The following is a 144,179-nucleotide window of genomic DNA, read 5'->3' as shown; positions in this document are numbered from 1 at the left end:
GAAGCTCATTTTGTCATAGTTAAAAATAAAGGAAGGTCTTAAGTGTAGGACTATTATGTAGTACCAAATGACTGATGAAACAGGCATGAGGGAATTTAAAAAAAAAAACTATGATCGATGGAAAAAGTTAAATAAAAATGTAAACAGGCACTGGGATAGATTTAAAGCAATCAATGAGGAATGTGAAAACAGGTTTGTACCTTAAAAGTGGTAAGGAATGGTAAAGACTCACTATATTATAACAGAGAAGTAAAGATACTAAGAAGGAGGTGCTGGTTGGAAAGAAATAGAGTTAGAAATGGCTGTGGAAGTAGGGAGAAATTGAAGAAACTTACTAGGAAATTGAACCTAGCAAGGAAGTCAGCTAAGGATAACATGATGGAAAGTATAATTGGCAGTCATACATGTTTTAGTGAAAAATACAAAGGTATGAGTAGGCACTTTAAGGCAGAGATAGGTTCTAAGAAGGACATTCCAGGAATCATTAATGAACAAGAGGTGTGTGTGTATTCGAGGATCTCCAAAGGCAGAATTATTATGTCAGTAGTATGTAAAGATTGTTAGTTACAAGGATACTGCCCAGATAGAGGAGGTGACTACTACTAACAAAGCAACGAAATTTACCTCTGATAACAACAACATTTACAATAAGGTACAAAAGTTGAAAACTAGAAAAGCAGCTGGAATTGCTAATATTTCTGGGGATGTACCCTAAAGACAATGGGTTTGGATATAGTACAATATCTGAAAAACTTATTTGATTACCATTTGCATGAAGGAGCTATATAGCAAATTCATCGAGAGTTGCTATAAAAGACCCTGTGTATAAAGGAAAGGGTGATAGACATACCCTCACTAGGATTACTTGATTCAAGAACTTGAAAAACTCCAAGGAAAAGCAGCTCGATTTGTTCTGGGTGATTTCCGAAATAAGAGTAGAGTTACAAAAATGTTGCAAAGTTTGGGCTAGGAAGTCTGCTGCTCGACTAAGTGGTATGTTCCAAGCTGTCATGACAGAGATGTCATAGAATGACATTAGTAGACAAATAAGTTTGAGTGGTGTCTTTAAAAATAGGAAACATCAGAAATGAAGATAAAAATGGAATTCAAGAGGACAAATTGGGGAAAATATTTGTTTATAGGAAGGGAAATTAGCGGTTGGAATAACTTACCAAGAGAGATGTTCAATAAACTTTCAATTTATTTGCTTCAATTAAGAAAAGGCTAGGCAACAACAAATAGGAAATCTGTGACCTGTGTGACAGGTCAAACTGCAGATCATTAGTGATTGACTGATTGATTGATTGATTTATTGATTGATTAATATTAACCCTAATGTCTGCCAAACAGAAATCACTCTTCCAGAATATGATATATAACACTGAAGGTACTGATTACACAGAAAATTTCCTAACTATGCAAGGAGAATTTACCATATTGCACCTGAACACATGGCATATACTATCACTTGAAGGAGCTGGCTCATTAATGATTAGAAGTTCATATTGAATATTATACAACCTGCAGAAACTATTGTTGATTTGGAATCTCATAACTGATATTGAAGTTGATGAGTATCATGAAGAATGTCAAACTTTAGTGAAAATATGGGGTTCAAAGTTAAGTCAATATTTTGAGATTTACTTTCAGTGTTAGGCACAAATGCAACAAGAAATCCAAAGAACATTATAAATTTACTACAGCAGCTTTAATGTATGTAGTCCATATTTTGAATTTGGGAAATACTTTCAAATGGATAGAGTTGAAGTTTTCTTTACATGACCAAAAGAAACTGAAAAACTGAAATATGATGAGATTAACTGCAGAACTATCTTAGTTAGGAAATTACTTGAGGGAGATTTTACATTCAAAACTTGAAGAAAAAACTGAATGTAACCTATGCCTGCTGCAACAATTATTGATTGAAAATCTGTACTTTGTCATTGAAGATGACAACATATGGCCACTGTACATAAATCAATTTAATGTTGTTTAGTGATATAAGTTTCAATATGGCCACTTCCAATGATTAAATATTCATATCATGCTTTCCATAACAGGATCCAGTTTAATTCGAAACATACACTGACTGACAGAGCAAATGCAACACCAAGAAGGAGTGGTTCAAAAGGGATGAAAGTTGGGGAAAAAACAGAGACGGCACGGACGAATAATTGATGTTTATTTCAAACCGATATGCAGGTTACACAATGCGCACGGCATCGACTCATTAGGATGTAGGACCACCGCGAGCGGCGATGCACGCAGAAACACGTCGAGGTACAGAGTCAATAAGAGTGGATGGTGTCCTGAGGGATGGTTCTCCATTCTCTGTCAACTATTTGCCACAGTTGGTCGTCCGTACGAGGCTGGGGCAGAGTTTGCAAACGGCGTCCAATGAGATCCCACACGTGTTCGATTGGTGAGAGATCCGGAGAGTACGCTGGCCACGGAAGCATCTGTACACCTCGTAGAGCCTGTTGGCAGATGCGAGCAGTGTGTGGGCGGGCATTATCCTGCTGAAACAGAGCATTGGGCAGCCCCTGAAGGTACGGGAGTGCCACCGGCCGCAGCACATGCTGCATGTAGCGGTGGGCATTTAACGTGCCTTGAATACGCACTAGAGGTGACGTGGAATCATACGCAATAGCGCCCCAAACCATGATGCCGCGTTGTCTAGCGGTAGGGTGCTCCACAGTTACTAGTTACTGCCGGATTTGACCTTTCTCCACGCCGACGCCACACTCGTCTGCGGTGACTATCACTGACAGAACAGAAGCGTGACTCATCGGAGAACACGACGTTCCGCCATTCCCTGATCCAAGTCGCTCTAGCCCGGCACCATGCCAGGCGTGCACGTCTATGCTGTGGAGTCAATGGTAGTCTTCTGAGCGGACGCCGGGAGTGCAGGCCTCCTTCAACCAATCGACGGGAAATTGTTCTGGTCGATATTGGAACAGCCAGGGTGTCTTGCACATGCTGAAGAATGGCGGTTGACGTGGCGTGCGGGGCTGCCACCGCTTGGCGGCGGATGCGCCGATCCTCGCGTGCTGACGTCCCTCGGGCTGCGCCTGGACCCCTCGCACGTGCCACATGTCCCTGCGCCAACCATCTTCGCCAGAGGCGCTGCACCGTGGACACATCCCTATGGGTATCGGCTGCGATTTGACGAAGCGACCAACCTGCCCTTCTCAGCCCGATCACCATACCCCTCGTAAAGTCGTCTGTCTGCTGGAAATGCCTGGCATTCTTAGCTATACACGTGTCCTGTGGCACACGACAACACCTTCTACAATGACTGTCGGCTGAGAAATCACGGTACGAAGTGGGCCATTCTCCAACGCCGTGTCCCATTTATCGTTCGCTACGTGCGCAGCACAGCGGCGCATTTCACATCATGAGCATACCTCAGTGACGTCAGTCTACCCTGCAATTGGCATAAAGTTCTGACCACTCCTTCTTGGTGTTGCATTTGCTCTGTCAGTCAGTGTATCTTCGCTCCCAAATATTGTATCAAAATATCTTGAAGTTGCCAAGTTATCCTAAGAAATATAAGAATACCCAATTAACTCTTAATATCTACAAAAGAAAATTACCTTTCACAGCCTCATTTATAACATAGAAGGCATTGATTATAGAGAAAATGTCCTAATCATGTTCTGAACAGGGAAGTTGCTGGAATATCTCCATTTGATCCAGTATTTAGGATACGCTTTAAACATATTTCAAGCAGTAACATAATAAAAATACAATTTAACATAGTAATGTTTATTGTACTTTTATTTAATGAAGGTTGTTTCAAATCACTTTCATGTCACATTTTGTTCTCTTTACAGGATTTAAAGGAACCATGGAGCGATACACAGATCGCTATGTAGCTAGGAGGGATTACATAAAAAGCCTCAGTTTTGCAAAGTTAGAGGGTGGTGATAAACACTATGGCGTGCGCGAGAAAATGTTGATTTGTAAGGTTATTTATGAAATTGAAGGCGATGAAAATATGGAGTATATGTTAAGAGTTCTCCAACAGGTGAGACTGAGAATTATTTTAATTTGATGTTGCTTTCAGTGACTAGTTCAAATGTGTTTCATGTGCAAATACTATCAGAACTTGAAGAGCACAACAAAGATAAATCAGTTCCATGAATTTCAGTCCTATTATTTTCAATGTGACTATAATTTTGTGAAATAAGACCTTATTTTTGCTTTTCCCAACAGCCGCTGCTCGAACATTTAGCAGATGAACATGGATTCATTTAGTAACATGGTAAGTAACAAAATTACATAAGGGTGTTGTTCTTTTGAAAAATATGAAGATGAACCTTACTGTTAATGTCTGCTAAAGGAAATTACCATTTCAGAATCTCATCTATGAAATTGAAGATGTTAAAGAGAAAATTTCCTAACCATACACTAAAATTGGTATTTCAATAATATCTTCTTTTGATTCTTTAATTAGGAAATATTTTCAATCTAATTCATATGGTAACATGATGAGCAACATGAGTTATAACAAAATTACAAATTAGAATATTGGCTTGGGAACTAGTTTAAATATATTTAATGTACAAATACTATGAGAAATAAGCAGGATTTCTAAGATATATATCAGCTTAAAGATATTTAATGTGATTATTTTCAATATGGGAATGTTCTGCTGAAATGAGACTCAAATTGTGATTTCCTAACTATGACAAAATGATTCTAAATATGAAAGGCTTTAATCCAGAATATTTTGATTTACAAATATCACTTGGAGAGCAGTTGCAATTAACACTGGAATAAAATATTAATGTGAGAAATCTTCTTGGACTGGAGTCAATCATAATCAATCACAACTGAGTGCATTTAGGGCTATCACCCAGGTGGCAGATTCCATATCAGTTTTTAACTGATTTTAAAGCAGCTGGAAATGTATCGAACATCATCCCAGTCCTTAATTCCTCCTTCTATAAATTATCATTTACTGCAATTAGTCCTCTTTAATCCCAACTTTATCTTCATATATGACACTTTCTACAAATGAAAGGTCCATATAAGCTGACTCATCTGCTAATGTCATTCCACAACATGTCTCTGTTGACAGCTCTGAATACACAGTTTAGTCAAGCAGGTTATCTCCTTACTTCAAAGTCTTCACAGCCCAAAGATTGTAACAATTTTGTAACACTACATTTGCTCAGAAATTATCCAGACTGAATTGTGCTGTTTCCTATGGAACTTTTCCAGATCTTGAATCAAGTGCCAGTAATCCTGGTAAGGGTACTATACACAGGAATTGTGCTCTAATTGGGGTCTAACCGATGACTTGTAAACCCTCTTCTACACATCCTTTCTATAACCCTAAATACCCCCATAACCATATGAAGAGGTTTATTTGCAATCATGTCAGTACAATTACCCCAATGAAGATCTTTCCTCATATTAACACCTGGGTATTTACAATCATCCCCAAGATGCTCTTCCATGAAATCAACTTACAACCTGACTTTACACCCCATGTACCATCATACAATAGTCCACTGACCATATTAAAACATGGTCTAGGTCCCTTTGCAGTTGTTCACAATTCTCTATCTTACTATATCCTATAGAGTATAACATCATCTGCAATAAGCCTCATCTGTGATTCCAGTTCCTTACTCATATCTCGGATACAAAAAATGTAAAGGTCCACAAATACTACATTGCAGAAACTCCCTCTCTATCATTACAGGATCACACAAATTTTCACCTACTAAAACTTTGTGAGACTGTTTTCTAGAAATTCATCCACAGTAGTCAGTAGTCTGCCATCATCAACCCTATCAAAAGTCCATATTACCTCTTGAAATTAAAATATCTGCTGTATATTTCTGGAATACAACACTTTGAGCCTCACTGGAATAGCCTTTCCTAAACCTGAACTCTTTCCATCAAACATGTCAGTAATTTTGCAAACATGCATAACATAAACAGTAGGGTTGCTTTCCCAGAACTCATATGCAATACATGTCAAGCTGACTGGCGGTAATTATATGCTTTATGTTTAGCACCCCTTTCTTGTCACACATGGGCTTCTATAGAAACTGCATTCACTTGGCGTAACTCCTTCATGCAAACTGTTACTAAATAAGTGCATTTTTGGGCCAATGACCTTAGATGTTATGCCCCCTTAAATAAGCATCATCAATAAGTGCTGCAAAATGGTACTATATTCTGACCCACTGCCTTAAGTATATCCCCAGAAATCTAATAATTCTTGTTACCTTTCTAGTTGTCAACATTTCTATCTTTTTTGTAAATAAATATCCTTGTTATTATAAGTAAATTTCAGTACTTTGCTGGCATCAGTCTCTTGCTTTACCTGAACATTATCCTTATATGCAACTACGTTTACATACTGTTGACAAAATAAGTACTTCGGCCTTCTATAAATCCTGATGTACACACTCCCACTGTTCAGTAATGATTCCTACAATGTCCCTCCTGGATCCCATGTCTGCCTCAAAGTAATTATACTTACCCTTCCATTTTTTGCTAAAATTATGATGATTACCTATTGTACTACTGGTAGCCAGTATATTATCCTCAGTTAACTTCTTTATTAAGGTCTTTTTCCTATAATGTTCCTTTATCCTCTCCCTATTTACACATCCATTCCCATCTCAAATTCTTTCTAACCACCACATCCTTCTTAATCTCCTTATTTCTGTTACTATAAAGTGGGACTTAAACATACCTTGCCATGTTCAAATGTATGTACCTTTTTTCACACTCTTACAATTGCTTTAAATCCATCCCATAGGCTCTTTACACTTTTATTTACCATATTCTACTGATCACAATTACTTTTCTTAATTCCTCTTCAACATCTATTTAATTGTCCTACTTATACAACTTTCCTTTTTATCACATTTCCTTCTAACTATGTAGTTGATCCCATTGCTTTCTTATTCAGCTGTCATTTCCAGATTAACCGGTTTACCATTTGTTGATCATGCTGTCTGTCATTTTCATTACCTTCCCTGTTAACACTTCTGTAGTCATATGATAAAAGCTGACATGTCCACTTCTGGCAGAAATGGTGTTTAACATGATATGGCTTGACAGTCATGTGTTATTTCAGCTGGCAATATATAGCATCTTTCCCTTTCATAGGTTATTAGACAAAGCTGTCAGTTGATGACATGTCCAAATGATACTTTTTCTTGTATGCCAAAAACTGACATTTTCTTAACGTGATTGCATGTAGCATATTGGCATGCTCTTGCAAAATTATTTCGTATGTCTAAAACGGATATGTTCTTTCCGTTAAAAATGTGCGATTGGCATTCTGTAGAGCTGACAATAATGGCTAGTATGCTCATCAGTGGTAGTTGGTTGTTGAGGAGGCGGAATGTCCAGTTTGTAGTGGTGCTACAAGACATATGCAATCGTAGATCAGTTTATTTCCCTGTTCTTAACGAACGAAGTTACAGCTTCGTACATTGGGTCAAATTAAAAGTACAGTGCAAAATATAATCGAAATGGCTTTAGGTAATCGGGCACTTGAAACAAGTAAAGGTAGTTTCGTGAGCTTTTTGCATTTTCTTATGGGTTTCACAACTTTGTTTCAGATAGTGAAAATGATGAATGTGCACCTGAATCTGAGAGTTTGGGATTAGATTGCAATTCAGATGATTATAATCCTAGACATTCTGATTCAGAGTCGAGCGATGATGTAGGCCTATCAGAGAAATATATTAAATGAAATCACCGACCTAGATATAGCATTCCAACTTCTGCCCCAAGTCCTGCACCTCGGAATTTAATCACAGATAGTTCTAAAAAAAATTCTGAACACAACAGTTTCAAGAAATGTGACTTCAGAAGAAAGTACCGATGAGACCGAAAATGATAGGTTAACTTCAGAAGAACATGCTGAGCGTTATACCTAGAAAGTTACAAAGAGGAAAATAATGAAAACAAGGAAAAGGTTAGGTTTACAATACCAGTACACTACACCACAGGGAAGAGTGGTTCCTGCTAAGAACTTGAAACCCGTTGTTGGAACAAGTTTTTGTATGAAGTGCAGTGAGAAAATTATGGAGGACGATCAGCAAAACATGTTCATTGAACTCTATGCTTTAATTGAATCCTAACTTCAAGATCATTTCGTAATGGATAATCTTGAAATAAAGGACAAAATAGGTTGTATGAAAGGTTGAGGAAAAGACAAAAAAGTTATTGAAACAGACTGATAGCAGCAAAATACTATATTTCTTTATCTGCGGATGGGAGTGCAATGATCAGATTGGTATGGGCTAAGTAGCTCAGTTGCACGGACATTCATTATGAAATCATTTCGGTATATGGTGAGCATCCAATTTCCCTCCCAGGTATTGTAAGGTGGTGAAAGCAATTTGACGCCGGACGCATGGATATGACGGATGAATATTGCTAAGGTAGGTCTGCAACGTCCAGTACCGTTGAAAATGTTGACCGTGTGGATGGGATCATTGGAGAGAATCGGCGCATAACACTGCATGAAATTGCCAGCATGCTGAACATTTCGTATGACAATGTGTTCTCCATTGTCCGTCAGCACCTTGGATTTCGCACACTGTGTCGAAGATGGGTCCCACGTCTGCTCACCGTTGTTCAAAAGAAACAACGTTTCCAAACGTCACTATCATTTCTGCAATGTATTCTCTGGAGGACAACGCGTTTTCGTGGTGATCACTGGAGATGAAACTTCACTCTCAAAAAAAAAAAGTAATCTATGGAATAGATGCACACCACCACCACGAAAGAATGCCAAGGTCAGACCTTCAGCAGGAAAGGTAATAGCGACAGTGTTCTTTGACATGGAGGGTGTGGTGCACGTAGAATTTATGCCGAAAGGCACGACAATCAACTCGGCTTCCTATTGTTGTCGTACGAATGACCCTGTAACTGGTGTAAAACCTTCAAGTATTATGTTTATTGTATTTTAATTATAAGGCTAAATTATCTTTTATTAAATGTGAAATATGATTAATATATGATTTCCCTGTAAATATGTAGTATACAATTGTATAATCTCAAATAGGTATTGTGTATAACCTCAAAATCTATAGAGTCGAAGGCGGTAGAAAATTGCATAATGTTCGTATGTTAGACTTATTGTACTATAATTTGGTATATATGAAGGGTTCTGGAAACTTACTGTAAGGTTTTATTATCCAGATACATGTAGAGACATTACGGACGTTGTAGATGTTTTCATGAGTGTTGGTAAATAAAAACGAATGTTCGAGTACCCATTCGACTAGCTGGTCGATCGAAGTTTCGAGTGTGTTCCATTAGAGTGTTGTAAGAACTCTTCCAGAAGTCGATCATTCTAGATGGTTGATCGAGTAGTATAAATATCGAGCTGTCAGTGAAGTCAGTTCCTAGTTCTTAGTTCTTGGTTCTTGGTTCTTGGGACTCAGGCAAGTGATGGACTGAGAGTATCGGACTCAAGTGAGTGAGGCGGTGAATTCAAGAGGGAGTATGTTATAGTATGTCAGTGTTGTTGATATCTGTACTTGTCAGAATCGACTTCAGGGTACTCCGCTATTGAGTGTTGTATATAGTGTCATTTGCGACTGTGTATAATTGTGTGTTGTGACGTACAGTGCAAATAAACTCTTTTATATAAGGAAGTGAACGTGTTCTCGTGTGATATTTATTTACGTAAAATAAGATCGCAACGTAGAACGATATTGTCAAACGTTGAAGCGGTTGCGTAAGGCAATTAAAGAAGAGTGGCTGGGAAAAATTAGCGCTTGTGTGATTTTGTTGCATGATAACGCTACACCCCACACGGCACACCAAACTTCCAAACTGCTGCAGCCATTCAAGTGGGAGGTATGAGAACATCGCGCATACTGTAGAGACTTAGCGCCATGCGATTATCATGTGTTCGGTAAGCTGAAAAAGTATCTCGGTGGACGACGATTCCGCGATAATGAGGAAGTAAAAGCAGCTGTTTCCAGTGGGTTGCATAGCGCTTGTGGTTATTTCTACGCAATCGGATTCGAAAAGTTGGTTGACCGTTCCGAGAAATGTTTCCGTCTCTTGGGGACTGTGCAGAAAAGTGAACTCATATTGTACGTTGTCATAGACATGTTGCCTAGGTGTAGGTGGTTTCGTAAATGGCCATAACTTGGAAGTGTAACTTACGCTTAGATTCGCCCTCGTATGTGAACATATCATCACAACATGCTGTCTTATTTATGTTAATTATTTTGGTTGATATTAGCTAGAGTTATTTTTTACAATTAGTAATTTTTAACCTTTTCCGAACCTTTCGCTGGAAATAAAAGTAAAAATCACTTAAATATTGTTAAGGGGATATGGAATTGCCTATCTTCACAATGTTAATTTATAGGAACATTTTCTTGGGAACCATGCTAGGTACATAACCCAAATTTTTACTCTGTATGGAAACAGCTATTCTATGCATACTGAAACGATAATATGTTTTAAACAGGAATATTTGGAGAAATATAATTTTTTCTTGCCTAAGAATTTTTTCATCACCGTTTTCCAATATATTATGACCAATAACTTCTTGAAGAAACTACAGATCTACATAAAATTGTTTCCATGTATGTAAAACGTTTAAGTAAACGTATCCTGAAAGTTTCTTTATTTTAGGTTGAGTAGAAACTGAGAAAATGTTCCCTGAAGGCAAACAAGTAAATTTTCAGGAAATTGAGTTTAAAGTTAAAACTTTCCTGCTTCATAGTTTGCATTATCTTCACCACATATGAAGGCATACTGCAGTCTTCTTTTGGTACCCCTAATGGTCTGTCTTGCTTTTTAGCTACGTAGTTGTCAACATTATCACAAGTGGATTTGGTGTTTGTTTTATGACCGGATGCCCTTCCTGACGCCAACCCTATATGGAGTGAAGTAATCACTATTGCGGGTTTCTGTGGTGGTTGACAGTGTAGTATGTATGTTTTAAAACATTTCGCTTTCCAATGTGACATGTATGCAGTGTGAGAGATATTGGTAGTAGTGAGAGATATAGGCCTCTTGTAAGTTTCCCTGTTGGCCAGCATGCATTCAATGTTCGCTTGTCTGCACTTACTATACTTTGTACTTACTGTTTGTGTACATGCATCACATGTAAGTTGTGTTTTGAAAAATAATTTTTCAGCTTGTAGTTAAAATGCCAAGGACTAGTGGAAGATTATTCAAAAAATCATACGCATTGTCAACATACATAAAATTTTGAAAGATAGCCAACTATGAGAGATGGCGAACAAAATGATGCCACGCCACTTCTGAGAAATATATAAATTTAACATAGTTAGAATTGTAATAGAGCAATGTCCAATATACCGTTTTGAAGGGGAGGCTTCAGGGAATAAATAATGTTAAAAATGTTTTTGAAAATATGAACAAAAATCCGATTCTATATCCCCTTAATTAAAATCAAAAATACAAAAATATAAACACAAAAGGAACGAAGAACGAATTCTTCGACACTCGGATGACTACAGAAGTTCAGTTTTTAAGATTCACAGTTTCCATATCAGTTATTATTGAATATGTTTCCTGCAATCTCTCTTCTTACCCACTGCCTCGTTCTCCTATTCTGGAATTATGAAATCATCCACACCTTCTACTTGAACAATCTGAATATCTTCATCCTTCAGATATTTTGCCACATTATGCAGAACAAAAACATGCTGCTGGAGGTTATTTCTTCCTTGTCGGAAGCCTTACATTATTTCTCAGAATGGAAAATCGATGTTTTGACCTGGCCAAAGCTTCTTTCAGTCACAACGCCTCCTCTAGTGAAACAGTAGTTGTAGGACTTTTCTTTGTACGAGTTTCTGTTATCATCCTGTTGATATCGAATTAGTCCCTATGCATGAGTCATGCATAGAACGTGGCCAAGTTGCATCAATATTAGTAATTTTTTTTTTTACTATTGGATGTAGCCTGAACATTGAAGGTGTGTTGTCCTTTCTGTTTGATATATTTGTTCCCATGTGGATAAGGTCGTTGAATTTCAATGTGGGCGCAACTTCAATTGAGAAAGGAAACCCATATCACTAACGCCAATCGTTCATAGCCACCTGCTCTTCAGCTGAAGTACATGCAGATGCTATCCATAAGTTTGCCTTTCTAACCACTTTATCTTGGACTTTAGAAAATTTCCACACCAATGTCCTCTGCCACTCTACGTCGAAAGCCTGGATCTTCTCATTCTCTGTAAGTTTGTTAGCTCGCCACCTCTAGCTTCAATGCTCTCAAACAATAAATGATCAGTTAACCAATGAATATTTAGCTCTTTAAATCTGTAGAGAGTTCTGTAATTGTTTGCAAATGAATCTCTCTGCTCCTTATATATTTTCTGGCACCTTGAATATTCATAAACACAGCCGTTTCGAAAAATCAGCCTAACCATAACGTCTGAGTCACCTACTAACCATCTTCCAGTTCTTTTGAACGAGAGCAAGCTCTATGTTTTAGTCATATGATTTTTAAAGCAGCGCGCACATGCCTACTCCTAGCTTGGTAATGTAGTGAGGTCTTAGAGGTACCTCAAGTTTATCCATGGAAATCAGAGGTACCTCTTCATAATATGGAGGAAACTCATCTTGTTCCACTTTATTCATAACACCCAATGATAATAGTGATCATGAGTAAAATTTATGAAATGGAGGTGAAAACTGATTAATATAGCATTTCAGAGGTTGATGATATACCATAATTAAGTGTTGCTAATCACAAATATTTTACATAACTTCGAATTCAGATTATGTTATTTATTTTAAATTTTCCCCAGATATGTCAATTGTTGTTTGAATGCACCCTGTTGCTCAAAATAATTCTATTATGTTATAAACAAGTAATTTTTATTTCTTTCAGTATAAAAATTGGTGGATGGATATGTCAGAAAATGGCATCTGAGAAAGGTGAGAAGTATAGTAGGCCCATGTCAAATTATGGCATGTACTTCATAAGGTCATGCAGGGCAAAATAATCAATAATTTGTGTGAACAAGTGCCAGATTATATAGTCGGTTTATGTTAGTCTTATGTATATTCAATAAAATATATAATTAAACCATATTTTTATTTACAGATCTCTTGAAAACTTTAAATTAGCTCCCCTGAAAAATTGTATAAAGGGACATGTCGGTTTTTTCCATATCACTACAGACTTGGTAAACTGAGCTCACATGCTGCAGTCATGTTCCCTTCTCTATCGTTCGACAAATAGCTGATTACCTTATCTTTAGAGATGAGTCTTAGAATTAGAATTTTGTGTTTTCATCCACAACATTTTTGTAGCTTACAAATTCTTCTTTCACCAGTATGAATAATACCCTCCGAACGACACTGTCCTGCATCTATGTTAAACACTCCAGCTCCAAGAGAAAATTTCTGCATCTATAATATGACATTTTAGGCATGATTCAACTCCTCCTATTATTAATTTCAACATCATCCTTACATTGTAAAATATACAATCGAGGAAATTCCTCCATTCCCACATATGTATGTTCAAATAAACAATACTGTATATCTTCAGATGTACTGTAGAGAACATTTTTAATTGACATATTTACTCTCCAAACGTACTTTTAAAATAATGATTTTAATTTATGCTGTACATAGTGAATAACTAGACCCAGTCATCCACACCATCACTCATACCCCTTTATACATACACTTACGAGCCCATTCTCATTCATAACCACTTCCACACGTGCATACATACACATTCGCCTATATTCAACTGTATTTGCAAACATCATTCTTGAAATGCTAATTCACACACGTTATATTCATTACATACGAGATTCTGTTTATATATATAGTATATATTCTGAACTGTACAAAGGAAGTGAGGAGGAGAAAGTTTTACTTCTGATTGTAGAAAGCACCACAGCCCAGCACTACATGCACAAAATCCACTTAGCACCTTCGCTCCCGTAGAGGAGTATGGTCGTTTAAGCACACCGTCTTGTGTGGCCCGTAGAGGAGTAAAGTCGTTCAGAATTCGTTCATTATAGCGCACTCTTATATCTTTGTGTTTTTGGAGACCAGAGGAGTTCCACCTAGAAGTTTCTGTTTTTTCCGGTACATGATTCGAGTGTCCTCTTTTCTCGACAATGTGCAAGCCTCCCGTTGTGTTCTTTTACTACTTATTGTTTACAAGCCAATTGTGACGCTTCTAAAACTGATTCAAATTGCAAGTGACGGAGGTTGTATAGTATATAAAGCTTCAAACGAGTAAATTTTGTAGTAATGAAAGTGATTCCCGAATAATAATTATGTGATATTTTGCACAGTAATGATAGGTGATGATATGATAGCTTCAGATAGTGAAAGTGAGTGTGATTATGTGCGCATTTGAAGCGCTGCAAGGGTAAATAGATATGTGAGCAGGAATAATGACCAAGTTTCCTTCCTGTCGTCCATCGGCTCTAATATTTGAAGTACGTTCAGGTGTAAATAAAAACATAGAGGAAAACAGCACTACGAATTTTGTACTTTATCAATAATGATTTCTTTAATTTGTACTAATGTACAAGACAGCAGCCAAGTAGGCGGCTTTTTAAAAATGGCTTGGCCGCTGCAGTGGCAAGCTTTTCAGGCAGTTGGTAGCGAAGGTGTTAAATATGAGGTTATTTTGGTGTAACTCTTTGTACACTCCTAACAGAGTGGTAATTAAGCTGCAGGTGGTGAAGAGGAGAGAGATGTGTCTTGTCTGTCAGGGATTTCCCAAGAAAGGCTACGTCTATTTGTTTATACAATGAGTTACCTGGTGGCAATGACCTAGCTGTGTTTAAAACAACGTGTTCTTTTTATTATATGTTGTGCTCTGCACTGGATACCTTCTAGTTTTCACATATATTCCATTGTCCGTGGGTGCCAGGATAGACTAGTATGGGCCACACCAGGAAAAATGTATATCACTAATAAGGCTTTTTATCTTCCTCCGGAGAGACATCTACGGACAAAACCTAGTGCTCTGTGTGCCTTACACCTCTCTTGCTCCATACGCTTATTCCATTTTAGATCGATTATAATGTGAATACCAAGCAGTTTGATTGAGCTGGAAGGCAGTATTTGGTTTCCACATATAGTAGGCTGATTCTATAATGGTGCTTAGTTGTATATACTGACACTTCCTTTTATTTAAACACATTTCATTTACATCACTTCACAAAACTGTATTATGCACATCCAATTGGAATCGTACCATATCATCATGATTTCCATAATACTGTAAATGACTGTGTTGTCGGCATACTGTGCTATGGACAAATTTATACAATCTTGCAAGTCGAGAGCATAAATCCTGAGCATATGAGGCCCTATCACATCTGAATTACCTACTCCAGAAGTAATTGTGGTTTTGAACTGATTTGGCTCCTCCATACGAAACATATTACATTCAAAAAAGCAAAAAAATGACTTTAACCATGCCAACAGTTTACCCTGAATTTCTAAGCTGTTAAATTTTAACAGAAGTCTCTGATGTGACAAGTGGTCAAAAGTCTAGCTCCAATCCAAGGTCACTCATTGTATTTATGAGACATCCATCTCCTCCCAAGAGAACTACCAGTCATCAATGATTTTTGTTGAAAGTGTTGCGGAGGAATTTCCACGAAGAAATCTGTGCTGGTTTTAGTTCAGTGGGTTTCCCCCTTTCTGAAAATCCAACATATATTTAATGACTAGACGTTCCATACATTTACAGACGCTTGATGTAATCAAAACAGTTCATTATTCATCTACATATTCCTATCCGCCACGTTTGAAAACAGGGACTACGTTGGCTTCTTTCCATTCTGTAGACAAAGTCCCAGTATTCATGGACTAGTTGAAGGGCATGAAAAGAGAAGGCACCAGGGCGGCTCCACAGTTCTTCAGATTCCTGCCGGCACTTGATCTGGCCCTGTAGCGTCATACAATCTTGTTTTCAGAAGGCTCTCCTTCATTTTACCTGCTGCCAAGTATAGGTTTGGTTACAGAGAAGAGAAGGGAAGTTATCCTTGAATAGAACATTCTCCTCTTCAGTTTTAAATTTCCTGTAGAAGTTCTGTGGAATTTCTTGTGTTGTGGAAATTGCCGTTCATATACTAATGGAGCTCTTTAAGTTACGCCTGAGAAAGGCCCACAGGTGCTAGGAGTTGGTGTTAAGGCTGTGAATTCAAGAATTATATTTTAACCCTATCCGTCGCCAGCCTGTACTTCTCCTACTCGCTGTAAGTTGGATTTCTTGTCCATTTTTGGAATAGGCAGTCCCTCCTTCAAAGCCCTCATACTATTTCTTTATTGATCAATGGAGATTTTTGTTTTTTTGTTATATTTACTATTGGCATGGATATGTCTACGCATTGGAAGAAAATTTTCTTCCAGTCTTGTCATATCTGGTTTATGTCTATACTGCCGGTGAATTATAAGGTAAGAACAGAGAGAAAGTTTGATAGCAGATTGGATAGATCATTCCAATTTGTTCAGCAAAATTATAAGCTGTTCTGGAATGGAATTTAGGTGATGGTTTTATAAGGGTCACTGTTGCAAGACAAAATTACAAAATCTACACTAATGCTCATAAATTAAGGATAATGCTGATACATGGTGAAACTACGGTATGGTGGGCGGTTTGGGGTTTCAAATCACCTCGGGGTATGACCATGTGGTGCATTTGACCTGCGGTTGTCGCACGGTGGCGCTGGCAGCTGTCCAAATACGCAGAAGAGTGTTGGTGCATGTCAGAGTACGGTGCAGCGAGTAAGTGTGCAGATGTTTTCAGACGTGCTAATGGTGACTGTGTAATGAAAATGGCCCAACGAACACATATTGATGAAGTTATGAGGGGTAGAATAATTAGGGCGACTGGAGGCTGGTCAAACACAGGAGGTCGTAGCACGGGCCCTCCGTGTTCCACAAAGTGTGATCTCAAGATTATGGCAACGATTCCAGCAGACAGGAAACGTGTCCAGGCGCTGCAGTACGGGACGTCCGCAGTGTACAACACCACAAGAAGACCGATATCTCACCATCAGTGCCCGCAGACGGCCACGGAGTACTGCAGGTATCCTTGCTCGGGACCTTGCCACAGCCACTGGAATACTTGTCTCCAGACACACAGTCTACAGACGACTGAACAGACATGGTTTATTCGCCCAGAGACCTGTAAGGTGCATTCCACTGACCCCTGTCCACAGGAGAGCCCCTAAAGCCTGGTGTCAAGAACACAGTACATGGTCATTCGAACAGTGGTCCCAGGTTATATTCACGGACGATTCCAGGTATAGTCTGAACAGTGATTCTCGCCGGGTTCTCATCTGGCGTGAACCAGGAACCAGATACCAACCCCGTAATGTCCTTGAAAGGTACCTGTATGGAGGTAGTGGTTTGAAGGTGTGGGGTGGGATTATGATTGGTGCACGTACACCCCTGCATGTCTTTGCCAGAGGAACTGTAACAGGTCAGATGTATCAGGACGTCATTTTGCACCAGTATCTCCGCCTTTTCAGGGGTGCAGTGGGTCCCACCTTCCTCCTGATGGATGATGACGCACTGTCCCACCGAGCTGCCATCGTGGAGGAGTACCTTGAAACAGAAGATATCCGGCGAATGGAGTGGCCTGCCTGTTCTCCAGACCTAAACCCCATCGAGCACGTCTGGGATGCTCTCGGTCGACGTATCACTGCACGTCTTCAAACCCCTAGGACACTTCAGGAGCTCCGACAGGCACTCGTGCAAGAATGGGAAGCTATACCCCAGCAGCTGCTCGACCACCTGATCCAGAGTATGCCAACCCGTTGTGCGGCCTGTGTACGTGTGCATGGTGATCGTATCCCATATTGATGTCGGGGTACATGCGCAGGAAACAGTGGCGTTTTTAGCACATGTGTTTTGCTACGGTTCTCTCAACTTATCACCAATACCGTGGACTTACAAATATGTTTCGTTTGTGTTCACTATGTGCCTATGCTATTAGCGCCAGTTTTGTGTAGTGCAACGTTGTGTGGCACCACAATATGCAATCATCCTTAATTTATGAGCATGAGTGTAGTAATAATATGAAGAGTTTGGATAAATTGTGGTATGTTACTGAGAAAATATATCAAAGGCCGAGCATGTTGCTTGCATTTTACACATGGTTTCAAATACAAATTGATTAAGAAATAAATCATAAAAAAGGAATCTATTGCCAAGAGGGTTATTTGGAACAGGGGCAGAAATTCTGCACCATGTATGTAATTTCTAGGTAGAAATCACTGACGATATAAATTGCATCATAATTTTGTTGTAAGTGTTGCACACACTTGAGAGAGAGGACTATTTCATCTTTCATCTCAGGGGACGATTTAGGGCCATGGTAAGTTGATCCAATACGCAATTTGTTTTGTTGCATGTCACTTCTTCACACAGTGCTTCTGCTTACTCTGCTTCATCAATCTCTGGAATGTGTGATATTAAATATTATTTCATACTTACAAACGTGGCAGAAACTTTTATTTTTCAATTAACAGAAAAAGAATTACTAGCCATTTTCCGTAGTATTGTTTCCATATCGTTTCTATATTTCTTTCTTCCTTCTTTTAATTGCTTGGGTCCCGCTTGGGTCAGTTTTTGCTTCCGGAAGTCTTGATTCTTGATCAAGTCTATAAAGTACCGGTATACGAAAAGTTAACTTTAATATACATCGACTCTTACTTTTATGAAAATGAAGAGAACCTTTAACAGTTATTTTAACAACTAGCTGATGTACCCGTGCTTCGCTACGGGATTCTCAGAAAGACTGTCTTTGTGGTTTTCCTACCTGAAGTCGTCAGAAGGAATGTAGTGATTAAAAGCAATGTTATACAAAATACTCAATCAAATTAAATTTCTCACTTCTAACGAACAGTACTACGGTGCCGATCTAACAGTCCAAAGTCCCAGTGCTGCAATGACCAGACCGCAGACAGCCGTGAACACTTCTCTGCCATTATTCCGTCAAATATGCACACTGCTCATTCCAATCAGTGCCTCACAGTAGGAATTGAATAGCTCGAATGCTATGATGAACCACTTTGTTACGTATCAGTAGTATCAGAAATTTATCTAACTCCCCAGCTACTTCCCGCCAATTTTCAGGCAGGCTGTTATACTCGGTGCGGCCGGGTGAGTTGGCTGTGCGGTTAGGGGCGCATAGCTGTGAGCTTGGATCCGGAAGGTAGTGGGTTTGAACTCCACTGTCGACAGCCCTGAAAATGGTTTTCCGCGGTCTCCAATTTTCACACCAGGAAAGTGCTGGGGCTGTAACGTAATTAACATAGGGGCTGCTTCCTTCTCATTCCTAGCCCTTTCGTATCCCATCGTCGCTATGAGTTCTATGTGTGTCGGCGCGACGTGGAGCAAATTTTTTTAAAACTCGGTATACAGCCGTAATCCCATCTATCGGAGATGAGTGGCAACAGAGACACAAAGCAAATCACAACAAACAATGGTCAATGTAATATTATTTTTGATCAATGTTATGAGTTTTCTGTATTGTAGGCCTTCACAATCAATTTTCTTCCGACTCTGTAATATAAGGCCGTCTTATACAATTAATTATAACGTAGACTGTAGTTCCTCATTCCCCGACTTTACATACCGATTTTCATTAAATTTCTGTTTGCCCATTTTCTCATGACGGCGCTGATATGATCTTAGCAACAAAAATCCATATTTATGAATATCTCCGTTATCATAGCCGGTACGGTCAAAATGTATAAGACATAAATGATCGGAAATTTAATACTATGTAACTTTATTTATATAGTAATTGTCATAAAGACCACTAATAACACAAATATTCGAGAAATAAATTTTGGGCCTTCCCCTAAACTACTATTTCGCTCAGCGTGAATAAAGCAATTTATGGCCTAGATTGTAGCGACTTATTCCCCGACTTTGCATACCGATTTTATTTACGATGGGACAACTAATAACAAATATTTGGGAATTAAATTTTAGGCCTTCCCCTAAACTACCATTTTTCTCAGCGTGAATAAGATTATTTATGGCGTAGATTGTAGCGACTTATTCGCCGACTTTGCATACCTATTTTAATTAAGATTTGGCCACTATTAACAAAAGGCCTAGGAGTTGGAAGGAAGCGGCTTGGCCTTAATTAAGGTACAGCCCCAGCATTTGCCTGGTGTGAAAATGGGAGACCACGGAAAACCATATTCAGGGCTGCCGATAGTGGGATTCGAACCTACTATCTCCCGGATGCAAGCTCACAGCCACGCGCCTCTACGCGCACGGCCAACTCGCCAGGTGTCGGTAGATTTATTAGCAAGTTAAAAAACATTCCAGCACATCGGCGTCTGCAAAAAACCGTAAAAGTAGTTTGTAGGACGTAAAGTCAATAACACTGTTATTATTATTATTATTATTATTATTATTATTATTATTATTATTATTATTATTATTAAAGAGTTTTATGAGGTAGAAAAAGAACATTTGTTCTGGTATTAACATTCATGTGTCCAGCATTCTGTTATGGAAATGCTTACGTCCCTTTGACATTCACAGTTTCCTCAAAATCTCCTTTAGTTATTTCAGTAGGATTATGATCCATACTTTAGATCATATACCATTTGAAGTACACTCTTCTATCCTATAGCCCAACTGCCCCTATATTTGAATGATATGTAGAATACATCTGCGAAAAGGTGGAATGTCTAAGTCATCTGCAATTACGAGTGCACATAGCTTCAAGCGGAATGGTAGTATGTATCTCATGACGCCATTCAGAAGATCGTTATTTATCTTGTTACACTGCTTGTGAAAGGGGTCAATAAGCTGCTTAGGTCTCTTACTTTGAGGATAATCAAACAACCCGCACTCCTGTGTATCAAAATTCTAATATTTTTTGAAGTAATTTGTTATATCATAAACGTATCAGAACCATTCAATACCTTGTTTATGATGTGACATTATTGGGTTCATTTGGTTCAAAATATTATTTTAATGCCAAATTACATTACTGTTTTAGTTACATTATTTATCCTCTATCAAACAGTTCTGCTTGTATTTTCGATGAATGAGGATTCAATAGCTATTTACACATTAAGAAAGTGTTTCTTATATTTCAATTTCATTACAAGATTTCATGAAATTTGTAAGATATGAATTGCCATTTTATTTATCCTAGCATAAGATTTGAGTTGATATTTTTGTTTCACGATCTTTGTGCTTTTTTTTCAGATCCCTGCATGTACAACCCATTCGTGGAGGTCACAGTTATGACTCTACGTTAATTTAAATTTAAATTTATGAAATGGATGCTTCAAGATTGTTAGTGGTGTATTCATGAAACTAATTCAACGAAAAGCTGTAACTTTAATACATTTGTAAAATAAAATGTCACTTAGACAAACTGATGAAAATCATTTTGATTCCGCTCTTATGACGGTTTTCATTAGACTAAAACCTTCCCTGACAACTCTAAACTGTCCCACGTAAGACCGCATCTTACTTCGTTGTGAGCTCATGTCTACACTATCGTAATGAAGTGAGTTGTGCATGAAACTCGGAAGCAGATGACAACCATGCAAGACTGACTGAACTGTGCTCGCAGTCACTACCTGACTGCGTTTGCTAGTGCACTTGTTTAGATCATTGCTGTATATATTTATGCATGCTGAATGTGCTGATATGATCATTTTTGATAGCACTTGTTATGAAAATTGCTCTTGCGACTTGTAGAGAAATTATTGATGCTTTTCTATCCGAAGCGAAGAATGCTGGATTCAAGAGTGTTTACTCTTGTTTACGAAATCTGTGTGAGTGGTGCATTTAGCATTTCCTTTGACCTGTGCATGGAGAGGAAACCATTCTTCAGTCGGTATCATATAGTCCTGCAGCACGTGACATGTATTGGTGTTCATACGTACTCATGTACATATGGCGAGAATTAAGTTACATCTCAATGGCCAGTATCATTTTCATAATTAGCAATATGCACAACACTCTGGCGATGAAGGAAGAATGCAGGAAATTAGTCGATACCTCACTGATAATTGACGATTAATTCCATTAATGTTGTTGATCGATAAAGCAACTTTTACCGGTGATGGTATGAACACCAATCGCAAAGAGTCGCGTCGACACTCCACGTACATTTGTTTCTCTGTACCTTCGGATCGAGTATATTTAGCCTGCTTATACCTCTCAAAGTGACCTTGACCATTAAGTGTTGAGCTAATTGTTGTGACTGCCATTAGAACTCATTATTCACACGTGGGTTATAGTCAACCCCCCAAGTGACCACTATCGTAATATTTCCGAATCAGTGCTTATTTCCCGTTTGACTGATGAAAACCTCATTATCTGTGTAATTATGAAGTACAGGAGGCTAGAATATGAGATCTTTTAGAAGCAATACCCTTTTTCAATCAATCAATACTGATCTGCATTTAGGGCAGTCGCCCAGGTGGCAGAGTCCCTATCTGTCGCTTTCCTTAGCCTTTTGTTAAATGATTTCAAAGAAATTGGAAATTTATTGAACATCTCCCTTGCTAAGTTATTCCGATCCCTTACTCCCCTTCCTATAATGAATATTTGCCCAAATTTGTCCTCTTGAATTCCAATTTTATCTTCATATTGTGATCTTTCCTACTTATAAAGACGCCACTCAAACTTATTCGTCTACTAATGTCATTCCACGCCATCTCTCCGCTGACAGCTCGGAACATACCACTTAGTCGAGCAGCTCGTATTCTTTCTCCCAATTCTTCCCAGCCCAAACATTGCAACATTTTTGTAACGCTACTCTTTTGTCGGATATCACCCAGAACAAATCGAGCTGCTTTTCTTCGGATTATTTCCAGTTCTTGAATCAAGTAATCCTGGTGAGGGTCCCATACACTGGAACCATACTCTAGTTGGGGTCTTTCCAGAGACTTATATCCCCTCTCCTTTACATCCTTACTAAAACCCCTAAACACCCTCATAACCGTGTGCAAAGATCCGTACCCTTTATTTACAATCCCATTTATGTGATTACACCAATGAAGATCTTTCCTTATATTAACACCAAAAGGAACTTTCACCCCATCAACGCAGTAAGTAAAACTGAGAGGACTTTTCCTATTTGTGAAACTCACAACCTGACTTCTAACCCCGTTTATCAACATACCGTTGCCTGCTGTCCATCTCACAACATTCACAACATTATCGAGATCATGTTGCAGTCGGTAACAATCTTGTAACTTATATATTAATCTATACAGAATAACATCATCTGCAAAAAGACTTACCTCTGATACCACTTCTTTACTCATATTATTTATATATATAAGAAAATATAAAGGTCCAGTAATACTGCCCCTTTTGATTATTACAGGGTCAGATAAAGCTTCGCCTACTCTAATTCTCTGAGATCTATTTTCTAGAAATATAGCAACCCATTCAGTCACTCTTTTGTCTAGTCCAATTGCACTCATTTTTGCCGGTAGTCTCCCATGATCCACCCTGTCAAATGCTTTAAACAGGTCAATCACAATACAGTCCATTTGACCTCCTGAATCCAAGATATCTGCTATATCTTGCTGTAATACTACAAGTTGTGCTTCAGTGGAATAACCTTTCCTAAAACCGAACTGCCTTCTATCGAACCAGTTATTAATTTCACAAACAAGTCTAATATAGTCAGAAAGAATGCCTTTCCAAAGCTTACATGCAACGCATGTCAAACTTACTGGCCTGTAATTTTCAGCCTTATGTCTATCACCCTTTCCTTTATACACAGGGGCTACTATAGCAACTCGCCATTCATCTTGTATAGCTCATTTCGAGCAAACAATAATCAAATAAGTACTTCAGATATGGTACTATATCCCAACCCATTGTCTTTAGCATTTCCCCAGAAATCTTATCAATTCCAGCCGCTTTTCTAGTTTTCAACTTTTGTATCTTATTGTAAATGTCATTGTTATCATATGTAAATTTTAATACTTCTTTAGCATTAGTCTCCTCCTCTATCTGGACATTATCCTTGTAACCAATAATCTTTACATACTGCTGACTGAATACTTCTGCTTTTTGCAGATCCTCACATACACGCTACCCTTGTTCATTAATTATTTCTGGAATGTCCTGCTTGGAACCTGTTTCTGCCTTAAAATACCTATACATACACTTCCATTTTTCACTAAAATTTGTTTGACTGCCAATTATGCTTGCCATCATGTTATTCCTAGCTGCCTTCTTTGCTAGATTCAATTTCCTGGTAAGTTCCTTCAATTTCTCCTTACTTTCACAGCCATTTCTGACTATGTTTTTCCAATCTGCACTTTCTTCTTAGTCTCTTTATTTCTCTATTATAATAAGGTGGGTCTTTACCATTTCTTAGCACCTTGAAAGGTACAAACCTGTTTTCACATTCCTCAACAATTGCTTTGAACCCATCCTAGAGTCTGTTTACATTGTTATTTACCGTTTTCCACCGATCATAGTTACGTTTTAAAAACTGCCTCAAGCCTGCTTTATCAGCCATATGGTACTGCCTAATAGTCCTACTTTTAAAACCTTCCTTTCTAACACATTTATTTTTAACTACGACAAAAACAGTTTCATGATCTCTAATGCCATTTATTACTTCGGTTTCTCTACAGAGCTCATCTGGTTTTGTAAGCACGACATCCAGGATATTTTTCCCTCTAGTTGGTTCCATCACTTTCTGAATCAGCTGTCCTTCCCATATTAGCTTATTTGCTTTTTGTTGGTCACGCTTCCTGTCGTTCGCATTTCCTTCCCAACTTACATTTGGTAAATTCAGATCCCCCCTACAATCACTTTCCTTTCCATGTCGTTTCCCACATAGCTGATTGTCTTATCAAATAATTCTGAATCCGTGTCAGCACTACCATGGGCGCCCGCAGGATCCTTTCCAGTGGGGGGGGGGGGGGCACATTAACAAATTTCTTGAATATAAAACCAGTATAACGTCAGCAACATTAAATTGTTTACAGAAATTTCCAGTTATAACGGATGCTAGATGACTGTCAGTAAGTTCAGTTTATGAAATAATCTGGTATGATATTAAACAATTGAACATCAACATTTTTAGAATTCCAGGGGGGGGCAAGTGCCCCCTTGCCCCCCTTGCGGGCGCCCATGAGCACTACCCTTTCCCGGTCTGTACACTCCAGAGACTCTCTTTAGAAATGAGCCTTACACCTAGAATTTCATGTTTCTCATCTTTAACTTTCTCGTAGCTTACTAATTCTTCTTTCACCAGAATGAACACTCCCCCTCCCACCATTCCTATCCTATCTATACGATGCACTCTCCAGTTTCGTGAGAAAATTTCTGCATCCATTATGTCATTTTTCAGCCATGATTCAACTCCTATTACAATATCTGGTAAATATATATCAATTAAATTATTTAATCGATTCCTTTCTTTGCAATACTCCTACAGTTCAACACTAACATTTTTATGTCATCCCTGCTTGACTTACAGATCTCTGTACACTTATGGCCGCTCCCTAGACAACCCCGTTTCCCTGAATGTACCTCCCTATTACCCTTCCAAACAAATTTCCTAACTTATAATTACCACTGCGGTTTAAGTGAAGGCCATCTGAGCGGAGATCCCTATCTACTACCCACCCATTAGGATCTAGAAATTTCACTCACAGTTTCCCACATACCCACTCCATAGTTTCCTTTAAATCTCCAATCACCCTCCAGTCAGTATCCCTCCTACACTGAATTCCACTGATAACAATCTCCGCTTTTTAAAATTTCATCCGTGCTGCATTTACCAGATCCCACACAACCCCAACTATGTTGGTACTTATATCAGCTTGCCTTACGTTGTTGGTACCAACGTGTAACTCTACCACCTTCTCCTTCCCCTCCTCCCTCTCTTTTACTTTCCTCAACATCTGCCTCAACCTAATTCCTGGATAACATTCTACCCTGGTTCCCTTTCCTCCACACACTTTCCCCACGTGTCTAACGATGGTATCCCCCATGACCAGAGCCTCAACCCCACCCACCTCATTTGATCCCCTTGCCTCCTGGTCAGGCCTATCTTTCCTGATAGCTGCAGAAGCTACTTCCTCCTCCCTTTTCTCCTTCCCATGACCCTGTTCCACCTGTCTTTTCCTATCCTCTACTCTACATTTCCCTTTCTTACCTTTCCCCTTCCTCCTACTTCCACACATCTCAGCAACAGTTCCCTGTTCCTCATATTTCCTCTGTTGCTGTACCTGGAGTGACTCGTACCGATTTCGCAGACACACATGTCCTGAATTCAGATCCTGAATAGAGCCCTTCGCCTGCAATGTCCTTCCCCTTAGGACATTAGACCACCTGTCTTCTACAAACTGTAACCTGTACATTGTTTGAGGAAGGCCTATCTTCCTTTCTGTCTTCCGTGAGAATCCTAATTATCTCCCTCAAACTTTCCATCTCATCCCTCATACCCCTCAATGCCTCGCCACACCCACAGTCACTACACTTGCACTCTTTAGCCATCTTTACGGAAAAAATCAAAATAAAAGGAAAAATAAAATAACTTAAGTGCAAAGAAAGATTGAACGGAGTGATATATTTTCTTGGATAGTACTAGACTGCACTACAATACTACTTAGTCGAACTCTAATTTTATCCTACAACACCTGTTAATTACTGAATACCGAAGGGAGTACAGAAGAATTACACAAATCTAAACTGGAATTAAGCCTATCCTAATAATAATAACAACAACAATAACAACTACAGAGTTTTAGTAAAAAAAATTCTACAGCTATCTCTACTATACCGGTACTACACAAATATTCTACAATAATAAAATAAGCAAGTTAAATTCTAATAAGGTATTACTCGTATATTATTGTCTATCTCTTTCATGTCCTGGAGAAATAAGTTTACAATAAGTTTAAACTACGGTCAGACGTATCCTTATTACAATACTGGTACCCTATGTCACTACTAAGCACAAACAGAAATGAAAATTGCAAGTTTGAAATTTGCAAGATCTACTGTACTCAAAGATTACGAACAAAGCTAAATGCGTAGACAGGTTATTATTAGTACTACGCTCTATTAGATTCACACGAAAGATACACACGAATATAGCAGGCAAGATACGCTACTATCTAAATATACTGTATCTATATACACTACAATTCTCAGCTGAAATGTGGTTATATGAATTTTTACGGCTGGTGGATTACTATTATTTCCCTACTAGGCGGAACGAAGAATAAAAGTGTCCTTAGATGCTGAAAAGTATGAGGTTGTCTACAATAATTTCTATCAAAACTACGCCGGGGGTTGAACTGCAATATTATTGGGATATAGGAATTTGATTATTCACTTTTACTCGATTAATAAACGAAGGTGGAAAGTACAAAGTCTGCAGGGAACTAAGACTGCAAATTATCGGAATATAGTAGTCAGCTGATTTTGTATTTATTTACACAACTACCATGTGCATGTAGCAACAATCGTCAACAATTCTAATAGAATCTTCAACAATCCAAAAACTGTTAAATACCGTAATTATCCAGTGAAATTACCGTGTATTCTCTTTAACTTCTTTTTAAATCGAAGTTTACAATTGAATCGTGTTATTTAATTTAATAAATTATTACTTTCGTGATAGTTTGAACGGATATCTATACGAAATATCGGAAATGTTGTGGCGGCAGTTACAATGAGTTACAACTCCTTATGAAAATCTGCCTTTGTAAGTATTATAGCAACGAACCTACAGATATTTAAAAATATTGTTTTAAAATTAATATTACCTAAAGTATTTCCTAAACCTAAAATTCGAACAAGGTACAGATAGCTAGACTAACTTAACCTAGAAAACGTAAACTACTGCACACCAAATGAATTACTTGTTATAAAGTTCAAATAAATATCACTACTCCCAATTTCTACCAGACAGCACTAAACACCAATATGTAAATAGCACTTAATGGAACACACACACACACACACACACACACACACACACACACACACACACACACACACACACACACACACACACACACACACACACACACACACACACACAAAATTTAAACAATTTCAGTAGGTTTTAACTACTTTATCACTACAATAATGCATGAGCTCTCTCAACAGCCGACCGTTCACAATCGCATCCAACAACAGTTGTGAGGAAGACTTCGATGAATCGGATCCAGAAGAAAGTGACAATTGTAAGGAATTTACCCAGGATAATTATAGACCTCGTGCGCATGGATGTTGCTGCGCTCTGCTCGAACAGTTCATTTGACTTTCTCTCGTCAGTAAAGTGAAGCAACGTGATTATCAGGCTGCGTCTTCTGAGGTACGAAATCAAGTTCGAGATGGAAGAATGTTCTACAAAGTGTAGAACAATTTGTTCTGAGGTTGGATGTAACTACTTCTATAGAAATGGTCCACCTGGGACGAAGTTCTTCGTATTTCCAAACAATAAGCATCACATTCATAGAAGGAACGCCTGGATTGTTGCTTTAAAATGGGACACGTATGATGGTAAACCACGGCATCCCACAAATAATTCACGTGTTTGTAGTCGGCATTTTATAAGCGGAACACCGACAAGGGATTCTGACAGTCCCGGTTACATACCGAGGTTCTACATGAAGCCATACTTATCGGATCAGCATCAACAAGGTGAGGGCGCTAGAGTAACTGCGAGATACAAGAGGCTAAAAATGGTACATGTAAATGAGAGGGGTGAAGGAAGTGTGATGGAGCATGGATCATTCAATGACGCGAGCATACAGACAGATATTGTGACCGTGTGTAGTGACAAGACGGATGTGAATATATTGTTTTCTTCATTGAGAAATAATTGTGAAGCAGAAGTGTTAATGTAGACCTTGTGGAGAAGAGTACGGTAATTATTTTTGTGGATACCAGTCAGTGAAAGAAAACGAACATCATGTTGTTGAAATAGCGGGTGTAATGCTGGCAGTGTTTCCTATCTTGTTATCGTTGTTACCGTCTGTCCATCACAATTGTGCTCATGACAAGGGAAATATATTTCTCCTGTTAATGAAGTGCAAACTGGGTATTAGTTTTGCTGCTCTCCGCGTTATGTTTAACTGTCACAGGATTACGACTTCTGTTGCCTTTAAATTTACACTCTATCATATTTTTGAGGAAACAAAGGAATGGATTTTTTGGCCACAACGATCTACTATTAAATGTACTATACCAAATTCCTTTAAATATCATTTTGAAAATTGCGCGTGTATTGTAGATTGTATTGAAGTGTCCTGTGAAAGACCACAAAGTGTTCGTCAAATAACACTGGGTAACATCATTTTCGGGCTTTACATGAAAATGGGTGTATTTAGATCACTTCTTAGAGCTATTTACAAATATGGTATCAAATTTCCTGTAACACCCACAGTTTTATGTAATTATTTAATTTTCCTTAATTTAAAATTCGCGCGTAACAATGTGCAATGATCGATAAAATATGTATATTAGAGTAATAGAAAACGATCAATTGTGGTAAAATCGATAGTCTGATGTCTATGTTTACAGAGGAACACTGCAACTGGTTTAGTTTCGTTTGAAAACGTGCTCTAAATAGGTATTTAATACATATTACAAGTTCAAATCAGTCTACAAATGGCGAGTTCCTCAATACGACAGTGTGTGAACAATCCCATCTCCTTTTGTTTCATTCATGGCTCATTGACTTTGAAATCGAGAAGAGAGAACATAACCTCATTCGTAAAGAAAGCTTACCTGGCATATTTCGGTGTCAAGTTACGCGACCAAGATGAAAGGTTTGCGCCGCACAGTGTGTGTCATACGTGTGTTACGGGATTAAGAAAATGGACTCAGGGGAAGCAGAAGTCGTTACCTTTTGGAATTCCGATGGTGTGGAGAGAGAAAACAAATCACACCAATGATTGTTATTTTTGTATGGTAAAAGTTGAAGGCCATAGCAAGAAAAGTATTAAAAGCATTGCATATCCAAACCTGAAATCAGCAATCAGACCTGTACCACAGTGACCTGACATTCCTGTGCGTAACCCGCCAGCAACCCTGCAATCATCATCGTTATCATCATCGTCTTGATAACCTCAGAAGAGCTATAACCAGAGTTGTTTACTCAATGTGAACTAAACGACTTGGTAAGAGATCTGGGTCTCTCAAAGGAGTTGTCACAAATGCTGGGTTCTCGTTTAAAGGAGAAAAGACTGCTAGCTCCAGATACAACATTTTCCTGGTACCGAACAAGAGAAGAAGAATTTCATGAGTACTTCACTGAAGCGGATCCTCTTGTTTACTGTAAGAACTTTGAGGGAGTAGTGTCAAAATACGGAATTACATAAACACGAACGAATGGAGGTTATTTATCGATGGAACCGTAAACAGTATCAAAGCTGTACTCTTATACATCACCAATAAATATGGTTCGATACCTGTAGTGTATTCTTACGTCTTGAAGGAAAACTATGAAACCATTGAAATGTTATTAAGTGTAATTAAGTATTCAGAGCACGAATGGATTTTATGTGATGCTCTAAGTTATAGGAATGCTTCTTGGACAACAGTCAGGTTACACAAAGTATCCATGTTTCCTCTGCCTGTGGTACAGCCGTAGACGTGATGCACACTGGGTTGGAAAGGAATGGCCATCTAGAACAACAATGGAACCAGGAGACAAGAATATAGTAAGATCATGTTTGGTGAAACGAGAAAAAATCATTCAGCCACTTCTCCATATTAAACTAGGGATCATGAAACAGTTCGTAAAGGGATTGAATAAAGATGGTGACTGTTTTAAATACATCTGTCAGAAATTCTCCTTCCTGTCTGATGCGAAACTAAAAGAAGGAATCTTTGTGGGACCACAGATACGGAGCCTTACGACAGATGAACAATTTGAGGCGTTGATGAACTTTGAGGGAAGATTGGCTTGGATAGGTTTCAAGAATGTGATAAACGGTTTTTTGGGGGAACAGGAAGCACCCGTATTACAAGAAAATCGTAGAAGATATGCTGATGGCTATGAAAAATTTAGGTTGTAATTTGAGTATCAAGCTACATTTCCTTCATAGTCACCTCGACTTTTTCCCTGAAAACTTAGGAGATTTTAGTGAAGAACATGGGGACCGGTTCCACCAGGACATGAAAGAGATAGAAACACGTTATCAGGGCAGGTGGAATGCTGCGATGTTAGCTGACTATTGCTGGTCTATGAAGAGGGACAATCCGGAGTTGCAGCACGTCAGACGATCACGAAGGTCAGACTTCCGCAGCAAAAGGAAGAGAGTTTAAGTCATGAAAATTGTATCCTGGACTTGCCATTTGTAGAATTTAATTTTACATATCCACAAACAAGGTAAATAATAAATTGTTTTCTGGATTCTTCCTATTTTAAGTTAGTTATAGTTACTTTACTGGTGTTTAATTCCCAAACTTCGCTGTAAGTGATATCATAGATTAAGTAAATACTTAATTTGAAATTCTGTAAAATCTTTACATGATTCATAAAATTTGATTTCAGATTCATAAGCAGGAGGAACAACTACGTTATAATCACCCATCAAAACTAAAAGCCTTGAAAAAATTCATTTTGTAATTCAGTGTAATTTTTATATTTTCTCATTATGAAAATGCCTTCACTGTAACAAATTTTGCCACCAGACGTTCTTAACTTGCTGAAATTGAATGAAATGGGGCACCAGCGATTTATTTTGTAGTCTTTATAAATTTGATGCCATCAATCGATATGAGAAACGTACGAGGGCAACCTGCTTCAGGCCGGAAAAGGTTAAAGAAACGAGGCCAAGTTACCCGATTTGAGACGATCAACATTGGGATAATGACTGGTTTCAGCCGCGAGTTAGCCGAACCACTCAAGCTATGACGGGTAAAGATTCCTTGTACCCAGAAGACAATATGGAAAGGTGCCAAACCCTGTACCATTGGTGAAGGATGCAATCTCTTGTACTACGGCACAACATCCTGCCATAACGGCATGGCAAATGTCGTCATGGAGAGTGTGAGATAACATCACCAACGTAGACCATACATCCAATAGCTTGATTGGCATCTCAGTTGTCACCAGGTGAACAATAGTGCACATAGAATCTTGTTATGCACCTCACGGGATGCTCGGTAGAGAAACTAGATGGATTTTGGACAAAACTGGTGTAATGCTGCAACTCTATTGACGCCAACGAACATCTATTAATTGGTGAAGACATCAACAGCCATATTGGCTACTCAAGGACCGGTTCCGAACGATGTTGTTTGTTGTTTTAAGGGGATAACGTCTAGGTCATCGTCCTCGGTAACGAATGAGTGAATCACGCCTGCCGAGGTTGCAGCTGCCATCTGCACAATGAAAAAAAAGCAAAGCAACTGGACCTTATGGTATCCCTATGGAAGTTTGGAAGGAGATAGGCTAATGTGGGACTGAATTTCTAACAACATTTTTCAACAAAAGAATTGAAGGCAATAACATAGCCTACCATCCAACTGGAAGACGAGTATCGCCGTGCGAATCTGGAAAGGCAACGGTGATGTTACTATCAGCGCCAGGTACCACCCAATTCGTCTCCCCTGCCACACCTTGAAAATCTTTCAGCGGGTGATAAACACACGAACAGAAGTATCATTACTGCCTAATCAAACCCACGTGGCTTCGTTAAAGACTTCAGAACAACAGATGCTATCCATGCTATCCGGTTGCTGGCAGAAAGGCACTGAGAGAGGAGAACAACGTTCCATATGACCTTTCTAGATTTAGAAAAGGCATTTGACTGTATCATCCATGAACTCTTGTCTTATTCGCTCCGTACCCACGGTGTCACAGAACAATGTGTATGGGATGGAATGTTCATCGTCACATTAGCAGATCCTGGTGGTAACGTAGATGCTCATGCTTAGATGGACACTAGTAACGGGAGTAGACTACACTAAGAACTAGGAGGTCAGAAACACTGAGTTTCCCTCTATTTTCAGCAAAATGAGAGGGGCAAGATTGAGGAGATATGGCTGTGTGGGCAGAGCTGACGCAGCATGCATTGCGAAGTGAGCACTTACACTCAACCCAAATGGACAACAGCCTCGAGACCGACTCGAAAATCGGTGGCTGTACTGTCTGTTGGAGGACATGGTAGTTATAGGTGTTCATTACGCAGACGCTGAAGGCCGAGCAAAATGGAGGGTGAAATGCAAGAAGGCAGACCCGACATAAAATGGGCTGAAGAAGAAAAACAACTGCCAGTTCTGAAATCGCTTGTTACGCACATGCGAGGGGATTATAATTAAAGAATAAATGGAGCATCACTGGAATGAAAGGGAGATGGGGAAACCGGAGATCCAGGCGAAAGCCTGTCCGACTTCTGTTCTATCCAGTACAAATTTTACATGCAGTCACACGGTTCTAAAACCATTTTAAACACGAAGGGGCCACCGGAGTGTAATGAAAATAAATGGTGAAATCCGAAAATTCAAATCAGGTATAATTAAATTAACACATTCATTAGGCAATATATAGTAGGCCTATTTTGACCTTCTTCAGTACTATAAAGCGGATTTGTTACCATTATTGGGTCTTATTCGAGGGTTAATAAGTATTTCCTTCGAATATGAGAACCTACAAAAATGTTTCTGATTATATTAAAATGTTAAAACCATTTCTGACAGCACCCTTAAAACATTTCCATTTGCAGAAAACGTGTATATTGTAATTTTAATCAATATTCTATACTAAATCTTGAGTCGTATTAGCTATTTAGCGTCTCGAGCAAATGCATATACATATAATAATGGAGAAAAGTAATAAAAGCAAGCGAGTTTTCCGTTTTATCTGGTTCTTGTGATCGTAAGTCATAGGAACAATAGTTTTATGTGGAATCCAAACCAGACAGACGTGATTGTCCGTTTCCAAAATCTCACACGCTCCTGTTTTCAGGAGAAGGTGGGTTCGAGATTCACCGTCACATCATGTACCTTAATTACCTTAATGAATGCCGCGGTCACTGCCTTCCCAGTACTGGTGATCTCCTTTCACATCGTCGACGAAAACTGCAGTTGTTAGTGTAATATTGAACACGTAACAAAATCCGTGGATCACTTTGGTATGAAGTCAGCACGCCATGAATAAGCTGTCACTCCCTAGAAACAAGAAATATCGTAGGGCCGTCGCACGGGGAAGGACTCGCAAGTACATTCTAGGAGCCAATGGGAGTCGTGAGCGGCCACTCTTACGTAGCCTATTATGCTGTAAGAGGGACGGCGTTTAAGAAAGCTGTTTAGCGAATAAGACGACATCACAAGGGATATTTTCTAAAACTCAAGTCTATTCGTGATTATAAACTTAACTAATTGACTGCCTTCTGGTGTAGTCGTTAGCGTTAGTTTCTTGAGGCCAAATCAATTACGGTGCCCGAATACAAAAGGGCGACAGAAAGTATATTATTTAGAAGCAATATTAAATGTGTTCTAAGAAGGGAAGAGGACGAAGAAAAAGGGAATTGAGATTTATAAAGATGGTAAATGTTACTGTATGAAAACAATTGGAAGATTTCAAGGCTGCCGACAGTGGGGCTCGAACCCACTATTTCCCAGATGCTAGCTCACAGCTGCGCGACCCTGAAAGCAAGGCCAATTCGCCCGTTGAGAGAATGTATGAAGCACAAGAAGGCCAAGGCCAAGAAAACTATTATTAATCCAAGAAATCATTAGTGGAAGGAAGATTAGACCATAGGTTTCGTCGAGTGCCTAGCGACGAGGGCGATAGTCGTTTCGCTGACGAGAAGTAGGACAATATCTAGAAATATGTCCAAGACCCTTGCATCGAAAACATGACAGGGGTCTAGAAAATGATGGTATGGAAGCCCGTGGTTGAGTAGACAGATTCTCAGGCGATGAAGTAGAAGGCTGGAGTGGGTGTGGAACGGAAGTATAGTAAGATTGATCATTAAGGGAGGAAATAGGCTGAACCTGAGCTAACTGATATAAAGAAAGAAAAGAAGTAGAAGGAGCCAAAGGGTTCACCAATTGGTGAAGAGAAGAATTGGCATAGAATTGAAACATTGAAATTAATTCAGTATTCTTCTTCTTTCGGTGCCTATCCGTTTCGGATGTTGGCGATAATGATGGCTATTTTCGTCTTGTTTGTGGCAGAGCGGAACAGTTCAACTGATGACATATTGCACCAGCCTCTAAGATTGTCAAGCCAAGATATTATTCTTCTTCACTGTAGGTAGTAATAGAGTCTAAGTAATCATGAGCCGGTTCAGTGGGCATTTGATGACGCCGTACGAATTTTAAACTCAACTAGTATCGTACCGTACCTCGTAAGGTAAAAAATAATTGTGGAGGGCAGTTCGAAACTGGACACAATAAGTAAAAGTCAACATATTTTCAAGCCAGAAATGAGTAAGATAACCCGTTGGTTTTTAAGATAAGAGACCAATTAACTGTGGAAATGAAGCTAATTAATTTCTAAAAACTTACGAACAAAAAATAACCACGTGAAGAAAACGAGGATCTGTATTAGTCAACTGAGGTTCTTGAGGATGAGATTGCTTAATAACTTGTAAATTAAGGGAGGAATCCACTGAACTTATGTGGTGGGTATATGGACAAGTGAAGGGATCAGGGAAAGATGGCATAGGATGAAAAGACGGATGAGGTTTTTGTAAACCGGTAGAAGAAGCGTCAAAATGAGGTACACATCCATTAGAATTACAAATTTCCGTGGAAATAGGCAAAATGTCATCAAGAGATATTAAGTCATTTGGCAAGGAAATATTACGGTATGGAGGTAGAGAGGAATTACTTCCGGCTGACAACGGAAAATCTAAAAGTAGTAATCAAGAAATCAAGAAAAGAGAAAACACGACTTAGAAGAAAAATATTGTAGGGCTAAACAACTAGAAAAAAGGAGAAGGATAATAACAAGAATAAGAAGAGAAATAATATAGTACGAACGTATGAAGAAATAAAAAGAAGAAGATATTTAGAGATCAGAATTAATAAAGGTAGAAATTAAATAGAGAAAGAGGATGCTCTGCTACCATTTTTTATTACGTATGGTGGAATTAAGGAAGTAAAGTTAACTTACGAAGATCATCTGAGATTGTGTTTTCAAACATGCAAGTCGAAGACCGATGACCGTGCCATGCCCTGTCATTCAAAGAGTGGATCCAGTATTCAACAACAGAGTATCAGGAAAGCCCTGGAAACGCAGAGGGGTGCGTGGTAGGTACAGAAAAAGGCGAATATAAAGGAAATGAGGTAATACACACGAATCTCAACAACAAAATGGTAACATGTATTTAAAATAACAAGCAGTAACAAAATCAATAACAATGAAATTTAAAGAACAACATGTATCAAAGATAGAATTGGATACTTATAAACGAGGTTACACAATTAATCAAATCGACCGCAGAGAATTACAGTCGAATAAAACGCCAGCATTTCCTACCAGGGGAGATGGATACAAAATTGAATTACCTAAAAACAACAAGTAGGGCAAGTGGGGGGATGGAGGTCGAATCCTGCATCAGTATTTATTAAATTAAAACAAAAGAGAAGCAATGAAGCCCAACTCAATGTTTAGGATTTGGTGTAGTAGTATAGAAAACAAGTCCTTGTCCACATGTTTTTGCACTATGACTTCCACAGAAATAAATTTACATGACTGAAGATTAAGTTCTCACTAAAGAAGAACGAATGTGATATTAAATGAAGAAAGGAAAAATAGCCTGAAAGGCAAAATGGGAGACAAACTCCTAAAGTTCAATGCTTCAAATGAACACAACATTTGGCTTACCCAGCGTCACACGATGCACAATTCCAGTTGGTCGGAATTAAAAAGAACGTGCTCAAGACACGCACGTCTGCCAAATGCCCCTCACACCAGACGGCTATTAAAGCCGGACTAATTTGTGAGATTTTTTCGGGCGGGGCCCCGAGCACGCTCCCGCCGCTTGGCAATTGTCACTATTCTACATTGCTTCCGACGTGCTGTTGGTTGTAAGAAGAAGGAGGTAGCAGGGAGGAGTGGGAGATGATACTACAGGAGTATCGGCCTATTTCCATGTCAGACATGCTACCAGGCAGATGTTTGTATTGGTAAGGTGGTGTTGATGCGCGGTATTAAGGGTCAGGGAAAAACCACATAGGCGAGAAAAGAAAGAGCCTACATGTAAAACCTGACTTTTGGTAGATAGCACATACAAGGATGCGGGCTGGAAAAGTCCAGAGGTTGTGTTAGTTAGAAATATGTGTCATGCAATCATAACCATTTCCTTGCCATTGCCAATTATTACGGGGATCAGTCCTTCTTGTAACTGCCGGGTGCGGTTCGGGTCCACTAGCGTCCGGGCTTTGGGCCACAGGTTGGTCCCATTTTCCAGCAGCCAGTGGTCCCTGGTGCCAAGGCTCCGTGTGGACGAGGGGATTAAGAGCCAAGCCTTTACGTGGTGTATGGGGCTATCTTTCTCTGCCTGAAGATGTCCCTCTTGTGCATTGTTGCTGAGCACACTTGTCAGTGCAGATCTGCAACTATACTAAGGTTATTGGGTACAAGATATTTGCATATATTGCACCCTTTAGTCGGTAGAGCTGCGGTAACTTCTCTTGGTTCTTGCCTCGGCTGCTGTAAAAAATATACTTACCGCTACGGTACTGGAGATCCTATCACATTAGTGATCAGTTCTTCGTCGCCTTCAAGGTGCTAACAAGGAGTATCTAACTACGGGCTATCTATACTATCTACTAAAATAAATCCCATTTGACTCAGACTGATTTTAAAATAAAACAAATCTTTATTAATCCAAAGTTAACCTAATTATCGTCCTTAACTGACTGATAAAATGAAATATAAACATAAATTATCAAGTTGTAAACGTGTTGAATATTTGTTTAAATGCAAACTTGCAAGCTTTTACAGACATTTTAATGATTAAAATGTTTTTTGAAATTAATTAATTAATTAATCAAATTATAATGAACTTTAATATCACATTCATAAATTTACTATCACATTATTAATTCATCTTACACTTGAGAATGCTGTAATTAATACTTTGATCATCATTGATCTAAACTGCATTACACTGGCTTAATAACCACCAGTTAAATTTATATGACTGACACTTAATGTCACCAATTGTTGTATAATAATAAATTATAATTTTATGTCATGGGTTATTAACTTTTCAACTTCAACTTTCAACTTTAAACTTCTTAGAACATTCCAATTTGAATTGCTGGAGTCATTTTTCCTTAACCTTTGTCTATTATTTAAATATGGCAAACTTTCATTGCGAAGAATGAATATAAAATATATAAAAAAATCACTGTGTAACTTTCCATCATTTGACAATAGATTTTCGAAACTGTTATTACTGAAAATCTTGGAAATTACTGAACTTCATCGTTAACATAAATATTACTATTTTCACAACAATGTGGGATCTATAAAATCCTATTTGAGTATCCCTAAATGTTTACTTTTATAAACTTTAATTTTTCATTATTCATGGATAACACAAATAATTAGTAACAAAATATAATTTATTCACCTAGTTTTTAGTTCAGTAACTCGTATAATTCTGTTGTGCATTGTTGTGTGAGACGAAATAGTAAATCCATTAGGTGTTCACCTAATTGTTTCCCTATCTAACATAAACGTGTATGGTTATTACCTGACTCAAAATGAAAGAAAAATTAATGAAATTACTATGTTACATTTTAGTCATAGAGGAATATTACCTAACTATACTCATAAACATTAAGAAAATAACCATCATGGCTGAAAAACACATGACATCCTAAATCCTACCCCTGTTCACACTTATTCACATGGATTTTATTTACACACACACATTATCAAGTTTATAAATACAAATATAATCGGTCTAAGATTGCACCATTACGTATTAAAAGAAGGCCATCCTGTTCAAGTGCAGGCATTTCTCCATGACCATAGTAGTCTTGATACTTTGCAGTGATAAATAAATATATCATAATCAGGAATAAAGCAAACAACAATCAACTCGTAATATAACAAAATTGTGGAAACGTGTGGTATTACTGGCTTACCAAATATCCAATTAGATATAAAAACGTGAGTAAAATTATTGCAACACGATCTTCGCACGTCAGTTGTGTGTTTAAGACTGCTTCAATAAATATTAATCTTGATAAATTATTATGGCTTACGTATAATTACGTTACTTAACGATGGTGTGTCATATTGCTTTTTATTCTTCAGTCGTGATATTCACATTATTAAATTATACACATCAACTTATCATTATCTATTAAGGCATTAGTCCTTCCACTCGATTACATTACTTCCTCGGCATACACCGCCGGCATTTATTTTCTCAGCTCTATGGCTAGAATACTAAATTACATCAGTTCTTGGCTTGAATACTATCTCTTCAGCTCCGCGGCTGGCATATTTTATTTTCACCTCATTATCCTTGAGAATGTTATCCTCAGTGCACATCACTTATCACTTGTATCACTCCCTCTTTACATCATAAGCCTTATCACACAACACCGGTTTCCTGTACCCAATTTACACACTACTTCAATATATCATTTTACACTCCCCAGTTGGATGCTTCAAATCGTTACCTTGCAATATTCATTATAACTCCACTGTCCTACTCATTAATAAGTTATCTGAAGATGCTCAATATCAAATATCTCCTGTTTAAAATTCAAATAATCTCCACCTGTCCATGTTTCTTGTACTCAGGTGAAGCATATTTTAATTTACGAAACTCATCGAAAATTGAACATATAGCTACTTCATGGCAAAATTTGACACTAATTAAAATCTTATTCCCTTCATTAGAACTGCAAATGTAACTTTATAATGTGCAATCTCGTCAAAACTCATTCTAACGGCCTGTAATTTAGATTCAATGCAGGGCTTAACATCAATCGAAATTAGTAAAACTGGTAATAATAATAATAAGAAGAAGAAGAAGAATAAGAATATTAATAATAAAATATATAGTAACAATACATTTGTGTGTGAATAAAACATCCTACCTAAAGATATCCTCTGTGCTATACGTTAAAATAAACTACAATGACTAAACATCTAACTGACAACTCGCGTAACTAGCCTATATAAATAGTAAACTACGTCTTAGATTTACCATAATCACTGGCGTACTCACATTTGTTGCAATCAGGCTTCACCCGCGCCACGGGCTCCCGTCGCTGTTGAATTAGAACATATTGGCGGTGATTTCATACATTAGCACAATATTGCTGTATCCATTCATGGCGTTGATAACAATTTTAACACGTTTGCAATCTCATACTGCCTTATATGTAACACACACTTTATGACCTAATTTAACACTATCACCTTAAAATTATATATACACATCTTCCTCCTATCGCAGATCATACGTTTTCCACATGGATGAAATTTCCTGCGTGGTGAATATCTGTTAGCTGGACTACTGTTTAGCTTGAGATTGTATTTCCCTGCTACCTGCTCTCGGCAAAGTTCCGTTACTCCTATTACAAAATGTTATTCACCCCTCTCGTACCTTAACACTATCACCTTAAAATTATATATACACATCTTCCTCCTATCGCAGATCATACGTTTTCCACATGGATGAAATTTCCTGAGTGGTGAATATCTGTTAGCTGGACTACTGTTTAGCTTGAGATTGTATTTCCCTGCTACCTGCTCTCGGCAAAGTTCCGTTACTCCTATTACAAAATGTTATTCACCCCTCTCGTACTGGCCTCCTTCTTCTACACTCACTTGTAGTACAATTGTTTGTTTACCATTCCTTCACTAATTATGTGCTCCCAGTTACTGGAAAATGAAAGTACTTCCTCACTAACTTGCTGGCTGATCGCCATTGACATAAAAGTTCCCTCTCTTACGAACTGCCTTCTGTTGTTAAATACATCGAAGTGGTGTACAAAATAAGATTAATGACAACTCTTAGGGTAAAGGGGGCTAAGAGTTCGCAGCGTCTAAGAGTACGCATAGTTGTTTTCGTGTAGTTGGGAACACTGCAGTTCTGTTTTGGCGGTCGTGCAGTGAAGTTATTAGCGATCGTGACTGGATCCCAAAAGTTTGTGGTTTTACCTCGAGTGGTTTGATTTCTACAGGTAAATATCATATTAGTGCATTCTAATAAACGTTTTTCTTGGTTCCTTACTTAACTAGCATTAATTTTTAACACATACCAGGGGTAATTTCAGTCCATCATGAAGTAGTGCACTCTGTAGCTTCGCTGATCGTATGCATGCTGTCTGCTTGTCTGACAAGTGGTGCGATCTAGCGATGATTATTTAAAACTGTTGCAAAGTGGCCAAGAGTGCGCACTGGTTGGAAGCCCAAGAGTACGCGCGAACTCTTACACGCTCGTCGTGCGTACTCTTTGACGCTCGCCTTGTTTAGGGAAGGAAATGATTGAAGCACTACCTCTTTCACTCACCCTAATGTCAGATACAGGCTATATGGATGCTGATCTCTTTGCTAATAACTGGCTTCCACATTTCCAACATGTTAAGGCGTCAAATGACGACCCGATGCTTTTGATCCTCGACAACCACAGTTCTCATTGCTCACTACAAGCAGTGGAATTCTGTAGAAAGAACAATATAACACAGCTTTCGATTCCTCCACACACCACTCATAAGCTTCAACCTTTGGACAGGTGTTTCTTTGGGCCCTTAAAATCTGCTTATGCAGATGAAGTAGACAATGGTAGCCAATCCTGGGACACCTATACGCAAGACTGTCATAACCAGTCTCTTCACAAGGGCCTACAGTGAAGTTGCAACAGTTCCTCTGGCTGAGAAATATTTTGCTTGCACTGGAATTTTCCGCTACAACCCAGATATTTTTACAGACATTGATTACCAACCATCCACAGTGACAGTGATTCCAGCACAGTGTGTGACCTCGGGAGAAAGTGAGACTTCGTCACAAAATGTTACGCCAAAACAGCCCGGTACTGCACCTCATCAGTCGAATTCTCCACCACGTAGCTCACTAGATAGGATTTCTGTTCAAACTCAGACAACACCACCTACAGTTCCTGCTCGTCAAAACTGAAGAATTCACAGAGCGGGTCAGTGTGCGGCCTTTATACCCCCTGCCCAAACGAGCGGACGAGTCGACAAAGAAAATAAGAGATTTAGGTCTAAGGTCTGAAATTCTTTCTGATTCCCCCTACAAGAAACAGCTCGAGACAAAAGTAACAGCAGCAACGGAAGAGAGTCGGATAAAAACAAAAAGAACTCTGAAATATTCAAAGCAATGTAGCATCGATAAACCAGCAAGTTCTCAACAGTCAACATCAGGACCAGCAGAGGGTAATGAAAAGCGAATTACATCGAGAGAGGAAGAAGAAACTTATTGCGCTGGCTGTGGTGAAAATTTCGCCGAGGAATGGATCAAGTGTTGTATTTGTGATCAGTGGTGGCATGAGGAATGCTCTGGTTATGAAGGGATCGATGCTTTCGTGTGTGATCGTTGCGCTTAGATGATTTCTTAAGTGCGAACTCTTAGACGGATTCATCGCGTACTCTTACCCGACAGTTCTGCCAAGAGTACGCAAATACATATTTCATTATTTTTGTGATTTTACGATTTTTCTGCCATGTTAATAACACTTTGATACTGTATATATGTAGGCTGATAGACAATGTACATTAAGTCAAATGTACATGATAATTATTCCAAGCATAAAAAATTTATAAGTGATTTCGTATATAGTGCGTACTCTTAGCCCCCTTTACCCTATTATATCAAAAATGAAAAAAAAAAGTTCCTCGACGTGTGCTTAATATTTACCTCATGTCTGTTACAATGTCATTGTAAAAGCACATAATCTTATTCAATTCATTTCACACTGCGTAAAAATCTTAAAGTGTCCCATAAATACAATACTATACACGAGCGTTCTCAGTTCACATCTTCATCTCACGATTTCCAAAGAGTGTTCTCGCTGACTTGGCGTCTGTTAGCAGGTCGTGGTACTTGTGCGGAGTAATATCCCTTGGCTATTCGGAGATTTTATCATTGTCAGAGCGTCTTTTTATTTATGCACCACTTTCTGTCACTCCATTAATACCTCTTATAACAAATAAATTTGCAGCGATTTCGTTGTTATATTGTGACTGCAAAATTAATCACCGACTTTTAAATAATAGTGACGGCTTCGGTTGGAATATTTTGCCTGGCGGACTGTAGGGCGGAGTTAAGAAATGGCGGCAATGCTCATTCTCCCTTGTCTTACGACGCAATTTAATTTAATTAATTATCGCCTACACATCTAATAAATGTTCTTCATCCACTATTGACGCTATATAAATCGGAGTATAATTTCCACCAAATCATCCGTAACTACTGCTGGATATTATAGAATGACTAAATAATACAGAGCGCTAATTTTGAAATACTCAGAATGGCGGATTGTGATTGGCTAAGGTGTTTTGAGGCATGTCAGTTTGGACGGTTCCATTTCATTTTTAAGGGGTTTCAAGATGGTATTTCTGTCTTCCTGCGTTCCTCCGTGTTTCCTTGTCTCGCAAACAGCGGAAGGTTCCCACCGTTGACCTACTTTCTTTGCTATCTTCGGCGTGCTGGTGAAGTATTGTTCCCCGAGATAATTGTTTTATTGCCACAAGAGAACGTGCTTTTAGGAAACTTGGGTAGCTTAAAGATGCTCGTTGGTGGTCTTTGTCAATACACAACTGTGAGGACAACAAAATTTTGCTGTGTGAAAATAATTCACATTTGATTTCCACTAAAAATATATTATAATGAAATGAGGCTTAATTCAATGGGTGCAATTAACACCCCTCGCTTAGAGTGCAGTCTTGCATGTCTGCTCTCGTGTCCAGGATTTTACCTAAGTAAAGAATGAAAATAACAAAATGACCATCTAAATTAGTACTACTGTCTTCGTTATGGGACGCGGGCTGGTTTTCCGCTCCAATGTCTCTGTCGGGGGGGCAGAGGTGTATTGATTCGTCCTTCGCCGTCTAGCTGGCCTGCCGTCTTCTTATTGTGTTGTGTTTCCATCAATCCTTCCTCGCCTGGGTCCCTCGGAATGAAGACAGCTGTAATCATAGCAGCATATTTACATAGATACATGGTGTCCACAGTGTAGTGTGTGCTTATGTAATGTATATATGTCAGCTTAGGGAGGGGGCCAGCTAACGGCCTCCCGCCTAATAACCCTTAGGCGGTGTGCGGTACTTGGTGTAATGGTCAACGTCGTAGCGTCCTCTCCCACTTACTAGTGGGTTGATCTCGTTACCCCATTACTTGGTGTACATTCGAAGTGTTTGTTTGCGAATATGATGACTTATCGGGCGAGCGTTCGCTATTTTGTAGAGGTGCCGTAGTGGTGTGTCTCTAGGTAGTTTAAGCGCTGCTCGAAAGCATTTGTGTTGTATGTTTTCCAAATTATCCAGGTTCGTCATTGCAGTGAACCCCCAGCAGGGGCTGCATACTTGATTATTGGCCTAATTAAGGCATTATAATGCTTATAGCTACCGTCGTGTTTATACTGGACTTTTTGTTCAGTATTGGATGCAGCTGGCTTAGTCTTATGTGTACTTTTCTCTGGATGGCTTTAATGTGATATAGCATGTTAAGCTTTCTATCTAGGACTACTCCTAGGCATTGGGCTTTGTCATGCCATGCTATATCCTGATTAAACAGCTTTAGCAGTTTAATATTGGCTGGCCTTTCTGTGCGTCTGTTCTTTCTTGTGAACAGCACAGCTTGGCGCTTGTCAACATTTCGTTAGCCAGGGCTCGAGAGTTCGTAGTGCGAACTGGAGAGGAAAAAATTGGCATATTTATAGAAGGACAGATGGAATGTCCTAGAACAGTGGAAGCATGGAGGAGCTCCAAGATAGTTCGATGACATCAATATGCACATGTCAGAGAAGCCGAAGGAAGTTCAACATGCTTGGTAGGTAGCTGGAAGGCGAAGGTGGTGGTTGTGCGAGGGTGTTGAGCAGGTAAGGAATGTTTTTTCTTCTGATTTTAGGGAGCACGTTACAGTTGTCACATATTTATTCGACAACAGTTCGACAACCAATTAGAAGTTGGTGTAGTAACAATCGGTCGACTCAATTTAGAACGAGCTATATTTGCGTAAAGTTAATATTAGGCCAAACAGTTGTGCGGTTTCAAACTTTATCTGAACACTTTTTGATTTAGTTTTGTTGGTAAGTTATATTTTTCCTTGTTTTAATCGAAAAAATTGTTATAACTGAGATTTCAATAAAGATTACGGTAGTCCTGTAGTTACTGAAAAATCAAACCAACTAAACTTAACTACGACTAACTAAGTGGTTCATCGTTAACGGTTCAGCAGCTTAGCCGTTAAAGCACGTAGGTAGTCGATTGAAGTCTATTAAACATTATTAATGAAAATTACAATAACGAATAATAGATTTGCTCATATAACTTGACAAAAGGCCTACATTACTTTAGTTCTACCAGATTAAGTTAAACACAAGTTTTGCATTTTATTTTAGGAGGTCAGAATTTGTAGTTTGGTCATAACTTTCCGAGAATATGAGTATGCCGTCAGCATATGCTTTGGCGTTAAATTCTTCAGCCCATAAATGAGATGAGTATTCAGGTGTTAGTTTACAATGATGCAAGACAGTTTACATTCGTGTTCTCTATATTGTTTACCAGATTCCTCCAGAGAATCTCTACATTCTGCTTTGACTCTTATACCATATAGCACTCAATATGTCGATCTCTATACAGAAATATTTCTTGAGATATTACGTTGCCATTGCTGATGTACTAAAGACGAGTTTTGACAGTATTGCTAGTCATGTGCCTTCCAATGTAGGTACCTATTTATGAGTAGCCTACTGCTGAGAACTATTGACCTGCATCTTTGTTGATGGTAGCATGAAAAGCACCAATAAAGGCGCAACAAATCCTTGCTTGATGATAACCATGTAAACCCACCATCATCAGTCCAGAGAGGAGAATGGAGTATGTGATGTTAACATTTATAGAGATGAACCAAACAGTTCAAGATTACACGTCCCGAGAATGTGTATATTTCGTCAGTATACTGCACCGTGACTGGATTCTTCGGCCAATAGAAGAGATGAGTATTCAGATATTACTAAACAATGATGTAGCTAGTTTACATTCACGTTTTCCATATACATGGTCGAACTTTCTCCTGAGAACTTCTACGTCATTATTTCAATCATAGGCCATATGGCCCTCAAGAACTACATTTGCATACAAAAATAATTACTGTGGCAATCATCCCTGCTTAATGATAATCATGCAAATCTGCTAATCTCCCCTTGCCGCCAAGAAAATTTCTATAACTTTTCTGACTTAACTAAACTGTAATTACAAGAGTTCTGAAGGTGACTATATACTCGCTACATTTCCAGCGGTAGTGTTCATAGACATTTAAAATTTATACATGTTTCATTAGCTGGATAAATGACCTCATTTGATAGGCAATATATTTTCGACTTGGCTTTGGCACGCCATATACACATGCTCTTCTGAAATAGTCCACAAAAATTACTTAAGATTCTTCCACCGTTGACACATGCTACTGACGTCACGTATCCCAGAGCGTGGGACCGAAGGTAATCACACCCTCGCCACGTGTCAATTCCATGCTATCAAGAATCGAATTTCTTATCCAGTTGACAATTTAATACATAATATTCTTAGGGTACAAAGTCATGGGTTCATATTTCCCCCAAGACACGAATTCCTTTCGCACAGTGACAAGGAATTTCCTTTAAAACAATCCAGATGGTGAAATTTCTAATTTCGACGTCTGATGAAACATGCCCTTTGAACATAAATTCCTTTCTTCTCTCTTATGCAGTTGCTCATCTCCTGGTGTACGAATGTTGGTTGATGCCTTCAGCTTCCTGGTAGTTCTTTGTTACATGGAGAGTTCGGGGTTGCGGGGTCTATCTCCAGTGAATTGTAGTTGACTTATTGGAAGTTAGGTGGTTTGTCCTTCCAATTTCTCGACGAACTTGCATTTACATCAAAATGCGATCGTTCTGGGTTCAGATCCCTGTCTTCCTTACTATCGTTGTCACTGCCTTTCTTCATTTTTGCAGGTGGTTTACCATTCTTCTTCTTCATCCTCCTCATCATCTTCATTTTAGCAGCTGGCTGACCCTTCTTCTTCGTCATCCTCCTCATCTTCTTCATTTTAGCAGCTGGCTTACCCTTCTTCTTCATCATCCTCCTCATCTTCTTCATTTTAGCAGCTGGTTCACCCTTCTTGGCATTTACTTTAGCCTTTCATGACGGACTATAATCGTCATCACTGGCCTCCTCATCTGAACTTTGGGGCCGATGACCTTCGATGTTAGGCCCCTTAAAACAACAAGCATAATCATCATAATCATCATCATCATCATCATCATCATCATCATCTGAACTTTCATCACTCTCATCACTGCTGCTTTTCTTAGGCCTCTTCTTCTTATTGACACCAAATCGTTTAGGTTTTGCTTTTTCCTCTTAAGACCCATGCCATAAATCAGAACGTCTGGAGTTGTAATTATTCCATCTTCTGTCGGCTTCATTTCCACGATGATGTCTGCGTCTTTGGTAAGAATTTGCCCGACATCGACCCTGGTTCCTCCTACATGGATCACGGCGTCTATTCCACGTTCCGTACAGGTAGCTAGACTGTTCCCAGTTCTTACTATCCTGGTTTGGTATGGTTTCAAACCGTTGCCCGTTACTTTCTTGTCTCACTGCCTGCGAAACATCCCTATCCGGTCTATTTTCTTGGATAGGGTTTACGACATTCATTTGGTTTTCCACATGCTTAACTACTTGTGAAGCTGATTTGTGAGACTGAGTGTTATCTATCCGTCCAATTATACTGTCCAGTTTAACATCCACTGTTCTTAATATCTGGGCACTAACTTCCCCTTTAAGCAAGTCGAACTTCTTGTCTGTCTCCTCGTGAACGGATGACAGCTCGTCATTCAGGGTTATGACATTATCTTGGGTATCCTTAACTTGTTTGTATAAGTCTACTCTCGTATCGCCTAGATCTTTTCCCATTGCCTCAATATCTGCTTGTACCTCCTCAATACTCCTAGCCGTTTCTTCCTGAGTTGTATCTAGTTTTCTTATGTCCTCTTTGTTCATCTGGATTAATTTCACGTCAATGGCTTCAATGCGCTGGTCTACAGTTGCCTTGACGTCTTCGGCTACCTGGTCTACTTTGGCATTTACGACGGCTACCTCTTTAGACAACATTTCATTATGTTCCTGCATTGATGTGAAGACCTTTGACTTATAGTCTTCACGCATGATGTTGAACTTCTCTACCTCTGTTTACAGATCGGCCCTAAGCTCAGCTTGATCTGACATCAACTGCTTATGTAGTTCCCTACTTTCGTTGACGTGCCTATCGAGGTCTCCCCTAATTATGTCCTGACTTTCACTAAGAACACGATGTAGCTCGCGAGTTTCTATGAACTGCTGATCAATTTTATGTTTAAATTCACCAATGTCTTTCCTAATATCCACGCTAACTTCCTTACAACTATCCTGCGTGTCCTGTACGACCTCCTTCATGCCTTTCAATTGTGCCTTTGTACTATCCAACATTTCACTGATAGATTTCATGCTCTCTCTTAGTTCCTTCCTATATGCCTCCCTACTGTCTTTCATGTCCTTCCACATTTGGAGAAACTGCCTTAGGGCCAATTCTCCCTCCTGCATAGACATGCTGTATTTAATTGAAAACGATTGGTCATCGGTGAGCCCGCGACTTCCACGGCGTATAATAAGAATACAAACGATAAACATCACAACATCCTCCTATCGAACACATCACACTGTTAATGCAACATTATCTCAACAAAAATTTTAAAAAATGTGAAATTCAATGTTCACTCGATCAAAGTGATCAGTCAAAACACTCAAACCAGTATTCAAAAATTTGGGAAATTACTCTAACATATACTTAAATTATACCTTTCATTCAGTAGATAAATTATTCTCATAGTGGTATCTCCTAGCCTTACTCATCGGGCGTTTATCTATTTCTTCGAGTTCACTCTCAACTCTGACGCACGATTTTATCATCCATAATGTGGCATAGCCTCAACATTATTTCTCATTTCCTCTAGTACACGATTTTTCCAAAATATCCTTATCGTTATCGTGACTCAAGTTTCCTCATCGTTATCGTGACTCAAGCCCTTTGGTTTGGCGCCATTTAATGGTCGACCAACGTATAACAATCCTACAATTGGTCATCATTTCACTGATGTCAACCAACCTAACTTGTAGTTCTTCTCTCGATGTACTTAGGCCCTCTCTTAAGTCACTGAAGCCACCAAGTTGGGCAACATTTATTGATACACAACGTGTACAATTATCCTCCTCGCTATCGTGACTTAGGACCCACTGTTGGTGCGACATTTTACTGTCGTCACTTGCCGACGTAAAATGTCCTACTCGTTATCTTGACTTAAGCCACCACGTTGGAAGCCAGTTTAATGAACCCTTTAGATCCATATCGAAGGATACCTACCTTTCTTACCTATCAGCAAAGTTCATGAGATCTGTCTCTTGGGTCGTATCGGGTTCTTCGTCACTTGCTGAGGTAAAGGTAAGGTTCAGTAATTCTAATCTATCTACTCAAATGAAAGGTTTGTTAAAAATGTTCCTATTTATTCATTAATATCAGGTAGCATTTCTGCTATATCCACGGTATCATTTAACTCAATTGTGTCCACGGGACACCACAATTACTTTACATAGAGGGTCAGAACACTGGTGTGAGCCTTTGACGTAACTGCCTGATGGGTCTCCTTACTAGAAACCATTGTCTCAATTATTAATTAAAGAAAGGAAAGTCTGGAAATCCTTAAATTCGGCTTCCATGTGAGACTACATGTACCATAATAGTGATTCTTTATGGTCCAGCACTCGTAACACGAACTCTGGACTCTGGGTATAATTAAGGCAGTCCAATCGGTGTGTGCCACACAGTGGTTATACGGCATGGACCCTTAATTGAATCGATGTGACCTGCGTCTGTGTCATGGACCGACATCTAAACTTCTAAGTTACTTTAAAGTCATTGTGGATGATGACCACAAGGAAAATGATGCTACAGTGGCATATGGCCCTAATCTAAGTCACTGAGGTTGATGACCCCCTGACCATCCAAGTTTCTAAGCTGAAGGCTAAACACAATTAAGTTACATCGGTTGATGACCAAAGTTTCCACTTTACTATCCCCAGCACATTCACTGCTCAATCAATCAAAGTTAAATAATACAACAATAGCAATGCTCACAATACTTTGTGGCAGTAAAATCCATTACCTTCGGATATGTCCCCTTAATCGTTACGTTAACATTTACACATTCCCCAGAAACAAACTAAGATTTCCAGAATACATCTCCAAGTTATTCGCTTGATTTAAAGTTATTTCAAAATGCGGTTTCACTGAATTTTATAATTAACTAAATTTAAATGATTTATTGAAATCTTAAAGAACAACAAATTCTATCTCCGCGGACTAATGGTATCTTAACAAATTCATACGCAGTTGTGATGTAAAAATTTTAATCCTGTGATGTTTATCTGATGATTCCGATAGCTGAAAAAGAACTATTACATCATTCATGTCCAGTTTATATCTTGTTTCATGACCACACACTTTAAATCTAATCTAACCCTAGCCATAATTAACACTTGGATAACCCTAATAATTTACGTACAAACCAAAAGCAACTCGCCATATAATTACGATGTCATATCTCGTCATAACCTTTTATAAAGTTTGCGCACCCCTCACAGGCAAACAATCATCACTACCATCGCTCTATATTTTGGACAACCCTGAATTTGGCTAATCTTGTTCATTATACTCTAAGCCCATGACATCAAATGCACATTACGTTCCCAAATAAACAAAATTACAGCGTCTAATAACACACACGTTATTACTGAATGAAAATTTAAACTAAATCCAACATTTAACGTTATCCCCTGCCGAGAAATACAATCTCAATTCCACGCTTAACACACTTTGCATGTCCCGTTATCCCAGCGGTGAACCCCTATCAGCTGACGGCATTTCGCCCTAGTCCGCTTGGCAGTGACACGAGACATCTGGTCCGTTCTACCTAACTGGCTTCTCAGAATGCTCCCCTTAAACTCTGCCGACATAATTAAACAAATACGATATTTCTAACCAACAAAATGCACATAGATTATACTTCAAAATGCCCACAATAATTATACACGTCGCAAATTAATACCGGCACGGATCCTTTTATATTGCTTTCCATTCCCAACATTATAAAATCTTCCTCGGGCTTCCACAAGTCCCGGCTTCATTGACAGGTCTCCAATCTGATTCATAAATCTCATCTCGACTCACAGGACAAAACTAACCTCTGTTTCCCAACTCACGACTATCACCGACAAAAGAACTGGAATAAAATCCTTGCTAGAATCCATGACGTCTAATACCGCACAGTGCTTTAATAATGAATAACTTCGCATAAAATGATATCGTATTTTAATAACTGGATTTTCACGCAAATGACTGAAAAATTCTACTAAATCCTTTTTTTACTGTCAGTCAGACACAGTTTAAATGGGCCTAGAAAACGTTTCACTCCGTGACCAAATTCATCACACTATACTCTCACCCGACATCGCGCTTCCACTCGATTGAAAATGAGTAACCATGGATTTCTTATATTATTTACGTCAAAAATTCAGACAGAAAAAATTTACGTCGAATGAACATCTTAATTTGACATCACAGAATATAGGCAATAAACACACGGAAATGACGGTCTACATTGGACGTGATATCACTTCGAAACCCTATTTAATAACTTTTTACATCATACGGCACTCGCAAGACTTCAAAATTTTATCCAAGTGAAAAATAAAACAAATGCCCCTTTTTCGTCGTATTCTGACATTTACAAAACTACATACGGGCGACCAACTGCGTCGTCTATACTCCCCTCAATTACACTTATTAGACATAATGAAACAAGATATAATAGGTGGTAAGATGGTAAGTCACCTTACGTTACGCCATCGGTCATCATTGGGCTCACCAGCGACCTTGGCATTTTTATTTAGCCATTTTTATATTTTCGGCTGAACAGATCATTTTTAATTCTTCCGGTTTCCTGGAAATAAAGCATAAAAAAAGAAAATGCCCTTCACTTGTTTTTGTTGAGCGCACACGGTGGACTGTAATTATTTCCGCACACGAATTACTTTCTTCCTCCACTACAAATTTTATTCGGTCCCTTGACCGTCCTATTTGGTACAATTATTTCCACTCAAGAAACTATCTCCACATGGAGTCAAGACCCCAGCCACATAGGCTGAAATATGTTGGTTGGACTTAGTCTACTTTTGTCGTTCGATTTCACGGAGCAGCTCAACCCTCTGTCTTCCGCTTCGTAATACGAAATGCAGGGGCTTCATCATGGCGTCAATTCTTATTTGTAGCAGCTACCCCCTCTCTCCGGGCATCTCCCCTTGCCGCCAAGAAAATTTCTATAACTTTTCTGACTTAACTAAACTGTAATTACAAGAGTTCTGAAGGTGACTATATACTCGCTACATTTCCAGCGGTAGTGTTCATGGACATTTAAAATTTATACATGTTTAATTAGCTGGATAAATGACCTCATTTGATAGGCAATATATTTTCGACTTGGCTTGGGCACGCCATATACACATGCTCTTCTGAAATACTACACAAAAATGACATAAGATTCTTCCGCCGTTGACACATGCGACTGACGTCACGTATCCCAGAGCGTGGTACCGAAGGTAATCACACCCTCGCCACGTGTCAATTCCATGCTATCAAGAATCGAACTTATCCAATTGACAATTTAATACATAATATTCTTAGGGCACAAATGTCATGGGTTCAATAGAGACGTACTAAAAATTAAATAATATTGACACAACACTTCCTTGTTTAATGTTAACCATGGAAACCCACCGTCAAACATCCAGTGAAGAGAATCGTGTATGGAAAACTGTATTCACTTATATAGACATGGTTATGCAGTGAAAGGTCTTAAATTTCTGAGAATGTGAATATGCCATGGGCATACTGCTTTGGTGTTAGATTCTTCAGCCTATAAATGAGGTAAGTATTCAGATGAATGGATACAATTATGTAAGCGAGTTTACATTCATGTTCTCTATATTGCTCTACCAGATCCCTCCCGGGAATTTCTACATCCTGCTTTAACATTTACACCATATCGCATTCAACATGTCAATTTCTATACAGACATATTTGTTGAGGCGTTATGCGGCCGCCAATAATATTATGTATGAAAGTAATAGTAATTTCATCGGCATCACTTGTTTTGGGTTTAATAGAATACAAGACTTTCTTAACTTAATTAGTGCTGAGATACGAAAGGCAAAGCAGTGGCGATTTTTTGGGACAGGTGGTGGGACGTTATTTACGTGTGGTCTGTTAAGCTGATTAGGCTGAACTCTCTCTCTTCCGTGAAATACGCACTTAAATCGTCGAGTGGAATGTCAGGTACCTGAAGCTGTTCATGTGTTTTTCCTATGCCCATGGCTCGGAGATTCCTCCAAGCACTAGCCGTATTTAGGTTACTTACTGATTCGCGAACATAATTAAATTCAAGATTACGGATGATTTGTTTAGTTTTATTCCTAATTATTATATATTGTTCATAGTCATTTGGGTCATGAGTACGTTTGTAATGTCGGTAAAGAGCATCAGGTTGAGGCATATTTTTATGTGCAGAGGTTAACCATGGATTAGGTTTGCGGGATATTCTGATCTGTCTTTTCTGTGCATGTGTATTGTATTGATTGTCTGTTAACGAATTGAATGTATTTGTTTTTGCATCAATGTCTGTCAGATTTAAAATGCTATTCCACGGAGGATTGTAGGCATCGTGTCTTAATTCATACATGTCAATATCATTCATATTCCTGCACGTTATTTATACACTTAGGTTTATATTTTGGAACGCGAAGTGAGAAGGCAAGAAATATAAGATCGTGGGTGGACACGGCCGGTACTGAAATTTGTCCGTGAGTTACCACTTTCTGAGGGTTGTTAGTCACTTTGAAATCTATTAAGGTGTGGGAAATGTTGTTGGCAGTATGTACATGGTTAGTAGGGTCAGAGGGAAGGATAGTCAAGTCACATGAGGAAAACAAGTCTTCTAGTTTCTTAGTACCAGTATCGTATTTCTTCGTAAGTAGATTAGTATGAAAGTCCCTTAATATAATGATAAATTGATAGGCTAGTAGCAAGTTAAGTAGGTGCGTTTCAAACTCGGTCAAGTAAGATAGTTTAGATGGTCGGTAAACCACCCCAATAAGTATTTTCTGTCCACTAGCAACTACTTCAATGAACATAATCTCCGTCCTCGGCAATTAACCGGTCGATGAGGTACAAATGACACTGCTCTTCAGGTCATCTCTACAGTAGAGAACAATACCTCCTCCCCTCCTATTTGTACGATCATGGCGGTAGAGGTTATAGCCATCAAGGCGAACCATGTTGTTTGAAAATGGTGGCGATAATAAGCTTTCACTAATACCTACCAAATGGACACTTGTTAAATAAAGCCTGAATTTCGTCAAAGTGTACTGGCAAACTTAGGCTGTTCAAGTTACAACACTGGAAAGTACGAGTATGAGGATATAGTGAAAGTTCTTGTTTCAAAAGGTTTCCGGGATCTATGTTCTGGGAAGGAGTGAGGGATGTGCTATTCTAGAGAGGTCATTGTCATGGAAAAATACCGTAGCTACGTGACTAACGCGCATACTTTAACTGAGACAAGAAGTCTTACCTGGATTTCCTGAAGAAATGGACTGCTGACTGGTTAAGGCACCACACACACAATCACACACGTAAACCTAATAATAATAATAATAATAATAATAATAATACCGAGCTCGATAGCTGCAGTCGCTTAAGTGCGGCCAGTATCCAGTATTCGGGAGATAGTGGGTTCGAACCCCACTGTCGGCAGCTCTGAAGATGATTTTCGGTGGTTTCTCATTTTCAGACCATGCAAATGCTGTAGCTGTACCTTAATTAAGGCCACGGCCGCTTCCTTCCCAGTCCTAGACCTTTCCTGTCCAATCGTCGCCATAAGGCCTATCTGTGTCAGTGCGACGTAAAACCAATAGGCCCCTTAAAGCAACAAGCATCATCACAAGAAACCAATAGCAAAATAATAATAATAATAATAATAATAATAATAATAATAATAATAATAACAACATTTAGTGGGCATACCACAATGATCATATCACTCCGATAATCCACCTAAAGACCTCATACGTAAGTTCAATTCATTAGTGAACTAACGTGGAGCTTTTTCCCATCTTCTAAATGAACGATAATGCGGCCGTCCTTTGTCGAAACCCGCCACATACCCCAAAAGTCCCGAGCTTTACGCAATACTTCTTTCCTTGTGAACGTCAGAGACTCGCTGATTAATAATTTGGATTGGTACTTTTTTAGAGCTCGCTTGGCGCGCTAGATACGGTCTCTTTCATGGTACGGTACATGAAGAATTTAATGAAGATCGGCCTATTTCCTGCGGACACCACCTCAGCTGCTGTCCTCTTCATACGGCCCAGGCTATGACATCGATCTGTACTGTCTATAGACAATTCGATGTTCAGACTGTTTTTAACGTAGCCTACCCAGCGCCACAGCGTAGGTGCCCTCGTCTGGGGTCTCACAGACACCATGAAGGAGTAAGCAGTTCCTTTCGCTATATTGCTCTGCCTCGTCAACCAGAATGTTCTGCTGGTCGAGACGTTCCTGTAGATGGCTTACCTCCTTCTTCATTTTACTTAATTCCTCCGAAATCATTTCCGGAAGTCCTGGAACTCTGAAGTGACGCCGGTTAGTGTGTCGCCGGGGTTGGCAGCACTGGTCGCGCCAGCAGCCATGGCTTCCTCCAAGCGTGTTTGGAATTCTGCCATTCGCTTCTCGAACTTCGAAAGACGTTCATTTACGGCCTTCAGCGTCATAGTACTTCATGGCTATTAAAGTTCACACTTAAATTAAGCACTAGCACACCAAGAATATTAAAATAATTATTATCTGGCTGATATGGCAGGTGAATTGCGGAGCACGTTTACTCCCGTTGTACAGCGCCATATAATCCCACTATCATCAGTCCAGAGCAGAGAATGGAGTATGGGAAACATTGTTCACTTTTATAGAGAAGGAGAAAACAGTTAATGGTCACATGTTCTGAGAAAGTGCATATTTTATCTGTATACTGCACTGCCGCTGGATTCTTCAGGCCATAGTAGAGATGAGTATTGAGATATTTTGTAAAAACGATGTAAGCTAGTTTATATTCATGTTGTCCATGTACATGGTCGAACATTCTCATGATAATTCCTACATCATGCTTTCATACCTAGGCCATATGGCCCTCACGATCTACATGTAGCTGCAAAAATATTTGCTGTGGCGATCAATGACCATTGCTGTTGTAGTAGCAAAGAGATTCGACACTATTACTAGTCAAGTGCCTCCCCATTTACACACCTGTTTATGAGTAACCTACAGCTGAGAAGTTTTGACTTGCATCTTTGTTGCTGGTAGCCTCAAAAACACCAAGAATGACTCAACCCGTCATTGCTTAATGTAAACAATTAAATCCCACCATCATCATTCCAAAGAGGAGAATGGAGTTTCAGAAATATTGTTCACTTTTATAGAGACGGAAAAACAATTAAAGGTCATAAATTTCTGACAATGTGTACATTTCATCAGCATACTAATCTGGTGCTTTCTTCATCCCATAGACCGGATGAGTATTCAGATGTTCGGTAACAGTTATGTAAGTCAGTTTATATTCTTTTCTCCATATACATCTTTGAGCTTTCTCCTGAGAATTTCTACCGCCTGCTTGAATACATCGGCCGCAATGCACTTATATATTCATCTCTATAGAGAAATATTACCTTTTACGATCAGTGTCCATAACTGTTGTACTGGCAATGGGCTTTGACACTTTTCTTAGTCAAGTCGCCCCCCATTTACACACCTGTGCAGGGTAAAGCTGAGAAGTATTGGCTAGATTCTTTGTTGATGGCAGCATCGAAACCACCAATAGTGACTCAACATATCATTTCTTAATGATAACCATGTAATCCCATTATCTTCAGTCCAGAGAAGGGAATGGAGTATGGGAAACATTGTTCACTTGTATAGAGACTTACTAAATATTTAAAGGTCATAACATTCTCTAAATGTGTATATTTCATCAGCATACTGCACCGGCGCTGTATTCTTCAGCCCATAGAAGAGATGGGTATTCGGATAATTGGTAACTGTCATGTAAGCTCGTTTACATTCATGTTCTGCATTCATGTTCCTACTGAGAATTTCTGCATTGTGCTTTCATACATAGGCCATACGGCCCTCACAATCTACACGTACATATAAAAGTATTTGCTGTGGCGATCAGTGATCATGGCTGTTATACCGGCAAAGTGTTTTGACACTTTTGCTAGTCAAGTTGTATTTACTAAAAATACGCACCTCGTGTATTGGTTTTCCCTCAATTGACTTGATTTCATCATGTAGGATATTACATTTTGTTTCTCTCAAGCTCGGCAATATTAGGGCATTCGAGGCCTACGATTTAACCATCAGCCCTCGTTATGATTACCTTTACCCTCATTTTTCGGGTGTTGTTCTCTGACGTGCTTCTTGTTATTTCGATAGCCATTTCCGTTATCTTCCTGATAATGGGGCTAATGACCACTCACGACAATAACAACCACCAGCATTGTCAATTAGTTCGTTTTTTCACGTCAACGATAATCGCCGTTGATTTACTTAACTTTAGTAATAAGAATGTATATAAGTTAATGTCACCATTAGCTTAATTCTTACTGTAAAACTGTATCAGATATTTAAAAAAATTGCCCTTTACATCTTGTATCATTTTTTGTTATTTACACCATTTAACTTAGATAGAACTAATATTTTCGGAGATATTCCTAAGTGTGTGAAAATGTAATAATCACCTCTGGTATGATCAGAACGCATGAAACATTAAAGATAGGAAACTTTGTACTGCACAATTTCTAACTATATACAGTTACTTAACGAAAAAAATTGGCATTTTCTGCTTGGTTCCCTTAACGGAAACCATTGTGTCTAGAACCAGTAGTTAATATGTTACATATGCTCCAGAGGAATTGAAGATAAGAAAATGCTCGTAAATCGCCAGCCCCCCCCCCCCCCCCCACCTTCCAATATTCAGACAGGCTGTTCCAGTCAGTGCGGTAACTCCCTTAGGTCATTCATCGTGCACACGACCGTTCACGGCCCACTTGGGCCAGACAACACTGCCAGTATCAGAACACGATAATATTTCTGCTATGACAGATATGTATAATGCATGGAAGATCAGAATTCTCTTCCTCCTTTCGTTGGCACAAATGATTCTTCGGCAAGCCTGCCATTAACAGCGGCAGTACGCAGGAAATATTTGTTTTAATGTAAACATTTCCATTATTATTCGTCGTAGGATCAATTTATACTGTGCATAATGATCGGAAATTTTATTTTCTAAAAGTTTTATTGTAAAGTATTTATCGATAGCACCCGTATTGACAGAGATATGTGAGAATTACCTTTCAGACCTTCCTCTAAACTAATATTTCACGCAGATTGGAGAGAAGAATATACCTAGATTGTAGTGCCTTCTCCCCTAAATTAAAATATCAATTTTTAATTCAAGTCTGCCCAGCTATTTTCCCGGAATGCGTGTACATAGATACAGGCAGACAGGCATAATGGAAACACAAAAATTACATCTACCTCCCATTCTGAACATGATCGATAACCAGATGTACCCGTTTTAAGAAGTTCTGACCGAAGTAGACAAAACACTCTTTATTTTTATAAATATAACCAAATGAGATAAGAGGTAATTAGCGTACAGGGAACATCAACGAGAACCGTAAAAGAAGCAGTTAGTGGGCTGTAAAATCAAAAATAATATTATTATGTGTACAGGGATAGCTGCTGGTAACAGTATTTTCAAAGCAAGAATTCTAAGTAGAAACCTGAAGTTAATTAATGTTGCATTGCACTGTGGTGAGACCTGTAGTAATGTGTGATTCATAGACATAAACAATGGCATACGTGGAATCAGACTGATTTGGGAGATGATAAAGGAAAAATACTTAGGCAAATTTATAGACCAGTGAATGATAGTTAATATTGGAGAGTAGAAGCAACAGAGTTCGCCTCTGTGGTGTAGTGGTTAGTGTGATTAGCTGCCACCCCCGGAGGCCCGGGTTCGATTCCCGGCTCTGCCACGAAATTTGAAAAGTGGTACCAGGGCTGGAACGGGGTCCACTCGGCCTCGGTAGGTCAACTGAGTAGAGATGGGTTCGATTCCCTCCTCAGCCATCCTGGAAGTGGTTTTCCGTGGTTTCCCACTTCTTCTCCAGGGAAATGCCGGGATGGTACCTAACTTAAGGCCACGGCCGCTTCCTTCCCTTTTCCTTGTTTATCCCTTCCAATCTTCTCATCCCCCACCAAGGCCCCTGTTCAGCATAGCACGTGCGGCCGCCTCGGCGAGGCACTGGTCATCCTCCCCGGTTGTATCCCCCGATGCAGAGTCTGGAGCTCCAGGACACTGCCCTTGAGGCGGTAGAGATGGGATCCCTCGCTGAGTCCGAGGGAAGACTAACCCTGGAGGGTAAACAGATTAAGGAGAAGATGAAGAAGCAACATAATTCATATCGCATCAGAAATTAAAAGTAACAGATTGCGATGACTGGGCCTTGTGGAGAGAATGCCTAAGGATACGATGGTCAAGAAAGTCTTCAGGTGGAAGCCTGGGGGACGACGAATGAGGGACATTCCTAGAACCAGGTGGCTAGATACTGTACAAAGGGACCCGACGACGTATTTAGAAGATGGCGAACTAAAGAAAAGAATAAACACACAGTGATGGACGACAAGGCCCTTAAAGTGCTGTGTTGCCATGGAGTGAGAGAGTGAGTGAGTCCTGTGTTGAGCTCCCTGTTGTGTATCTGCTAACAGCACCAGACGTGTTACTGTGAGAGGGAGAGTGAGTCCTGTGTTGAGCTCCCTGTTGTGTATCTGCTAACAGCACCAGACGTGTTACTGTGAGAGGGAGAGTGAGTGAGTCCTGTGTTGAGCTCCCTGTTGTGTATCTGCTAACAGCACCAGACGTGTTACTGTGAGAGGGAGAGTGAGTGAGTCCTGTGTTGAGCTCCCTGTTGTGTATCTGCTAACAGCACCAGACGTGTTACTGTGAGAGGGAGTGTGAACTTTCTCGAAATGAAAGAAGAAACGTTCATGTTTTGTTGTCTAATAAGGAATGTATCGATAGGATTTATGATTCATCCGTAAATTATACAAATGATTCTTTACTTTCAATCGATAATAATACACTTGTTCGTCAATATTGTTCAGCTCAAATATGGAAAGCTGAACCAAGAGGTGATAGTTGTACGGAGAAATGGCTTACAGAAAGACTAATATTATCACCGAAAATGAACGAACATGGAAGGTTAACGACTTTGTGCTATCCAGATTCCATTCCGAGACTAAAGTTCATATTCTAATGGCCACGGTACATGATAGAGAATAAGTTGTCCATTTCTCAACAGAATTCCACCCGACTTTACATCTATCCAAAATGCCATAACACAGTTTTGAAATTAGGGGCTCCTAATGTATACTGACCGAAACCGGGCTGGGTAGCTCAGAATCTAGAATGCTCAAGTTGGCCAGTTCGATCCCGGCTAAGTCTGGTGGTATTTCAAGATGTTCAAGTACACCAGCATCGTGTCGAAAGATTTACCAGTACGTCAAATACACTGGCGGAGAAAATATCCAAACACCATGAAATAAGGAATGTAGAATATGGAAATTTTGGCAATATATTTGTCGAGGTAACGTATTTAATTGATTAAAGGTACAAGACTACAAATTAATATTCGCCCGAGGAAAGCCATCGCAAACCGCTGGGAGTCCCATGTCTGCTGCACTTCGTCGGTCAATACAGGGACGATTAATGCCGCTTGTGGATGACGAAGGAGTCGTCGTCCATTGATGTTCTACATATACGTCCTCCATTGGGGACAGATCGAGGAATCAAGCAGACAAAGGCAACATGTCGACACTCTGCAGAGCACGTTGGGTTACAACAACGGCACTGGGGCGTACAGTATCCTGTTAGAAAATACCCCCGGCAATGCTGTTCATGAATGCCATCACAACAGTTCGAATCACCAGATAGACGTACACATCTGCAGTCAGGGTGCGTGGGATAACTACGAGAGCACTCCTGTAGTCGTAGAAAATTGCTCCCCAGACTAGAACTCCCGGTGTAGGTCCAGTGTGTCGACGCCGCAGATAGGTGGAATGCAAGCGCTCATCTGGCCTCCTTCTAATCAACACACGGTATCACTGGCACTAAGGCAGAACCAGCCATCGGAAAACACAACGGACCTCCACTCCATCCTCCAATAAGTTCTCTCTTGGCACCACTGAAGTCGCAGACGGCGGTGTTTTGGGGTAAGTGGAATGCACGTCGCAGGACGTCCGGCTCGGATCTGTCCTTCAAGTAACCGATTTCGAACAGTTCATTGCGTCACTGTGGTGCCAACTACTCGAATTGCTGCTAAAGACGCAGTCCGCTGCGCCAGAGCCATACGAGGAATACGGCGGCCCTCCCTCTCGGTGCTGTCACGGGAACGTCCGGATTCCGGTTTTGTTGCGAGCGTATCTTCTCGTGATCACTGCTGCCAGCACGCATGCACAGTGGAGACTTTCTTGCCAAGTCGTTCTGCAATAGGGCGGAAGGAAAAAGTCCACCTTCACGTGAGTTGTTGATACTGGCCTCTTCGGCGTCGCAAAAAGTAGTATAATGAGCGGGTTCTAGCGCCACCGCCACCGCAGGCTCCCAGAGGCCACCTCCACCACCACCATCAAGGCCAGAGGCCTCCCAGATGCCTCCTCCACCACCACCACAGCCAGAGGCCTCCGAGAGGCCTCCTCCACCACCACCACAGCCAGAGGCCTCCCAGAGGTCTCCTCCACCACCCGCGGGAAATCTGAATTTGTAAACAAAGCCACGTGCTTTTTGACAGCTATCATCGACAACAACGCATCGCAAACCTCAGTACTGCCATCTTGACGGGCCTAAACCTCAGTAGTACCAACTTAACCTAACTAGCGCGAGGTAAACAAAGCCACGTGCTTTTTGACAGCCACGTGCTTTTTTGACAGCTGTCATCCGCCATCTTTAAACCCCAGAGCACTGTGCTGCTCTCTTTATCGTAGTAGCTGCAAATTCGTCACCTGTCATCGGCAGTGCTGCCATCTTGGCGGGCCTAAACCTTAGTGCTACCAACTTAACCTCACTAGCGTGAGATAAACAAAGCCACGTGCAGCTGTCACCCGCCATCTTTAAACAACAGAGCACAGTGCTGCCCTCTTTAGCTACTTACCTTTGAAATGTGGTACGTCACAGCTGTCATCCGCATCTTGCATCGCAAACCTCAGTGCTGCACTCTTTAGCTAGATACCTTTGAAATGTAGTGGCGGTAATTTGAGAAATTCTTTATGCTCTTGTTTGTAAACAAAGAAACGTGCTTTTTTGACAGCTGTCATCCGCCATCTTTAATCCAGAGAGCACCGTGCTGCCCTCTTTAGCTACTTACCTTTGAAATGTGGTACCTTACAGCTGTCATCCGCCACCTTGCATCGCAAACCTCAGTGGTGCACTCTTTAGCTAGATACCTTTGAAATGTAGTGGCGGCAATTTGAAAAATTCTTTATGCTCTTGTTTGGAAACAAACCTATGCGCTTTTTTAGACAGCTATCATCCGCCATCTTTAACCCAGAGAGCATAGTGCTGCCCTATATGTGGGGGTGGTAAATTCTACGCGCTCTTGTTTGGAAACAAACCCATTTGCTTTTCTGACAGCTGTCAACCGCCAGAGAGCACCGTGCTGCCCTCTTTGTGCCGGTGGCAAATTCCACGTGCTTTTTGACAGCTGTCATCCGCCATCATGCATCACAAACCTCAGTGCTATACTCTTTAGCTAGATACCTCTGAAATGTGGTGGCGGCAAATTCTATGTGCTCTTGTTTAGTAAACAAAGCCACGTGCTTTTTTTTGACAGCTGTCATCCACCATCTTTAATCAATAGAGCACTGTGCTGCTATCATGCGGGCAATTTCGTCAGCTGTTATCCGCCATCTTTAATCTACAGAGCACCGTGCTGCTCTCTGTAGTAGCGGGCAATTTGAAAAGTTCTGTTAGCTGTCATCCGCCATCTTTAATCAAGAGAGCACCGTGCTGCCATCTTTAGCTAGATACCTTTGAAATGTGGTGGCGGCAAATTGAAAAATTCTACGTGCTCTTGTTTAGTAAACAAACTCACGCGCTTTTTGTCAGCTTTCATCCGCCATCTTACATCGCAAACCTCAGTGCTACACTCTTTAGTTGAAAAATGGTGGCGGATAATTTAAAAAGAAAAATTCTACAGCAGCCATCTCTCGACGCTAATTGCACAAGATGGTGGCTATACATGACTCCTTAAAGGTGCTTATGCAAGATGATCGCTATACATAGTTTCTTATGAGACACCCTTGGGATGCTTGCGCAAGATGGCGGTTATACAAGGCTCCTTATGAGACACCCTAGGGATGCTTGCGCAAGATGGTGGTTGCTCTTATGAGGCGGCTTAAGGATCCTTGCACAAGATGGCTAGAGACGCCCCCCTAAGGATGCTTGCGCAAGATGGCGGACGCAAGATGGCGGCTATTCATAGCTCCTTATGAGACAGCCAGTACTCGATACAACATGTGATCAGAACATTGATTGATGTGTTCAGAACACAAAATAAGTGATCAAGACTAGAATCGAACACTGTACTCGATGTCGTTAACTTCAACATGTGATTAAAACATTGTTTGGTGTGTTCAGAACACTACAGAAGTAGAATCGAACGCTGTACTTAATACAACATGTTAGGGGATACCTTTGTTCTAAAAAGATCAGATTGAAACATAACAAGACTAGAATCTAACACTGCACCCGATGTCGTTAACCTTAACATGTGAACAGAACATTGATTGATGTGTTCAGATCACTAAACAAGTAGAACCGAACACTGTACTCGATACAACATGTTAGGGGATACCTTTGTTCTAAGAAAATTAGATTGAAACATAAAAAGGCTAGAATCGAACACTGCACTCGATGTCGTTAACCTTAACATGTGATCAGAACATTGATTGATGTGTTCAGATCACTAAACAAGTAGAACCGAACACTGTACTCGATACAACATGTTAGGGGATACCTTTGTTCTAAGAAGATCAGATTGAAACATAACAAGACTAGAAATGAACACAGCACTCGATGTCGTTAACCTTAACATGTGATCAGAACATTGATTGATGTGTTTAGATCACTAAACAAGTAGAACCGAACACTGTACTCGATACAACATGTTAGGGGATACCTTTGTTCTAAGAAGATCAGATTGAAACATAACAAGACTAGAATTGAACACTGCACTCGATGTCGTTACATGTGATCAGAACAATGATTGATGTGTTCAGATCACTAAACAAGTAGAACCGAACACTGTACAACATGTTAGGGGATACCTTTGTTCTAAGAAAATTAGATTGAAACATAACAAGACTAGAATCGAACACTGCACTCGATGTCGTTAACCTTAACATGTGATCCGATACAACATGTTAGGGGATACCTTTGTTCTAAGAAAATTAGATTGAAACATAGCAAGACTAGAATCGAACACTGTAAGAACATTGTTTGATGTGTTCAGAGCAAAAGTACAACTTCAATGATTTACCTAGTGTAAAAATCAAAAACACACACTGTGCACATATCGCATAGCTATCTCGCCTATCACTTGCCTAGTATGAAAATCAATAACACACTGTGCACATATCGCATAGCTAACTCGGCAACACTTCAAATGATTTGCCTAGTACGAAAATAAAAAATAAAAATCTATACCGCGTAGCTAACTCGTTCATCGCACTGCTAAGACGCTTAGTAATTGTGGATACACTGATATATCTCATACGAAAATCAAGAAAGCACACTGCGTAGACAACTCGCTCGGTCACTCGCTTAGTAATTGCAACACGACTAGAACACTGATACACGTTACTCTTTTTTTCTCGAAACACACACACACACACGGATAAGAATGTTGCGAGGTACTACATACTTACATGTTTTTTAAAAAAATAGGGGGGTGAAAGATCATAAATTATATGTACACATGTTGTCTCCTCCAAGTTGTAAGACGAAATAGACGCAGTACTGCGAGTTTCCGCTATAGCTGGCGAACGGAAGTAGCATGATATCTCAGCAAAAAAATACGCGTCAGCTTGCATACACGCAAGTTAGACACAATGATGGATACCGCGATTCAAATCCTGGCAACTTATGCCGTCAGGAAGGGCATCTAGCTAGATCATGTTATGACGATCGCGGAGGTCCCTCGCCTAGCATTTGCTATTTTTTACGGCTTCCGACAGTAGGAGTTCGAACCCGCTATCTTCCGAAGTAGCGAGAATGATTGCGGGTACAAGAGTGTTGATGGTGATTCATTTGTCGGATGGGGGTGATCCTACTGTTGCATATTACATTCTCAGGTAGTTTCGAGGGCGTGCAAAGAGCCAGCATTAAGTAAGGGCTGTTGATGGGGACGTTAAACCTTGTGCAGACTCCTTCGAAAATGATTGTGAGTACAAGATCTTGATAGTGATTCATCTGTCGGATGGAGGCGATAAGCTGTGTGCAGGCTGAGGGCGTGCAAAAAGCCAGCATTAAGTAAGGGCTGTTGATGGGGGCGTTAAACCTTGTGCAGACTCCTTCGAAAATGATTATGAGTATAAGATGTTGATGGCGATTCATCTGTCGGATGGAGGCGTTAAGCCTTGTGTAGGCTTCTTCTGTAGGAGTAGGCTATGTACCGACACCGGGTTTTACCCTCTCCCTACTATTGTATATTATATTCTTAGGTAGTTTCGAGGGCGTGCAAAAAGCCAGCATTAAGTAAGGGCTGTTGATGGGGGCGTTAAACCTTGTGCAGACTCCTTCGAAAATGATTATGAGTATAAGATGTTGATGGCGATTCATCTGTCGGATGGAGGCGTTAAGCCTTGTGTAGGCTTCTTCTGTAGGAGTAGGCTATGTGCCGGCACTGGGTTTTACCCTCTCCCTACTGTTGTATATTACATTCTTAGGTAGTTTCGAGGGCATGCAAAAAGCCAGCATTAAGTAAGGGCTGTTGATGGGGGCGTTAAACCTTGTGTAGACTCCTTCAACAGGAGTAGTCTATATGCCGGCGCCGTGCAGGCTCTTTCGATAGGGGTAGGCTATATGCTGGTACTGTGTTTTAACCTCTCCGTACAATCATAATATTTTATGTTAGGAACTTACACCAGCTAAATGCTACACACAGCTAAGAAGACGTACCGTGAGTTTAAAGTGGCTTATCAGCACGCAGTGTCCCCGTTCAAGGTTAGTGCAGCCGAAAGATGCGTGTACAATTTCAGTCAACACATGCAATCCGTACCTCGCTCTGAATGACTGCGCCGATACAACTTCAAAGACTGTGGAACAAAAAAAATGTAACCTATAGCCTACAGTTTGGTTTAGTGTGCTTGCCTCTCACCCGGCAGTCTCGGGTTCGATTCTCTTGGATAAAAAATATGTTTTACAGCCGAGCGCCCCCCCTCCTGACGCAAGACTTTAAATAATCAGAAACTGTTTTACAGCCGATTGCCCTTCCTGACGCGAGATTTTAAATCACAAGAATCTGGTTTACAACTAGATACCCTTCTAGGATTTTAAAAAGCAGTATCTAGCCTCTTACATCATACACTGTTGTTTTACAGTACGGCCGGTTGCCCTTCCTGAAGCGAGATTTTAAATCACAAGAATCTGTTTTACGACTGGTTGCCCTTCCTGACACAAAACTAGGAGTATCTAGCCTCTTACATCATACACTATTGTTTTCGACCGGTTGCCCTTCCTAACGTCAAGGAACTGGGATTAAGAATCTGTTTTACAACTAGTTGCCCTTCCTAACACGAGAATCGGGGTTTTACAGCTAGATGCTCTTCTTGGTGCAGGAACTAAGATTTTAAATTGCTGTATCACGATCTATTGTTTTAAAGCCGGATGCCCTTCCTGACGCTAAACTAAGATTTTAAATCGCAAGAATTTTTTTAAGACTAGTTGCCCTTCCTGACGCAAAACTGGCAGTATCTAGCCTCTTACATCATACACTATTGTTTTCGACCAGTTGCCCTTCCTGACGTCATAGAACTGGGATTAAGAATCTGTTTTACAACTAGTTACCCTTTCTAACACGAGAATCAGGGATTTACAGCTAGATGCTCTTCTTAGTGCAGGAACTAAGATTTTAAATCGCTGTATCATGAACTATTGTTTTACAGCCGGATGCCCTTCCTGATGCAAAACTAAGACTTTAAATCGCAAGAATTTGTTTTAAGACTAGTTGCCCTTCCTGACGCAAAACTGGCAGTATCTAGCCTCTTACATCATACACTATTGTTTTCGACCGGTTGCCCTTCCTGACGTCAAAGAACTAGGATTAAGAATCTGTTTTACAACTAGTTACCCTTTCTAACATGAGAATCGGTTATTTACAGCTAGATGATCGCCGGATGCCCTTCCTGACGGCATAAGTTGCCAGGATTTGAATCGCGGTATCCATCATTGTGTCTGACTTGCGTGTATGCAAGCTCACGCGTATTTTTTTGCTGAGATATCATGCTACTTCCGTTCGCCAGCTATAGCGGAAACTCGCAGTACTGCGTCTATTTCGTCTTACAACTTGGAGGAGACAACATGTGTACATATAATTTATGATCTTTCACCCCCCTATTTTTTTAAAAACATGTAAGTATGTAGTATCTCGCAACATTCTTATCCGTGTGCGTGTGTGTGTTTCGAGAAAAAAAGAGTAACGTATATTAGTGTTCTAGTCGTGTTGCAATTACTAAGCGAGTGACCGAGCGAGTTGGCTACGCAGTGTGCTTTCTTGATTTTCGTATGAGATATATCAGTGTATCCACAATTACTAAGCGTCTTAGCAGTGCGATGAACGAGTTAGCTACGCGGTATAGATTTTTATTTTTTATTTTCGTACTAAGCAAATCATTTGAAGTGTTGCCGAGTTAGCTATGCGATATGTGCACAGTGTGTTATTGATTTTCATACTAGGCAAGTGATAGGCGAGATAGCTATGCGATATGTGCACAGTGTGTGTTTTTGATTTTTACACTAGGTAAATCATTGAAGTTGTACTTTTGCTCTGAACACATCAAACAATGTTCTTACAGTGTTCGATTCTAGTCTTGCTATGTTTCAATCTAATTTTCTTAGAACAAAGGTATCCCCTAACATGTTGTATCGGATCACATGTTAAGGTTAACGACATCGAGTGCAGTGTTCGATTCTAGTCTTGTTATGTTTCAATCTAATTTTCTTAGAACAAAGGTATCCCCTAACATGTTGTATCGAGTACAGTGTTCGGTTCTACTTGTTTAGTGATCTGAACACATCAATCAATGTTCTGATCACATGTTAAGGTTAACGACATCGAGTGCAGTGTTCGATTCTAGCCTTTTTATGTTTCAATCTAATTTTCTTAGAACAAAGGTATCCCCTAACATGTTGTATCGAGTACAGTGTTCGGTTCTACTTGTTTAGTGATCTGAACACATCAATCAATGTTCTGTTCACATGTTAAGGTTAACGACATCGGGTGCAGTGTTAGATTCTAGTCTTGTTATGTTTCAATCTGATCTTCTTAGAACAAAGGTATCCCCTAACATGTTGTATTAAGTACAGCGTTCGATTCTACTTCTGTAGTGTTCTGAACACACCAAACAATGTTTTAATCACATGTTGAAGTTAACGACATCGAGTACAGTGTTCGATTCTAGTCTTGATCACTTATTTTGTGTTCTGAACACATCAATCAATGTTCTGATCACATGTTGTATCGAGTACTGGCTGTCTCATAAGGAGCTATGAATAGCCGCCATCTTGCGTCCGCCATCTTGCGCAAGCATCCTTAGGGGGGCGTCTCTAGCCATCTTGTGCAAGGATCCTTAAGCCGCCTCATAAGAGCAACCACCATCTTGCGCAAGCATCCCTAGGGTGTCTCATAAGGAGCCTTGTATAACCGCCATCTTGCGCAAGCATCCCAAGGGTGTCTCATAAGAAACTATGTATAGCGATCATCTTGCATAAGCACCTTTAAGGAGTCATGTATAGCCACCATCTTGTGCAATTAGCGTCGAGGGATGGCTGCTGTAGAATTTTTCTTTTTAAATTATCCGCCACCATTTTTCAACTAAAGAGTGTAGTACTGAGGTTTGCGATGTAAGATGGCGGATGACAGCTGACAAAAAGCGCGTGAGTTTGTTTACTAAACAAGAGCACGTAGAATTTTTCAATTTGCCGCCACCACATTTCAAAGGTATCTAGCTAAAGATGGCAGCACGGTGCTCTCTTGATTAAAGATGGCGGATGACAGCTAACAGAACTTTTCAAATTGCCCGCTACTACAGAGAGCAGCACGGTGCTCTGTAGATTAAAGATGGCGGATAACAGCTGACGAAATTGCCCGCATGATAGCAGCACAGTGCTCTATTGATTAAAGATGGTGGATGACAGCTGTCAAAAAAAAGCACGTGGCTTTGTTTACTAAACAAGAGCACATAGAATTTGCCGCCACCACATTTCAGAGGTATCTAGCTAAAGAGTACAGCACTGAGGTTTGTGATGCAAGATGGCGGATGACAGCTGTCAAAAAGCACGTGGAATTTGCCACCGGCACAAAGAGGGCAGCACGGTGCTCTCTGGCGGTTGACAGCTGTCAGAAAAGCACATGGGTTTGTTTCCAAACAAGAGCGCGTAGAATTTACCACCCCCACATAGAGGGCAGCACGGTGCTCTCTGGATTAAAGATGGCGGATGATAGCTGTCAAAAAAGAAGCGCATAGGTTTGTTTCCAAACAAGAGCATAAAGAATTTTTCAAATTGCCGCCACTACATTTCAAAGGTATCTAGCTAAAGAGTGCACCACTGAGGTTTGCGATGCAAGGTGGCGGATGACAGCTGTGAGGTACCACATTTCAAAGGTAAGTAGCTAAAGGGGGCAGCACGGTGCTCTCTGGATTAAAGATGGAGGATGACAGCTGTCATAAAAGCACGTGGCTTTGTTTACAAACAAGAGCATAAAGAATTTCTCAAATTACCGCCACTACATTTCAAAGGTATCTAGCTAAAGAGTGCAGCACTGAGGTTTGCGATGCAAGATGGCGGATGACAGCTGTGACGTACCACATTTCAAAGGTAAGTAGCTAAAGAGGGCAGCACTGTGCTCTGTAGTTTAAAGATGGCGGGTGACAGCTGCACGTGGCTTTGTTTATCTCACGCTAGTTAGGTTAAGTTGGTAGCACTAAGGTTTAGGCCCGCCAAGATGGCAGCACTGCCGATGACAGGTGACGAATTTGCAGCTACTACGATAAAGAGGGCAGCACAGTGCTCTGGGGTTTAAAGATGGCGGATGACAGCTGTCAAAAAAGCACGTGGCTGTCAAAAAGCACGTGGCTTTGTTTACCACGCGCTAGTTAGGTTAAGTTGGTACTACTGAGGTTTAGGCCCGTCAAGATGGCAGTACTGAGGTTAGCGATGCGTTGTTGTCTGTCAAAAAGCACATGGCTGTCAAAAAACACGTGGCTTTGTTTACCTCGCGCTAGTTAGGTTAAGTTGGTACTACTGAGGTTTAGGCCCGTCAAGATGGCAGTACTGAGGTTAGCGATGCGTTGTTGTCGATGATAGCTGTCAAGAAGCACGTGGCTTTGTTTACAAATTCAAATTTCCCGCGGGTGGTGGAGGAGACCTCTGGGAGGCCTCTGGCTGTGATGGTGGTGGAGGAGGCCTCTCGGAGGCCTCTGGCTGTGGTGGTGGTGGAGGAGGCATCTGGGAGGCCTCTGGCTTTGGTGGTGGTGGTGGTGGAGGTGGCCTCTGGGAGCCTGCGGTGGCGGTGGCGCCAGAACCCGCTTATTATACTACTGTAAAATTATTCTTGACCCACTCACAGTCACCAAGTTGAATCTCACAGGTAATTAACGCTCTCGCACGGTACAGCAAATCTGATGTGCAACGTCACGGGGCCACTACTAGCGCCACGCTAATACGATTTCCGGGAAATATGAACCCACTTCGTATTTCAGATGTATAAACACGCCTATCAGCGTTCGTGGATACTTTTTCCGCCAGCGTAACTTCTGCCAGACAGAGTTGTGCCTCCTCGGCGTCTCCGAATACCGGAAAAGTAGTTAGTGGGACAGAAAACCAGAACTACTGTTGTCTATAAACTCGCTAAATGTACACGAATCACAATTTCGAATACGTACTCAAAAAAAGTTGAATTAAGCTACCAATTTATCTGGTTGTACTCCTGAAGCAAAGATCTCAATGCCTTGAGTCCCAGTTTTTCATCATATTTTCGGTTTCATTAATTTTAAAAGAAACTAATTCCTCATATAGATGGGGCCAGTTAGGAAGACATCCGGTGAGGGGAAGTGTGCGAGTGAGAAATCAGAGCCGTGGGAGCGAGAACGCTGACTTCCCCTTCTCGCTCAGTGTTGTGGCGACGTACAGTTGACCTGAAATATTTGTCATAACTGACATGTAACACTCCGCAGATTTTCAGTTCGTGGAATTCCCTTCCGGCTGTAAATTACAGACATACCTAACCGAAATGAATGCATTTAGAAGATTGCTGCACGAGTCTGACTCTTTAGCACCTTACGATGCACGCTATTTTTAACGCCTTCCATACTGTCACCGATAGGTATAACGTACACCACCACTAACCACAGTTACTACTCAACGGGAAATTAGAAAGCAGAGCGCGGCAGCTGAGTGTAAACTTAGGCACTGAACTGTCCTTGTAGCAGGAGCTGTTAGTAGGGGATACGCTATACGAGATAGTCCAAAGTGCGCACGCGCTCCCAGATGTCTTCCTAGCTGGCCCGATCTTTATCTGCTTTGCCATGACGGTAAACAAAGCACAGGGAGAGATTCTTGTCGTGGCTGGTGTTTGTTTCATTCATTAACAATTTTACATGGCCCTTTCGATTGTCACCTGAAACAAAAATTTTCACGTTAATGTATATGATTAATATATTCTTCAGGGATATCTGGGAAGAAAGCTTAATGTCACTAATTTACGGTTTCTCACGTGCTAATTCGGACCGGGTCAATATTTCGAATAAAACAAAGCCCGGAACAATATGTAAGGTTCTCACCTGGAGTGAGTATAGTCAATACGATCGTAAATCTCACTTAGTATAGCCGAGTCTGTGCTACCCCAAAAGAACTACCAAGTTTTGTCTTCCGAGTCCTATCGTATTAAATTTCTAAGCTTAGACTCATGTACGACTATAAATTGGTGGGCACGGTTCAGCAAACACAATAGATAATTTCTCACTATTTAAGAATCTTGTCATTGGGAGCAGTAGAGGACTGATTTGTTATCTAATTCACTGATAACAACTCAGCTTGAATATCTGGTGATGAAGTTCAAAAGCCTCTTCATCTTATCAGTAACAGCTGTGCAGAAGATAAGATTCACCACTTCCTTAGGAATGTCAAATCTATCTGTATTTTAGTGTCAGTAAAGTGCTTGCTATTGCTTCATCATGTTGCTCTGGTTTACATTGTTCTCTATATTTGTCGTGTTCATGGCATACTACTCACGAAGAGATCCACCACCAATATTAGGCATTTATAAACAACCAGGAAAGTGGTATCCTATAAAATATGTCATATTTCAAATAATACTTCTCCTCAGACGGGTGAGTGTGATTTTACTGTCTAAATCTCAAATTAGAACTCAATAGGAGTCCGTGTACTCACATCGTACTTCCTGTGTTTGTTTTAGTTGAAGCCTTCGAGGTTAAAAGGAAGTACCATAGACACGTTGCAACCTCTCTCTAAGCATCCAAAGGTAAGAGCCTGCCCCCCATCATTAAATGATACGGTACGGTATTTGAGATCAAAAAACTCTTAGCACTTTCCTTGTATTTATTCTGATCTGCATGGTGTATTTCTTGAGCTTGAAAGCTTGAAAGCTTGAGAGCTTGAAACAACCTCGAATATCACCCCCCTGTGTAGAGTCAGCCTTTTAACCGGTGTTATTTTAGAATGTGGCAAAAATGTGGGTACACTCCCCAAATTTGTTTACACGGGTTCATGCAGCGTTTGGGAGATAAGCGTTGTAAGCCGAATGCCCGAGATCTTGTGTCCACTGTTTTAAATAGTTTCATTTGAGTCCAGATTTCTAATTGTGGTCTATTTATGTTGATAAATATTCTTGAGAGGACATGGTGTTCTGTGTGAACGGGAAGTTTATCAACGGGACCACCAGCGGGCTAAAACGTCATTAACAATCGCTCACAGAGGCAGGACGCAGGACAACTCACGTCATAACGTTTCTTCAGTATCAGGCACATTTTCCCCATTATTATACGGTATATACGGGATTTTGTAAAATTATCTGTACAAACTGATGGTGACAGAGAACGCCAAGTTCAACATATTTTGTATGAAAATGTATATTTGCTAACGTCATCAGTTAGCGCAATGAGATGAGTTAATCATTTGGGCCTTGGGTGGTAAAATGGGGGAAAGAATGCCAAAATATTCCCCTCCTCGTCGCCAACATTCATTCTGCAACCGCTTTACGGTGAACTCCAATCCTGGGAGGGATCATTAAAATCCATAGCCTGTTTCCAGTCATTCGACCGGATCAGGAATGGAATGAATGAAGCCCCCATCTGGCGGCGAGGATAGGCATTGTGGCAGCTGCCGAAGCCTGTCGCACTCCTCTGGGGCAATGATTAATGATTGCTAAATGTAATGAAAAGTTATTGAAGAGTGTTGCTGAAATGAAATATGACAGAAAAAACCGGAGTACCTGGAGAAAAACCTGTCCCGCCACCGCTTTGTCCAGCATAAATCTCGCATGGAGTGACCAGGATTTGAGCCACGGAGGCTCTCTAGGAGGGATCATCTCATACCTAAATTTGGGAACAGATGGATAGCGCTGCTAAACTCACCGCCTGGCTACCAAGATCGTCTGATGTCACATGCCTCGATTTGTTCCTCTATGGACACATCAGACAGTTCGTTAATGAGCCACCTATTTAATTAGAAGAATGTCTCGTCTAGGAATTGCTGTCATCACCGGAAGTACTCAGGCCAGGCCAACAGTCTTTGAACGTGTATGGCAATCAATATTCCGACGTTGTTACGCATACATTCATGCTGATGTTCATATCTTCGATCAACTTCTGGGAATAAACAGCTGTTCCTAGTTTTCTACATTTCCTTCACCGACAACCCTGTAAACGTCCCTTAGTAGCAACAGATGACTTCGCCAAACATGCTTCCCTCCACAAAATAGCTTCTTTGTGTGTGGAGACAATTTTGCAACACCGTCTACACATTCCTTGATAATTTATAGGAGAAAACATACCATTTACACACATTCATTATATGATGATCACCCTGAAGGTATGAACTCATTACATTACGAGGTGACTTACATTTGACAAGATCATCTACAGTATATTGTTAATGAACGAAGTAAAGTCTTTGTTCTTCAATCATCTAGTTTCTGACACAACTGGAGAGGGCATCGTTCCCCGCGAAATATAATGGGGGCGGGGGGAATTAGAGCCCTCTTACTGAGTCTGTAGAAGAGTAATAATTTTGGCCTACAGTTGGGATAACCGCTTGAATTGAAAGCTAGATACTATGTCATCATTTTCCTGGACTGAGAGTAGAAAACAGTACTCATTTTCAGTGACAGATTTGGAATCTCGTATCTCCGAAAGAAACAGCTTTGCAGCATTGTAGAGCTTGATATAACAGCTCGGCTCTGAAGAAAAACTTGTGTTTTTTCAGCAGTCATAGTGCAATCCAGTGTAATGTAACCCTGTATGTTCCCCCATCTTAAGCTAATTGGTTCAGCTACAAATAAGTATTGCACCCCATATAGGAGAAAATACGTCAAAAGTACACCAACGTAGATGGCCTTGAATAATGTTTTAAAATGTTATATAGCACGGGCGGACCGTCCTGATGTGCTACTGGGCTATAGCACACTTACGATTTTATTGATTAAAATATATATAATTACAAAGTAATAACGTTCTGTGAAACAGTTTGCATTAGCACAGTACCGGTAACCGTGTGCTGCGAATATTCATATCACGTGACGTTGCGAACTACCATAGTGTGCGCTACATCCGGCATTAGCACCTCTAGTCGAGGCTAAATTTAGCCTTAGGCAGACTGACTCTTTGCTCACCACAGCTGCCGTACAACAGGCCTGCTTCAGTAGACCACTCTCCCCCGATACCTGCGGGTACCGGTATATGAAGTGTCTTACGAGGTTTCACATGTAGTGTTTCTTTTATGGACTCCATGAAGAATTCAGTAGATAGTCTGTTGACTAATCCACTTCCTGGGAGTGGTAGTGGTGATTATTAAGAGGAAGTGCAACTACTCTAGGCAACCATCTTCTATTAAAGCTATTCATAGAGAAAATGTGGAAAGGGTCTGAGATTTCGAAAAATGAAGATATCGGCCAAAGAAAGGGAGGGGCCACGAAGGGCTCGAAAATGAAAGAATCCCTAGGCCTCGAATTCTCTAATACCGGCGGGGTCGGGAAGGAACAATAATTGATCAAGGAATGTAGGATAAGATAGATAAAAGTGAAGAACCTGGAACAAGTAAGTGGAAGCAAAGCCAGGACTCAGCTAAGCGCCCCGTGATCACAAACCAACCTGCCCAAGTTAAGAGGTCCTGTGGCCCCTTTTAGTCGCCTCTTACGACAGGCATGGGATACCGTGCTTGTCATTTTACCACCCACACCCACAGGGGGATGAAACTCTTATGGGGACAAATACCTGATTTGATTATAAATCAGAAAGCAAAAGGCGGTATAAACTGTGTTCATAATAGCACATCTCCCATCTGTCGGGCATGGGCGGCATTTTGAACCTCGTCAGGCAAATTCATTCCTCTAGGCTCCTGCCTATTTTAAAATACGCCGCTATTAAGCTAAGAACATGTCAGACAACAATAGATAAAATTGGAGTACGAATTAGTGCTGCGATGCCGTACTTCTCAGAATCCTAAAGAGAAGGTTGTTCTCTGACTATGGATCTTACGGTCTGTGCCTGGAATTGTAAGGGTGTTACTGGTCAGAAATACTGTATGAACTTGAGTCGTTTATTTCTGATCATAACATTGACATCCTCCTATTAGAAGAAATGTGGCTTAAACCCCATATGACCTTTGACATTAAGAACTTTGCGGTCTAATGCAAAGATAGAGCCAACTGAGATGGCGGGGGATTGGCTGTGCTGATTAAGTCGAAACTTACTCATCACGTCATAGACCCTCTCCCTCTTGGCGTTATTGAGTCTCTCAATATCGAGATTAGACGTGGAAATTATCACTATCGAATTTTCGCAGCCTATTTACCCCACAAGGCTCCGCAAAATACTGCGGAAATATATATTTTATGAATTAATCCGCGGCACATTTGTTCTATCATTGGAGGAGACTTAAATTCTAAGCATAAAGGCTGGAACTCTAGGATAATAAATCCTAAGGGGAGAATATTACAGCAACATATGAGAGATAATGACCTCGGTGTATATGCCCCTACGGAACCTACTTTCTATCCTGATTGGGGCGGGCTATCCGAGGTCTTATATGCTGCAGTTATAAAATTTTATAATAGGATCATTGATTTTATAGTCCCTAATGCATTTAATTTTACCACAAGTCTATCATCTTTAATCTTACTTGGGTCAGGCTAGTTGAGCCATTTCTTCCTAGAGAGAATTTAACTCTGAACTACCAAAAATTTATGTGGCATATTAAAAACTTTTTTAGAACTTTTCAAATAAACAGTAAGAATGAATGACCGTGCTATTATTCACCTTACTAATAAGGTCAATAATGCACGGAAATATATTATTTAAGCTGCTAGACGTACCGCGCAACTATAGTCCCGTTTTTATGAGTTTCGACTTGACAGTTAGCCGGAAGTCAGATGGTGGTGCCAAACTGCTACAAATACAAACAGCTGATTGACACGAACAGAAATACAAATACTGGAATATAAGTCCATAATCAGTTATTCTTTGTAGCAACACACATGATTCACATAAGATGAACAATAATACACAAAACATTTAGGATAAGGCTACAAGATAAAAATATGTCATTGCTCGAACAGATAAAAAGTGAGGAAATTAAATTAAATTTCTAGTCACCATGTAGAAGATCCCGCGTTGCTCTTAGATTCAGTTTCCCGTAACGAAGGAAATAATCCTACAAAGCGAATATACCACTCATTTCTGAGTCACTATCGGCATTGTCATCGTATGTTGAGGTTTCACTCTCGCTTGATCCTACAGAGATAATAAAATATTCAACATAATCGTCTGTGAGCTTTAATCATCTCGGATTTCGTGTGTCTCACAACGTTGCACCAGTCCTCCGCACTTATACGGCCTACGACTTCAAAAATAAGTCCTTCAACTTCCAAAACTGAAGAGTCGGTTATTCTCAGCTATATAATTCTTCAACTGGGCCCAAATCATTTATGAGGTGTTAAGATGGCATTGGTATAGTGGAAGGTGAACTAATTTATGCCCGTTCCTTCTGGCTATTTCATCCACCACATAAACTAGGCACTGGGGCTTGTTTTGTTTCAAGACATGCATAAGATCCACATTCCCCATGTCATCGCGAACCGAAATATTGTGCTCTTTCTCCCACTTAATCAGCTCGTTCTTTCTAGCCTCCATTGCTGGTGCTTTGTCAAGAATGACACCCTAACATTACAAACAATTTCCCGGGCCTGGCTCTTTAGTGGAGTAGCGGGTCCGAAGAGCTTTCTTCTCTTGGGAGCTTCATCCTTAGATGTAGGCGTCGACATGACAGAATATAAAATTCACACACGGGCCTAAAATTAACCTACTATATCAATACCGGACGAAATATTAAACTAAGCTACTATATAAACCAGATCACCTGTTACACACTATTCACTACAATATAACGCGCTATACTATTAAAAATACTAAACAAATCATTTATAAACTCTACACTACGAAATATAAACGAACAACAACCTAGCACAAAGACACACAAAGGCCGCGAAAAGAACTGAGCACAATACAACACACAGCTGATAGCACGTGGTTACAGTAAACAATAAACCGACAACACCGCTAACTGGAACTGGAGTCTAACGCGCTCTATAGGAGTGATCGGCTGCCTATGATTGGCTGTTGATTAATTCACTTACCCTCCGCCAAAAGGCAGCGCTCAAATGTCAAGTCGAAACTCATAATAACTGAACTATACTCACGCGCTACAATGGCGCTAGCATTATTGCCAATAATGGCACTGCTGGCAGGGGTAACTTTCCGCCCAATAACGGAGTTAAGTCTCGCCAACACGTCCTGATTAATAATAATAATAATATTATAAGCCAGGACAGTCGTCAAAATAGACGGACCAACCGGGAAACGGGTGCAGCTGGCCGCAGCGGTATAAAGACGAACGCCACCCGGTCTGTCTTCAGTACAACCACGGCTCCCAAGATGACACCACGCCCGATCTCCTAAGGGATTTGATCTATATTAAAAAAACAGTATACGAAACGATGGCAAAAATACCGCGACCCAGCTGATCGGGCGGAATTCAAGGAACTAGCCCGAGAAGTCCGCAATCGCTTGCTGGAACGTAAGATAGAAAGATGGGAGGAATTCTGCGAGCATCTCTCAGAACACAAGTCAGACCGTGAATTTTGGTGGATTACTCGCTGCCTGACTCGAACCAAGGAACCCCGACGTGCAATTCACGGCCGAAATGGCTTGGTATTCTGCCCTTATGATAAAGCTGAGGCTTTCGCTGACTCAATAGAAGGTCATTGCATAACTCACGATTTTTCTGACGAAGGCGATGACGGAAACGAACTACGGATCCGTGAGATACGCAGAAAAGCCTCAACTTTCAAAAGACAATGGACCCCAGATGATGGCATTTCTGACATCGAGCCTGCCGAGGTTCGTAGGATAATAAAAATAATAAAATGAGAAGAAGTCTCCCTGTGATGACAGGGTATCGAACAAGGAAATTATGTCACTGCCATACAGGGCAGTAATACTTGAGCAACAATATTTTCGTCTTGCATGAAACTGGGATCCTTCCCTGACATTTGGAAGACTGGTAAAATTATAGACATTCCAAAGTCAGGAAAGGAAAGATTATTCCCACAAAATCATATGCCTATAACCCTGCTCTCACTCATATAAAAAATATTCGAGAGACTTCCCACACGCCTGAATGGACACCCGCAACATACTGCGACCGAAAGAATTCGGCTTCTGCTCCAAGCGCAGTGCCCCTCTCGCTTTGCTGCGCTTAACACAGTATGTCACAAGGTCGTTCAATATACGCCGTAGCGTGTCAGCAGTATTTTCCGATAATAATAATAATAATTTCGTGTGGCTATTTCTAGCCGAGCGCAGCCCTTGTAAGGCAGACCCTCCGATGAGGGTGGGCGGCATGTGCCGTGTAGGTAACTGTGTGTTATTGTGGTGAAGGATAGTGTTATGTGTGGTGTGTGAGTTGCAGGGATGTTGGGGACAGCACAAATACCCAGCCCCCGGGCCATTGGAATTAACCAATGAGGGTTAAAATCCCCGACCCGGCCGGGAATCGAACCCAGGAGCCTCTGAACCGAATGCCAGTACGTTGACAATTCAGCCAACGAGTCGGACGTATTTTTCGATAAAGAGATAGTTTTTGACACCGTCTGGCACGATAATGAAATTGTTAAACTTATGGAAGAATATTAAGTTCCCAAATATCTTGTCAAAATTTTTACAGTCATATTTGACGAACAGGAAATTTTATGTTTTCTGTGAGGGGGAACACTCCATCTGAAGTCTACTCAGAGCGGGGGTTCCACATGGAGTAGTACTGTCCCCCACCTTATACGGCCTTTATGAGAACGACCTTCCAACCCGTCAAGGAGTGGAGGACCAGCAATACGCGGATGACATAGCCATTCACACTAGTATAAGGAGAAATGACAATGCTGTTCGCACGCTGCCACAATGGATTTCGTCTTTCTGGGCGTAATGTGTGCGAAACAAGGAGAAAATAAAACTCACCAAAACTCAGGCAATTATATTCAACAAGCGTTGGCCTGGTTTTGGTTAACTTACTGCTAACATTATCCCTCTGTCTTGGACAAACAAAATTAAATATATTGGACAAACTATGGACAGAAATGTGTCATGCAGATACAATATAGAACAAGCCTTACAGCGTGCCACGGAAAGGATGAAAACTTTGAGACCTCTGCTGGGAAATAAATATATCTCTACAAGTATTAAGAGAAATATTTACCTGGCATGTATCAGGCCCATCCTGCTGTATGGCTGTGAGGCCTGGGGCTATATTGCTAAAACTCCTCTTTCCAAATTACAAGTTTACGAAAATAAGACACTCAGAATGATGGCAAAAGCACCAAGACTGAAATCTAACAAGAAGATACGAACCGAACTGTTAGATCTAAGATAAATAACATACTAAAGATGACCAAAGACGGAATCCTCCGTGCCATTCAACCCACCCTGGCATCCTACTCCTAAAACAAGAAGCCGAACACACGTTTCAAACATTGCGGCCCTTGGCTCACTTACAACGAGTTTTAACATGAAATATGTATCTGTTTCGGCCTATTTCAACTTTTTAAACCTTTATTTCACTAAATACATTCAAAATTAAACCTCTGAAAGGGGCCGTTTGTTAAAAAGGGAAGTTTCTACCCCCACCTTGAAAATAGCTCTCCGACTACAAATCAGAACTCATTCCTCAGCGAGGAGGGGGTTTCTTCTCTGAAGCGAGGTGAATATCGCCCCTCAGCAAGATCGTTCTTCCCCCGCCAGTGTAGAACCAGACACTTTTCCCACTCATCGGCATTTCTTGGAAACAGATGAGTAAAGGGACATAGTTTTCGACCTGAGACTCTCAGGTACTCGCCTTCAACAACAACAACAACAACAACAACAACAACAACAACAACAACAACAACAACAACAACAACAAGCCAAACCCTAAACAATTACAATACTGAACTAAACTATACACAACCGAAGCCACTAGATGGCAGTCTAAAATCAAAAGCAGAGACATCGCTTAATAAACTTGAAACTCAAGCACAACTCAGTAATTTCAGCATATATCCGCAAGATTTCACCGCCATCGTTCGTTTAAAGTGTTGCCTACCTTTACTATTAAACTAGCCGCTACCCGCGGCTTCACTTGCATGAAATTCGTAATTTGATAAAAGTAATCGTTCCTCCTTACTGCACTAAAACATTATATGAAAAATCAATAAAATAAAAACTCACCGAAAAATTGAGTTTCTTTTACCCCAGAACCTCTTTGTAAACCAGATTTGTGGTTTTGCCTTCTGGGGCTAAGATGATTAGGCTACTGGCAGAGCTAAATCTGGATCACGCGACATAGAACTGTACATGTGAGAAAAATTCCGCTCTGAAGTCGAAAACAAAAAATACATGTTTCCTTATTTTTAAAGTAAGTGTTTCTTTATTTTTAAATGAGATTCCAAATACCAACTTTCACGTCTGTAACATCTTCAGTTTTTGAGTTATAAATATCCGCAAAAGAATAATTCAACTCCTTTTTCACTTTTTTCACTCCTATTAAGTAGCTCTTCCGAAAACAAAAATATACACGTTCGTTTATTTTTAAAGGAAATTCCAAATGCCAATTTTCGCATCTGTAACATGTTAAGTTTTTAAGATATACCGTAGATACACTCATTTAAAAATTTCACCCGGTTTTTCAATTCTTTTCGCCGCCTTATGTGGATTTTCCAAAAACAAAATATGATTATATCCTTGCTTTTTAAAGGATACTAAAATACCCTTTTTCATGTCTGTAACATCTTTAGTTTTTGACATACAAGTATCCTCAAAAACAGAATTTAACACCTTCACTTTTTTCACATTCCCCGTAAGTCGATTTTCCGAAAACAAAATAGTACGTGTTTCCTTATTTTTGGAGGAGATTCCAAAAAACCATTTTCAAGTCTGTAAAACATTAAGTTTATGACATAGGCCTATACTCATTTTAAATGTCCAACCACATTTTCAATTATTTTCACCACTTTAAGTGGATTTTTCGAAAACAAAAATATAGTATTTCTTTGCTTATTAAAGAAAGAGTAAAATACCAACTTTCACGTGTGTAACACCTTCAGTTTTTGAAATATAAGTATCCTCATAAAAATAATTCAACTCCTTCTTCACAGCTTCCCCTCTCCTTATGTGGATATTCCCAAAACAAAAACAAAAATACATGCTTCTTTATTTTTAAAGGACAATCCAAACGTCTTTAATATGTTTAGTTTTAAGATATAGATGTACTCATTTTAAAAGTTCACCCCCCCCCTTTCACCCCCTTAGCGACGGTATAAGCGAAAATCCTTCCTTAGTGAGCACCTACGCACTAATGTAATCATATCCCCAAAATTAAATTTTTTTATGTCCAGTAGTTTTGGCTCGGCGATGATGAATCAGTCAGTCAGTCAGTCAGTCAGTCAGTCAGTCAGTCAGTCAGTCAGTCAGTCAGTCAGTCAGTCAGTCAGTCAGTCAGTCAGTCAGTCAGTCAGTCAGTCAGTCAGTCAGGCCTACTAGTAAGATACCCGTGCTTCGCTACGGTATTATACTGAAATTTATAATTGAATGCTTATTGTTTTATATATAATCCGCCGAAATTCGCGATCTGACTAGTTTTCTGAGGGAATCCGCCAAAATTCCGGATCTGACTCGTTTTCTATTTAGATTACGGCAAGTTTCCTCCCATTTTTCAATCTTTCTTTCCAGCAATCGATTTCGTACGTCCCGAGCTAGGTCCAGGTATTGCACCCGGTCAGTTGGGTCCCTAAATCTTTGCCGTCTTTTCCTATAAGCATTTTTAATATGGATCAAATCCTTCAGGAGATCCGGCGTGGTGTTGTCTTGGGTGCCTTGGCGGTACTGAACCCGCGGCCGGAGTGCATCCTTAGTCGTTACCCGTCCAAGACCCGTTTCCAGCGCGGTCCGCACATTTGACGACGGTCCAGAACATTATTATTATTATTATTATTATTATTATTATTATTATTATTATTATTATTATTATTATTATTATTAGATGTACTGGACCCCACAGCAAGATGCAAGACCGCTACTTGGCGATAAATTATATCTGCTGCCATTGTCATTGTTGACAATGTGACCAGCACCATTGTCGCGCGTAGGCAAGTGTGCGGGATTTCTGGCGATACGAATGACATACTTCCGTGCATTATTGACCTTATTATAGAGGTGAATAATTTGACGGACAATCTCATTCCTATCGTTTATTTCAAATGTGTTTAGATTTTTATTTATATGCCGGGAGAATCTACTGTAATCTAAGAACGTTCTCCGAAGGAAAAGATGGCTGTTGAAAACGAACCCAGGAAAGATTAAAAATGATCGGTTTTTGATCAGAATAAGTGCATAGAAAATCTACAGCCTGTTTCCAGTCATTCGACAGGGCCAGGAATGGAGGTAATAAAGTCCCATCTAGCGGCGACAATAGGAATTGTGCCGGCTGCCGAAGCACTCCTCTGGGGCAATGATAGATGAATGACAAATGAAATGAAATATTGGGCAGTGTTGCTGGAATGAATGATGACAGGGAAAGCGGAGTATCCGGAGAAAAACCTATCCCGCCTCCATTTTGTCCAGCTCGAATGCCACATGAAGTGACCGGGATTTGAACCACGGAACCCAGCTAAGAGAGGCCGGCGCGCTGCCGCCTGAGCAAAGGAGGCTCCTTATAATTACAATAGGAACAGTAAAATCAATTGGTCTCACCGCCGTTAAGTTTATTTACCCCCACCCCCAAAAAAGAAGGCGCGTTTCTTTATGTTTAAAGGAGATTCCAAACACCAATGTTCACGTCTATTACCTTCAGTTTTGAGATATAAGTATCCCCATAAAAAAATTCACTTTCTTCACTTCCTTTCACACTCCTCCCCCCCCCCCTAAGTGAATTTTCCGGCAAAAAATACTTGTTTCTTTAATAGTAAAGGATCTTCTAAATACCACTTATCACAACTCTAACTTCTTCAGTTTTGGATTTATGTGTCCTCATGAAAGGAATTCAACTCCTTTTCACTCCCGCCCCCCAAGATGATTCCCCCCCACAAACGCGTTTTCCTTTGTTTAGAAGGAGATCCAAATACCAATTTTCACGTCTGTAACAACTTTAGTTTTTATTAGATGAAAGCATTCTCATACAATTAAGTTAATTACTTTTTCAATTCTTTCACCCCCCCCCCGCCCCTTTCATTGGATTTTCCGAGAATACGTGTTTCTTTACTTTTAAAGCAGATTCCACATATCAAATTTCACGTCTTTAACATCTTAATTTTTGAGAAATCAGCAGCCTAATTAAAATAATTCAACACCCTTTTTAGTCACTCTTACCCCCCCTCCACCCAAGTGGTATTTCCGAAAACTAAAAACACACTTTTTAAAATTTTTAATAGAGAAAAGAATACCATTTTTCACATCTGTAACATGTTAAGTTTTTGAGATATACTGTAGAAATTCTCATTTTAAAATTTCACCCCTTTTTAGTTTCCCTTAGTTGGGGTTTCCAAAAACAAATCGCCTATCTTTCTTTACATTTGCAGGAAATTCCAATTACCCACCTTTTACGTCTGTAACATTTTACGTTTCTAAGATATTCTGTAGATATATTCTTTCAAAAAAATCACCCCAATTTGTCACTCCCCTTTAACCGCCATTAATTGGACTTTCCAAAAACAAAAAAATCGTGTTTCTTTATTTTTACTGGAGATCCCATATAGAAATTTTCATTTCTGTAATATCTTCAGTTCCTGAAATATATGTATCCTCATTAAAGACATTCAACCCATTATTCACCCTTTTACACCCCTCCTATTTTGATTTACAGAAAACAAAAGAATACCTGCTCCTTTAATTTTAAAGGAGATTCTAAATACCAATTTTTACATCTGTAAACGTTTAAAGTTTTAAGATATAGACACACTCATTTTAAAAAATTCACCCCCTTTTCACCCCCCATTATTTGGATTTTCCAGAAACGAAAAATACCTGTTTCTTTATTTTTAAAGTAGATCCCAAATACCAATTTTCAGGTCTGTAATATCTTCAGGTTCTGAAACATAAGTAGCCTCATTTAAGGCATTCAACCCCTTTTTCACCCTTTTCCACCCTTACTATTGTGATTTTCCGAAATAAAAAAATACATGTGTCTTAATTTTTAAAGGAGATTCTAAATACCAATTTTTACAACTATAAACTTTAAAAGTTTTGAGATATATATGGACTCATTAAAAAATTCCCCCCCCTATTTTCACCCCCCATTATTTGGATTTTCCAAAAACGAAAAAATACCTGTTTCTTTATTTTTAAAGGAGATCCCAAATACCAATTTTCAGGTCTGTAATATCTTCAGGTTCTGAAATATAAGTAGCCTCATTAAAGGTATTCAACCACTTTTTCACCCTATTCCACCCTTCCTATTGGGATTTTTCGAAAACAAAAAAGTACATGTTTCTTTATTTTTAAAGGAGATTCTAAATACCAATTTTTACATCTATAAACTTTAAACGTTTTGAGGTATAGATACACTCAATTAAAAAATTCACCCCCTTTCCCCGCATTAATTCGATTTTCCAAAAACAAAAAAATACGTGTTTCTTTATTTTTAAAGGAGATCCCAAACACCATTTTTCAGGTCTGCAATATATTCAGTTTCTGAGAGATAAGTACCGGTATTCTGATTAAAGGCATTCAACCCTTTTTCACCCCTTGTCACCCCTCCTATTGGGATTTTCCGAAAACAAAAAATACGTGTTTCTTTATTTTTAATGAAGATTCTAAATACCGATTTTTATATCCGAAAACTTTAATAGTTTTGAGATATAGATGCACTAATTTTAAAAATTCACCCCCCTTTCCACCCTCGCATGAACTGGATTTTCCAAAAACAAAAAGAAAATACGTGTTTCTTTATTTTTAAAAGATATCAAAAGTACCAATTTTCAGGTCTGTAATATCTTCAGTTTCTGAGATATAAGTACCGGTATCCAGATTAAAGGCATTCAACCCATTTTCACCCCTTTTCACCCCTCCTATTGAGATTATCTGAAAACCAAAAAAATACGTGTTTCCTTATTTTTAAAGAAGATTCTAAATACCAATTTTTACATCTGTAAACTTTTACAGTTTTGAGATATAGATACACTCATTTTAAAATTTCAACCCTCTTTTCACCCCCTTAGCGACGGAATATCCAAAACTCCTCTCTTAGCGAGCACAAACACCCAGTCCCCGGGCCATTGGAAATAACCAGTGAAGGTTAAAATCCCCGATCCGGCCTGGAATCGAACCCGGGACCCTCTGATCCGAAGGCCTGTACGCTGACCATTCAGCCAACAAGTCGGACTTCTCAAATTAAATATTGAAAATCACGATACCATAGTGGATATACCGTGCCGGCCCCGCGCTGTAGAGGTAGCGTGCCTGCCTCTTATCCGAGGATCCGGCCAAGGCAGGGATTTTCAACTGCATGTGAGGGCTGGTTCGAGGTCCACTCGGCCTACGTAATGAAAATTGAGGAGTCATCCGACGGTGAGATAGAGAAAGCCAAGAATAACGGCCGAGAGGATTCGTCGTGCTGACCACACGATACCTCGTAATCTGTAGGCCTTCGGGCTGAGCAGCGGTCGCTCTGTAGGCCAAGGTCCTTCGGGGCTGTTGCGCCATGGGGTTCGGTTTGGTTTAGTGGACATACCGTGCTTTTACAACAAATAAGAATGAGTTCGAAGTATCTCAAAGAATAGCATAGGCCTATCATTTTAATTACCCATACATAAGTTACATATAATGAACACACACGAAAATGTAAATGTTTTCTTGCCGTGCTTAGTAGCTCAGACGGTTGAGTGCTGCTCTTCTGATTACAAATTTGCAGGTTCTATCATGGCTAAATCGGGTGGTATTCGAAGATACTGAAATACGCCAGCCTCGTGTCGGTAGATTTATCGGAACGTAAAATAACTCCTGCTGGACAAAATTCCGCAACCTCGGCATTTCCAAAAACCGTAAAAACAGGTAGAAGGACGTAGAAACAATTGTTATTATTAATATTACTATTATTATTAACGTTTATGTTCTGAGTTAACATCATTTAAAGGCTTTCACATTCGTCAAAAGAAATAACAACTCCCGAATATAAGAACAAAAACATAAGCGCATAGCACAACAATCCTTTAAGAGCTTTGGCCTGCCTAGATGAAGGCTGCCCAGCCTGATGACCTCCAGATACTGCACTGTCACGTGGTCAGCGTAAGGTCCTCAACCGATTGCTTGGCTTTCGCAATCGTTAGTCTTACTGGAACTCGCTCAAGCACTCAGTACGGAATTAAAATCTCTGGACCGGCCGGGTGTAGAAGCCGGGGCTTCCAGGCAAGAGAAACGCACGCTTTCCGTACACTACGGGGCTGGCTAATCCACTTTGTGAAATAATATTCACTAACAGGGACAAATGTCAAAACATTTAATTTTCTCATTCTTTGAGAGCAAGATCCCTGATGTAAGGGTAGTGTGTCCCTTACTCAGAGACCTCGTGTTTAATTCCCGACTCGTCCAAGGATTGTAATCTGCTAAAGCGAGATTGACTCAGCCTCGCGGGACCAACCGAGGAGTTGTCTGATATGAAAGAGAGCAGAGCCGATCACTGGCCTATATTCAGGTCAGTCTTAAAATGTTGAAACGTGGTGCTCAAATTAGCAAATTCATTCAAACTTGTTCAGGAAACAATATAGTGTTTATACTTCGTAAGAAATGTATCCGAATGTTTGGCTGTATCCCCAAAACGTACTGCTAAGGAATTTATGATACAGGATTAACCCAGTGCCTGTTATAATATACACTGTTATCTGAATTATATTCTATAGCTTCACATTAGTTTACAGCTTTTGCAAAGGCCTCTAAGCGTGGCTTTCTCTGCTTCCTCTTTTGGTAACCTAGTATTATCTATAAGGACTTGGTTAAAGTAGAATAAAAATAAACAACGGTTTGCAGACATGATTGAACATACACTAGGTTATGTAGTAGCAGACATTTCAACATTTTTATTAAAAGGCATTACGCACCGGTATTCCGGCGGAAAAAAATATTCAAACACCATGAAATAAGGAATATAGAACATGGAAATTTTTGCAATATATTTGTCGAGGTAACATATTTAATTGATTAAAGGTACAAGAATACAGATTAATATCCGCAAGAAAAGCCATCGCAAGTGTGTCATGCTGGTCCATTAATAACCGGTGTAATCGCCTGACTGTTGAATGCAGGCATGCAAACGTGCATGCGTTGTCTCGTACAGGTTCCGTATGTCAGCTTGTGAGATAGAGTTCCATGCCTGTTGCACTTGGTCGGTCAATACAGGGATGGTTAAAGCCGGCTGTGGATGACGTTGGAGTAGTCGTCCAATGATGTCATATACGTGCTCCATTTGGGACAGATCGGGGGATCGAGCAGGGCTAGGCAACATGTCGACAGTATGTAGAGCACGTTGGGTTACAACAGCGTCATGAGGGAGTGCTTTATCCTGTTGGAAAACACCCCCGTGAGTGCTGTTCATGAATGGCAGCACGACAGGACGGACGTACACATCTGCACTCAGGGTGCGTAGGATAACCATGGGAGTGCTCCTGTTGTCCTCCGGACGAGAACTCCCGGTGTAGGTCCCGTGTGCCGACGCCGCAGACAGGTGGAATGCAGGCGTTCACACGGCCTCCTTCTAACCAACACACGACATCATTGGCATCAAGGCAGAACCAGCTTTCCTCCAATGAGCTCGCGCTTAATACAAGTGAAGTAGCAGACGGCAGTGGTTCGGGGTAAGTACAATGCACGCGGCAGAGCGTCTGGCTCGGAGCTGTCCTTCAAATAGCCGATTTCGAAAAGTTCGTTGCGTCACTGTGGTGCCAACTTCCGCTCGAATTGCTGCTACAGAGCCACAGCCATACACCGAATACGGCGGCCCTCTCTCTCGATGAAGCCAGGGGACGTTTGGAGCCCAGTCTTCTTGCGAGCGTACCTTCTCGTGACCACTGCTGCCAGCACGCATGCACAATGGAGACATTCCTGCCAAGTCATTCTGCAATAGCGCGGAAGGAAAATCTACCTTCACCTAGCCCTACCACACGGCCTCTTTCAAACGCAGTGAGCTGTTGATACTGGCGTTTTCGTCGTCTTAAAGGAATGCTTGACCCAGTCACAGTCACTCCGACCAATCTCACAGGTAACTAACGCTCTCGCAGAGTACAGCCCGCATTTAAAGCATACCTGATGTGCTATGTCACGGGGCCGCTACTAGCGCCACGCTAAAGCGATTTGCGCGAAATTTGAACCAACATCATCTTTCAGATGTATAAATACGTCTACCAACGTTCGTTAATCTAGCACAACCCGTTCATGGTGTTTGAATATTTTTTCCACAAGTGTATTTTTACCGAATGGTTATCTATGAACTAATTTACATTGTGTACAGAACATGGCGATTTTAATCCTCTTTTAATTTGCCGTTTTCACCATGGTTTATTAGAGTAGGCAGATGATGTGAATTTAGTCCAGATTTACGGCCGTATAACCTTCCCTACGCCAACACTTTCTGGATGGGTGTATTCTCTTTTACGTGTTTCTGCGGTGGTTGGTGGTGTGATGTGGTGTTGTACGAAGATGAAGAGAAGTATATTAATACGAACACAAACAACCAGTTCCGAAGTCAAACGGAATTATAATCATCGACAAGGCCGGGAAAGGTAACCATACCCCTTTGATCAGGACAGTATGTTGACCTATTCAGCCAAGGAACCTAAAGTACAAAATATAACCATAAATGTATATACCGAGCGAGTTGGGCGTGTGATTAGGAGCGGGCAGCAGTGAGCTTGCATTCGGGAGATAGTAGGTTTGAACCTCATTGTCAGCAGCCCCGAAAATGGTTTTCCTTGGTCTCCCATTTTCACACCAGGCAAATGCAGGGGCTGTACCTTCATTAATGCCATGGCCGCTTCCTTCCCACACCCAGCCCATTCCTATCCCATCGTCGTCGTAAGACCTATCTGTGTAGGCGCGACGTAAAGCCAATTGTAACTATAAATGTATAAAATTAGACATTGGCTATACTTAGTGTATTTTACATGAACGTGGACATGTAACTGAAGTGAATGAACCGTAAAACTTCTTAGTGGGACATTAAACTATTATTATTATTATTATTATACATACATTATCATTATAGACTGTTGTGCCTTTCAGCGTTCAGTCTGCAAGCCTCTCAGAATTTACTAAACGTCGCCACAATCCTCGATTTGCAACTAGTGTTGTGGCCTCATTTACTTCTATACATCTTATGTTTAAATCGTTAGAAACCGAGTCTAACCATCGTCGTCTTGGTATACCTCTACTTCTCTTACCCTCCATAGCAGAGTCCATTATTCTCTTAGGTAACCTATCCTCCTCCATTCGCCTCACATGACCCCACCACCGAAGCCGGTTTATGCGTACAGCTTCATCCATCGAGTTCATTCCTAAATTAGCCTTTATCTCCTCATTTCGAGTACCATCCTGCCATTGTTCCCACCTGTTTGTACCAGCAATCATTCTTGCTACTTTCATGTCTGTTACTTCTAACTTAGCTCGATAGCTGCAGTCGCTTAAGTGCGGCTAGTATCCAGTATTCGGGAGATAGTAGGTTCGAACCCCACTGTCGGCAGCCCTGAAAATGGTTTTCCGTGGTTTCCCATTTTCACACTAGGCAAATGCTGGGGCTGTACCTTAATTAAGGCCACGGCCGCTTCCTTCCCACTCCTAGCCCTTCCCTGTCCCATCGTCGCCATAAGACCTATCTGTGTAGGCGCGACGTTAAGCAACTAGCAAAAAAAAAAAAAAAAAAAAAAAAAAAAACTTCTAACTTATGAATAAGATATCCTGAGTCCAACCAGCTTTCTCTCCCGTAAAGCAAAGTTGGTCTGAAAACAGACGGATGTAAAAATAGTTTCGTCTGGGAGCTGACTTCCTTCTTACAGAATACTGCTGATCGCAACTGCGAGCTCACTGCATTAGCTTTACTACACCTTGATTCAATCTCACTTACTATATTACCATCCTGGCAGAACACACAACCTAAATACTTGAAATTATCGACCTGTTCTAGCTTTGTATCACCAATCTGACATTCAATTCTGTTGAATTTCTTACCTACTGACATCAATTTTGTCTTCGAGAGGCTAATTTTCATACCGTACTCATTGCACCTATTTTCAAGTTCCAAGATAGTAGACTGCAGGCTTTCGGCACAATCCGCCATTAAGACCAAGTCGTCAGCATACGCCAGACTGCTTATTACATTTCCACCTGACTGAATCCCTCCCTACCATTTTATACCTTTCAGCAGATGATCCATGTAAACTACGAACAGCAAAGGTGAAAGATTACAGCCTTGTCTAACACCTGTAAGTACCCTGAACCAAAAACTCATTCTACCATCAATTCTCACTGAAGCCCAATTGTCAACATAAATGGATTTGATTGATTTTCATAATCTACCTTTGATTCCATAGTCCTCTAGTATGGCAAACATCTTTTCCCTCGGTACCATGTCATATGCTTTCTCTAGATCTACGAAACATAAACACAACTGCCTATTCCTCTCGTAGCATTTTTCAATTACCTGGCGCATACTGAAGATCTGATCCTGACAGCCTCTCTGTGGTCTGAAACCACACTGGGTTTCATCCAACTTCCTCTCAACGACTGATCGCACCCTCCATTCCAAGATGCCAGTGAATAATTTGCCTGGTATACTAATCAATGATATACCTCGATAGTTGTTGCAATCCTTCCTGTTCCCTTGCTTATAGATAGGTGCAATTACTGCTTTTGTCCAATCTGAAGGTACCTTACCAACACTCCATGCTAATTTTACTACTCTGTGAAGCCATTTCATCCTTGCCTTCCCACTATACTTTACCATTTCAGGTCTAATTTAATCTATTCCTGCTACTTTATGATAATGGAGTTTATTTACCATCCTTTCCACTTCCTCAAACATATTTTCACCAACATTATTTTCCTCCTCCCCATGAGCTTGGCTGTTTGCAACACCACCACGATGATTTCCTTTTACATTGAGAAGATGTTCAAAATATTCCCTCCACCTCTCCAGTGATTCCCTGGGATCTATTATGAGTTCACCTGAATTACTCAAAACACTGTTCATTTCCTTTTTCCCTCCCTTCCTAAGATTCTTTATTACTGTCCAGAAAGGTTTCCCTGCTGCTAGACCTAGCCTTTCCAGGTTGTTACCAAAATCTTCCCATGACTTCTTTTTGGATTCAACAACTATTTGTTTCGCTCTGTTTCTTCCAACTACGTACAAATCCTATCTGCCTCGGCCCTTGTTTGGAGCCATTCCTGATAAGCCTTCTTTTTACATTTACAAGCTGCTCTCACTTCATCATTTCACCAAGATGTTCGTCTTTTCCCATCTTTACACACAGTTGTTCCTAGGCATTCCCTTGCTGTTTCTACTACAGCATTCCTGTATACCACCCATTAACTTTCTATATCCTGAACCTGCTTACTGTCTACGGTTTGAAACTTTTCACTAATCATATCCATGTACTTCTGTCTAATTTCCTCGTCCTGGAGATTTTCTACCCTTTTTCGTTTGCAGACAGATTTCACTTTCTCTACCCTAGGCCTAGCGATACTTAGTTTACTACAGATCAGATAGTGGTCTGTATCATCGAAAAATCCGCGGAAAACTCGTACATTCCTGACAGATTTCCTGAATTCGAAGTCTGTTAAGATATAGTCTATTATGGATCTGGTACCCCTAGCCTCCCATGTGTAGCGGTGAATAGCCTTATGCTTGAAGAATGTATTCGTAACAGCTAAACTCATACTAGCACAGAAGGCTAGCAAACGCCTCCCATTCCCATTAGCTCCCATATCTTCCCCACATTTACCAATCACCCTTTCGTATCCTTCAGTTCTATTCCCAACTCTCGCATTGAAATCGCCCATTAGTACTATTCTATCCTTGTTGTTGACCCTGACCACGATGTCACTCAATGCTTCATAAAACTTGTCAACTTCATCCTCATCTGCACCCTCACATGGTGAATACACGGACATAATTCTAGTCCTAATTCCTCCAACTGACAAATCTACCCACATCATTCGCTCATTTACGTGCCTAACAGAAACTATGTTGCGTTCAATGGTATTCCTGATAAAGAGCCCTACCCCAGACTCTGACCTTCCCTTTCTAACACCCGTCAAGTACACTTTATAATCTCCTATCTCTTCCTCGTTATCTCCCCTTACCCGAATATCACTTACTCCTAGCACATCCAAATGCGTCTTCTTTGCTGACTCAGCCAGTTCTACTTTCTTTCTTCCATAAGCCCCATTAATATTGATAGCTCCCCATCGAATTCCATTTCGTTCGCCAAGTTGTTTCCAAGGAGTCCCTCGCCTGTCAAATGGGAGTGGGACTCCGTTACTCCCATAGGTCCGAGGCTTGCTTAAAATGTTCTGAGATCGGTAAATTCATGAAGCAGGATGCTACCCTACTTGCACATAGTTCAAGTGAGGATCTCTCCTCTAACGGGTTATGGACCACCGGTGAATTGTATAGTCCTAGCCGCCTGAGCACAAGGAGGGCCATGACTCAGAATATGTCCGAGATGCCCACTCCCATTCCATAGCAACCGGTATCCCGACTCTCAGGACCACTTACTAGGCCACTCAGCCGATGCCCATGGTTCACGAACTAGGACGTGACTACAGTAACCCACAAACATGAATTATTATTATTATTATTATTATTATTATTATTATTATTATTATTATTATTATTATTATTATTATTATTATTATTATTATTACAGTGCTTCTGTGGCGCACAGAGGAATAGGAAGGGTCTGGGTTGAATGCCTGGACAGGTGATCACTTAGAGCAAACATTTACGTTAACAAATTTTGGAACTTTTATTTCTCTCTTTTCTTAAAATTGCGTGTGAGCAATTTAAAGGCATAACATGAAACAGTAGAAATATTACTGGGAAATATCCATATTAACCACGAGCTCGTTAGCTCCAACAATGCATTGGACTTAGGAGTCCTTGATAAGGTACAGGATTAATTTTGGAGAAAATCGCAGTCGTTAACTTACATATGAAAGTGCATAATTGCTCCAGACAAGTACAATATGATGAAAGAGCACAGCTGCACCCAGCAGGCACAGTAGTGCAGGAGTCTCAGTTTCGAGATTCGATAAAGACAAGCCTCAGTCGAGCAATGAGATGCTATTTACTATCTAAATTATACTCGGTAAACCCTAGGATTTATACTTCATAGTGTTCATAAACCGGTTGTCCCATGCTGGGCTTATCTATTACAAAGTTTTACAAACAGTTTTAAGTACTGTTCCTTAAGGGAACCTAAACGTAGATACAGTTACCCGAAGAACCATAAATAATATACAGGGGCATTACTGCCCATACTACAAGACTTTAAGGATAAAAGGAACGATTACACAAAACAGGCCAGTAACAAAAGGGAAGGGGGCGAAACACTGACATTCCTTAACGAACCTCCGGGAAGTGACGAGAACGTAAGTGAGGCTTAAGGCCCAATGATACAGAGGCTAATCCCATACTAAAAGGGTGACTAAAGGGGGTAATTTAAAAGCCAAGACAAGATTTTTGAAATTTATACGTGATAACTTTAGTCACCCAACTCTAAAGTAGAAAGAGAGATCCGAGGGTCACCACTCGTGCTCCCTTACATTAAATATTTTCTTATTAGGGAACATGAAGGGAGTTCGAAGACTGCACAGAAGGACCTACATTTCAGCTCAAAAGTGAAAATATTTTATATTAGATTTTAAGAAAAATGCTGAAATCATCCCCTCGAAACACACGCCGGCTCAATCCCATGTTTAGGTAAATTCTGTCATTACTTGTTTGCGCTGGATTTTCTTCAATTCGGCCTACCCTGCCTCCTGGGCCCCTCTAACCTCCGTCAAGTCGCACTCTCAATAACAGGAGCAAATCAGACAAAGACGGTCCTAAAGTGTCCTCCTTAAATGTCTCCGTAGGTGAAAGTTCCAGATTAAGTTAAATCCGAGTGCGCTGATAGGCTAAATTTCCGTACACTCCCCCCGGGATTGACACTTTGAATGATGATTTATTCAGTTTTACTACTAGACATGCAACTTGTGGAGCAATGTTTCATCTGACGTATAGATCACTTCCTATGGCTTGCTGGCCGGTCAAGGTGGCCCTCTGCCCTTCTCTGCAGATCCTTTCTTGGGTAAGTTCGGTTCGCACCTGCGTAAAACCTACTTTCTTAACATGCTAAGAACGGGAGATATGGGCACTGGCGAAGCTAGTCCCTGCAACGAAACACATGAAGGCATATTGCACCGTGTTCAAAATTTGTTTCAAATGCAAATGCTGCAAATCTGCCGTCTGAGAAGCCTATTACGCTAGCTAATAAAATTAGTCAATATCGTATTATATAATAGTTATTGTGGTGTAATTAAAATTAAATCTGTCGATTGCAATGTGCGAATATATGTATTATACAAGGTGGCCCTCCAGGCCCTTACATGCTACGTATAAGTGTCCTGCATGCAATAATGATGAATGGTATGCCTAATCGCTTGTTTACAAAGGAGCGCAACTACGTGCTGTGTTTCGGATGTGAAACAAATAGCAGTCATTTTACTATACACGTTCTCTAAGAGGGGGCATTTACAAACACTCCAAAGATGCAGAAAATTGTCGATATGTTTACAACAACTGAAGTGCTACTGTACCAAATACGAGCCTACTACTGAGCGTTCGAAAACGAGGCTTACTAACGCATAGAGGTGCATTTGACGGGCAGCGCTGAATAATATGAAGTGAGCGGCCATCCAGTCGGCATCTCTTCAAATTCTGACTTAAATAACCTGCATCCAGTAATACCCCTGTTACTAGACTGGATTCTGTGAGTAATATTTTAAACAGGCCATTTTCGAAACTGTCCCTAACTGAAAAGACAGGGATAGAGACACTCGGTCAACCAGCAATGTTTTATTTTACCTGGCACCTCATTTTAGAATTAAGAAACAATATTTCCACTTGCGGAGGTGCTTATGGTCCTGAGGTTCTCTCAGCCTACACCAAAAATGAGTACAAGGTTAATTCCTGGGGGCAAAGGCGGCCGAGCATAGAACTAACCACTCTATCCCATCAAGTGCCTTTACCTTCCACCTCTCCAAGGTCCTTCATGGCGTGTGCAGAGAAGAGTTTGCTTTGCTTTTTTACCTCATTTAAGACCAGAACAGGTGAGTCAACAAAAAGGGGCGAATATCGACGTAGATCCCAGCAACAGGTGTACAGTGAACATGAATGCTTGCGTGACTGTGAGTCAAATATTGCGTTTTTTATATTTTCCATGGGTGTTATTCAGACTTGACTTGGGCGAAAGCTGGAGTAACAAATCTCACACACTTAAAACATGTAAAACACCCCACAGCTCCTCTCAATATACTTATTAATGCATGCATGGTTGTTGACGACGATGATATTTGTTGTTTAAGGTAAGACCGAACGCCAAAATATGGAAAAAATGACGTTTTTCGTTTATTGACTTATGTTACAATTTGGACTTTAACGAACATTTTGGTGTATCATTTATATAGAAATTCGTCCTAGAAGTATTTTTAATTATTTTTTAAATTTACATCTACACTGCATGGATTTTCGTTTCATGTTGCACCGATTGGTATAGTCATTGATATGTCAGGAACTTCTTGACCTAGAAGGTTGTGGTTCGGCTCATTTTAAAGCTCCGGAAGTTGGCTGTACTGTTAGGCCGCGTGCACACCGAGCGCGCTTCGCATAGTGTGTCGCGTGTAGCGTGAAATGCTATGCATAGCGCAAGGCGTGCTTGCTGTTCACACCGAAAACTCTACGCCATGCTCTCAGCTTAGTTTGGTGCGAGGCGTTTTAGGGTGGTCACAAACTAATGCCGTTATCCAAGTACACTAGAAACAGTTTACTGTTGGATAACAGTTGCCTAAAATTGAAAATTAGAAAGAAGAATCCAAAGTTGGTTCGTGAATTTAATGAAGAACGAATTACTTTCGGAGAATTCCATCGTTTGTACAGAGATGCAAGACTTTATCGCCATAAATTTTATGATTACTTAAGAATGACAAAAAATACCTTTGACTTTCCAAACCCTGCAACTGAAATGTGGCGATAAGTAGAGAGAAGTATTGGGAGAAATTCAATTTTCCTAATTTTCTAGAAGCACCGGGCAGCAAACACGTAGAAATTAAATTTCCGGCTAAATCACGTTTTTTATGTAATCATTTATGAACAGTATTTTGCAATATTGTTACAATTAGCAAGCACAATTTATCATCGTAACAAAAGTGGAGTAAATGTGTGAAAAATATAATTCATAAACATAAATATTTACTTCCAAGCTCACTACTAGCTTGAAGAGTGATATTCATCATGTTACCACCCTCCATTGGCAAAATTATAAACCTATATGACAGAGTCTGGGAGATTATATGCACTTTGTCACAAAGTGTCCGGTTACGTGGCTAAATGGTTACCGTACTGGCCTTTGGTGACAGGAGTCCCGCGTTCGATTCCCGGCAGAGTCGGGAATTGTAATCATAATAAATTCCATTGACACGGGGACTGGGTGTACGTGTGTATTCATAATGATTTCATCCTCATCACGATGCAGGTCACCTACGGGAGTCAATTCAAAAGACCTGCACCTGGCAAGCCGAACTTCTCCTCGGACACTTCCGACACTCAAATCCATACGCAGTTTCATCCTGTCCAATGTTAAGCCCAGTAAAGTTTGACAATAGAAGTAATATTACCGTATATGTTTACTATAGGAATGCGATGAAATTGTTGTAGATACTTAAGTCAACTTATTTTGCAAAACAGTTACATTTTTATAGTTGTTGTGTCTCGGGTTCCATATTTCTTCTCTTTGAAACACTGCACAGATAATTTCTTCTGCCATAGCTTCAGAACCAGCTAGGTAACGCTAAGCAATTAACCAACACTGCGCGTTGTCTGGCGCTTCGCTTAGCTGTAAGGTAGGCGTTCAGCGCAGCAGAGCGCGGACGGTGTGAACACCTGGCTTAGGAACAAAGCACTGGTTATGCTTAGCGTGACGCTTAGCGTTGAGCAACACGCGACACACTATGCGAAGCGCGCTCGGTGTGCACGCGGCCTTACCGTCTAAGATGTCTGCCTACTGTTGTTTACAAACAATTAATTGGCGATAAAGTTATAGGTTTATTGAATCCTTGTTGTGGTTCCACATTTTTTTCTGTTTTTTTTAATATAATCTGGGCCAGGATTTGTGGGGTATAATACATTAAAGTTAGGGGTCTCAGATGCTGTAGTTACCTTAAATCATGGGAATTCAGGCAGACTGAAGGTTCTTGAAGAACTGGTAGCAGAAATAGGAAAGCATACAGCATCTGGCTTGAAAGTGCTTGAATGGTTAAGGGTGCAAAAAGCATAATTTGAGGCAAATCTGGCAACAAAAGAAGCAAGAAAGAAGGAAAAAAGGAGCAGGTTAGCCAGTGATGAGTCAGATTATGGTGCTGGATGCTTCTGATTTGTCCAGGAAAACGTATAGGGTAACTTTTAAGGTACTGTTTTCACTCTTCAACTTTGGAGTTGATTTTCTTGAAACTTAAAAAATCTCAATAAATGTTCCTTTTTCTTCAAATTTATACAATGTATAACCATGAAAATTTGACAGGTACTTAATGTGTATACAATACAGCTGGGGATCTACAATCAGGTCATTACGACTAACACCTTGAGAGTTATGCCTCATTGTTCATGAGTTTTTTTATTGGAATATATCTTTTCAAAAAAATCATTACTCCCACATTTATTGAACCACAGTTCCGATTGTAGATTCGAGCACTTAGTAAGAGTTGAGGAATACACTGTAAAAATGACATGCATTTATCTTTAGCAGTTTCTGAGATAAAAGAACATGAATTATACAAAATTAACATTGACGAGATAGGGCATTCGGTCTTACCTTAAAGGGGCCTGGCAGCTTGGTCATAGGCCCCATTCATGCTTGGAATGTAGTGAGTATGGTGACACAACCGGATTCTGTTTATCGCCAATCGATTAACAAACATACAGTAAAGATCAGGTTAGGAAAAACAGAATATGCATTTCTTCACTTGTGTGTTCAGTGAGCATGTAAACTTGTAAAAAAGTAGTGCTCCCCCGTCAGTACCTTTCAGCAGCCGCTACTACCTATATAATACTAACAATATGCTTTTTTGCCAATATGTTTTGTGCTGAAATGTATATTGTTTTTTGGCCTCCTTATGATAAGAAGTAACTATTTATACTCCTGTATATAGACTGACTGACAGAGCAAATGCAACACCAAGAAGGAGTGGTTCGAAAGGGATGAAAGTTGGGGAAAAAACAGAGACGGCACGGACGAATAATTGATGTTTATTTCAAACCGATATGCAGGTTACACAATGCGCACGGCATCGACTCAGTAGGATGTAGGACCACCGCGAGCGGCGATGCACGCAGAAACACGTCGAGGTACAGAGTCAATAAGAGTGCGGATGGTGTCCTGAGGGATGGTTCTCCATTCTCTCTCAACCATTTGCCACAGTTGGTCGTCCGTACGAGGCTGGGGCAGAGTTTGCAAACGGCGTCCAATGAGATCCCACACGTGTTCGATTGGTGAGAGATCCGGAGAGTACGCTGGCCACGGAAGCATCTGTACACCTCGTAGAGCCTGTTGGGAGATGCGGGCAGTGTGTGGGCGGGCATTATCCTGTTGAAATAGAGCATTGGGCAGCCCCTGAAGGTACGGGAGTGCCACCGTGCACGTAGCGGTGGGCATTTAACGTGCCTTGAATACGCACTAGAGGTGACGTGGAATCATACGCAATAGCGCCCCAAACCATGATGCCGCGTTGTCTAGCGGTAGGGCGCTCCACAGTTACTGCCGGATTTGACCTTTCTCCACGCCGACGCCACACTCGTCTGCGGTGACTATCACTGACAGAACAGAAGCGTGACTCATCGGAGAACACGACGTTCCGCCATTCCCTCATCCAAGTCGCTCTAGCCCGGCACCATGCCAGGCGTGCACGTCTATGCTGTGGAGTCAATGGTAGTCTTCTGAGCGGACGCCGGGAGTGCAGGCCTCCTTCAACCAATCGACGGGAAATTGTTCTGGTCGATATTGGAACAGCCAGGGTGTCTTGCACATGCTGAAGAATGGCGGTTGACGTGGCGTGCGGGGCTGCCACCGCTTGGCGGCGGATGTGCCGATCCTCGCGTGCTGACGTCACTCGGGCTGCGCCTGGACCCCTCGCACGTGCCACATGTCCCTGCGCCAACCATCTTCGCCACAGGCGCTGCACCGTGGACACATCCCTATGGGCATCGGCTGCGATGACGAAGCGACCAACCTGCCCTTCTCAGCCCGATCACCATACCCCTCGTAAAGTCGTCTGTCTGCTGGAAATGCCTCCGTTGATGGCGGCCTGGCATTCTTAGCTATACACGTGTCCTGTGGCACACGACAACACGTTCTACAATGACTGTCGGCTGAGAAATCACGGTACCAAGTGGGCCATTCGCCAACGCCGTGTCCCATTTATCGTTCGCTCCGTGCGCAGCACAGCGGCGCATTTCACATCATGAGCGTACCTCAGTGACGTCAGTCTACCCTGCAATTGGCATAAAGTTCTGACCACTCCTTCTTGGTGTTGCATTTGCTCTGTCAGTCAGTGTATATGTATGATACTTGACCACTGCTGATGTAAAAAATATACTATTACAGTTTAGTGACATTAATATAAAAAATTGCGAAAATATCTTAATCCTCTAAGGTAAATTGAAGGAAAATGGCAGACAGACATGTTAGTTTTTGTTTTACGTAATCTTCAAATTCGTTCGGTTGCTGTAGTTGTTGGTTAATCAAATCTTTCTGTTGTCAGGCTTTTGATGCAGTGTTCTTCATGGGTACTAATAAGGATGGCTTCTACTTCGTAGCTGGGAGCGAAAGAAGACAGCATGGTATAGTCAATGGACTCTGTTACCTCGTTGTAAGTGGCAATTTACACGAATTGAAATTTTATGATATTGGGCGAACACCATATCATGATATATAATTTGCAGAGATTACATAGAACATTTTTTACAGGTGCCTGGGATTGGATTATTATGCAGTGAAAAACTCCCTGATACTGTATTATTTGGCTCAAATAACAGTGAATTTGGAGCAGAAGGAATTTCTTTGAAACCCATTCAACCAATGCACAAATGGAAAGTAATATTTGAAGGAAAAATGCGGTATGTATACTGAAAATAGTTTATAAAGTACAGATCAACACATCGTCAGATCTGTCTACAGCCTCAAACACTAGTGATTGATAGGCTATAGTTGGCCACGATGTGGAGTACACTATAGCCTTGCATGGACTAGTATGTAGACCATACTATTAGGTTAAATGAAATAGTCTGCCGCCCGGCTATATAGGTAAACCACCAAACGTTTCTATGAATAGCATGGTATACTTCAACTGTGTATGAAAGGTCCGACCGAGTCCGCTTATGTCCGGTCGTTTCAGTCTGTGTCACATACACACCTTTTACTTCGTTTGTCGTAGAATTGTACTGCCACTACCTTCAATGCAGTCTTACGGAATTGTGTTCTTTTCCGTCTTAATTTCCATTATGAGTGAGAACAAAATTGTTTCATTATTATGCACTATAACGTAATACCTTTATTTTTGTTAACACAGGACTGAGTACAATGGGATTCCGCGTAACAGAGGGTAATTTTACAGTTCTACATTCGGGAGTCGGAGGGTCAGGTCCCCGCGATCGGCTGTCCTGAGAAACTTTCCCGTGGTTTTCCATTCTGCACTAAATCGAATGCCGGGACAGTTTATACCAGTAGCTACGGTTGCATTCATTTCACCATCTCCTCAAGTCACATCACAGTTACAAATATCGCTGGCCTGAGAAACAGTTTTACCGTCCATGACGCCCATAATGAAAACTTTTATTCCCTCCCCCTCTCCTTGACATAGTGGGAATACACGGGGGTGGATTGTTTAAATAATTTAGAACAAGAATAGATACTCCGGTTATAACGTTAATCCTAGACCTGTGGCCTCCGGTGAGGCCTTCAGAGTTGTCACCTGATAGGCGACCTGCGCGTCTCTGAGCATGGGGCCGTACCTACGATGAATCCTAATGCTGAAGACGACACACATCCCCCAAACCATCGGAATTAATCAATGCGGGTTAAAATCCCCGACCCGGCCGGAATCGAACCCGGGACCCCATTGCTTTTGTAAGCCTTTTCGTAGGCTGGTATTTGGTACAGCAGCACTACAGTTGCTAGTGTGTTCAGCAACGACGAATAAACTCACACACAACTTTAATCTGTGGAGAATGTGGTCGGAACTCAGGATCAGCTCGTAGCTTCCAAATAGCCGCCTGATTTCTATACACGTATTATGCCGAACAGAGTTGCAATTAAGATCATTCAAGGCACATACTAGCAACTTTTTAGTAGAATGGAAAGTCTATAGTTGCATAAATTAATAAATTAATAAACTTTATTTTCAGCATATTTGGCGTATTTACAAATGCTACATGTTACTGAACAGGTGTAGTAAAATTTCTGCTATCATTATAGAGAACTTACCATATTTATACGTAATAAAACGGTTCGGTTTGAGATCATTCTTTCTCAGTTGATGAAGATGAAGATATTTCCAATGAAGGAGATGGTAGACCCTAAACTTGAGACTACATTTCAAGTGGTATAATTGTCTGGGTAACCGGAGTATTGTCATGGTATACAATCTAACGTTTAGGAATGTCGTGAGAAGAATGTTAAATTTACACCTACGAATATAGTTGTGAATTGGATTTTAAGTTATTTAGGATTTAATGTTAATCCTTTGAATAGGGGATATTGAATAAATCCGGCCATGATTGCCCTATAGATAGCACATAGCGGAAGTGAGCTACGTCATAATATGTATCAAGTAAAGTGATATCAATTGAAGAGTTGGCTAACACTACTCCTGTTAACCCACCAATAGTGAGAAGAAATACGAACCATAATACCCATAGTGAGGATGGGCTTTAAATCAGTTGGGTTCCATGAATGGTCACTAATGATCTAAAAATTTTGATTCCCGTAGGGGCGACAATAATTATGTTAGATGAAGTGAAATAACCTCGTGTATCAATTTCTATGCTTACAGTAAATATATGGTCAGCCCACACTACGAATTGCTTCTCGTATTATAGCACAAATTGTTATCGGACACGTTTTCGCAATTACTAATTGGTTTGATAGAAGGCAGTTCGGGTTTAGGAAAGGTTATTGTATTGAAGCTCAACTTTTACGATTCCAGCAAGATATAGCAGATATTTTATATTTAGGAAGCCAAGTGGACTGTATCGTTGTTGACCTACACAAGGCTTTTGATCATGGGAGATTACTGACAAAAACAAGGGCTATTGGACTAGACGAAAGATAGGTTTCTAGAAAATATAACTCAGAGAATTAGAGTAGGTGAAGTGTTATCTGATCCTATAACGATCAGGAGAGGGTCCCGCATGCAGTATTATTGGACCTTTTTCCTATGTACATACTGTAAATGACATGAGTAAAGAACGGCAGTCACAGACACGGCTATTTGCTGTATCGAGCAGTGAATGAGTTGCAGGGGGACTTAAACAATGCTGTGCGATGGACAATAGACAATGGTATGAATGTAAATGGGATGAAAAGTCAAGCTGTACGTTTCACCATGATCAAAGGTCCTCTCAGTTTTAATTACTATATTGATGGGATGATAGTACCTCATTGCGGGACACTGTAAGTAACCAGGTGTTAATATAAGACATGATCTTCATTGGGGTAATCTCATTAACGAAGTAGTTAAGAAAGGTTTCTGATCTTTTCACATGGTTATGACAATATTTAGGGTTTGTAGTAAGGCTGTAAAGTAGAGGGCTCCTCCAGGGTTTGTTTTTCCTTCGGACTCAGCGGGGCATCCCACCTCTACCGCCTCAAGGGCAGTGTCCTGGAGCTTCAGACTCTGCGTCGGGGGATATAACTGGGGAGGATGACCAGCACCTTGCCCAGGCTGCCTCACCTGCTATGGTGAACAATGGTCTTGGTGGGGGATGGGAAGACTGGAAGGGATAGACAAGGAAGAGGGAAGGAAGCGGCCGTAGCCATAAGTTAGGTACCATCCCGTCATTTGCCTGGAGGAGAAGTGGGAAACCACGAAAAGCCACTTCCAGGGTGGCTGAGGTAGTTATCGAATCCACCTCTACTCAGTTGACCTCCCGAGGCTGAGTGGACCCCGTTCCAGCCCTCGTACCACTTTTCACATTTCGGGGCAGAGCCGGGAATCGAACCCGGACCTCCGGGTGTGGCAGCTAATCACACTAACCACTACACCACAGAGGCGGGACCGTGAATTAACTACCTAGGAAATATCTGTGATAATATGCACCTCTCTTTTGGTCGCGCCTGTACTTGGAAACTTGCAAACTTTCAGCCCATCAATTTTCGTGTATCGTGGTCGTGTTACCTGAGTAGAATAGTCACTAGCTTCCCACTAAGATGGTCACGGGTCGAATCCCGGACAAGGCATGTGCGATTTTTAAATAAAAAATCACGACCTTGTATTTCAGATTCAACGCCAAACTTAGGTCCCGTTTACTTACTTTTTACATGCCTTTTGTGTCATAATAATAATGTTATTGCTTTATTACGTCCCACCAACTACTTTTGATGGTCTTGGGAAAGGCCGAAGTGCCAGAATTTAGTCACTCAGGAGTTCTTTCAAGTGCCAGTAAATCTAACGACACGAGGCTGACATATTTGAGAACCTTCAAACACCACCGGACTGAGCCAGGATCGAACCTGCCAAGTTGGGGTCAGAAGGCCAGCTCCTCAACCGTCTGAGCCACTCAGCCCGGCCTTTTTGTGTCATGAAGCGTACATAAATGGTAAGGGTTTTGATCATCTTCCTTCACACTCCCTAGTAAGATACACAAATCTCGTTACACAAGCATGAAATTTATTGGGTAAAGTTACTTTCCATTCTGTTATTTACATTGACTAGGGTTCTAAATGGTTCGATCATTCCATGAGCTTACAAATGAAGTAAGTGATTACGAAAGAAGTTCCGGATATGTGGCATTCCACGCAGACGGCCGGGGTCCAGTTGTATCCTCGGGTGGATTCTTACCTGAAAAATATTACGTGGTATTAGGAAGGGGATTTGGCCATAAACCATTAACCAAAACTCAAAATGAGCCAGGGTAGCTCCCCTGTTGTGATAAAGGGAAACTACGGAAGACCGTCTTCAGGACTGCCGACAGTGGGGTTCGAACCCACTATCTCCCGAATACTGGATACTGGCCACAATTAAGTGACTGCAGTTATCGAGCTTGGTTTTCAATAGTGAATGAGAGAAATAGTCAGTTTTCAGTCCAACGAAAGAAAGCATCCCAACTTCATATGCAGGTTAAATTTAGACTAAAATTTTGCAATGCCGCGCTGTGGTTCAGACGGTTGAGGAGTTGGCCTTCTGACCCCAAACTTGACAGGTTCGATCCTGGCTAAGTCTGGTGGTTTCTGAAGGTGCTCAAGTACGCCAGTCTTGTGTCGGTAGATTTACTGGCACGTAAAATAACTCCTGCGGGACTAAATTCCGGCACCTCGGCGTCTCCGAAAACCGTAAAAGTAGTTAGTGGGCCGTATAGCCAATAACATTATTGTTAAAACTATTATTAAAATATTGTACCGAAATCAAGCAGGGGTAAGACACTTATTGACAAAATACAGCATATGTTGAACAAATGAAGTGCGAATTGCGTAATTTGAAACGTTATGGGTAGAAATGCCAATGATTGATGTTACACTGCGATTGCTTCACGAGCCGCTGATAGTTACAGGAACAGGTGTGAGATGAGAATCTTATCAGTGAGGTCGTGGAGTGCAGATAAATAAATGTTGCGTAAGCTGATACCACGCGTGCGAGACAGCGTTAACACCACTCGGGTGAGTGGCACAGATAAAAAAGCGCTGGCCTTCCCTATCTAAATTAGCGGTTTCGATCCCGGCTCAGTCCGCTGGTATTTCAAAGTGCTCAGCCTCGTGTTTGTAGATCACCGATACGTAAAAGGACTACTGTGGGGCGAAATTCCGGCACCTCGGTGTCTCCGCAAACCGCAAAAGTAGGTAGTGGAGCGCGATCCCAATAACAGCGCGGGTCTGTAAATCCCTACCAGACGAGTTACGGAGCCTGACTTCCAGTGTAAGAAATATGTAGTCTATTAGGTGGAACTGTTACTACTGTTAAAATTATTGATATCACACTCCTAATGCAGTTGTAATTATTTTTACGTTTTTACAGGTTATTTCTTAAACTACTTCCGAGTAAATGTAAATATGCCGTAATTTTTTCATAGCTTCGTCTAGATTTCCTCGCTTGATTAACACCTCCATTTCCAATATGGCTATCTTCTCCATATCCGAAAGCTCCTTGTCGAGTTTTCTAGAGTACTTTGTTGGTGTTTCCAGAGTTTTTTGCTAGTGGCTTTACGTCGCACCGACACAGATAGATCTTATGGCGACGATGGGATAGGAAAGGCCTAAGAATGGAAAGGAAGCGGCCCTGTCCTTAATTAGGGTACAGTCCCAGTATTTGCCTGGTGCGGAAATGGGAAACCACAGAAAACCCTCTTCAGGGCTGTCGACAGTGGGGTTCGAACCCACTATCTCCCGATTACTGGACACTGGTCGTACTTAAGCGACTGCAGCTATCGAGCTCGGTACATTGATTAGTAATGAATACTATATCACTCGTGCTTTTCCCGTTGTGCGCTATGTACGTACTCCTTTTCTGCATTTACTACTCTCGGGCCGGCCCTTAAGGACTCGTCCTCCCTAGAGAACGAAAAGGTTCTTTTATTTTCTCTCGACATTTGAAGTAAAATATTGGACTCGAATAATGCTAAGAAAATTTACATTTCATTGTAAGAACTGTAAATTCCCATCGATAAGGAAGACTGTTCGGCAATGTCAAACTTCGGTGACTGACTGACTTTCAGCGCGCAGTTCACTGGTAAATGTTTTCAGGTTGAAGTTAAGGCACGGGCTCTCGAGCTTCCGTCCGAGGATATATTGTGGGCGAGGGGTTTGAGATGTAAGGGGATGCGCGCTGGTGGACGGTTTCCGGAGGAGGAAAGGTGCGGAGAGTCCTTACAAACCCCTATACGAGTATGTGCCAGCCAAATCTCCATGGTTGCATACAATAAAATTAAATAATAATTTACGACGTTGTTTGCCCTATTATTCATATTTTAAGAAGAAATATAACAAATAACTCTATTGAAATGTAACATTTGAGACCAGGAATTTTGATTCAGATAGGGCCTCTGGCTTGCATCCTGCGTTTTGTGAGGATTGGCAGCAGTGAATTAGATTGTTTTCGTGCGGAAGACTTGAATGGGTGTGGTGTTACTGGTCAGTAAAAAAAAACGATTTGTGGGAAAAAATACTGTGGCCGTCCCCCCTTCCCGACCTGAGATTCCACAGGCCGCCACTGCAGGCCGGAGTCCACGTCCTCACAAGATTTTGTGGCCATGGGTTCCATGGAAGGATAAGTGTAAACTTCAGATTCCATGTTCCGGACGAAAGATGTATCTGCCAACTCTTTGGCATGAAGTGCTCTAAGTATCACCCAGTGGATTGCAGGAGGACACAACCCATCAGCACACTTGCTAAGGACTGATAAAATGTAAATATGTAAAATGTATGTATACAATGTGTTTAACATAATGTAGTAACTGTAAATTGTGTCCACCTCAGTGGTGAAGTGGTTAGTGTGATTAGCTGCCACCCCCGGAGGTCTGGGTTGGATTCCCGGCTCTGCCACGAAATTTGAAAAGTGGTTCGAGGGCTGGAACGGGGTCCATTCAGCCTCGGGAGGTCAACTGAGTAAAGGTGGGTTCGATTCCTACCTTAGCCATCCTGGAAGTGGTTTTCCGTGGTTTCCTACTTCTCCTCCAGGCTAATGCCGGGATGGTACTGTTCATTTCATATATTTGTTAACCTTGTATTAGTGTAAGAGGAGGGCTCCATAGTCTTAGCTACGCCAAGCAAAACAAGGGAAATAAATAAATAAATAAATAAATAAATAAATAAATAAATAAATAAATAAATAAATAAATAAATAAATAAATAAATAAATGGAACCTTTACTTTTTCAATCTCTGGAACATGAAATACAAAATTTATGAAAACACGATAACATACATGTAAGAGTAAACCTTTTATCAACAACAAAATGACATATTTCGTTTTACATGAACATCCTCAGATTTATCATATCACTTTTATAGCATGTGCTTAAATGTGCAAAATTGTTTATGTATTGTAAACTTTTCAATGGTTATAAATGTTTATAGGTACGGCTCTGGGAAACCCACAATCACTGATAGTGCCATCGTCCAACAAATAAAGACGAAACTTAGCACCATTGAAGAAGTATCTAGGTGAAAGAAAGTTAAAAACGGCCGGAGAAGTTGAACGAGCCTCATGTTCTGACGTTGAATACTTGACCTTGTTTTCTTCTTTGACAAATTATTTCCGTTAAAATATTATTAAAATAAAATGCTTAGACAAGAACGAAGACTATGAGTAAAATTAACACGTATCAACTGCGTACTAGAATAACACAGGAGGTGCGCAAAATTAAGTAATTACATTATTTACTGAATCACTCTTGTACACCACAGCCCAAACATTGCTGAATGATGAACATTTTCGTACAGTTCTTGTATCAAATTGGGAAACGATATATTAAATTAGAGTTAATGGGCAAACAATTGAGGTGCCTAGGTTACAGCACTACTATTCATCGATTCAAGGAAAAATGTCTCAAAAATTAATACTAATTTGAACCCTTGTTTTCAGATTATTGTCGGATCCAACCAAAATATACAACGTGAAGATTGATGGTGACTGGGTATCAAATCTGCCTTATTTCAACTTTGATACTGATTTACATATTCCAGCCTTAGCAAGTTCAATTGCCAGGGAGACATGGTCAAAACGGTACTTCAACAATTTGAAAGAGTAAGTTGAATTGTTTGTATGTGTCTATAAAGTAATTAAATGACGCAATCTTAGATCACAGTGTTAGATTTTATTGAATATCTTTGATGAAACTTCTTTTTTCTTTCTCTTTTCTTCCAAATTTGGAAATACTCACTACTCACGGAAGGAATACAATGCAGAAATATTATATCCATTTATGTTGATTAACTCATGATTAGGGCCCAGATGTTTATGCAGTAATAGGTTAGAATGCAAACTTACTGAAGCGAGTAATAAGTAGTCTACCCGCACGACGGTAATGCTATGAGGTTTGCATAATCATTAGGAGTTCGGCCCATTAGAACCCCTAGAATATATGTTACTCCAACTACATTACGTTAGAGCGGGCTGGTCGACATTTCCTACTAACAAAATTATTTAGTAACAAAATCACTTAGTAGGAAATGTCGACTAGCCCACTCTAATATAATGTAGTGGGAGTAACATACATTCTAGGGGTTCTAACGGGAAGAACCCCTAATGTTTATGCAAACCTCATAGCATTACCGTCGTGCAGGTAGACTCTACTTTTACTCGCTTCAGTAAGTTTGCATTCTAACCTATTACTGCATAAACATCCGGGCTCTACTCATGATATTCTGATGAAAACATCCTTCTTACGTGCTCCTTTAGCCCTGACTTATAGGTAGTAATAGACCCCACCTTTAATTTACTAATTGAGTATTAGAATGCGATAGAGAGCGAACTCACACAGGCATGGAACTGAGATATTTTGACTTTTGTGTTTGTCTACATTGCATGAAATTGAATACATTAATAGTCACATTTTTTGTTCTTAAACAATTATTTATAGTCCAAGAATATAGGAGAATTAAAATCGTTTTCTAATATCCATTATTTATCTGACAAATGTCAGCTTCAAATCGCCATATCTGAAAAACGAAATTTTAAAAATCGTTTACTTTTACAACAGTCGAATTTTAATCAGTTACTTGTTTCAAAATGCAGTTAGGTTCAGATTTACTTCAACATGAATTTCTTGTTACATTTAAGGTTTACTAATAGTGTATGGGTTTCAAGTCACACCGACTCTAAGCAGCCATATGTCACCGTCAGCCATGATGTAATATTACCGATATTTCAGAGATATTCCAAAATCTTTCTTTCGTGCAGTGCGAGTGTAAAAGTGGATAATAGTTATTCTTCTATTGTGGGATAATAACTGTATAATAGTAATATCCACATATCTCAATAACTCATTTTTAATAATTTGTGGGTTAGTTCACTCTCGCATTATAGCACACAGTATCTAACAACCATTCGATATTGAACGGAAAAATAATAATTTTGCTGTGTAGCGATGTTCCATGACGGAGTATTCTGTTGTCATGATCAAGTTCGTGAACCAAAGGCAATGGGTGTAAGTGGCCCACAGAGTCCATATGGTAGGCTCATAGGAGCGGACATTTCAAACATGCTCTTGAATCATCGCTCTCCTTGCGCTCACCTGGCTAGGATTGTCTATACCTTTATCAAATTCCATAACTCAAGTTAAACTTTATTTATTGCTATTGACTTTAAGTCCCTCTGACAAAGACATGTATTATGGCGACGATAGGATACGACAGGGCTCTTACTGGAAGGTACCGGCCGTGACCTGAATGAACAGTCCCAGCATTTGTCTGTTGTGAAAATTGGAAACCACGGATAAACATCTTCAGGGCTATTGACATTGGTATTTAAACACACCATCTCCCGAATATAAACTCACAGATACGAGGCCCGAATCATATAGTCTACTCACTCGGTAATTAAAGCTATTTTGGGCAACATTACTTTATTAATTTGTGATTCCTGTATTATTGTGGGATTATTGTTGACAAATACATCGCAATTGGGAAATACCTTGATGGCAATGGTCTCTTAGAGTATCGTGATGTAATAAAGTTAAAATGTAATTACACAACAACAACAACAACAACAACAACAACAACAACAACAACAACAACAACAACAACAAGAGTACAACAAGCAATTCCATGGAAATGAAATATTACAAGAAATACTATTAGTTTAACATTCTAAATCCAGCATCATCATATAAAAATTCACGAGTCTGTATGAGGAATAGCATTACTCAGCCATTTTCATATTGTTGAAGCTAAAGATGAGAGTGAGACAGGTCCCTTTCGTGAGGCAAAAAACTGCGTACGCATTCATGAAAATACAGTAGTAGTTATTTATTAAAACATCTGACCAGACGCAGTCTTATCACGAAAATACAAAATTACATTTTATTACATGACACGTATATGTTTTAAGATTATTTCTAATTTTCCCGAATGATGTTTATGTGATTTCGTAAAATAGCAGTGGGGTGCTTTATAACGTTGACATAGTGATAGACTGTAAAGGCTTTTCTGTCTTGTACGCACTTCTCTAGTCAACAAAGTATTTGGAATTGTACAATCGAACCATAAAGGGAGATTAGTGAATTCCATTTTGTTAAGATTGTACTTGTCGGAAATTTTGGAACTGTATTTTCTTAAACGTCCTTCTTTAATTTGGCAGTTTCCATCAGTCGTGTGTTCAAAATTTTGTAGGGTCTATAATTTCCATTTCATTGCATTCAATTAAATACAATGTCAACTCCAGTTGTTAGCAAGGCTGTGAATCTCTTAAAGAAGCTTATAAATGGTAAAATTAACTACAATTTTGAATATTTAAGTGTTTTAAACGAGCGTGATTGAATGATTTCTTATTTTTCTTTTCAGAGCTCACCAGACTCACTACGAACAGATGGGATCAATGAAGGCGGTTATTTCCTTGAACAATGACAAGATATTCAACGTCCAAATGCAAGCCTTCCGAGACCACAGTTACGGTACAGTGCATGTTACCTCGTACTGTCAAAATATTAGAGTAAGGCTCTCAAATATCAGAGGAATGTGGACGAGAGAATTTTATTTCTAGGGTCTATTCAAACGCTATCCGTATAAAAAAGGAGCACTGTTCGAGTGAACCTTCGAGCAAGTGTTCTAAGCATTTTTTTACTTGAAGCCAAATCAACCAATAATCATATAACGAAAACAGCACAGGAGCGATCTTCTGCTTACATACGGGTCGATCAACACTCTGCTATAGTTCAGAGAAACTCACAAACATACAAACATACCTATTCAAAGACAAATTATATCAAATAACAAGAAATGGATAGCGTGCAAAGTTGGAGACATAAGAGAAATCCCATGTAATGTTATCTGAAGTGTATTCAAATCTTTTTCTCAGAATGTTCATGATAGTGTTATCAAACGCTGATTTCATGAACCAGCTATTCATAGCTCTAAATACATACTCCAACATAAAGTACGTTATAGAATAAGTTTGAAAGTGCTTCATAAGCACTTAACGCAATTTAAGAGCATATTTCCATCCTACTGACGGACAAACCGAAATTCCTAATGCACAGCTCTAACATTCCCCACATTACAGATCTTTAGTACATCTTAACTCACTGTATTTCAAATATCATTAGAATTAATGAACTATTATTGTATAGTAAATTATTTTCGAGACCCCAAAATGCAGCATTTTAAGATGACAACACAGTGTTGTACTGGTAAATTGTTTACCAAGCGTAAGGGAGATTAAGAAGTCAGAATGTTGTGTGTGAATCTTAAGAAATGAATTGATTTTCCTTCAGAATAATGAGGGTGTTTCATTTAGTGTTGATGTCCTGGGGGTCTCCTCTGTCTAGAGTGGACAGGGTGTTCGTGATTTCCTTCCACCAGGCATTTTAATTAATTACCACATATGTACGAGAACACACCCTTTCACTGAAAACATATAAATGAACATAACTTAAAAAAGCCACTTGGGCTGAAAGCCTCATCGAGGGACGATGAATAAAATAATCCCGTGACGCTAATCGGATGACAATGTTCGAGTTCTTTCGTTAAGGACAGGTTTCTGATGACCACAGGCTCCCTTAGGAGAAGGGAAAAGCAGCTTGAGTATATCAAAGAGGAGGTGAACTAGGTTCCACTGATTCCGAACGACAAGTTTACCTGGTGCTCTCTAATTACATCTAAGTCGTAGATTATGTTATGTCAAAACAACTGCTCTAGCTTGAACAACTTATAAATTAAAGTATAATGTGAGGTTTCAGCTCCATATTTACACCTTAAATTTAGCAAAGTTGAGTTGCACCTGGCAGTTAGTGAATTCTAACCATGAGACCAAAAACCTGCGGGAGAGGTTTTTGGCTATAATCTCCAACTCCTACATGCCCCTTTTGAAAGAGTGCCAACGTTAATCGACCAAAGCGAAGGTATCTGCATATAATCCATGAAGGCTCTTAGGGAGAAGAAAGATGTCACCGAACACCCGAAACAATATTAGTGGGATGTATAACTGGTAACACTGAAGTGGAATGTAGGCTGATGCCTTCTACTAACCGTAACCTCGACACTGTGCCATTTAATATTCATTTATGCTGAAGGCTGAGTAAACCCCACCGTCATGTGCCACTCCAGAAACGGAGGACTCGTTCCTAAATTTCTCAAATTCCAGACTTGAACCTTTGTCCTTTCGGGTGAGACGAGCAAATATTTACTGCACACGTTGGGCTAAACAAACGTTGTCAACAACAGAAACGACAACAAAAACTTTAGACTTATTTCTGTGGGAGTCGGAATAGTGAAGGATTGAAACTCCACAACATACTTTCAGCTCGAACATTTTGAAGCTTTGGATTCATTTTTACAGTATCATTATGTGTACACGCACACTGATCATGCACAGTGGTAATCTAAAACATTTAGACTGACGCGTTCACAGCCTGTACTGCCAGACATGATCATCTTTAGGGATTTCGCCGTGTCGAAGAAAATAAAGAGGAATATTTAATGTTTCGCGGAGATTTTGCTCCGCGTCTTCAGAAGGATAAAAGGCGAAAACAGAAGAAAATCGAGAGAGCTAAAGAATTAATAAGAATTAATACAGTACCAGGTGCACAGATATTCTAAAAGTATTACACTTCGCCTAGCGCGAATCTTCTACAGATGAGGAGATTACGAATTTGTATGTTATTGTGTTAATTCTTACTTACCCTCTATCTCCCGAATGCAAGCTCACAACTACGCGACCCTAACGACACGGCCACTTGCTCAATGCAATTCTTTTTAAAGCAATCGCAGATCCAATACTCTCTCTAAAGCCAACATTACTATTTTACAAATACAATCAATAAGTAAGCAAAATATAACAAGCAGGCAATAAATAAATAAATAAATAAATAAATAAATAAATAAATAAATAAATAAATAAATAAATAAATAAATAAATAAATATGTAAATAAGACAATTTATGTATTAAAGAACTTATGAAATTATAACTCACTTGAATAAGAATATTTTCAACCACATACTCGCACATATTTCGAAATGGGTATTCACGGCAGTGACGGCACCATCACAACAGATTTTAAACATTGCACTTAGAGTTTCATCCCAAGACTCTTCGTAATAATACAGTCATTGTTTTCACAGAATTATACTGGGACTAACTTTTTATTTTTAACTTAGGAAGCCTAACCTAAACAGAATGAGTAAAATTTAGCAGGTATTTTCCCGTCGTTGAAGTTGTACAGTTTCACTCGCTTACTGGGCGTAGATACAGCAACGACACATGAGGAAACATATTCTTCATTACGTATACCACAGTTATACTCACGAAGAATGCCACAGACCTCACGAAAACTTCACTTATAATCCAAGAGGACCACTGCAAAAAATCTCAATATACCACCAATTACAGGCAAACCCAGTCGTATACATCAACCAAACCCAAAACTCTTGTACTTCGCTCTTGGCTCTGTGTTCCTGCTGTACTACCTCAATAATTTTCCTTGAGCATCGAAAAACATAATCTACATGTGTCTTCAATGAATGGCGCCCTGAAACTTCATACATGCCGAAATCCAAAAATAAAATAAATACTTTTATTACAACTGGTTTCACAGAATGGCTATTTTTCTTAGCAAGATTATGTGCAGGTGACTATACTGTTTATTCTTGTAGCCTTTGGTGCCAGGCGCAGAACACCTTGAGTGTTAATTAACATATACCCAAGCTAGCTGCATCACCGCCGTAAAACGCTGGGAATCTCAAGCGAGGCCAACAGCTATCACCCCGTCTTTCAAAGAGAAGGAGCCTTACAGCTCATGCTTCAACCAAGCGACTTGAATTTCACTGCGGTAGAAACCCAGCTCGTTGGAGAGACCTGGACCGGGTTATCGAGACAGCTGTACTTGCGCTGACTTAGCAGTTTGCAGTTTGTTTAACTTGATAAAGAAACGTTGTAAGGAATGATAAGAAAATATAAGTACAGAATTATTTGCCCCACCGACGCTGGAGTAGCTGGGGTTCAGTGCACGCCACTGTTATTCATATAAAACTTGGTGATAATGGAATAGTTTTGCTATTTGTAATAATAGGGAGGTTATAACGAGAGAACAATTATTTTGCTAGAAGATGTTTAAACATATATTGAAGTCCCTCGTAGACCACGCAGCCATTCGCTCGTTGAAAGTAGTCCATTCCCTTCCAGTGAGAAAATTGTATAAAAAAATCACATAGCATAGAGTCATGCGTCAGTCGCTGTCGTCTTTCAAGATCTGTAATTAATTACCAAACGTTGGTAATAACATCATAGGTGTTCTTCCATTTCGGATTGTGAGAACTTCACTGTTAATAAATTATTCCCCTCGGAATAATGTTGTCATATTTTGTTGTTCATTCCATAAATAATAATAATAATAATAATAATAATAATAATAATAATAATAATAATAATAATAATAATAATAATAATAATACAAAATCCAAGGTGAAGTTCCACGGATGTCTCTCGCATTTCTTTGACATCAAAACAGGAGTCCGACAAGGTGATGGGCTATCCCCGATACTCTTCAACTGTGTTCTTGAAAAGATCATCAGAACCTGGCGGGTGAGATTACAGGAAACCAACCACAGTCCATTAAGAATATGAACCAAATCCAAGGGGATAGCAACAGACTGCTTAGCATTTTCCGATGATATTTCTGTTCTCTCAAACGACATAGAAACTGCTAGAGCTCAAATTGAAATTTTAAAGGAAATTGCCGAACAAACTGGTTTGCAGATATCGTATGAGAAAACAGAAGTAATGACTAACGTCAAAGAGGCTCCACCAAAACTCCATACAAAATACGGGGACATCACCCGAGTAGACAAATTCAAATACCTGGGTGAAATCATCATGAAAAATGGACTGGACAAAGAAGCACTTCAGGAGCGAGTACGCAAACTGGAAATAGCCTACCAAACATCCCGCACAATCTACAACAAAAAATGCCTTTCCCAAAACACCAAGATACGTCACTATGAAACAGTTCTGAAGCCAGTAGTTCTATATGCAGCCGAAACCCTGTCTCTAAATGCCAACAAAGGACTTCTTGAAGAACTGGAGAAAAGAGAACGCAAAATTGTGAGAGGAATCTTGGGATCAAAGTACAGAAATTGAATCCATCAAAAGAGATCCAACAAGGAAGTCTACAGCAAAATAGAGAAAATTACCGACACAATCAGAAAAAGACGGGCACGATTTTACGGTCATCTGAAAAGAATGGACAGAAGAAAGTTAACTAAAGGAATCTTTCACTTTTTTGATTCAAACCCCAAAACCACAATTGCCTGGTTTAGAAATACCAAAGAAGACCTGCAAATTCTACATATCTCAGCCGAAGACGCCCTTAACAGAGATCTCTTCCACAAGAAAATATTGACGAACGGGCTAAACCGAGACGAGCAATCGAAGAGAAGACACGGTGCCCCTTGGACAGAGGAGCGTAAGCAGGCCCACTCACAAAGAATGAGGGAAATTTGGGCTCTGAAGAAGGCCAAGTTCAGTATCAAATGTAACAAGATTTAACGTGGTCATTGATGGCCCCAGCGAATTATATAATAATAATAATAATAATAATAATAATAATAATAAAAATTTTCTTCGTTTCTTGACCTTCGCACTCCATTGTTTGTGTTCTTACTGACAATTCCTTGGAAAGTTGCTTTTTTCTCCTATGACTGATTTGTTCAATACGTTGGCTCCTTCGTTATGTTTATCATGATTCGTTGTGATCTTCTCAACTTAATTCTTCGCCAGTGGGTGATTATTGCTTCCACTGCCACATCTGCGACCCCGTTTCACAAAGTGGCTCACAACAGTGGCCATTACATGCTACAAACTTTTAACAGGTCTGCTGCTGAGTTCGTCGACAATTTGTAGATAGAGATTAAAACTGCAAACCCTAATTAGCAATTCTTTGATTGCAAAGCTTAAGAAAACATACAAGTTTACTGGTACTGTACTTTACTATCGGCAGCCGTAGCAGAGAATACCTTTTGCACAATACTGAAAGCAAGTCATTACAAACAGATATCGCCACTATCACTCAAAGATAAGGGGCTTTATCCTTCTTCCTGAGGTTAATCTAAAGTTTAAATATCGTTCAGGTAATTTATTTTCACACTCATACGATTTCAGGCCCTTATTCTCGGGTAAATCCCAGCACACTTCGTCTCCACGTACATTTTGAGACCGCGAACGAAGATTTCTAACCATGTTCCGACTAGAAAATATTTACGTGTGGATTGCTCATGAGTAACATTTACCTTAGTCTGTTAGTGTTGAAAGTATTCCTTTTTATTTACGTCGCGCCGGCACAGTTAGGGCTTATGGCGACGGAAAGCCTAGGAGTGGCAAGGAAGCGACTGCAGCCTTGATTAAGGTACATTCCCAGCATTTGCCTGGTGGAAAAACGGGAAACCACGGTAAACTGTCTTCAGGGCTACCAACAGTGGGGTTCGAACCACTATCTCCCGAATGCAAGCTGACAGCTATGTAGCGCAAACCGCGCAGCAACTCGCTAGATGAAAGCAGTACCTATATTATTTTCCACTGAGGAAATTTTGTAAGGAAATCACATCACGTAGAGTCCTTACGTGTCAGCACTATCGTGTTTCAAGATCTGTAATTAAAAACAAACCTTTGTAACTAGATGATTAAAACATTTTTTTCTTCCATTTCAGGTAATAAACGTGACTGGGACTTGATGCATCGTTACGCATTCTACATGCTATTTCTTGAGGACGGCACAATGGCATCCATAGGGATAATATGTCAACCTTGCACCGGCTCCGAGTAAGTATAACCATCGAATTCTCAGAACACTGTTAACAAATTATTCCCCTTGTAATAATGATGTCATTTTGTGTTGTTCATTCTACAAACCATAAACTTATTTTAGATACTATCATGGGAATATAAGGAAGGAGGGAAGGAAGATTTGCAGAAGAGCTGACAGCAACATACAATCTCGAAATGTTCGAATTCATCTTTCGAGGATACTGTAAATAAGGAAGCACTAATGCTTGCTATTTCTACAAAGCAAGTCACATTTCAATGTGTTACGTCTTTAACTACTAGAAAGAGGAGATTTAGTTCTGTCTATAGACTCCTCATTCAACGCAGATGATGGGATTGTACTGTAGATTTCGAGATGGAATGATCCCACGTTTGCTAAAATCGTCGCCCAATATTCTTATATTGACTTGACCTGAATGATAAGAAAAAAAGTAAAGCCATAAATCATGGCAACCATGCTATAACTTCCGAACACGTGGGAACACAGCAAGTCCAGTGTATATGTATGTAAACCTTTGCCACAGTCTACTGAATGCCACCGAAAGATGGCATCTGTGTGCATTGGTGGCTAGTAATATCGCACGCAGAATTTCATGTACTAGAAGTCGCTCTCCAAAATGGATGTAAGTAAAGTTGTACAGTGGTCATGCGTGAAAATTGCAGTTTATCGTTGTAGACATGTGAATTAATGCCATGTGGAGCTAAGAGAGGCATTGTTTGTTGTGTTGTGGTCTTCAGACGTGGACGAGTAGCAACTGTTGACAGTCGTGGAGTCGATGTCCCGTGTGAGGTATCAGTGGTCGTTCTTAAAGTCGAGGATAGACTTTGACTGCAGGAATTATCCACACGCATACGTATTTCTGTGTCGCCAGTGTTTCAAATTTTACGACAGGACTTGCAGATGAGCAAGATTTGTTCAAGGTAACTGCCACGTCAGTTAACGGATGTGTGGAATTAGACTCAATACGAGACATGCCATATCCGTCTAGAGCAATTTTATCGCGAAGGAAACTTCCTGACAAATCGAACTACTGCAATTGACAAAGCCTGCTAGTAATGTATTCTAAGTTTATTTCATTCATAATAAAACAATGATTCATATTTACCTAACTTCCGATTGTCCCCTTCGTTAGCTCATGTACCAAAACCAATTCAGTACTAGCGATGAGAAGCACATTCAATTTCATTTCAAACACATACAGTGGATTTTCATTTGCTGAGCTTTATCGCAAGATACAACACAGTTGCCATGACTTATGAAACGATCCTCGTAGATGAGAAATTGGCAATAAGTATCACTACACGAAAAACAAGGAATGTGTTTCACTTTTAAGGTACAGAAGAAAAACAGAGCAAGGCTGTACCAATAGAAATCTTCCGAGCAAAATTATTTCAAAAATTGAATCAAAACCTGACATACCGATTTTCCTGTAAAAGGTACTAATTGAAAAGGATAGCATTCCAGAGCACATCCGTTCAAAAACATATACCATCATATTGTTTTTAATATAGTTACACCATAAATGAAATATCGTGGCATACTCGGCCATATTTTATTCTACGACAACATACAAAGCAAAGAAAAGAGAGAATTCGCTGCAAAGAGGAAAGAACAACATATACACAGAACTCACTGCAAAGAAGAAACATGTCCGCAGACCTCGTTGCAGAGATAAAACATATAAACAGCACTGTCTTCATCAGTTCTCCACATCCTCCCCAGCCCGGTCGATTTCCATCGAAACGACCAGTTGAACAGTCGGCTAATAACAGTCCCGTCTGCCTTACGGAGGATAATTGTCTGCGTCTTCCCGTCTCTGCCTGGTTTGGTAGCGGTGATTAAAGCCCCATGCCAAACGTGCCTCGGTCATACGTCTTCTTGGAGTAAAACTGTGTCTCCCACCCGGCTTTCTATTGAACGTTCCTTAGGACGATGGACCTCATGGTAACTTCTTAATTCTAGATGGTACTCTTTCTTCCATCTCCTAAGGAAATCATTTGGTACCTTCCACCTCATCCCGACTTTTTATCTCACGTTTATAACAATGCTGAGCTCCGGACCAGTAGACAAAGCTGACAAGCGTTCACCATTAAAAAATGACTTGATGTCGGAGCCGTCTTGTGTGATGGGCCTTGGGTTAATCGTTGCCTGCACTTTTACCAGCTGTGTCGTCAGGGATTTGGGGTCAACCAGGAACTTCCCAAGTACCTTCCTGAGGTATCTCTATATCGTTCCAATCATTCGTTTTCACCGTCCTCCCCACCAAGCGGCCCGTGTTGGAATAAACTTCCACGTGTTGATATTATGCTAAAGGTAGTGGCTTGTTAAGCGGTGGCATGGAATTTGACTCTGCTTTGATAGCTCCTTGTTAGCTGCCGGAAAACTCCTTGAATTATCGGAATATATGGTGTGAGGAATCCTCATCTGCCAGAAAAGCGTCCAAAGGCCATGATAAATTTCTATGTGCTCCTGTCTGTTACAATCTCGCGGTGTAGAGCTCTTGCGGTTGCGCAAGTAAAGAGCACGATGTAAGATTTCTCAATTGGCTCCCCACCTTCACATATATTGCTACTACGAAGTCTACAACCATGACGGCGAATCGTTTAGTAATTTGCACACGATCCAGTGTCAAGGGACCCTTGATTTCAATTCCACAATGATTCTTTGCTATCTTGCATAGCAGACACGCGTGGAGGATTTTCTTGATAGCTTGCCGAGCATTTAGAATCCAAAATTCTGCACGCTGTTTGGATATCACCTTAAGTGATATAGCCGGATGTGTGTCTGTCGTAGAAGTAACTTCGTAAAATGATATTTCTCAAGAAGGAGAGGGTGCACCAGTTGGAGTATCAGCTCTGCAAAGTGAAGGCGCCTCTGAGCCGTAACAGTTCATATAACAGGAATACGTTGTAGCGTGCAATCTTTGCTCTCGTGGAAAGGTCTGTTTTATTCTTGAAGGCATCATTTTCCGCAAGAAAGCTATCCCTCTGAGTTATGCCGATTTAATGCAGACGTGCTATTCCTAGCTCATGAGCTGTCAAACCGCCGTTGAGTTTGTCATCGTATCTCACGTTACTTATTAACCGCAAATATATGCCATTATGTGCAGATTATTCCAGTATGAACTGAACTTCGTTGCGTCAATGGTAAGGTCCCAGATGTCGACAGTCAAGATCTGCTGGGGTTCCATTCGAGCTTCTGTAAGTATGACACTAGAAGCAGTATTGTGAGGCCAGATGTCTGGATGGTCACGAAGCCAAGCAGGTCCATGCCAGAACAATGCAGCGGACTAATGTTCGATAGTGGGCAGTCCACGTGATAGGACGTCTGCTGCGTTTTACGTTCAATGGCATCTTTGTCCTGGAGTCGATTTCTTCTGAATTTCTGTCGTACGGTTACAAATGAAAGTTTTCCAGCGATTAGGATTGCTACGTACCCAACCCAGAAATACCATATAATCATTCCGTAATGTTGCGATATCATGTCCCGTATAATAGCAGAAATACTTGAGAAGGCGTGACGTCAAATTGTGGGAAAGTTACCTTCTTGGTTAGTTTTCTACTAGCAAAATGAACTGAAGTATTGGATTCGTCCGTGTTTTTAACATAAAGGATAGCCTCATAATCTATTCCTGACGCGTTGCAGAATACGTGGACTTGCGTAGTCTCTAGAGTCCGGCTGAAGAATTCAACCCGTCCGGTCTGACCGCATGAGGTTTGAGGTCCAAATTAGCCATGTCCGGGTAATATCTTGATGTAAAATATCATCCCACCGGGTGCCCCTTCACCATGTTTCTTGAAATATAATTTTCCCTACAATTACCACAGGTGACAGCATACTAAGATGGTCGTAGAATCCTGAAAATGTTCGGAATATCTGTCGTTTGGTGGAAGGGTTCTCGATGTCCAAGATATCTCGATGATCGAATAGCAGTTCATCTATGTCCGTGTTTTGGATGGAAGCAAGGACACTGGTGATCTGCTTGATCTCGCGGCCTTCAGCGTTCCAGATATTCTTCATTGGTTCGCAGTTAGTCGCCCTCTTCACCAGCGGTAAATACATCTGTTTAAGTAAGCTCCTCTGTTGGTATTCGTCTGTTGTATTCGCAGTCATCTATAAAGACGTTCTTCTCCAAGATCATTGCAGCAGATGGATATCTGCCATTGAATCTTGTAATCAGTTCTCGGAGGGTAGATGGTAGAAGAAAAGGGCTGCATGTGAGACCTAACTACAAGGCTGTGTATCTGTAGGTCATAATGTCCTTTGTGGTCCGTAAGTATTCGCTGTCATCGTCTTCTACAAGGAACCAGAAAATCTCGTTAGGTCCCTGTCCCTCTCATCTAGTTGATGTTGTAAAAATGCTTGGGTCTCATCTACGATTAACGTCCGCTGGTACACCCGAAAACGAAGTAGCATTGACAATACGTTTCAGGTAATAGGTTAGGTCCTGGTTGCAGAGCATCGTTAAGGGATGATGAATTCTTCCCATGGGAGGAATAGAGGATCGTTAGAGGATGCTGAATTCTTTCCCATGGGAGGAAGCGTCGAAGAAGATTCGCCATTTGAGTACGTCATGTTTTTCCTTCTTGATCGCATTAAGAAGCAGGTAAAATACCTCATTAGTCGATTCCTCTACAGTAGTGTACAAATTAATTGGGACAAGACGATTTATTACTATATGTATAATACAGTTAGGAGCTTACTGAATATTAATAAGTAATGTGGCCTCCTTTTGCTTTAATGATCATCTGAACACGTTGTGGCATAGATTCGATCAGGTTAGAGCAGATGTTTCGTAGTTCCTCGTCATGAAACCACACCTTTACCACATTTACTAACATGCGTTCCTTTGTTGAACAGTCCATTTTACCAAGACACCTTTTCACAATACTCCACAAATTATCTATGGGGTTGAAGTCTGGTGAATTACCAGGCCACTGAAGCACATTAATGTTGTTTTCTTCCACGAATGTCTTGACTGCTTTAGAAGTGTGACACGGGGCCAGATCATGTTGAAATGTTCCTCCACCATCTGCGAAGGTCTGTAGGAATGGCACAATCCTGCGCCTAAGGATTTCCATGTATTTGGTTGAATTCATCATGCCATCAACTGGAACTAGAGCCCCAGGACCACTTGCAGTGAAGAAACCCCAAAACATTTTTGGCGGGGATGTTTTACAGTCTATTCAAAATGCTCAGCTCGCACTGCCTCATGGGTGTTTCGTCTGACAACCCGTGCTCTGTAACCTTGAACAATAAAATATGATTCGTCACTGAAAATTACACGTTTCCAGTCATTGGAGGTCCAAGATTGATATATGCCAACCGTATACCCATGCCAACCGTTTTTTTCTTCATGGCAGGCGTTAACAACTGCTTCTTTATTGGCTTTCGTGCCTTCCGCCCACAATCAAGAAGCCTACGCCGTACTGTTGAAGAATTAATTTCAACCCCAGTAGCCAATAGATCTCTCTGAAGGTCTTTGCTTTTCTTGTGAGGATGAATTTTACTGTTTCTAAGTAGAATTTTGTCACTTCTAGGGGTGGTTTTTCGTTTCCGTCCACATCTGACTTTTCTCTTTGGAGACAATGAGGAAGTGTCACGATATGCCCTAAGAAGTCTTGAAACACTAGATTTTCCCACACCAACAACAGAGGCAATGTCTCTTATAGTCATAGATGTGTGTTCACGAAGAGCAACTATTTTTGCCCGCTTCATTGGTGAAATGTCCATTTTAAAACAAACACGAAGTTTTCATCTCGAGAACACATAAATAACACACACTGTTGCTATACAAGCACTCAACTGAACTGGAGGGGACCAACAATTGTTGTTCATGGTCAAGGCAACAATAGTCCACCAACAGTACAACAGTTGGGCAGGTAAAATCGGTTACAGCTAACCAACTTCAATCCTTTGTAAAATATGAGCTTGTCCCAATTAATTTGCACACTACTGTAGAAGTACTGTTCCAACATGTCCCTTCTTAATATAGTTCATCATTTCGGAATGATACATTTCTCGAAACTCTAGATTGCCCTCAATATTTCTCTGCTTAGAAGTACTGTTCCAACATGTCCCTTCTTAATATAGTTCATCATTTCGGAATGATACATTTCTCGAAACTCTAGATTGCCCTCAGTATTTCTCTGCAAGGAACTGAAACGGTTTTCTGCGTTGGTGTGATTCGAGTGTAAGACTACAACTTATTTTCTGGGTAGACGCTCTTCTCTTCCACTATCTTCCATCCGAAATGTGTCGTGAAATTCCTTCATTATTGCAGCATCCTTGACTGTTAGTGCTCGTTCCTGATGGTCTCGAATCCCAAGAGTCTCAAATCCCAAAATTGATGGATATCTTCCCCCAGAGGGATCAACGTATCAAAGTCGTGGATGTGATTTACAGAAACATGATTGACAAATGTGCCAGACTTGTTTATGTTAAGTAAGCAGGCCTGTTTTGAAGGATTGAGCAGCTGCGTGTCTGAGAGGCGTATCGGATGACCATTTTCAACTATCTTCTAATTCTGACCGCCACCTATCAAACTTCCTATCGGTATGCCACGTTCGTTGTCTGCATGAACTGTTATTTGAAGTTTTCGCGCACGCAGGAATGACTGAAAGTCGGTTGTTGCTGCAGGATGTGACAAGTATTCGTTGGCGGTTTCAAAAGGCTGATATGGGTATAGTGGTTGTTTCGCTGTTTATTTTGAAGTTAATGAGTCTACGAGTTCTGGACGTGGAGTGCTGTGATTCAAATTCAGAAATAACTAAATATCTCTGTCCAATAACCTTTATTTTTAGTTGTTTTACAAGATAGGTGCTAGCAAAGTTTTACTGGCTACCAGCATCTAGTATGCAATGCGTTAATTTACTCTCATCGGCTGGTCAAATGATTGTAGCGCTAGCTGTTTGAAGATGGGTGAAGTCTCGGGTCCCTACGTCGATCCTGCCCACTGAAACGGGTTCCTTTCGTCTATCGTAGATCGAAACATGGTGAGACTGCTTGCATTTACTAAAGGACACTCTATTCTTGTTGGAAAAACTCTAGTAATGTGACCTCTATTAAGACATATGAAGCATTGATTGAAGGTCTTAAGTTTTAAAATGCGTTCTTACGTGCTGGATACCTTTGAGCAATTCTGAGCCCGCTGACAATGGGACCCGCAGAACGCACAGACTTCTGTTGGTGATTTCCCCTTTTATTTATCTAGGCTGCCTAATTTCGTGTTTACTTGGAAATTAGCAGCGGGGGATGTATGGGTATTCGTCAAACTGGAACCCTTTATTTTATGCGTGATCGTGGCAATCTGTACTTCATCATTCAGGAATTCCACGAACCTTGTGATGTGACTTTTTGCTATGTCTTCCCTTCTGGCTTGCATAATCCATCGGCCGACGATATCATCGGGAAACACTCGTATAGGTTTTCGAGTAACATGCTTCCATTGTAGTCAACATTATCCCCCAAAGCTTACGAGCCTGTATGCGGCGGTTACACTCTATGAGCAAAACATTCTTAGCTTCTGGAGAAAGGTCAACAATCGTCTTTAAGGTTTCGATGTGGTCAAGATGTGTCTGGATGAAGCGGTTCTTGTCATTAAAACGTGATTTTGAGGTGCGCTATGTCTAGAAATGTGCGTCAGCAGTCACCAAAGATTCCCTCAGCTAATTACCTTGGTTCATGTTCCAAATAATCCCAAAGAAAGACATGTTTATCGATGACTGTGATGGATGGGTTATTATCTATGGACGACTAGAATTGCCCCCAAAATCTCAGCCATTTTTCAACATGGCCCATGAAATGCTGTAACTTAAATGCGGGAAACTTCACCGCGTGTACCAAAGGTGCTGGCGCAGATGTTCCATTCGTGTTCGACGTCACGAGATTCGAACTTGCAACAGACATGATCACTTTAATAATAATCGTACGATCCCTCTTCATTAATTGCAGGACTTAATCTTGTATATTTGAACCTACGGTCTTACTTTCCCTTTTGAGATTTCCTCATTTCCTCTTCGGGTTAACCTCTGCTATACTGAATGATGCAAGTAGTAACATAACTGAAATTCATTAGTCTTGAGAACCAATAACGGTACAATCGTACGTAAACAATGTTGCTTGGGGAACAAAGGTGATGCTGTACCTGATTGCCTCGTTAATTTCCTATACACGGTGCAGCGAGTGTCATGGATATAGTGTAATCAGCTTCTGTTTGTATGGATTAGTACGCCAATGTACCGTTGTTCTCCGCAAGTTACACTGAAGAAAATGGAAATTGCAACACCGAGAAGGAGTGGCGCTACATTGCTGCAATTGAACACGCAGGACGAGTGTTCGGTTGTGATTCGATGATTACACTTTCAGGTCCTTCTAGCCGCAAGTTTGGACAACAATCAATACAGGATGTGCCCACCACGAGCTGCAATACATTGATGAATTCGTCGAGGCATGGAGTCAATAAGGCCCTGGATCGCTTCCTGAGAAATTGTGGCCCATGCTTGCTGCACTGCACGGATCAGTTGTTCCAGAGTTGTGGGTGGCTGAGGACGGTTGGCCAGTTGTCGACCCATCGTGTCCCACACATGCTCAATAGGACTGAGATCCGGGGATCTGGCGGGCCATTCTAAGGTTGTGATGTCGTGGAGAGCTTCTCTGGAGATGCGTGCAGTGTGAACCCGGGCATTGTCCTGCTGAAACATCCCATTAGCAATGTTCGCCATCATAGCGACAACCACTGGATTGAGTACCCAATCAACGTACTGTCGAGCAGTCATAGTGCCCTCAACAAGCACTAATTGTGATTTCACATTAAAGCCAATAGCTCCCCAGACCATAATGCTTGGTGTTGGCCCTGTGTGCCTCTCGACAATAAGATCTGGGCGGCCCCTCTCCCCGGTACGTCGGCGCACACGATTCCGGCGATCACTGTGGGCAAGACAGAAGCACGATTCATCACTAAAGACGACCCTATGCCATTCGTCGACCCACGTCGATCTTTCTCGATACCAGGCCAGCCTTACACGTCGCTGTTATGGGGTCAATGGAACACCTTCTGCAGGGACACGGGCTCGTAAGCCAGCTGCACGCAGGCGATTACCAACTGATTGGTGTGTAACGTGGGGTGCCACAGCTGCTCAAATTTGCGCTGCTGTTGCATGGGGTTCCATCCTGGCCATCCGAATAATGCGGCGATCCTCTCTCACAGTTTTCTGTCGCGCTGGGCCTGTGCCAGGTCTACGAGGGGGGTACCTTCATTTGACCACTGCTGCCATACACGTTGTACCGCAGATGCCTGTCGGCCAACACGTGCAGCGACAGTCCTTAGCGATAATCCAGCCTCACACAATCCAATTATCCGAGCCCGCTCAAACGGTGACAATTGTTGATAACGTGCTTTTCTCTGTCGTCGAGGCATGTTTGACGGGGAACACTTCACTGCACAGACTGCAAGTCAACTACGCTACACCAGAGTCCGTATACTGGAGTTGATTCCTCCGCGACCAATCACGTGGGAAGACCTGTAGCAACAATCCAATGGGTCTGAAACTTTGATAGTTTTCATACATACATGGCATCGTTCAATATCTTGAAAATCAACACAAACGACCAGTGCCTTCATGGTGTTGCAATTTCCATTTTCTTAAGTGTAGCTTGAATGGTTTCCGTAGAAATTCATATATCGCACATTCATTGCACTTCTTCGTGTTCAAAGAGACCGCATGTATTTTCTGATGGAAATTATGGTGTGGTGTGGACATAATAATAGACCTACATGCATACATATCACAATGGTCGAAGTAAAGTCCGTGAAACTCAAAATTCTACATTAGATAGTATTGCGTTCCGTAATGATTCAGAGTTTCTTAGCTGACTATACGGTAGGGATGAGCAAAGCCGACAGCGTCCTTCAGCACTTGGCGTGGCTGGTAGTCTTCGTTGCAGATGTTCGTAGCGTCCACGATCGTGAATATTCCGTAACTCCCAGGGCTTCTCAGCCCGTGTACACAATTAGAACTTATCGTTCGTGAAACTTAGCTTATTACAGTATTTCTCTTCTTCTTTCCCGAGTTTCGGCATGGAGAAAGTGCCACACACACAATAAATGATATTTCGTGTTATAGCCAGCCATATTTTATTCAACGACAACTTACAAAGCAAAGAATTAGAAACGTATTGGGTACACATAACTCACTGAAAAGAGAAAAATATTTTGTATAAAGAACTATACATACTAATTATCCTGGAGATGAATGTTGGAAGAAAACTTAAGCTTTTTGGTACATAAACTAATATCTACTGGAATGTCCTTGAATCTAGTTTCGACTTTCAATACTTCTCTGCCAGAAAGAAAGTTAACTCAAGGAACCACTCAGTAAAGAAATGAGAAATTGTACTGGTTTATCTTTCTGTCTACTATATAGAAATTTAAAAAAACGAGTAGATGTTATGAGAATGGCATGCATACAACATTCTTAAATGTTACCATGACCACAAATGACTATCAACGTCCTGGCTCATTCTTTAATTATAATAGCTGCTTATGAAAAGAAAGATTTTTCCCACGTATAAAAAATGTATCAATTACTTAATACTAAGGTGTGTCAATTCCTCATGTCCTGAATGCTTCAAGTTCATTCGTCAACCTACTACGAATTACTAAGCGCTTTATTTAATTTTATATATAAACATTGACGAAGAAATGTACACAATAATGATTTCAGTCTAATTCTTCTAATTAGTAAGCGTTTTATTTAGTTTTATATATAAACATTGATGAAGAGATGTACACAATAATGATTTCAGTCTAATTCTTACATTTTCCAATACTACTTATGTACTAAAAACGATAATTAACACACATTACCTAGCATAAAATAAATAATGGCTCATGTTTTTTTAAAATTTAACACTAAGATCTGTATTTCTGAAATTTCTCTGAATATAAAATCTTCTCTGATAGACTTCAAGCTGGTTACGTTTATACCCCAGAGGGAGAACTCCATCCGCTTGAGTGGTGTGACATGAAACTCTACCAGCACGGAGAAAATGGAACGCCTCCAACTGACCAAGGATTTCAGTTCAAAGCAGGTGAGTAAACATTTCCGCTGGTAGAAATATAGAAAGATGTTATTTTAAATGCTGCTATTCTCACCTGAAAATGATTGTGGAAGAGGGATGTGTTCAATACGCTAGCCAGGGACCAACCCACCCGCCCCTAGAAGTACATTTGCTTTTATAACCAAAAATACTGTTTTAGACGCCATACTCCATTGCTTATAACGGTGATTGGTTCACGTATGAAAGAGGATGACGTCATTGACACCTAGGATGAGGCCGAGATTGTGTTACCAACCATTGCAGAAGAAAAAAATTATGAAGCGGCCAGGGAAGTTTGAAATGGCCTCGGCGCGAGATATATAAGGTCATTTATTAGCTTTAAGGTATTTTTGCACCTCGAGGCAAATCTCTGTCATGAGATTCGGGAGCCACACTCCCTTCGAGAGGCTCTTAAATATGGCCTCGGCGCATACTGTCCGCACGGCAAGAAAACAGAATACAGCTGTACAAGCAACAGTTGGCAGCATTGACGTTCCTCTCGGCGCTCCCTCTAAGCGCTTCTAGTGCGACAGTAAACTCGCGTGTGCCACCTAGTGGTGGCTCGTGTTACTAATCCTTGCGTGTCCCTTTCTCTAGTTGTGCCGAAAAATGATGGAAATCATTGTTATGGCGATGACGATGGTAATGATGATGATGACGATGATGATGGAAAAACAGGGACGAACGTAGACAAACTAGCTATCGTGGTTATCACTCAAGAATTGGTAAAGAATATTCTTAAACTCCAAAATAAGAACATGTATTTTGAAACACTAAAGCCAATCCTGATAGGCAGCTAAAATGTTGCCATCTGGTCGCAGAGTAATTCAAGGCAGCACTGTATTCACCAGTTGTTGTAGTCATAGTCCGTTAACCCTCATAAAACATGTGATAGTAGATAATGGTTTGAATAGCAGACTGTCCAAAGTTGGAGGGTTTGATCCCGATTCAGACTGGTGGTACCTGAAGGTGCTTAAATGTGACATGAGGTTTTGCGGTCGTGTGCTCCGAAAGATGGAACGAGCGTCTCTGCCTTTAGGTAGGTGTACGCCATGGGCGATTATGCATGCCGCGTAGAGCTGTATATCTCCTGTGCCGTATGGAGCTGGATGTGGTAATGGAACAGCCACGGAATGGTAGACGTGGCCTGGGCTCGATGATTGGCGTCCAGGCTGGATCGTCTGGATCACTGGTGTAGTGGGGGAGCGTCGTGAAGAAGCTGGCGTCTGGGTCTTCGATGTCGTCTGGTCTGGAAGGTCGTCTTGGTCCGGTGTATCGGGCACGTCAGGTTTGCCCGATGCGAAGGATGGATGGTTGCCATCAGTGGTGTCCTAAGGGGAGGAACTTTGTCTGATGACGTCGACAGGGCTGTGGTACACCGTGGCCGAAAGCGACGGAGCGCGTTCTTGTTCATCGTCCACCGTTGGATCAAGGTCCTGTAGCTGATGCATAGTCCGGCAGGGGACGCAGGGCCATCCATCCTCCTGACTACGACGTGTATGACCGCTCTACCAAGTCTAGGCAGAGGAGTAACTCTGATTTCACTCCTCTATCTACGTCGGCTGTGAGTTAGTTGGCACATGCTGCTGTCATTTGTGGTTCCGCGGGCCCCGACCATAATCAAGTGACGCCTCCTCTTGGGGCGAGCCCCTATTTATGCTGTGTCGAGGCTCTCGTATATTATTATTATTATTTTTATTATTACAGATAAGCATTAATCATGAATGGTTCAGTGTTTGGTTAACTAAGATAATGACTTGTCTCTTTTATCACATTTGATTTGCTAGTAACATTCAGACGGTTTATTGCATAGAGTGCAGACACAGACTTGAGCGGGTTGATGAAATTTTGTTGTCGAGCAGATCTCGCACTGGAAATCGTAGATCGCCATTATTGTGATGACACTTCTTTGACCGTGGAGTTCTGTGGTCTAGTTTCGGTGAGTTATTGTGCTCGTGTTGTAGAATTCGAGTTCTATTCCAGCTCGCTTCTTGTTCTTCCCATCTAGAACTCTGTCGTAGGATCTGTTAGATGATAAGAGTAGCTTCATCCGGATGTCCTCAATGAAGAAGAGTTCTTTTGTCAGTTTATAAATTAGTCTCGAAGTTGCAGAGTTGTTTACACCTAACGCCCTCTTCAATAACCTCGCTTTTATATTTTATATTCTGTTCATTTCACTGATTGTCAGTTCGTCCCACATGATGTCAGTCCTGTTGGTAACAACCGGTGTTATGACTGTTTCGAACAGTTTCATTGCGGTGGGGAAGGAAAGTGTGTACAGATCCTTTATGCTGTTGCGGCTGTTCTATTTTTTTATGTTTTGACTGAAGGACGTTGCGGTGGGTTGGAGTGTGAAGCCTACGTACTGTAAGTGTGAGGGCGCCATTTACAGATACACCCTCCTCCCCCTCTTCTGACAACCATTTGTACTGCCTTCTCTTGGTTTATCGTGAAGGTGTTTACATTCATGAAATTTCCTACGGCTAATTTGGAAGAGACAACAATCATTGTTATCGATAATGTCTATCGCCAGGTTATTCTGCTCATTAAATATGTCGCTATACAGATGACTTAATTCATTAGCTATTAGTAGATTGTCATTAATTACCTCACCTTATATGGACATTTTCATTGACACATCATGGCTGGGTTCTTTCTTTATCCTAAAAACTTATTGGCATTTTTCCACCCATTTTTCCCTGAAAGGAAAGCATACCTTTCATATACAGTATGTTTCACGAACAGTTTTTTTTTCAGAAACGAGTTTCTTTTACACCTTGTGCAACCTATTCATATGCTCCTAACTAAATTGCCTTTCATTGTACGCTTTCCTTTCAAGGCTCCTAATTTTCCTATTACCGGGCGATTTGGCCGTGAGGTTAGAGGTACGCGGTTGTGAGCGTGCATCCGGGAAATAGTGGGTTCGAATCCTACTGTCGGCAGCCCTGAAGATGGTTTCCGTGGTTTCCCATTTTCACAACAGGCAAATGCTGGGCCTGTGCCTTAATTAAGGCCACGGCCGCTTCCTTCCAACTCCTAGGCCTTTCCTACCCCATCGTCGCCATAAGACCTATCTGTGTCGGTACGACGTAAAGCCACTAACCACGGAAAACCATCTTCAGGGCTGCCGATAGTGGGATTCGAACCTACTATCTCCCGGATGCAAGCTCACAGCCACGCGCCTCTACGCGCACGGCCAACTCGCCCGGTACTCCTAGCATTTTGCTATTCCATCGTCGGCGTAAGACCTACATGTTTCGGTGCGACGTAAAGGAAAATTTTAAAAATAGGACTCTCAGTACAAGCACACGTCGTAAGCAATGAATAAAGAGGAATACCTAGTGTAAATCCTTTACATAAAATGGAATTAATGAGAAAAAAATAGGGTAGGACTAGATTTATAACCTACCGGGTGAGTTGGCCGTGGTAAGGGGCGCGCAGCTGTGAGCTTGCATCTGGGAGATATTGGGTTCGAGCCCCACTGTCGGCAACCCTGAAGATGGTTTTCCGTGGTTTCCTATTTTCACACCAGGCAAATGCTGGGGCTGTACCTTAAGTAAGGCTACGGTCACCTCCTTCTCACCCCTAGGCCTTTCATATCCTATCGTCGCCATAATGACTTTCCCTGCACTTCAGTGTCTTCAGGAAATCAGATACTGATTGTGAAATCTCCATATCCCTAGGTCCAGTTCAAGAGCCCCCTCTCGTCACAGGTCTATTTTCATCACTTGCTGAGAAATACGCTTTGCTATACCATTCAAACTCCTCCTCGTTATTTTGGTTATAGAAGCAAAGGTTTTTTCCACACACACACTTACACACATACACACACGTATAATATGTCCAGTTTTCTTCCTAATTAAGTATTCCGATACTAATTTTGACCTTGGATTGGTCTTGTTTCTTGGCCTGCGAGTTTTAAGTTCAGTAACCCTCATGCATTTGACAAGAAAATTGTCTTGCTCATGTTTGGTTTTAAAAACATGCAGCTTACTGTGTAAAGCAACAATGTCTTCTTTATTCAAATCCCCTGTCATGCACTGCTTCGTTATATAATGTTTGCAGTCTTTGCTATGAACACCACGGGCATTACTACTATTCCGAGCATACTTGTGTTTGTTTTTGTCCCAATTTTGTGGATTCAGTTTTCTCTTCCTACTCTTCTCATTTTCCTACGCATTAACTACACGCTCTAAATCAAAATCACACAATGTTCCACAGTTCCGCAAGAAATGTCGCGGTGAAATATTACTAATATCAAACTATGGGTAAACAAATGAAGTGGACACCGCGTCTTCTACTGCTCATGCGCAATGTAGCAGACAATGACTGACAGCGTTATGGAATATTAGATCAACTGTCTTACCACAGTTTGGAAAAAGTCTCCACTTTTCCACCTGATTATCTATGTGACTAAGAACCACTTGGCAGATATTCTTTTCTCATCTGATACGTATAGGCCTTCTAAACAATACCAAACGCAAAATGCAAAATAATAAAAAATTAACTTTGTGCGTTTAGGAATCCACCTCTTCGCAAAAACCTCAAACACATGCAGGTGCCAAATACGTAGTATCATAATTATAAAAATGTTAAAATGTTAAATTTTAAATTAGGTACCAAAATATGTAGTTATGTGGCATTACTTTAGACTGTGGTGCAAAAGTCAAGCTCAGTATGTTACAAGGTTTTTCCTCTATATCCTCGAAGTCAGGTTCCGTCGACGATCGGAAAATATATTCTTATACACTGAAAATAATCGCTGGGCATTGCAGGAGGTCACTGGTACATACTTAAGTAAATAGCTGCGCTGAGTGATGTGTCTTTTGTAGGTTTTCACGTCTAGTCATTGGGGATCGGGCTAACAATAAACAAACTAGGTCTAACACAGATTTTTCTCAAGAGGTGACTCAAATTCTTTCATGACTTTTTCACTTACTGGCTCGTGGACAGCATTCAATTTCTTTTTCACAACACAGATGATGTCTCACGATTCCATGAGTGATAGTCCACAAGTCTGCGACTTCTCGATGTTTTCAGGAATCCAGCTGTAACAATCAGAAGAATGAAGGAAATAAAAATATCATTACTCTATGTGTATTATTACATTTATAGATAGATACGCCCAGGTATACATATATTGTAACCGTACGTGGTTCGTAGATATTGAGGGTTCGTAGATGTGAATATGTTTCGGCTGGAATCAGCGTTGATACATGAGTCTCCACTCATGGCATGGACATTCGATGCTCCTCGATTAGGTTCTATTTCTACTTAATGCAAGGCTCTTATTGTCGTAACAAGGACTCGTTCAACTATGTAAGGCTAAAATATTTCCTAACTAAGTAAAGAAAGATATCAAGAGTGTTAGTTTCTTGGAAGGATCTTCCCAATTAAATAAAATCATAGTAACTAGAACTATATGACAATAATATTTACATCATAACATGATTGGAAAAATATGTGAAAATAAAATGAGATCAAATACTTTGTTGGCTGATATCATTAAAATTAATCACATCATTAAATTTAAATTTTAAATTCAATATCCTATCACGGTGAAATCAAACATGGAACTGGCTGAAGGCTTAGTGTCACTTATGAAAGTATTCCATTGTCATTAATTGTCCGCCCGTCATAGAAATAAAATGAAAATCTTAAACATCTCACTTATTTTTATCGCTCACTGATCCAAGATTTCATCTTTCTACACTCTATCATTCTTATCATTTTTCTCATAAATTGCCTAATTACCCATCAACTTGAGTTTCCTAATAATAACCTATCCTCAACGTAGCCATGCTTAAATAAGTGGATCATATATCATTTAAAGACATTACAACTGGATATAATAATAATTCAGTCGAATAGGAACAGCATCTCCCAGGAACTCATGTCCGCCACCTAAAAATCCACAATATCTAGCTAATACCATCATAATAAACAAAAGATCTAGAAATGATTTAACAGTATCTGGTCTCGCCGGAAGTATCCTCCTGAAAAATCGTGAATATCTAACATCTACAAAGATCCATACTACAAAGCAACTACTCAAATGAATACAACTTGCACTACGCCAGGTGATAACAACTTGCTTGAATATGATGTTCCACTACATCCATGTCAGTGTTATTTAATGTCGAAGACCTCCTATCAGTGATTATCCGTTCAAAATATTCAATATCCGCACCGCATCACGCCACAAATTAATATCTTGTTGGTCGTACATCTATCTACACTTATGACTTTCGGAAATGTTACATGAAAAACGTTAATGCCAACCTTACTGCTTGTCTATCTCTGGATTCTCTTAACTTTGCATGATGAACAGTTAAATCCATTTCTCAATCCTAGATTCATTGAAAATCTCGAAGATTACTTATTACACTTTCGTGATTGCTATTCTCAACAAATCATTTACCATAATAACTTCATTTCACCATCTAAACACTTTATGCACGACTCTATCATTTGTCATTCACCATACCTTCAAGCGCACCATGCTTACTCACCATTATCTATCCCAAAGAAATCCACAAGCATCTTATCCGAAGAACTATTATCATCACGGTACTAATCTCACGAAACACTTGCAACTGTACAATGTACGCGTGTACGAAAATTATCACGCAAGAACACCTTTAAAAATCGACATTAAAATCATAACACCTTATAATAATCGTGGTCGCCTCAACATTTACATAATTTGATTGCCCACCCGAATTAATTGTATATATATTTATCATGTATCATATGTAATTTTATTCATTATTAACGTCCATCATCATCATTTATGTAATTGTACGTAAGAACGAGATATAATTTTTAACTGTAATATATTAGAATATGTCAAGACAGGTCTTGCGCTAACAGGCTACTTGGTATCTCGCAATAGTCCAGGAAGGTTAATTTTGGAAGGTTCTTGGAAACGTACGCAACAGCAAGAGGAAGATACCTAATTTCGTTGTGTGGACGCTAAATTACCCCATATCACGTGCTCCTATCAAGAGGGCTTTTTCTGTCAAGGACAGACACTTCATCTATATATCGACAGGGTGATGACGTATATCGGCTCTCATTGGAACGAAATGTCATGTGACTAGGGAGGAAGTGGGAATATGAAGAGGATTTATATAGATCTACACGGCGTGGAGAAGATAATTCATCATTCTGATACTCATTCGTCTTCATTCTGTATTCTGAATTCTGCATCCAGCTTTCTTGAGTCTCCATTCTCAGGTAGTCCACGGGCTTTTAGAGTCACTCTGCTTTCTGAGTGCATCGCTTACGATGTGCTTATACTCAACATTTCTTATCGGCTCTGTGAGACTTACTCAGATTATTTAGAAAGACAAGTTCAAATAATATAGAAGGACTGGATGTTTTCCGTTCTCTCTATTCAATTAATTCCGATGTGGAATTTCACATTGTAAGGCTGGTACTATGTTTTTGGTACTCAGCTAAATAGGGAGTGATAGATTCCGGGTGGAATCCATTCCATGAAGCAGATGCCAAGGATGATGCTGGTGGGAGAGGGACGACAACGATCAACCACGGAAGCAGACGACGAAAAGATCAACCTACGGTGAGAATTAGTAATCCCTGTTAACGCAAGTCCGCGCGTGTAGTAATGAATTGTAATCTCAGTCAGTAATTTTTAATTTTTGTAAAAAGTCGTTTTTACGTAATTTCATCTTTTTTAAAATAAAACTTTTTTCTTTTTACGTCGTTAAATAATTGACTTTTTAGTAGGTTCCCTATGTTTTTCCACATGGTATTTAATGGTTAGTATCCCTATACCTTACGACCGAGATAGTCTCATTAAATTATGTTTAGTACTTTTTATATCTAAATTCGGTTTCAAATTACATTTAATTTTGAAGCCTGGCGTCCAGCGTGCAATTGTTTTTAATTATCTATATAGGGTGTTTGATCCGTTACAACCTCACAAAAATATCTACGCAGACCTAGTATGATTTAAAATGATGAAGAAAACATCTCTTTATATTCACGATAATTATGGAGGAATCCCGGGTAATTTACGACAAAATGCGTATTCTACAAGTTGAAGATTGCACGGGACAAATGACCTCAATATATCCACATTAAACTTAGCTGCAATTACGAATCATTGGGCGTTTGCGACGATCACATTAGGACACTCAAGCTGTTTCAATTAATGTCACCTCATGACAAAATGAAATAAAATATACTCTACTACTATGCGTTCTACAAGATAGAATAAAGAAAGATGATATCTTGGGTACTTATAATTGATGATCACGTAACACTACTCTCATTTCTCCATTTCATCGGTCTCAATCTGGCATTCACTTTAGCATCATTCCGAGCCTGTCAGGACACTAATCCTGTTACGCCCACATGTTGACTCTCATCATTACATTGCAGGAACAAACATTGTGAGCAATTAGACCAGAAACTTGTGTAGACAGAATTAGCACAATGATATAGGTGTTACATAATATTTCACTATTAGTCCAAAACACACGCCTTGTTTAAATAACAAATATATTCAGTGTTGTTATTTTATACAATATTAGATCCTCCTAATATGTTTTTCAATGTGATTTTAAATTACACAACTCCAAATAGCTCCTTCTTAATGCGTGTTAATAGCTCTTATGTCGACCTTCATCTCAGTTTTTTCAGTTTTTATAATCCAATTGTTCATTAAACAAAATCCCATTAAAAATGTTACATTAACAATATTGGTTCGCGTTTCATATTTTCTGTTAAGTTCGTTAGTTTATAATTTATTCTCCATATGTTTTTGACATTTGAGGAATAAACTCTGTGATAACGTCATCTCTTCTAATTAGGAAGTTATACAAAGGAACACTTCACCATTTACTTGTCTTCATGACGTATACAATCGATTATCTCTTCAGCGCCTTCTTGATCATTGAACTTATAACGTTATATCATGGCCTGCGCCGCATAGGTTATTGCTGGACCTAAATGTCACATGGTAGACTTGCTTTTTCCTGCCTCTGAAAATGTAAACTTTACTTACTAGCTTTTGCTTATAGATTAAATGACATTTCAAGACTGCAAGCATCCGATGACCACAGGGTTCTGAGATTATGAATCTCCGTCCTCATTTTGCATCCATCCAATTTCTTATTTAAATGAGCGAGATACTCCGGCTATCAGTCACAATTAAACATATAACAACTGGATCTGTAGCTGCTGGATGTATTTTTCCGAGTAATTTCCGTTGATCTCTTCCTTAGCATGACCTTCAATGGCTCTACAACTGACCCACATGCCATTGAACGGTTATAATATATTCAAAGTAGCATTTTTTATCTAACTTTGGCATTTTGGCTTCACGTAAATGCCTGTACATTCAGGAAATATACGGTTTATAGGGCTAGGGTGAGTAGAAATGCATTTAAAGTGGTTTTAAAGGGAGCAGTGCGCACCTCTTTATGACAAGGGGAGGACGTGACCCCGAAATTAACATCACTCCTGATCAGTTCGTACTCGTTTATTGGTTCCCGTATGGCAGTAAACTGGTTTATAGTAACAGCTGTAATTCATGGATGACTATTTTATTACAGTAGTGTTATACTTCGGAATAGCGATATGTTCTCAGTCTTTTATGCACAATATTTGGTAAGCAATAATGGCAGTAACTTGACTGGGTGAAAAAGACGCATATTTCAGTTTATTGCGTGTTTGTGGGAGTAAGTCATTTGATCTTGGATTCTAATTCCCATACTGTTAAAATGAAAAATGCCGTTTTGTGGCAATCAGCATCAAAAGACAGGCGAAATAACACGTCACAGATGTTTGCAAGGGAAAGACAGCTGGTGTTCAAACCAGTGAACCAAAGCCAATAATCAGCTCGACAATTTCAAATATAAATCTGGGCTACCATTAGAAGATCTCCACATTGTGAAATCCATATGTGAGAGATTTCGTGACCAAAACATGCTGTCCAAATGTCTTCATAGTTTGACACAAAATAACAATGAATCATTCAATGGATTCATATGTCGAAGGAGACGTATGTCGGGCTTGCCACATTGAAATTAGGTGTTATGTATGCTGTTTTGCACTTCAGCTGTGGAAACAAAGTATAAATAAAGGCCCTGAAGAGAATGAAGGTTGCATCTGGGAAGTATACTGTGACTGGAGTGTTCGAAAGAGATGATGCACCCGAACAAAAGCAGAGCAGACGGTACCTTAAGCAAAGGAGAAAAATACAAGGGGATAAAAACATTGAAAAGGATCTACCGCGTACGGGAACTCTAAGGTTCGTATTGAACTGGGACTTAAAAATCTTATTGCCAACTTTCAATTCTTGTCTTCTCAGATTTAAGATATGACTGCAACTTTCTGAATTTCAAACGAAGAAACGTCAGTATAAATGGAGTTAAGAGGTCCGTTTATGCGTGAAACGAAAGAGCATGATCGGACGAGTTTGCGGTGCGGTTAGGGCGGCGCAGTTATGAGCTTGCATCCAGGAGATAGTGGGTTTGAACCCCGTTGTCGGCAGCCCTGAAAACGATTTTCCGCGGTTTCCCAGTTTCACACCAGGCAAATGCTGGGACTGTACCTTAATTAAGACCACGGCCGCTTCTTTCCCACGCCCAGGCCTTTCCTATCCCATCGTCACCATAAGACCTATATGTGTCGGTGAAACGTAAAGCAAATTGTAAAAAAAGGAAAGAAAAAAAGTGCATGAACCAGGGTATGTTATATACCTCGATTGTTGAAATGCTAAAATAAAAAGATATAGTCGATTGTAAAATAATACACTGTAACAATTTACATACTTTTGGAAACGTAGTTCAGTTAATGTTAAGAGTTAAGTGATAATGATAATTCAGCTTCACAACATTATACGAGGGCTGTAAGTAAAGTAGTAGTGATAATGATAGAACGCAATATTTAATGAACTAACAAGTACAATTACATTACATCCCTTCAATGTAGTCACCCGCAAAGTATTACGTTTTGCCAAAAGTCGCGATGCCATTGGGGACATTTGGCAAAGCGTTCTCTGTTGATGACATCGACGGAGTGCCCTACTGCGCGGAGTATAGATACCACGTCAGGAAATCGACTGCTTCGAAGGGGTTCCATCAACTTCGCAGACAGGTCGAAGTCCTGTCGATGAGTTGATGTGGAACCCAACGGGACGCGATTTTCCTCATGACAAGACATTTCCTAAGTATATGTCATACCGTTTGATAACTGAGACCAACCTCTACCAATAATTCCCGAACAGTCCATCGATGGTCTACGGAAACCAGACCACTCACGATGCCTGTACGGTGCAAATCCGCAGCCTCATTCCGACCAGCACGAAACGCCTTGACCGTTCTATACGGCAATGCATTCTCGCCACAGGTTTTAGGTAATCTTCGATAACATTCTGATGCATTTTTGCCACGATCAATCTCTATTTTAACCCATGAACGCTGATCAACTTTATAAAACATGCTTTAGAGCGGTGAAATCGGACACTCTTCACTTCAATGCCACACAGCAACAACACTCCCAAACGGATTCCCGCCAAATGCACACTACACATCGACAACAGACACCTGACTACTCCCATATCTTATTTGCACATGCCCGATCCCCTGCGAGAGTATGGACTACGTTGCCAATACTTTATTTACATACTGGGCGAGTTGGCCGTGCGGTTAGGGGCGCACAGCTATGAGCTTGCATCCGGGAGATAGATTGTTCCAATTCCACTGTCGGGAGCCCTGAAGATGATTTTCCGTGGTTTCCCATTTTCGAACCATGCAAATGCTGGGGCTGTACCTTAATTAAGGCCACGGCCGCTTCCTTCCCATTCCTAGGCCTTTCCTGTCCCATCGTCGCCATAAGACCTATCTGTGTCGGTGCGACGTAAAGCAAATAGCAAAGAAACTTTATTTACAGCCCTCGTATACAGAAGTATCAATAAACTAGTGAAGGAATCATCGAAATCCATTAATATTTGACACTCCCAGGAGGTTTGAAAATGTATGCATTAAAACATTCCTCTTACAAGTGTGTAAACCTAAATTGAGGATTTTACATCTTTTAATCCTTTAGTAAAATAGTATCAGATCTGTGGAAAACACATCAGCTAATCTGGTTCAAAATTTGAATGTTACATATAAAGGTATATGTATACCTCACCTACTGACCCGCAAACAGCATTCAATTTATTGCATCAAAGTTTAGAATTTCAAGAATTTCCCAGCACTGCACTTCAAAATGACAGTCGTTATTTCTCCAGGAAGGGACTTAACACGTCCTTATTGTTCACTTCTGAAAGATATTTTGGCACATATGGCACCTAGAACTCAACGAAATTTATGACTTAAATCACTTATACCATATTTACTCATCGACTGTGTTAAAATTCTTATCGATATCTGTCATTCAAATTTCATTCCTATGTAACAAAATAATTTCTATTTCTGCTCACTTTGAGGTACATGTTCATTAATAGTTCAAAGAAATTAAAATCCAATACACTTCTCAACTCTGAGCCAGGTGGTTGAGTGGTCCGCGTTACTTAGGTGTGAGTTTGTATTCGGGGGATGGTGAATTCGAGCCATACCCTCGGCAGCCTTGAATACAGATTTCTATCATTTCAAGTTTTCTCACCAGAAAAATGCTGCAGCTGTACCATAATTAAGTCCACAGTTGCTTCCTTCCCAGTATCACCCTCTCCCATCCTTACGTCATCGAATACCTGCCGTGTGTTAGTGCGACGTTATACCTCCACGAAAAGAAGCACAGTGACGTATAGTCACCAGGATTTGTTTCGTAAGAACATGTTGTTACTCCTCCATCTCTGGTGGAATTACTGAAGCAGTAAGTGTTCCATACGTTCATTCCAGTAATGGCGCGGTGAGAAAGGTTCATTTTATGTGTAGAATGCAAAGCGATGTGGCAAATGAAAATAAACGTGTCTATCTATTATCGTACAAGAGGGAAACATAACACCGAATTGCCATTTCACAAGAGTTTTTTATGTGATGAGAAGATATTTGGATAAATACGAGGGCATTTTGTTAAATGTTTCATTAGGAGGAAGTGGAATTAAAATCCATACAGCATCCGGGAGATAGTAGGTTCGAATCCCACTATCGGCAGCCCTGAAGATGGTTTTCCGTGGTTTCCTATTTTCACACCAGGCAAATGCTGGGGCTGTACCTTAATTAAGGCCACGGCCGCTTCCTTCCAACTCCTAGGCCTTTCCTATCCCATCGTCGCCATAAGACCTATCTGTGTCGGTGCGACGTAAAGCCCCTAGCAAAAAAAAATCCATACAACTGAAATATTTTTCTGATCGTTCGTTTCCAAATACTTCAGATTCATTGGGTATTAATTATGACAAAGTGAATCTTATCGTGAATTAATTTAATCAAAATGTATCTTAGACTTGCTATCCATTTCAATGTAAGAGCCTTACACGTTTTCTTCATTTCAGGACCAACTGTATACACGGTTCAAGTGAACGTGGAACACCAGGCAGTCCACTACGTTGGATGGAACTGGGAAGCTCGCATGGTAGAGCGCTTCGTCAAGTATGAAGTTAATGGGATACCAGGCCGAGGTGTCTCAGAATTTCACTATCATAGGAGTGAAGGAAGGCCAGAGGATTATTCCAAAACTGATCCACAGTGGTTTCAAGCAATTAAGTACAAATGAGGACAACTAGCTCTCTACTGAAAATACCCCAATGTTAATTAATTATATAATGCCTAAGATCAAGTATCGTTTTATGTTTACTATCCTTTCCTATACGAGAAAAAGGTGTCAGGCCATTCCAGCTCAGCGTTTGTGGGTTAGGGAGCCATGTCTGCCCAGGGCTGACCACCACTACTCTCTGTTGTGCGCTTGGTTGCTGACCTTGCCTTTTAGCCGACATTACAAACCACGCCAGTGAGTGAAATGTTTTTCTACAAGGTAGAAATCTGTTGACTGGATCTATGTGGGATAGAATACTTGCTTTTAAGATGGACCTTTCATTTTCTAAAAACAAATACAGGGGCAGATTTTGAAGAATTCCCGTATTTGAAATCATGCGACATGTCTGATTGTAACACTGATCGTTACTGTGAATCCCTTAAATATTTCGATAATGGTTTAC

General features: G+C 40.3%; 1 protein-coding gene across 1 annotated transcript; it reads left to right on the top strand.

The window, feature by feature from the left end:
• The first annotated feature begins 72,840 nt into the window (after positions 1-72,840).
• Positions 72,841-143,800, top strand: LOC136863397 (uncharacterized). The gene is made up of 9 exons (XM_067139808.2): positions 72,841-73,044; positions 73,131-73,196; positions 101,527-101,634; positions 101,733-101,881; positions 109,557-109,718; positions 112,475-112,584; positions 118,830-118,941; positions 129,909-130,036; positions 143,517-143,800. Exons 1-9 carry the CDS (start codon positions 72,889-72,891, stop codon positions 143,735-143,737), a joined length of 1,212 nt encoding a protein of 403 aa, XP_066995909.2. The 5' UTR covers positions 72,841-72,888; the 3' UTR covers positions 143,738-143,800.
• Positions 143,801-144,179: the final 379 nt, after the last annotated feature.

The sequence above is a fragment of the Anabrus simplex genome, chromosome 2 (genome assembly GCF_040414725.1).
Source record: "Anabrus simplex isolate iqAnaSimp1 chromosome 2, ASM4041472v1, whole genome shotgun sequence".
In the NCBI taxonomy this organism is placed as follows: Eukaryota; Metazoa; Arthropoda; class Insecta; order Orthoptera; family Tettigoniidae; genus Anabrus; species Anabrus simplex.
This window is presented reverse-complemented; position numbering and strand designations above follow the sequence as displayed.

Coding starts and splice junctions, on each gene's coding strand:
- LOC136863397 (XM_067139808.2), top strand. CDS start 72,889: ATGTTGCTCTGGTTTACATTGTTCTCTATATTTGTCGTGTTCATGGCA. Junction 109,719..112,474: donor TACTTCAACAATTTGAAAGA/GTAAGTTGAATT, acceptor TTTTCTTTTCAG/AGCTCACCAGACTCACTACG. Junction 112,585..118,829: donor CTTCCGAGACCACAGTTACG/GTACAGTGCATG, acceptor CTTCCATTTCAG/GTAATAAACGTGACTGGGAC.